Consider the following 144,179-nt stretch of genomic DNA (forward strand, 5'->3'; position numbering starts at 1 on the left):
ATCACTACGGCCTGCTACAACAGCAAGGCATTGGCCTTAATGGCTTTTTATTAGCTTAATCTCCAAATTAAATGGTGTTTGAAGCTGAAGACGCTCTCTTTTCCACACTGTTATTACCCCCATCATCATGAACCCATTTTCCTGCCGAGACCAATTTGAATAAGACGAGAAGGCTGCCTCAAATATGTGATGGCTGTGTGTGCGTGTGTGTTTGTGTGATGGACCTGCAGGCGAGAGAGAGAAAAAGAGAGAGATCCATAATGAGGGATGCTGGGGAATTGCCCTCCTGGAAGACCTGATGTGTTTCCAGTTGGATGCCAGCTGCCAGAAATCAAGACAAACACTGATCATTGACAGGAGGATTAACACAGCTACGCACAGACATACACACCTCAACACGCCGGCGCACAGAGATCTTATAACGGGCAATGCTTAGAGCAAAATCTGCATTAATTAAATCAGTTACAGGCTTTCAAACATCTTCAACTCATATATTCAATTAGTCAGCAACATGGTGTAGCTAGCAGGGAGACATTATGGGTGTAATTAACAACGTATTAATGTGTAAATGAGACAAAGCTCTAGCACTCCCCCTTTTTTCGTAAGAAATTCACATATATAAGAGTAAATAAATACATATTTGGCTACACAAACATGTTTGCACCATATATTTGTATTATATTGGGTGTTTCCTCAACTATGGGCACTTTTTGCTCTGTGAACTTAAACTCTTGTTTAAGACTAGAAAGTCTAAAAGAGTCCAAAAGAGAACAAAGAGTAAAAAACACTTTTTAGACTCTCTCTAGTTTATTAAGTTTGTCTATTAACAGTGGCTGTGCCAGGAGAATTCTGTAATTGTTGCCATTCTGTCAGTGTTATTCCCAACTTATTTCAAATTATTTATTTAGTTTGATAACATTTTGTGATGGAAATTACATTTTAAATATATATGTATAGCTCAACAGAACCTGCTTGACACACGAGAACAAACCTCATTGGTTCTTGCGGAAGCTCAAACTTGCTGCGTAACACACAAGAATGAACCTCATTGTTTCTCTCACGTCAAGCAAGCTTCCATTTACCATAACTGATGTGTGAATTGATGAATGTTTATATGTAAATAAAAGCCTAAATGAAATCTATTCATCCTGTTGTCATGACTTAGATCCAATGAAGACGATGATAATGGAAAGGTAACAAGTTTTTTTAATAGGTAATTCAAGATAGGGGCCAACATGCGAGACAGCGTGCAATGCACAAACCTTAAGTTAAATACACAGATGAACAATAAAGACAAGGTGACAACAGCTGAACACGGTGAGTGATGACGATGATGATTGCTGACAGGTGCGGGTAATGGTGGAGTAAGTGCAGGTGTGAGAATGATGAGACATGTGGAGAATGATGGGACATGTAGTGCAGACGAAGATTAACTCGTGACTGTGACAGTACTGGCATCTCCTTCTGTTTTGGAGGGTCAACAGGGACTGACGACTCCAGGACGGTATCCGGCAGCTCGGAAGACCAGGGGAAAGCTGGCAGGCGGCCATGGGCATGGCGCAGACGACCCTTCGGGGGGCCATGGCGGATCGGCCTTTGCGGCTAGTCCGTGAGAGCTCAGTCTGGCCACAAAGGTCGCGGATGTATGCCCCCCCCCCAAAAAATGTATTGGGTGGATCTATAGGTTTAGGCTCAGAGACAGGTTCTGAGGACTCAGGCGGCATGGCAGCGGCCATCTTTGGCGAGGGTTCAGGCACGGTTGCCCCGGCGAGAACAGTCTCTGGTTCGAAAGGCATGACTTGAACAGTCTCTGGAGCGGCAGGCATGACGTGAACAGGCTCTGGCGCGGCAGGCATGACGTGAACAGTTTCTGGCATGGCAGGCATGACGTGAACAGTCTCTGGCGCGGCAGGACTGACATGAACAGTTTCTGGCGTGGCAGGCATGACGTGAACAGTCTCTGGTGCGGCAGGCATGACGTGAAGCTCAGGCTCGGCAGACATGAAGTGAAGAAACTCAGGCACGGTAGACATGACATGAACAAACTCATGTTTGGTAGACATGACGTGTACGAACTCAGGCTCAGCAGACATGACGTGAAGAAGCTCAGCCTCGGTTGACATGACGTGAAGGAACTCAGGCTAGGCAGACATGACGTGAAGAAGTTCAGGCTTGGTAGACATGATGTGAAGGAACTCAGGCTCGGCAGACATGAGGTGAAGAAGCTCAAGCTCGGTAGACATGACGTGAAGGAACTCAGGTTCGGTAGACATGACGTGAAGATCAGGCTGGTCAGGCATGATGTGAAGATCAGGCTGGTCAGACATGACGTGAAGATCCTCAGACTGGGCAGGTACGATGTTCAATTCAATTCATTTCAAATTTATTTGTATAGTGCTTTTCACAATACACATTGTCTCAAAGCAGCTTTACAGAAAGTGCATTTCGGAAATGTACATAGAAAAATACAGTTAGTTAATCATGTATTAATTTATGGCACAACATATCGCCGGCTTTGAGTCGTCTCTTCACAGGCGTCGAGTCGTCTCTTCACAGGCGTTGGGGCATCTGAAGTCTCCGTGAGAGGCTGGATACAAACTGGAGCTGACGAACGCTATTTACCTCGGGACTAGCGTTCCGAGATAACAGCAGAAAGGCAGATGGGAAATAATTAGCATAGCTGATGTTCATAATGTTAATGCATTCAAACTGATTCAGCAGTAGTATTAAAGGTTAAGCATTAAGTGAATGCTTGGTTAAAGAGATGCGTCTTTAATCTAGTTTTAAACTGGGACAGCGAGTCTGAGTCTCGAACAATATCAGGAAGGCTATTCCAGAGTTTAAGAGCTAAATGCGAGAACGCCCTCCCTCCTTTAGTGGACTTAGATATCCTAGGAATGACCAGAAGCCTCGAATTTAGTGATATTAAAGAGCGCGATGGATTGTATGGCGATAGAAGGTCTGTTAAATACACAGGAGCTAAACCATTTAGGGCTTTATAGGTCAGTAGGAATACTTTGTAATTGATACGTAACTTAATAGGTAACCAGTGTAGAGATGATAAAATAGGTGTTATATGATCATATTTTCTTGATCTAGTAAGAACTCTAGCGGCTGCATTTTGCACTAACTGTAGCTTGTTTATTGAGGATGCAGGACAACCAGCTAATAAAGCATTACAGTAATCTAGTCTCGAGGTCATGAATGCATGAACTAACTTTTCTGCATCAGAAACAGATAGCATGTTACGTAGCTTAGCAATGTTTCTAAGGTGGAAAAAGGCTGTTCTTGTAATATATGAAATATGATTTTCGAAAGTCAAGTTGCGGTCTAGTATAACACCCAGGTCTTTTACTGTAGTGGATAAAGTAACAGGACATCCTTCTAAATTAAAGTTGTATTGTAAGGGATTTTGTGGGTAGTTTTTTGGACCAATAAGTAATACCTCCGTTTTATCTGAATTTAATAGCAGGAAATTACACGTCATCCAGCATTTTATATCCTTTAGACACTCTGTCAATTTAGATAAGTAAGTGTTTTCATCTGGTCGTGATGAGATATATAATTGAGTGTCATCAGCATAACAGTGGAAATTAATTCCATGTTTTCTTATAATATTACCAAGTGGCAGCATGTATATTGAGAATAGCAGAGGTTGCGGCACTCCATAGTCTACTGACGTTATCTTTGATTTTTCCCCATTTAAACAGACAAAATGGTAACGGTCTGATAAGTACGATCTAAACCAGCTTAATGCCTGTCCCTGAACACCAGTGTAGTTTTGTAGTCGATCCAAGAGTATTTTATTATCTATAGTGTCGAAAGCAGCGCTAAGATCGAGTAGAACTAGTATTGAGATACAGCCTTGGTCAGAAGCTAAAAGTAAATCATTTGTAATTTTAACTAGCGCAGTTTCTGTGCTATGATGCGGTCTGAATCCCGACTGGAATTTTTCATAGATATAATTTTCTTGCAAGAAAGAGCACAATTGAGCGGACACAACTTTTTCTAGTATTTTAGACATAAATGGAAGATTTGAAGACATTCGATGTGAAGACATTCAGGCGGTGTGGTGAGGAAGGTGGCTTGTGATGGTGGTTGTGTGGCTGTGTAATTATCAGCCTCACCTACAGTGAAGGCTGAACCGTTCAACAACAGCACATGATCTAGGTATTGTGCAAATGAACAAGGTTTAGCGGCTGAAGTCGATTGGTACAGAGGATCGTCCAGTCCAAGCCCGAAAACGTTTTTTAGGACGTCCTCTGTCCAGGTGAGCTGGTGTGAAATCTCTAGAAATTCCCCCACACATTCCTCAATAGAGCGGCCGTTCTAAAAAAAAGTCAGTAGACGGTCGGTTGAGTTTAGATGGGTGCGAGAAATGCCCATATACATTTTTTTTAGGTCGTTTATTCTGTCACGAATTAGATCGAATTAGAACCAATCCAGGTAATTCAAGATAGTAGCAGACGTGCGAGACAAACCACAACGCACAAACTTAACACAAACAATAACCGACCGTGAACACAGAACAGAGAGGAACTTAAATACACAGATGAAGAATGAAGACAAGGTGATAACAGCTGAACACGGTGAGAGATGACGATGATGATTGCTGGCAGGTGCGGGTAATGATGGAGTGATTGCAGGTGTGAGCCGGAGAGGATGATGGGACATGTAGTGCAGACGATGACTAACGCTTGACTGTGACACCTATAAAGCGATAGTGTCTCTTCAGAAATTTTGGACTGAACCGCTCAATTCATTGATTAGTTTTACAATCTCTTTATGAATTTCCAAAGCGTCAAATTGTCAGTTGCGTAGCTGTCAATGGAAGGGCAGAAAGGTCTCAGATTTCATCAAAAAGATCTACATTTGCATTTCGAAGATGAACGAAAGACTTATTGGTTTGGAACGACATGAGGGCGAGTAATTATTTTCATTTTTGGTGAACTAACCCTTTAAGTTGACAGATAAAGTTTATACCGAGCGTTGCCCGTTGAAATTGATCAAAACAGGTTGGATGGTTTTGTAAACTCTAAACCTACTTGAAAGTTTGTTCAATAGCTTTCTGGAACAGGCCTCAGAACTGAGAACCACAACGAAACATCCAACAAAGGACAACACCAGGGGCCTGTTTCAGAGTAGGTTTAGAGTTGACAAATCCATATAAATATATAAATATTTGTCCTAACGGCTTTCCATACTAATGTGTCATGTGCAGCAAACAGACAATCACACGGAACAAAGATGGAGAGCGTTAGTTTGTTTAACTTCTCGTGAGAGAGACAGCGTGTAGTCAATTTCAGTGTATGTGGGTGAAGGAAGAAGAAGACAGGGTCGGCGAACTTGGGACTCGCACTTTATTTAGAACAATAAAAGAACAAAAGAAGGTGCGCTCGTGCGCCTTCACCGTAGTGTACCACTTCAGCACTTGAATACGAAAACACTCTGCCCGCTGTACCAGCTCTCGCTGTATGTCTCCAGCTCTCAAGGTTCAGTCAAACGACCACTCTTCCCGTTGCATAAATAACTCAGTCCATTCAGTCAAAAACTCTTTCCAATCCGTTTATACATTGCGGGTTTCGGCTGCGGGACGCGTGCGAGTCCCAGGAGCTTCTCTCTCTTGCTCTCTCCTTCCTGGCAGCTTATATGCGGTCTCCACGCCAATCACTGCAATCAGACACAGGTGTTCATCATCTGCACTTGACCTACTTACTCACCGCACAGCTCGCTGACTCGTCTCTCGCTACAGACTTCGCGAGACCATGCCCCCCTCGCCACACAGTGCAATTCACTTCTTGGCTGGACATAAAGAGATCGTTTAAAAAAATTTCATGAATTTAAATGCATTTTCCAAGGCAGGGATTAACACTGCTGCTGCAGCGAGAGTTTGGGAATGCAGCTGAAATAAAATATCTGCCTATATCAATGCATTTGAATCAACTGAATTTAAATGATTTATATAGGTCCACAAAGAGTTCAAAATAACACACATAACCTTGGTCAATTTAAAAGCTTTATATTGATCCAGTTTTGGTTTGCAATCTCTAATTTTGAATAAAACCTGCTCCGTGAAGAACATGGCATGTTAGACAAATGGCGATGACCACCACTAAAACAAATGGCGATGACCACCACTAAAAACATCTCTGGTTATTCCCTGAGAAAACAATCATTGATCAATGGGAATCTCCCTTTCTCCTAGAATACTGAAGCCCTATTGAATGTCACTGTAGGCGTTGAGCCTGCAAATGATGTTCAAGCGTTATAAAATATATATAAACCGCTACTGACGTAACTGCATTAGAATCTTTCTTCTTCATGACACCTGTTGACACCTACTTGAGCCTGTATTCGCCGTTAATCAACACCTCATCAAAGTAGATTATTTCCCTTTTGCGTTCCGGTGAACTTCGAGATGACTTTGAAAGAGATGGCTTTGAAACAGTGCAGATCCTGCGCAAGACCTATTGAGCTCCTGATGGACATGACTCGTGTGTACTTTGCCTGGGTTGTGCCCATGCGGGAACAGTGATGGAAGGGTCTGATTGCACCTACTGTGAAGAGATAAGCTTTAAGACCCTTCACCTCTGTATTGCCATCGTAAAATGCCAGTGAATATGCTTCCCCTCCTCCGCCCATGTCAAGCCGTGGAGAAAGAAGCAACGCCAGCTGGAGGGCGCTTACTCAGGAGATAAGCTCACAGCGGCCCAGCTCCCGCATGCATCGCACTCACTTGAACCCCCTGTCACTTATGCCAAAGACTCCCTCTGCCCCTCTAAAGGAGCACGCGGATTGGTGTCTTTTGGCGCGCCGGAGGACGACGACGATGCCATGTTGACTACAGCTTTAGAGAGAGAGGATTGGTCATAGAGTCCAGTCCCAGAGCCAATGGCTTCCAATAGCAAGGCAATCAAGTTCCGGCTGCCGGGGACAACAAACTCCTGCACATTCTAACTAATGACTTTCCCCTGGAGCAGTCGCAGGATGAGTCATTAAAACATGCGATTGAACAGGTTTGTTCTGTCGACGGTCAACCCCTCCAACCTGCTCATCCGCTCTCCTATCCATATTTTGCTATTTTAAAAGATCGGTTGTATCGAGTGACACAAGACGCTCAGACCAAACAAGATACAACCCAGTTATTAGTACCAAAAAGACGTCGGGAAATGCTTTTCCAGGCGGCTCATTGTAATCCCATGGCGGGACAAGCAACAACATTAAATCGTCTCAAGGCTCGTTTTTTTTGGCCGGGCATTCACGAGAACGTACGCAAATGGTGCGCATCTTGTCGTGAATGTCAGCTGGTAAATCCGCCGGCCTCCCCAAAAGCACCTTTGTGCCCCCTTCCATATATGCAGGTCTCCTTTGAAAGAATTGTCATGGACCTCATCGGGCCATTGGAACGATCTGCAGGGGGGCATCGCTTTGTATTAGTGATAGTGGACTAAGAAACGCGATACCCCGAAGCGGTGGCGCTCCGCAGCATCTCCGCCAAGAGTGTGTGGACGCACTGTTTCGTTTGATCTCCCGACTGGGGATCCTGAAGGAGATCCTCACTGACCAAGGCACTGCGTTTATGTCACGTACGTTACGCAAACTGTATAAATTATTGGGCATTAAATCGATTCGAACCAGCGTTTATCACCCACAAACAGACGGCCTGGTCGAATGATTTAATCGCACGTTAAAGACCATAATTCGTAAGTTTGTTCACGAAAACGCCAAAAATTGGGATAAATGGATGGAACCCCTCTTGTTTGCGATACGCAAGGTCCCACAAGCCTGCACAGGGTTTTCCCCCTTCAAGCTACTTTATGGACATCAGCCCTGCAGGGTACTAGATGTCCTGAAGGAAACTTGGGAGGAGGGACCTTCAGAAAGTCGAAATGAAATTCAGTATGTCCTGGACCTGAGAACAAAACTCCACAGATTGGGGTGGCTCTTGGGTGAGAATTTGTTGCAGGCCCAGGACAGACAGTACCCGTTAAACAACAGGGGAACCAGACTGAGAGAATTTTCACTGGGAGATAAAGTCCTTGTATTGCTCCCTACATCGAGTTCCAAATTACTTGCGAAGTGGCAAGGGCCCTTTGAGGTCACACAGCGAGTTGGGGATCTCAATTATGAGGTAATTCGAACGGATAGGAATGGGGCACGTGAGGCGGAGTCACTGATAGTGGCGACGGTAATTGGTACAGAAGAAGATCTCGGGCCAGAAGTGAATACGAAAAATCAATCTCTCACTCTGGCCCCGGGAGGAGATCATCTGTCGCTGTCCTAGATCACTGATGTAGCCAGGTTGCAAGCAGAATTTGGGGACTTGTTCTCGCCCCTACCCGGTCTAACAAATCTCATTCAGCACCATATTGAGACCGCAGCCGGCCTTATAGGTTACCCGGACACAAGATAAAAGTGGTTCAGACTGAATTAGAGGCGATGCTCGAGATGGGAGTAATAGAAGAATCCAACAGTGATTGGGCCAGCCCCATAGTTTAAGTACCTAAAACCGACGGCTTGGTTAGTTTCTGTGTGGATTTACGCAAAGTTAATGCTGTGTTGAAATTCGACACGTATCCAATGCCGCGGGTTGACGAACTGCTTGATCGGCTAGGCACCCCTCGTTTTTATTCAACACTGGATTTAACTAAAGGTTACTGGCAGATCCCCTTATCGCATCTATCCAAAGAAAAGACAGCCTTTACGAAAACACTGTTTGGATTACACAAATTGGTAACGCTTCCTTTCGTGTTGTTTGGGGCTCCGGCCACATTTCAGCGCCTCATGGACCGAATTCTCTGGCCGCATGCTACCTATGCGTGATATGGAGCATGTGCGCGCTGTCATGAGAGCGTTGAGACTGGCTGGGCTGATGGCCAACCCAAAGAAGTGTGCGGTTGGGCGCGTGGAGGTCAGGTATCTGGGTTTCGACTTGGGTCACGGGCATGTGCGTCCCCAAATTGATAAGACAGCAGCAGTTGCAACATGCCCAAGACCCAAGACCAAAAAGGAGGTGAGACAGTTCCTGGGGCTGGCAAGATATTATAGAAGGTTTGTAACTTCAGACCTCGCCAGCCCGCAGATCTCACTAAAAAGGAAGCACCAGATCCGGTCCAGTGGACGGAGCAGTGTCAGTTGGCTTTCACTCAAGTAAAAGGTGCTCTATATGGTGGCCCGCTCTAACATTCTCCTGACTTTTCTCTCCCCTTCTTTTTACAGACTGACGCATCGGACAGGGGGCTTGGAGCAGTCCTGTCTCAGGAGATAGAGGGCGAGGAACAGCTGGTGCTGTACATTAGCCGCAAACAAGTCGGGCGGGTGGGGGTTTGTGGCAAGGGGGGCGTGGTTCAGTGAGGTCTGTGACGGGAGAGAGAAAGGAGACGAGCGAAGTAAGTGGGTCAAGTGCAAATGACAAACACCTGTGTCTTGTTTCAGTAATTGGCATGAAGAGACCGGATAAAAGCCACCTAGGAAAAGTGAAGCAGGAGAGAAGGACTGCCTGAGACTCGTGAGCTAAAGCCAGTGGGAAGATTTGGACTGTTTTAAAGCTCTGAGGAGTGCTGATGGGAAGAGTTATTTTTGATTGTGTTTTGAGAAGCGCCACAGCGTGGATTTGTGTTATTTTGTGATCTACTGTTACATAGAAATAAAATCACAAGTCTCAAACAAGCCAACCCCGTCTTCTTCCTTCATCTATTGAATGAAACTTTCTACAGTAACAAATGAGGGAAACTGTGGAAACTAAAAAGGCACAAAGCAAACAGGAACTAAATACAGGAAGTGAACACAGAAACAATGGGAACAGAAAAACACTTTCATAAAACATAAAAGTCCTTAAACACAAGACAGGGAAACACACAACCATAATCATGAGACTGGTCTGGGATGGGGTAAAAATATAAAATATACACATAAAAGGCATTTGACAAATAGGAAATAAATAATAAATAAAATGTTTAAGCCAGTTTTAACGTTTTAATAATAATAAAATAAAATAAAAGTTTGAGACAGTTTTAATATAACAGGCTGAGATATTAAATATGAAAATGTGAGGAGAGAGTGAGAGGAAAAGAGAACAAAAGAGAGTGAGAATGAGATAAAAGTTGCAATTAAATCTGATTTATTTCTCCCAATAAACTGTTTTACTTCACGTTAAAACGTTTCTCTAAAATCCAGAGATCCACCTGTTATTAAAAATCTTTTGTTATTGCACAACATAACCAATCAAAATTTTAAAATGGAATTAAAATCAAAATTAGACCGATCAATAACATTAATTAAATTAAATGACACCAAATCTGTTTTACTTCTTTTTGAACACTAGAACCTAAAAACATCTGTGATTCTGACAAGAGGACAACATGACATGACAGCACAACTAGAACAGCACAAGCTCCTCAGTGCTTCATTAGTATCCAGATGCTGCTCCTCTCCTCCCTGCAGCTAAACTGCTTTGACAGAGAGATACACACAAATTTGGAATGAACAAATTGGCTTGAGACTTTGCTGTCAACATTTGGTAAGTTAATAACAGTGAAGAAATTATTTTGTGTTTCTCTCCACATCGACAACTGTTGCTTTGATTGAAATCCATCTGTCTACATTAAGTCTGCACATTACCATGACCTGAACAAAGACACTAAAAACTGAAACCAGCCCTGAGATTAGACCCTACAGTATCCCTGACTGGATCTACCATTAATCGATCAATCCAATGCCAACAATCTTAAAGGGATTCTCCACCCAAAAATGAAACTTCTCTCATCATTTACTCACCCTCATGCCGTCCCAGATATGACTTTCTTTCTTCAGATGAACACAAAGAAAGATTTTTAGAAAAAAAAAATCCATATCTGTGAGTCTTTTTCTTGAGGCATGAGGGTATTATGTATTATGAGAAAACTATGATTTTGGGGTGGAATATCAATTTAAGCTGAAAAACTAAAACAATACTTTTAAAAATATTTAAAAATATATATTAAATCCAGCATTGGAGATTTGTTTCTGTATAAAGCTAGGTAATAATATCCAGTACATAATAATGTCAGCTCAGCTGGTATATATATAAGAACTAAGGTCTGTTCAGTACTTCACATAGCTTAGTGTGCAGGCATTTGTGCAGTATCCTGCACAGTTTATAGATTGATAGCAATTATGCATTCAAATATAATGGCAATGATTGGCCAAAACAATCAAGAAACATTTAAGAGACCTATTATCATATGTAATGAGCAATACAAGTTTTTTAATAGTAGCTATATAAGGTATTGGATAACCTGACGCATTCTTAAATAATAAAAATGCCATGAGAATCTAAAGAGTCAAAGACCACAGGTCACTGCAAGACCTTGATAGTGATATCATTTGGTCTTGAGACAAGACGTAAACAAGATCAAGAATTCAGTGCTACTACAATCAAATAGTACTGCAGTAAATGACCAAGGTAAGTGTACACAGTGCACATGAATGGTCAGACTGAAAGGTTAGATTATTAACCTGCTGCCCTGTCTCACATTTGGTTCTCACAGCCATCAACCAGTACAATAACCACTAGTGGTCTGAGCGCTCAATAGATTGCTGGAGTAGAATGTTATTAGTAATGGGTCGCTGTCTTGATTTCTGTCCCACTCAAATGGCTACTCTTCATTGGGCAGGGATTGAGCAGTCATTAATCAGGAGCTTGGCAGCTGCTGGACTAAAACTAAAACTGTTAGATTTGCAGTCTGTGCAACAGGGAGGGGATTGCTTTCACAAGCATAGTCAATAGGCCTTTTCCACAGTCCATGTGACGTGACGTCACATGGCATACTTGTCAATGGATAAGTTGGTCAAACTTAGTTTAACTTTACAATAAACACATTTTAAACTGTTTTATAGCTTATAACAGTATAACAGAGGCATGCACGTGTTCAGGTTACTGAAGTTCAAGCCCAGTTTTTAAGCTTTATAGTTTTCTTTATAACATTAGTGGTTTTTTTGGCTTTCTTTCTGCAATCTCCAATTTATATTTCAACACATTTTCAGCAGTGACATTTCAGTCTTAAATATTTTATAGTAATTATTTACACTGCATACAAATCAGTTGACCAATACTAGCATGATATAACTACACATTTAAGATATTTAAGTCAGTCGGGTTCTGACTATTAAAACTCTTGATTTTAAACCTGATTGGACTGAATATGCACATGTAAGCAAAGCATAATGTAAGCTTCTGGCTAACTTTTCCTTGGCCTGATGCAATTTTTAATAATGCTGACTATATTGTATTTATACAATAGTAGGCCGTGTGAATGGCTTAGGTAGGCATACTCCAATAAAATGCCATAAAATGTGTCCTTACATTAATTTAGAAAACATAAAATAATCTTTAATTTGTCATCCCTGAAATGGTTGGCCAGGTCTGTTTAAATGAGCTGTTGGTGATGAACATCGAAACAATGGAGATGAAAATCATTAATTATTCCACCCAATATAATAACACTCCAATTGAAACTTCCCTACATGAACATTGAGGTGTGAAAAGGGCCTGTGTTGCGCTGTGAAATGCATTAAATGAGTTGTTTTGAAATTAACAACTTAAAAAACTGTAACCACCAATTCGCAATAAAATGCACCAAAGAGAACCCTGAGTTCCCTTTCGAGGGAACTCAACACTGCGTCGAGAATCGACTCTTTGGGGACGCTCCCTTAGCGTGCGCCTCTGAAGTATGAATGAAACTATTCCAATCCTGATTGGTGTTGGGTCATGACGTAACATGTGACGGCATAACCGGATGCATAAAAGCGATGCCGGCACACACACACACTAGCTTTTCGCTCTTCAGCAAGCGCTCTATGTTACGACTGTCTGTCTTATTTGGTGTTGTTTGTCTATCCCTATATATATTATGGCCAGCCAGCAGTTCAGAATGTGTGTGCACCCCTGTCCTCGTTTTATTACGGATGGGGACACGCATGTTTTGTGTGTAAACTGTTTGGGAGCGCAGCACGCCCAGGCAGCTCTCGAGGGAGCTGCCTGCGTACACTGTGAAGCACTACCCATGAGGGTGCTGCGCTCCCGGCTGGCGTGCTTTGATAAGCTCGGTCAGGCTCACGTTCCCCGCGGTTCTGGTCCCGCGTCTGTTGAGGCGGCGCGACGACTCAGATCATGTGGTTCGCAGCGGGATCTTGCAGATGAGAATGAGACTGCTGCGGCACTTTCTCATTCTTCATCTGAAGATCCCGAAGCCCCTGTGAGTGGTGCAGAAGCCCGCGCTGCGGCTTCTTCTGCCCACGACCAGGTCCCGGTGCTTGAGCTCTCTGCTTCTGAGGAGGCAGAGGTGATCAGCATCGAGGATGACCGTGAGTCGAGCGCGCCAGTTCACGGCCAAGCTTATGAGGAGCTGGTGGAGGTTGTGACTCGTGCCGTGGCCAGACTTAACATCAGCTGGCCACAAGATGAGCAGGGAACGCGAGTCGTAAGCAAGTTAGACGAGCGTTTCCTGCGGCACAGGTCACAGCCTCAGCGCCGGGGTTTGCCGTTTTTCCCCGATCTCCACAAAGAGATCTCGAGATCGTGGGATAAACCGCATTCGTCCCGTGTCTCCCGTCCATCTGTTGTCGATTATAGCAATGTTGTGGGGGCACGGGATATGGGTTATGGGAAGATGCCTAAAGTCGAAGAAGCTCTAGCCGGTTATCTATCTCCTGAGTCGGCATCTTCCCTTAAAACCCCTGCGCTGCCTAGTAAGCCCTGCAGAGATACATCTGCTTTAATAGGCAGGGCTTACATGGCGGCAGGTCGGGCTGGTTCATGTCTGCACTCTATGGCTATCTTGCAGGCATACCAGGCCGATCTCCTGAAAGATTTGGACGAGGGGGAGGGGCCAACTCCTGAAGATATTTCAGAGTTGCGCAAAGCCACAGATTTGTCTCTCCGGGCCACTAAAGAGACGGCCCGCGCTATTGGCCGCTCTATGGCAGCTATGGTGGCCACGGAGAGGCATCTGTGGCTCAATTTATTTGGTCTAAAGGAGAAAGATAAATCTGTTCTGCTGGATGCGCCGCTTTCGCCTTCTGGCCTGTTCGGCGACGCCGTTACATCGGTCGTCGACAGGTTTCAGGAGGCGAAGAAGCAATCTGCGGCGTTCCAGCAGTTCCTCCCCCGAAAATCGAAGTCCAAATCGAGTAGGGTGGGGCAAGAACATCAGCCCCAGCCATCAACCAGCTCCTCACACCGGGCAGATCAAAGGGAGAGCGTTTCCTCTAGAGCCCCTCGTCCGGGAGCTTGGCAACGGAGGAAACGCTCCCAGCAGAAGCCCCCCAGCCAGAAGGGCGATTTAAGGGATGTGCTTCAGGCTAGGAGGGCTTCAGGAAAGAGGTCCTAGCCAAAGGGGATGGGACCTCTGAGGGCTGTCCCCTCCGTTGTAGAACAACCGAGGTTGTTCTCACAGCGGAGCCCTCTAGGAAACGATGTGAGTTGCCCGCCGTCGGTGACGCTTCGGGCCGCATCATATTCCAGCGAACGCACTGTGGGTCGTTTTTCTCGAAAAATAAAAAACGAGCATCAGTTATGGTCACGAAAACCGTATCGACTACACCCTGCCGGTCTTCCGCTTCAGGGGGTCGAGAAGGGTGCTCGAAAAACACCAGAGGCCAGTCTCGAGAGGCTGGTTCCCTTAGTAGATTTTGTAGAGGCATGGTATCATCTTCCCAACATATCAGCATGGGTCCTGCATATAATAAAGTCAGGGTACAGACTGCAGTTCGGGCACCGCCCCCCCAAATTTTCTGGGGTGGTGCAGACTACAGTGGTTCCAGAGCAGGCTCAGGTGATGGAACAAGAAGTGCAATCTCTGCTGCTAAAGGAGGCCATAGAACGTGTTCCTCATTCAGACAGGGAGTCCGGATTTTACAGCGGGTACTTTATGGTTCCAAAGAAGGATGGGGGGTTGAGGCCAATTCTAGATCTCAGGGTTTTGAACCTGTCTCTGATGAAGCTCAGGTTGAAAATGCTCACTATTCCTGTCATCGTGAGTCAAATCAGATCCGAGGACTGGTTTGTCACGATAGATCTAAAAGACGCCTATTTTCACGTGTCCATCCTTCGATGTCACAGGAGGTTCCTGAGGTTCGCTTTCGGGGGCGAAGCTTACCAATATCGGGTTCTTCCGTTCGGCCTAGCACTCTCTCCCCGCACATTCACCAAATGTATGGATGCAGCACTTGCTCCACTGAGACTTCAGGGCATCCGCATACTGAATTATATCGACGACTGGCTCATTCTGGCCCAGTCTCGAGAAATGGCAGTTCGGCATCGAGATGTCGTCCTTGGCCACATTCAAAAATTGGGGTTGAGACTCAACACAAAGAAGAGTGTGTTAGAACCGTCCCAGTTTACAACGTTTCTAGGCGTTGTGTGGAACTCGACTACGATGCAGGCACGCTTGTCTCCGGCGCGTATCGAGTCCATTCTGGCGATGGTGTCCAAGTTAAAGCTAGGCCAGGCCACTACTGTAAAGCAATTCCAAAGACTGCTGGGCCTCATGGCAGCGGCATCCAACATTATACCTTTGGGCCTTCTACACATGAGGCCCCTTCAGTGGTGGCTGAAAGCCAAGGGGTTTTCCCCCAAGGGGAATCCATTTCGTATGATCAGAGTAACGCGCAGATGCCTTCGTTCTCTAATAAAATGGAAGAAACCTTGGTTCCTGTCCCAAGGGCCAGTGTTAGGAGCGTCATGTCGCCGGAAAACCGTTTCGACAGACGCCTCCCTCACTGGCTGGGGCGCGGTCATGGGCGGCCGCTTTGCCAGGGGTCTGTGGCAGGACCATCATCATACTTGGCACATAAATTGTCTAGAGATGTTGGCTGTGTTCAGGGCTCTGAGGAGCTTCCTTCCAGACATCAAGGGTTACCATGTCCTAGTACGATCGGACAATACATCAGTGGTAGCTTATCTAAACCGACAAGGGGGACTCAGATCGCGCCCTCTGTGCAGACTGGCTCATCAGGTTATTATCTGGTCCCAAGGGAAAATACTGTCTATCAGAGCTATGTATATTCCGGGGGTTCAGAATCAGGGAGCAGACATCCTGTCGAGGCAGGGGCTGAGGCCCGGGGAATGGAGACTTCATCCAGTTGTGGTGAAGTTGATATGGGAGAGGTTTGGGCCCATGGAAGTGGATTTATTCGCGTCTCGAGAGACGTCCCACTGCCCACTTTGGTTCTCCCTCTCACATCCAGCCCCACTGGGGTTGGATGCCATGGTACAGGCCTGGCCGAGGCTTCGCCTGTACGCATTTCCCCCGATCGCTCTGCTTCCGGCAGTCCTGGAGAGGGTCCGTCAGGAGGGCATCAGTCTACTTCTGGTTGCCCCAATGTGGCCGACCCGGGTATGGTTTTCAAATATAATTTCGCTCCTGATAGCTCAGCCATGGCAGATTCCTCTGAGGAGGGATCTATTGTCTCAGGTGGAGGGCACAATCTTCCACCCTCAACCAGAGCTGTGGAAACTGTGGGCCTGGCCTCTGAGGGGGTTCAGTACCTAAACGCTGGTCTATCAGCCGGGGTGGTTGAAACCATACTTAGCTCTAGGGCTCTGTCTACTAGGAGATTATATGGCCTCAAGTGGAATGTTTTCGTTACTTGGTGTAGAGAACATAATTTAGACCCAGTTAACTGCCCGGTGGCTTCAGTTCTGGAGTTTCTTCAAGATCGTTTCTCTGCGGGTCTCTCCCCTTCCACGTTTAAGGTGTACGTGGCTGCCTTTGCGGCTTTCCATGCGCCATTAAGTGATGGGCCTCTGGGGAGGCACCAGCTGGTCATTCGTTTTCTCCGTGGTATTTGGAGGATGAGACCGACAACCAGGTCCAGGGTTGCTGCCTGGGACCTGGCAGTGGTTCTGGAAGGGTTATCCCTGGCCCCCTTCGAACCTCTTCAGTCGGCTTCGCCTAAAGATCTTACCTACAAATTGGTCTTTCTCTTAGCCATCACCTCTCTTAAGAGGGTGGGAGATCTCCAAGCCCTGGCAGTGACACCAGCTTGCTTGGAGTTTGCCCCTGGCAAGGTTAAGGCCTTTTTGCACCCGAGACCGGGCTATGTGCCTAAAGTGCCTGCTAATACGGCTAGGTCTACGACCCTTCAGGCTTTCCATCCTCTACCTCATGTGTCGGCAGAAGAAGAGAAGCTTAATTTGCTCTGCCCCGTCAGAGCTTTGAGTATTTATCTCGAGAGGTCCTCTTCTTGGAGGAGGTCTGACCAATTGTTAGTGTGTTTCGGGTCACCTAGGAGAGGGCTCCCGGCATCCAAGCAAACCATTAGTAATTGGATTGTGCAGGCTATTGCCTTGGCTTATGAGGTGCGCAATTTGCCTTCACCTCTGGCCATAAGGGCTCATTCTACTAGAGGCATGGCGTCCTCTAGGGCCCTCCTCTCGGGAGTACCCCTCCAGGAGATCTGTGAGGCAGCCGGTTGGGCTACCCCACACACTTTTATTAGGTTCTATAGTCTGCACCTCCCCAGTACGCCTGGCGCACGTGTGCTCTCGTCCTGCTGAGTGCCTGAATCAGTTTCACTCCTGGGCAGGCCTGTCTTCGGTGCGTGGCCTAGTGGGCATTTGTTCCCCATAGAGTCGATTCTCGACGCAGTGTTGAGTTCCCTCGAAAGGGAACGTCTCGGGTTATGACTATAACCCTTGTTCCCTGAGAAGGGAACGAGACACTGCGTCGTCCTGCCACGCCCCTCGAGGCCTTAGAGCGTCTTGCTTCATCGCTAGGCTAGTGTGTGTGTGTGCCGGCGTCGCTTTTATGCATCCGGTTATGCCGTCACATGTTACGTCATGACGCAACACCAATCAGGATTGGAATAGTTTCATTCATACTTCAGAGGCGCACGCTAAGGGAGCGTCCCCAAAGAGTCGATTCTCGACGCAGTGTCTCGTTCCCTTCTCAGGGAACAAGGGTTATAGTCATAACCCGAGACGTTTTTTTTTTGTTTTGTTTTTTTCAGAAAATGTCGACAAAATCAAAGCACTAATTATGTGGATTTCGTGTGTTTATTGTCTGTGTGATCACAATCAATTTAAAACAAACATTCATTCACTTTCGTATCTACCTGAAAGACCAGATAATTTAGTGTCAGTCCTGTGAATTCCACTCAATTTTGGTGTGCGAAGCTCTTTTCTTTTAACAGTAAATATGTGTGACCACCCTGGATTTAGTTGGCCCACAGCACAGGGATATTGGATTGTTTGTATATTTTTTTTTTCTTTCTTCTTTTTACCTACATACATATGTTTATTTCTGTTTACATGTATATAAGTTTTATTATTTATTAGATTGGTGTATTGTAATGAGTTTACACTGGGCAGCTCTGCAGGGGTGCAGTGGAGAGGGTTGAGTTGCCGTGACGACTGTGGTGCATCCTCAGACAACAAAGAGGATCTTTTAAACAACCACAAACTATTGTCTACCTCTCTCTCATTTACTGCTAAGGTTAGTTAAATCCATTAATTTTCATATCAAACTGTTATTTACATGTTTAGTAATTGGTAACATAATTGGTTTCAATGGATTATTTATTTTATTAATAATTTAAAGATAATTTTGTCATAAAGAAGTCCATTCGTGCATAGAGCCAGTCCTTGAGTCCATTGAGGCAGTTGTGTAAATAATTAGACCATGTTTGTGCATATGGTTAAGGTTTCTGTCTTGATTTATTCATTTACTTATTTATTGTGATCTGATTTAAGTATCTATATTATGTTTTATTTACTTCAATGTATTTATGAATCCTGTGATTCATATTCAGATTTATTTTAAAGAGAAACAGAGAGTAGGCTATATCTTTGTCGCCGACAGAAGGCTTGAAGGGAGAACTGCTGGCCAGTAACACAGATACGCATCGCCCGTTGGGCAGAGTTCCAGTGCGCGGCAGTTGGAGACGAGCGGCCCTGTCTTCTCTTCTGTCCGGAGACAGCTGTGACGCAGCAGTGCGTAGCGCCGCAATCAGGTGTGAGTTACCTAAGAGGAATGCTGATGGAGGGACAATCTGACGGAGAGAGAGATACAGACACACTACAGCAAAGTGTGACCTTTAAGAAGATTAATTTGTTTACCGACAAAGGTATAGTGGCTGTCACTGACGATCATGATGCTGTCAGCCTGATGAGAGAGAGGATGCTGTTCAGTTTATCAACTCTCGTAAGTCTTTTATCAAAATCTGGACACAGTCCAGCAGGCCTAACGCTAAAGCACCATTATACAGTAATAATAAAGACTTCCAGTCTGTATTATACCTACATGTTATGATTATAATAGGGTCCTTCCTCATTTTAGTCTCTTTAATTGGGCTATTCATCTTATGTTGGTGCTATTAGATGTGTAGTTAGATAGCCTATGCAATTAGTTTACCCTGCACTTTTAACTGTTTTTTTTTTGCACTAGTGTTTATATGTTTAATATTAGGCCTACTTAATTTGTTGTTAGTTGTTTTGTCATCTGATTGTAGCTTTATCGTCACCCTTCTTAATTTTCAAACTAAATATTGTTTTTAGGTATTGTTGAAAACAAATGCCTCATTTCCCCTATATTTAGGCTATGTATGCTGGCTTATAGCTTACCTTATAGAAAGTAGGCTAACAGATGACTAATTAATATTCTATAAGACATGTCATAAAGTGAAAAATAATGTATTCGAGAAATAAATGTAACAAATTAACAAACTTCCTTATCTGTTCTTTTTTTCCCCAGAGACGTCCAGAGACGTCTGACCTCTATTTAGCTCCCGTGGCCTTATGGGATAGTAAAGTGTTCAGTTCTCAAAAGCAGTATCCTACGCATATTCAGAAATATCAGTTTACACCCACACGTGCAAAAAAGAAAAGAAAAAAGTAAAGCATTTACTTCAAGAAGAATATTCTAAATGGAATCCAGTGTTCCAAAAGTAGCTATACCTAGTGAATTCTGACGTGGCTAGTGTGTTTACTACAATAAAACTAGGCCTATAGATGAAGCCCAGAAACGAATCTTATCTAGGGTTAATTCCGCAACAGACCAGGTGTGAAGTGTTTTGGTTGAATGAAAAAAATCAGGCATTTAAACGACGAGTGATGGTGATTCTACAGCGCAAACAAACTTTCCCCGTGTGACTGCTTCAGTCAACATACACTTGTGATGTGGTGATGCGTTTCTCTCGTTTACCCACAGAGAGCGCTAGTGCGAAGGAAATAATCCACCGGACTACTGTACGCATCTAACCTGAAATTTGGGAGGGGGAAAAAAACCTAAGGGAACAAACACAGCTGAGCTGCCTCATGAACCTGAAACAAACCTTGACACACTGGCCTACACATTCGAGAAGCTGTGAATCATTCATGAGTGTAATAGGTTGTGACCCTCAAACCTGTTAATTTTTCAGCAGCAGAGCTGGGTTGAGAGTTTAAGCAGCTAAACTCCTTGTCTGGTGTCTGTCTGATCCATCAATAAGGTATAGGTGGGCTTTTGTTGTTGTTTTTACCTTTATTTAACCCGGATAATCTCTATTTAATTAAAAATCTCTTTCAGAGTAGTGTCCTGGCCAAGAATGGGCAGCAGTTGCAATCACAGACTTACAGATCAAAATAACAATTAAAAAAATGAAAACAATTAAAAACAATTGCACATCATTGAGTCTTCTTCAAGTGACCGAATAATAGATTTGAAATGTTCCACAGAGTTTGTAATTTCAATTTAATTTGGAGTAGATGCACATTCAAATGGAGCTGCGTACATAAAAGCCCCTTTTCCCAGTTCAGTTCTTACAAATGGAACAGAAAGAGTATAACAATTTTGAGACCGGAGGGAATATTTCCCAACACAACAACCCCAGAATAGTTTTATAAATATTTAGGTAACAGTGCATTTTCCTTCTTATGGACAGAGAGGGCCAGACTATTCTGTTATACAAAGTGCAATGATGAGTTAAAAGTTTACAATCTGATATACATCTTAAAGCGCTATGATAAACGGCATTCAAAGAAGAGAGATGAGAAGGAGCAAATTGATACACCAAATCAGCGTAATCAAGTACAGGCAAGTAAACTCTTTCTTACAATAAATGAAGAAAAAAAACTTGTTTCTAAAATAAAACCCAAGCTTTTTTTTTATTTAATTGAGTGATGTGAGAGCCAAAAGATAAATGTATCATCAACAATGATGCCAATATATTTATACTCTTTTACTAAGTCAATCACATTACCTCATAAAGTCTGGAGAGGAGTATTATTGTCCAAAACCTTTTTCGAGCTTCAAAACAACATAAGTCGGATATCCACTGATTCCACAATATAATTTAAAACTTTCAGAACGGCTGTTGTGGTAATGTTTTTTTTTTTTTTTTACGAAACAATGATTTATTAGTAGATAGAACTTTGTTTACATTCAAGTAACAGGTCAACTGGTCCCTAATAAAACTTTCTAAAATTTTTGCTAGGACACCAAGCTTTGAGATTAGCCTATAACATGATCTCCACCTTTTAATAAGGTAACAACAAAAGCTGATTTACAAATTTCCGGGATGACACCAGTATCTAGTGAAAGATTAAAAAGATAAGTTAAACGGGTCGAAATAATATCAGCTGCTAATTTCAACTACAAATGTTCCACACAATCAGGCCCTGGTGATTTTTTAGATACTGCATAGCAGCATTTACCTAAAATGATTTATGTATGCCGTATATCATGATAAAAAAAAAATAAGCAGAACTTGACTGGAATGTAGAGGAGAATGTTTGTAAAGACATGTTTGGCCTTACCAATCAGATGAGACGTTTTTTCATTTACACATTTATTAAAAGTACAACAATAACAAAAAATTATTTTTTTCTCCAGACAAACTTTAAAGATTGAGAGAAATAATAAAGATTATATACTTATACAGAGAACATGTCAAGCACAACAATCACCACTAAGTCACAACGTCACTGAATGTGAAAGTTTAACACAAGCACAATAAATGCACATTACTTAAAATATGTTCAACAATTTGTTGAGAAAATGAGATTTGATTTTCTTCATATCAAAGAAAACAGTTAATGTTTGCTTATGGACAAGAAATCATTTCCTGAATAATACAAGTACCTTCTATTTTGTCTTTCTGGATGCCATCAAGAGATTTTAAATACATTTCAAAGAATCCAAGTCATACAACACACTGACTTTATCAAAGTAAAGTCTTAGCGCATTTAAATCACACAACAGTCCTTATGAACATTGAAGCAAACAGATGTTACACATCTTTTCCCCTATCTGTGAAGTACATGATGCACCTAAATGCAACTTTCCTCCATGATTCCTTTATAACACATTGGGAGACCAGAGATTTCAAAAAGCCTGCAAAGAGCTCGTCAATGCAAGCGTCTCACACTGACCTGATGCTAATTGAAAGTACTGAGCATGATCGGGCTTTCTCAAAGCCCATTGCCCATTTCCCTTCTTCAAATCCTATGAGTATCTGACGTATATAAAAATACAACCTCACAAAAACCTGCCTGCCGTACAGCCCCCCCTTTCTACGGTTACAAACACAGAGGTAAGAGCATTTACTTCCCATCCCACTTCTGAAAAAATATTTGGTAGCAAAATAGAGTCTACAGTACAAATGGCATGATTTTCAGAAAATAGGCATGCATAATCAATTTATCAGACATATTTACAAGTTCAGCTGAGAACGGATCACAACCCTGAGTGGTCCAACACTGGACAACCCCCCTTACTCAATATGGATGAATGCCTGCGAAGAAGTCTCCAATATACTATTTACAAACTCTGTTGTGAAAGTTGATGCGAAGGCACACTCACTCAGTTTCATTTCTAGATGTGAGAACACAATGACTCACAGGTAAGTGTGTATATCCACAGATGTATACAGACACAACTAACACTGTGAGATATGAAGAATTAACTACATAGTGCTCGAAATTATGTAATGCCCAGTTTTCAAAAACTACCACAACATGAAGAGGAAATTTATTTTCCGAAGCGGACAACTGAGAGACCTCACCAGACCTTGAACAGCTCCTCACCCACTTACTAAAGAATAACAAATGAAAGCATGGCACAACACATGGAGTTGTGAGTGGTGAATCCTATAAAACTCAAGAATAATAATTCACATTCATTCACACAGAACAGACAGCTGGTTCGCTGCAGATAAAGTTGAACTCAACACCAGACCAGACACTACAAAATACTCACAGAGGATGGCTGGAACAGGTAAAACACCCTCATGTAACCTACACACACACACACATGCGCGCGCGCTTAGCATAGGTCCGTGATAAGAGATTAACAAAACTACAACTGGAAATCTGCTGTAGGAGTAATATCAGGCTTTCAGGACCTGTACAATGACAAAATCCCCTAACATTTCAACAAACTTAGATATTGTGAAGCTGAGATAACACTTTCACACGTGTTGCATAAACTGTTATGTACACATATGAAGTTTGTTATATAGTTATATAGTATCTGTTAAGGGAATTTTAAAAAGGTGAAGAGCTAATGTATGTTTTTTTTTAAAGTGCTCTCTAGCACATTTCACTGGCTAAGACAAAACAGGATATGGAAATGTGATGGTTTGGGGAAACCTGAAAAACAATATTAATTTGAGTTTTCAATGTCTGAAGACACCGCTTAGTCAAAGACATCCTGTTTCTTTCTCGTTAGGCAGGTCAAAACCTCTTGATATGTACTACATAACATTATGACATGGGCCAAGTTTCAGTTTGATCAAACCATAAAAATCTAAAATACAGTTTATCTGATATTTTAAAAACATGACATCTTCACTTTATAAAAAAGCACTTTTTTCATGTCTCTTAAAAAAAAAAAACATCTGTTATGGTAAAAATGTACCTAATATAACAGCATCATTACGGACACAACAGAAGATAGATCTTAAATACACATGCAACAGTATATAACAAAATATGTCATAAATGGCAATATTTTATATCAATAATGGCAATAAAAATGGCTACCAATAACATAAAAATGAGTATATACACATACTGTAATACACTCCTCCAATATGAGACAAACACGTGTGAAAGTGCTACCGAGTCTGTGGAAAACATTTAGTTGGCAGGTATGAAGGTCTTCAGCCTTCAGCTCCTGAAGGAACTTTTTTCCCAGATCTGGTGGTTTGTATATGGAGCGTTTTTCCTATGACACACTCGAGCAGCGGATGGAGGGAGAGCCCATCTGAGTGAGCACTTTGTCCAGCCACTGCAGAGGACCGTTCAGGTGCAGTTCTATCCAGCAGGGGGTGCTCGTCACTGTCTGCCGTCTGACAGCGTTAAAGAGAGAGAAAAAAAGAGACAGGTCAGAAACCACAAACACACAGTGGCCAAAAGTATTCACACACTTAAGCAACACCTAAATATATTAATTTAACTGCATCGGATCAGTGATTGCAACAAGTGATTTCATTGATTAGCATATGAATATCATTGCACATTTTCATATTTGTTACATGCCTTTGTTTTGATTACAACAATTTTTTTAGAAAAATGACGAATATGTAAAACCTACCAAACCTCTTTTTGAAATTGTCACGGTAGACACATTCTCTGTTCCTTCTCGTCTCGTGTTTATGTTGTGGTTTGAATGCACGTGGGTAGTGGGCGTGAATGTATGACATCACCTGATCCACTTCAGCTGATCCTCATTCACTTCACCAGCTGCAGTCAATCTCACCACTCTATTTATACTTACCGCTGTTCTATCATCCTTGTCAGATCGTTGTTTGATGTCGTTCGTGTTGGTGTTCCAGTGTCCAGTTCCTGCCTTGTGTTCCAGTTCCTGTTCTCCGTCTTCGTCTTTGGATTTCGTCTGCTGTTTCACCGTCACCGCACCATCGTCTCTTCACCACCGGATCCTGACCACCGAAGTCCCTGTGTCACCCGTTCTACATCTGCCTGTACTGCATCATCATCATCATCATCCTTATTAAATCTACTGTTTACTTGCATTTGCTTCTCGTCTATTATTACATGATGACAGAACGATCTGACCAGGAAAGAGAAGCAGCGAGTGCATCACAGAGATCGATGGAGGAATTCATTCACCATAGCATCAGGAGGATGGATTCGCAGCAGCGAGAGATCGGCGACACGGGACGCGCAGTACAGGCCTTGGTGACACAGGTGTCCGAGCTCACCCAGCAGATCCAACGCCTACAGGGTCCCACTGCGCCGCCCACACCGACCGTTCCTCCCATACCACCAGAAGGACCCTCCCAGCCAGAGCCCCGTCTTCCAGTGCCAGAGCATTATGCCGGTGAGACTACCTTTTGCAGAGCATTTTTGACCCGCTGTACGATGCATTTCGCTTTACAGCCCCGCACGTTCAACACGGAACAAGCGAAGGTGGCGTTCGTTCTCACTCTGCTGACGGGGAAGGCTGCGCTTTGGGGAACGGCGGTGTGGGAGAACCAACACCCATGCTGCGCCTCGTTCCAGACCCTCGCCGCCGAAATGAGGAAAGTTTTCGACAGGGCTGTCTCTGGGAGAGAGGCAGCCCGAAGACTGGCGGAACTACAGCAGGGAGAAAGGTCGGTTTCGGACTACTCTATTGAATTTCGGACCCTGGCGGCGGAGTGCGGCTGGAACGAGGAGGCGCAGTGGGATATGTTCCTGCATGGGTTGGCTGACCACGTCCAGAGGGAGATCTACGCCCTGGATCTACCCACCACTCTCAACGGGTTGGTCGACTTGGCTCTGCGGGTGGACGCTCGGCTGTCTAGGGTCGAGCGCCGAGCCCCGTCCACCCGTACCTTCGCAGGGACCGACCCTCCACGATCCAGCGGCAGGGACGTGGTCAGCCCCGTCTACGATCCCGAGCCCATGCAGGTGGGTCGAGCTCGGCTTTTCCGGGAGGAGAGGGAGAGGCGGAGATCCCAGGGCCTTTGCCTGTATTGTGGAGGAGCGGGACATTACGCATACAACTGTCCGGTAAAAGGCCAAGCCCGATAGTAAAACTGAGGCTACTATCGGGTGGGATCTCCGCTAGGAAGACCTCATCATCGATTACATCTACCTCCACACTCCTTCCGGTAAGACTAAGGTGGTCAGTCCAACAGCACGACTGCCATGCACTTCTGGACTCTGGGGCTGAAGGTAATTTTATGGACCACACTTTTGCACAGAAAATTCAGATTCCCCTCAGACCCCTCACTCACAGAATTGCCGTTCACGCACTCAATGGACAAGAACTCCCCACCATTTCCCTTTGCACTGAAGACATCACCCTCACCACTTCCGGCAACCATTCTGAGACTATTTCATTCTTCATCATGGACTCACCCCTTGCACCCGTCGTCCTCGGACACCCCTGGCTCATCCGTCACAACCCCCGAGTGGACTGGCACCATAGATCAGTACTGGAGTGGAGCAAGGAATGTCATAAGTCTTGTCTCGTGTCTGCCTGTTCGTCTGTGCCTGTTTCTGTGTTTCAGGAGGAAGCAGGGGATCTGTCTAACGTGCCCGCGGAGTACCTGGACCTGAAGGAGGGGTTCAGTAAGTCTCGTGCTGCTTCTCTCCCTCCGCATCGTCCCTATGACTGTGCTATAGATTTACTGCCAGGTAAGTCTCCGCCTAAAGGCAAGTTATATTCACTTTCTATTCCAGAAAGGGAGGCTATGGAGAAATATATTTCTGATTCTCTAGCAACCAAGTTCATTCGCCCTTCCTCTTCTCCAGCGGGGGCGGGGTTCTTTTTTGTGGGGAAGAAGGACGGTTCTCTGCGACCTTGTATTGATTACCGAGGGCTGAATAACATCACGGTAAAGAATACTTATCCTTTGCCGTTGATGTCTTCAGCCTTCGAGAGGTTGCAGGGAGCGTCCATCTTCACAAAACTGGATTTACGTAACGCTTATCATTTGGTTCGCATCAGGGAGGGGGATGAATGGAAAACTGCGTTTAACACCCCCAGGGGGCACTTTGAATATTTGGTCATGCCTTTCGGGCTGTCCAACTCCCCAGCAGTTTTCCAGGCACTGGTCAACGACGTGTTGCGAGATATGATCGATCAGTTCATATATGTCTACCTGGATGACATATTGATTTTTTCTTCTTCTCTCCAGGAACACGTGCAACACGTCAGACGAGTGCTTCAGAGGTTGCTAGAGAATGGGCTTTTTGTCAAGGCGGAGAAATGCGATTTCCATGCACAGTCGGTCCCGTTTTTAGGGTACATCGTCTCGTCTGAGGGAGTGCGGATGGACCCTGAGAAGATCAAGGCTGTGGTAGATTGGCCAAGCCCAGATTCCCGCAAGGCCCTGCAGAGGTTTCTGGGATTCGCCAATTTCTACCGGCGTTTTATTCGCAATTTTAGCCAACTAGTCGCACCTCTGACTGCCTTGACCTCCCCCAGAACTACGTTCAGGTGGTCAGACACAGCCGAAGCTGTGTTCTCCAAACTAAAGGGCCGCTTTGTTTCAGCCCCCATCCTTGTCGCCCCTGATTCTTCACGTCAGTTCGTGGTGGAGGTCGACGCATCAGAGGTGGGAGTAGGCGCAGTGTTGTCCCAACGCTCTTCCACAGACGACAGGATGCATCCCTGCGCGTTTTTGTCTCATCGTTTATCTCCAGCCGAACGCAATTACGACATTGGTAACAGAGAGTTGTTGGCAGTTAAGTTAGCGTTGGAGGAATGGCGCCACTGGTTAGAAGGGTCGGGGGTACCTTTTATTGTCTGGACTGATCACAAGAACCTAGAGTACATCAGAACCGCCAAAAGATTGAACTCCAGGCAGGCTCGATGGGCATTATTTTTCGGTCGCTTCGATTTTACTCTTTCATACCGCCCGGGTTCCAAGAACGTCAAACCCGATTCACTATCCCGTATATTTGATTTTTCCGAACGCCCGTCTACTCCCGAGTGTATTTTGCCCGAAACTCTATTCGTTTCCACACTCACATGGGAGGTCGAATCGAAGGTCAAGAAGGCCTTAGAAGGGGTAACGCCTCCGCCCGGTTGCCCACCGAACCGATTGTTTGTGCCGGAGGGATTACGGTCCGACGTTATTCAGTGGGGTCATAACTCCAACGTGGCTTGCCATCCAGGAGTTAATCGTACTAGCTTTTTGGTCAAGCAACGGTTCTGGTGGCCACTTATGGCTCGCGATATTCACGATTTTGTTTTGGCTTGCTCGGTTTGTGCCACTGGTAAGACTTCCAATCGACCTCCAGATGGGTTACTCCAACCGCTGTCGGTTCCTTCGAGACCCTGGTCCCACATCGCACTAGATTTTATTACCGCCCTCCCGCCCTCTCAGGGGAACACAGTCGTTTTGACTGTAGTGGACCGATTCTCGAAGGCAGCCCATTTTGTCCCCTTACCCAAATTACCCTCAGCTAAGGAGACAGCGGTTACAGTCGTAGATCACGTTTTTCGTTTACATGGCCTTCCGATTGACGTGGTGTCCGACAGGGGACCCCAGTTCGTGTCCAAATTTTGGCGAGAGTTTTGCAGATTACTGGGGGCGACGGTTAGTTTGTCCTCAGGGTTTCATCCCCAGAGCAATGGTCAAACCGAGAGAGCCAACCAGGATTTGGAGAGAGTGTTGCGATGTTTGGTTTCCAAGAATCCTTCCTCTTGGAGTCAACAACTCTCCATGGTGGAGTACGCCCACAACACGTTGCCAGTGTCGGCTACGGGCCTATCTCCGTTTGAGTGTAGTGTAGGTTACCAGCCACCAATATTTCCCAGTCTGGAATCCGAGGTCGCGGTCCCCTCCGCTCACGCCTTTGTTCAGAGGTGTCACCGTACCTGGACTAGAGCCCGTGAGACTCTACTCCAGGTAGGGGCGCGCACTAAGGCTAAGGCCGATCGCCACAGGTCGAAGCCTCCCGTATACGTCGTTGGTCAAAAGGTGTGGCTTTCAACCAAGAACATTCCTCTTCGCTCCGTATCTAACAAACTTGCTCCCAAATTTATTGGCCCGTTTGCTGTCACCAAGATCATTAGCCCGGTGGCAGTCCGCCTCAAATTGCCTCCCGCGTACAGGAGGATCCATCCCGCCTTCCATGTATCTAAAATTAAACCCGTGTTTCATTCTCATATTAATCCGCCTGTCCCGGTTCCTCCCCCACCGCGACTCGTAGATGGGGAGACCACGTATTCGGTTAATCGTATACTGAACTCCAGGCGGAGAGGACGCGGATTCCAGTACTTGGTGGACTGGGAGGGTTACGGTCCGGAGGAGAGAAGTTGGGTGCCTGCTAGAGACATACTGGATCACTCCCTCATCGATGATTACAATCGACAGGGTAAGGAGTCTGGGAACGCCAGGAGGCGTTCTTAGGAGGAGGGGTACTGTCACGGTAGACACATTCTCTGTTCCTTCTCGTCTCGTGTTTATGTTGTGGTTTGAATGCACGTGGGTAGTGGGCGTGAATGTATGACATCACCTGATCCACTTCAGCTGATCCTCATTCACTTCACCAGCTGCAGTCAATCTCACCACTCTATTTATACTTACCGCTGTTCTATCATCCTTGTCAGATCGTTGTTTGATGTCGTTCGTGTTGGTGTTCCAGTGTCCAGTTCCTGCCTTGTGTTCCAGTTCCTGTTCTCCGTCTTCGTCTTTGGATTTCGTCTGCTGTTTCACCGTCACCGCACCATCGTCTCTTCACCACCGGATCCTGACCACCGAAGTCCCTGTGTCACCCGTTCTACATCTGCCTGTACTGCATCATCATCATCATCATCCTTATTAAATCTACTGTTTACTTGCATTTGCTTCTCGTCTATTATTACATGATGACAGAAATATTTTGCTTATCTTTCTTTGTAATAAATGCCAATTCTAATGCAATGAAATCGGAACATTAAATGTGGCTTAAAGGTACACTTCACCCAAAAATTAAAATTATGTCATCGTTTACTCATGTAGTTCAAAACCTGTATGAATTTTGTTCTTGTGTATAACACAAATGAAAGATATTATGAGAAATGTCTCATACAATGAATGGTCATTGGTCACCAAAACTGTTTGGTTACCAACATTCTTCAAAATATCTTCTTTTGTTCTGCAGAAGAAAGAAAGTTATACAGCTTTTAAATGACATCAGGGTGGGTAAATCATGACAGATTTTTTTATTTAATATACATTAATGTTCTTTTCAAACTAATAATATACAGATTTTTTTCCAAGCATGTACAGATTGTTAATAAATCATCAACTAACATCATTTACTGTGAATGTGACTGTCTTTTTAAGAGATAATTCACAGAGTTTGTTGGTTTGTCTGGATATAAACTGCGTGTAAACTCTGCTGTGCTGTTCTTTGCTTTGGTACTTACTTGACGTACTTACTGCCAAACACATTTCTTTTACATTCCACAATGCTTACACAACACTCGTCTCCGTTTCCAACGCTTTGGCTCTCACACACACACACACACACACACACGCACACGCACACGCACACACACACACGCACACACGCACACACACGCACACGCACACGCACGCACACACACACGCACACACGCACACACGCACACACACGCACACACACGCACACACAAACCACGTTCCATTCCTCACGGGGACTTCCTCTAATCTTTCTACTCTCACACACACGTGTAAGTCTCTCCTGAATCTCTGTCCCTCTGCTACTACATGACTTAAAGTCACTTCAGCACTCAGAATAATTCAGAAAATAATTATAGACAAGTGGATTTAATCTTTAAATGTAATCATTCTATAATAATCAATAATGAAAGTGTGTGACAACCACTGTGGGCCCAACCACAACAGTGACAACCACTGTCATCGGTCTCATCCAAAATGGTGACGAGTCTGCTTACAGACTGGAGGTTGAACAGCTGGCTGTCTGGTGCAGTTATAACAACCTTGAGCTGAACACGCTCAAAACAGTGGAGATGATCGTGGACTTCAGGAGGAACAGCCCAGCACTCCCCCCACTCACCATCATGAACAGCACTGTCAAAGCAGAGGAGTCATTCAGGTTCCTGGGCACTATCATCTCTCAGGACCTGAAGTGGGACAATCACATTGACTCCGTTGTGAAAAAGGCCCAGCAGAGACTGTACTTCCTTCGCCAGCTGAGGAAGTTCAACTTGCCACAGGAGCTGCTGATTCAGTTCTACTCAGCCGTCATTGAGTCTGTTTTATGCACTTCCATCACTGTCTGGTTTGGTTCAGCTACTAAATCAGACATCAGGAGACTACAACGGACAGTTCGGACTGCGGAGAGGATCATTGGTGCCCCCCTGCCAAACCTCCAGGACCTGTACTCTTCCAGAGTGAGGAAAAGAGCAGGTAAAATCATCACAGACTCCACTCACCCTGGACACCACCTGTTTGAACTGTTACCGTCAAGACGGCGACTCAGATCAAAAAAAAATTCTGAAAATTTTCGTGAAAATCTTTACACTGTGCACAAAAAATAAGTATGTGAGTGAAGTAGTGAAAAATATTTTTAGGGAAAAATGTTTTTAAAATTGTAAAAATTGTTATGCTCTATTATATATTTATATTTTGAAAAATAAACCATGTGTCCTATCATCAAGTAAATGTGCTATTACACAGAGCTCAACGGCAAAAACAACAATACAATATTAAAACAAAAGTTTTAAATAAATCCTAGTTGAAGTTTAAAGATCCTGCACTACCGTTCCAAAGTTTTGGGTCGGTAAGATTGTTTAACGTTTTGGAAAGACGTCTCTTATGCTTATAGTTAACAGGCTGCATTTATTTGATTTATTTTCTTCAGTGTCATATTATCAATGTTAAAAACAGTTGTGCTGCTTAACCATAATTTTTGTGAAACATTTTATCAGGATTCTTTGATGAATAGAAAGTTCAAAAGAACATTGTTTGACAGAGTAAAGACATTTATAATGTTACAAAAGATTGCTGTCACTTTTGATCAATATAATGCATCCTTTCTGAATAAAAGTATTAATTTCCTTAATTTTTATTTTATTTTTGAACAGTAGTGTATATATAACGCATTCAATTGTATTTTTAAATAAAAGTAATACAAATAATGAAGAAACAGCACGTTGAAGATGCGTTCCTGGAGAATATTCTGCCTCTTAACACTTAACAGCTTTTAATTACTTTGGTTAGTAAAACTGTTCTGCTGCTTTTACATTGTGTTTCGAATCATTTCATAATGTAACCATTACATTTGTCTACAAGAGGTCGCGCTAACCAAATATTTTCTGTCATTGTCAGATTTGTATTAGTACTGACGGAAAAATCTGAATATTGTCTAGTCTTTGTCACCGCTGCATACAGTTGCACAAATGTCCTGGCAGCTGAATATGAAAAGTTTCTTCCAACGGCCAAATAGTTGTGATAGTGTTAAAAAAAGAGGAGCTGATGCAGTGGAGGATGTTTATCACAACATTTATGTTACGGGGCAACCAAGCGGCAGCAAGGAGGTCAGGAGGGAGTACCGCACTCAGTGGGAGCAGGAGTTCAAGTGGCTGAGGAGGGAAGGCGGCAAAATGTTATGCGACATCTGTAGAAAAGCTCACATGAATAACGGATTTGTCCGAGGCTGCACGACGATGCAGAAATCAGCTTTAAATTATTGCAAAAGTAGCCAGTAGCCATAGCCACATCGAAGCTTCACGGGTGGTGGCAATGCTCAAGCATGTCGAACAATCACAGGCTGCTTGTAACGAGGCATTAAAAACACAGTACAAGGTTGTGTTGCATATGGCAAATACAAACACCCCGAGCCACCTTTATCCTAACCTAATACACCTCTTACAGTCTGCTGGGTGTCCAAACCTGAACAGTCGGGATAATAATTGATGAATCGACTAATATCACAGTTGAAAAAATTCTGATCACATACTTGACAATTCAGCAGAGAGGGGAGCCTGAAACTGTTCATTGGAAATCATGCAATACCCACTGGCACTGCAGAATGCATAAAAAAAAAAGATGTTTTGTCAGGCAGTGGTGTATATATGGATCGGGTAGTTGGAAGTGATGGAGCGAATGTGATGGTGGGTCGGAAGTCCGGGGTTTTGCGCGATATCTTCGTCAGAATGACTGTCCCTACCTCATAAATATCCACTGTGGTGCGCACAGAATGGCACTGGCTGCCTGTGACGCCACCAATGCTGTGCGTGAAATAAGTGCATATGTCACCACTGTTAAAGGGATAGTTCACCCAAAAATGAAAATTCTGTCAGTATTTACTCACCCTCATGTTGTTCCAACCCCGTAAGACCTTCGTTCATCTTCGGAACACAAATTAAGATATTTTTGATGAAATCTGAGAGCTGGATCACTCCTCAATAGGCTTCGAAGGGATTGAATTCATTTTGAATTGATTGATTGCAATCAATGTTGATTGAATATCAAAGGAGTATGGAGGAGTGATCCAGCTCTCAGATTTCATCAAAAATATCTTAATTCGTGTTCCGAAGATGAACGAAGGTCTTACGGGGTTGGAACAACATGAGGGTGAGTAAATACTGACACAATTTTCATTTTTGGGTGAACTATCACTTTAATAATATATACACATACTACAAAAATTCCCCCATTCGAACAAACCAATTAAACGAACTCCTAAAAAAAATGGAGGAATGTGACATGTTGAGCCTAAAACAATCATCGGCTAAAAGCTGGCTGTCATTGGAAAGGGCAGTTAAGGGCATACGTGCCAACTGGGTTTCTCTGGTATTGGAGTTAAAGGAGGAGGAAAATGCCCGGTAGCTAAGGGTATTAGAAAGCGTATCCAAACATACAAATTGCCTGCCCTAACTCACCTGTTGTGAGTCTTGGCCACGGTGAACCACATGAATCTCACATTCAATTAAATGGAATTAAAAGGCAAAGATGCAAAATTCAATGACAGTTGCCTCTGCATCAGTCTCTCTTGATGCGTTTGATTACGCACAGGCGAGCACCCAGTTTAAGTCAATGCTGACCAGGAGGAAGATTTGAGTTCAAGCAGATATGCCTACGGAGCAGATTGAATTTAGCTCAGTTAAAAAAAAAAATTGCACTTATGTTTTTATTGTAGTCCGAATTATATAATATGTTGCGTATTTTATATCTGCCTGTTCAGGCACAAAAGGTTGTGTTTTAATCGTCTCTGCTGTCAGTGTGGAAAACATTCATCTGCATTGTGTGTTGACATGAAATTTCACGCAGTCTTTGTTCATCTGTTCATAAATAAATAAATGAATAATCAAGCCTATATGCTCGTCCTGTAAAGTCATGATTAAAATGTGAATGAAAACAAAAGCTATTAGAAGTCTTATAATATAAAAATTAAAATGACGGGTAATGATAGTTTATGACGGAATCTTTACGACCCTGTCCATCAAAATGACAGACAATGAGAAAGTCTAACGCCGCCTCTCGTGTCTACCCACTGTTTTTGTCTCCTAGCAGCTTCTTTCACTGAATCATTTGACTGTTTCTTGTTCTTTGACAAGTTTCTCAGTAAATCTTTCAGCCATCTATGAACAAACCCCTGACTTTTTTATAAGGGCAGTCCTGAAATACAACATAAGCTGAGGTCGCAGCCTCAATTATTCTACAAAATCCACTAAGAGTTAAAAGAGATGGAGCAGTGGAGAGAAAGTAGGAGAGCAGGAGTGAGGAAATGAAAGAGGAAGGCTCTTCTTAAATTCAAGAGTTTCAAAATTATTTAAAACATTTGCACAATTATTAACACTTTTAATGTCAAGTTTTAGAAAAGATATTGGTAAAAAAAAAGCAAAAATGAGGAGAGGTGAAATCTACTGTAGTCATCGACCAAATAATCTGGGGCAGCTCAGGTGACAAACTGAGAGAATATGAAGGTGAATTCAGACAATGGCACATAGAACATCATGATATTCGCTAGATGATTGTAAATAAAGGGTCCAACCATAAACAGCTCAAATGGCATTTTTAAAAGGCAACAGGGAGAGTTTGTCAGCACTTAGAGAGGTGGATCTGAAGGTGGGGAGAACTGGAGGGGCGTGAGAGAGAGTGGGTGTCTGCTGAAACCTGACACAGCTCAGATTGTGTCTCCACACGCCAAGCTGTCTGGAAACCATACTCTCACTCTCTCTCACACCAGTATTACTCTATCCCACTCTCTTCTCAAGCTTTCTCTACAGATGTCCATGGTCAAAATCCACAACTGCTTCTAATTAGGGTCTTGGTTCCATGGGCTCAAACAATGAAGTTACTCACAAGAGCAAGAGCAAGAGGGGAAGAGAACAAAGAGAGACCAGGAAACTCTGAGACATTTTGAAGCACACCATATGTGAGTTTGTTTGGTGTGGAATGATTTACCAGTGCAGACCTAACAATTTATATGACGGACACGCTAAGCTGGTGGAAACCGGGTTGCCTTGCTACGTCAGAGCTCTTCACCAGAGCGAGCCAGACCGAGAAAAACAGTTACCGCAGCCTGTCAGACCCTGTCATGACCCCGCAGGACTGTCCATACTAAAATAGCTGTAAAGCAACATTCCCTCCAATCGCCTTACAGAGCAGTAAAATGGTTTGGGCTTCCTTTACAAACTTCTGTCATTACTAGTTATATCTGCTGATATAAGAGATTTCTAACTTTATCATTATTTTACATTTACATTTATGCATTTGGCAGATGCTTTTATCCAAAGCGACTAACATTGCATTTCGATTTCAAGGTTCACGTTTTAAATTCTTATCAGTTCTTGCTTTCCTTGGGAATCAAACCCATGACCTTGGTGTTGCAAGTGCCAATGCTCTACTGTTTGAGCAACATTATTAGTTGATGCTGGATATTAGGGATGAAAAATATTAAAATTCTGTCTGATAAACTGATAATTATGATACCTTTTCTGAAATAACTGTTATGGATGATTTAATTCTATGCAATTTTCAGCTGATACAGATACATAAAAAAACTCTAATATAGAGGGTATGCATTCATTGACATCACTTTCCTGCCGAAACACACCCCCTCAGCTGGACTGAGTGACAAAACTGCTGCATGGCTGGATTTAATAGGGGAAACTGCGAAAAGGCGAATAAAACAAACGATTATCAGTTTAAACTAAAGGCAGGACTTCATATAAGTGTTCTCTACAAGTTATTAAAGATCTAGTGATCTATGGATATTGACATGCAGCAAGGAATCGTGTTTCCTGACATTTATAGGTGTCTGATATTGACTCCGGGAAAATACATAAAGCAAATTAGCCTGTGAACGCTTTACATAAATACAATATAGGTATGTCTAAATCCAGTTCACACTTATATCAAAGTTGCACTATACACACACATATATATATACATATATATGTAACATCCAATTATGCAGAATATAAGATGGCAAATATTTAATTGGTGAGTTGTCAATACAATCTATATGGTATGATTTTACCCCAAAATTCAACATATTGATATAAAATGATAACTGCAAATCCACGTTTCGCTGCCTGGAGTTCAGTTGTTTCTGTGAATTGCAACGATTCATTTGCTTTGCTTTTCTTTAGCTTTCGGCTCTTTCCTGTTTTAGATGCGTTTTGTGTTTTTCGAGGCATTCATGCCTAAAACCAATGCTGGCACTCAGTCTTTTTGCCACTCAGCTGTCACTCCGTCCGATGGTGACGTCAAGTACAAACCCTCTATTTACTAATGACCGAAATGTTAACATATTGTGCATGCCTATTAGATCTATATTGACCACTACTGAATATTTAATGGTGCATGCTCACTTCACCTATTTTCACAATTAGACACCATTGCCATCATCTAACATTTACTTATTTTATCACTCATTTCAAATTTATTTAATAACACTTTTGAATGTTCTTTAGCATCTGAATATTTAACTGAATATATTTTTTTAACTATACATTTTACATTTGTGATACCTAAATTCACACAAGCAACTAAACTACAAAATAAAAAAGAATATTAATATCAGGTTTTATCGGTATCGGCCAGTATTCTCTATTCTCACCGTCTATTTAATTTAATTTAAATCAAGAGAATGAATGTAAATGTAAAAGAAAATAAGCAGTAGTACTGTTTAAGTCATTCAATATTCATAATCCGGTTTCTACAAAAAACTGATTACGACAATCAAATTTAAAGAATTTAACAGGAAGCATGGGTGGCTTCTGTGGTTTGGGTGACACCACTTCACAAGTGATGCAAAAGACTTAGAGCAAGACAAATCAAAGCCACATTCCAGGAGTGGCAAGCACTTGGATAGATATAGAGTGAAGTGATTGCAGTAATCTTACCTGTACTCGGCTCCCCAGCCCTTCACGAAGCTCATGCGAATGGTGCACATGCGGGTGAGCTGGTACACGGCCTCAAAGCCCTGATTCACAGACTGGGCCAACAGAGCTGCAAACTCCTGGTTATTAAAGATCTTCAGATTACAGCCTGGATGGAAAACAAAGCGGTAACTATCAAAAAGGGAGCTCTGTTTTATCCTTTTCAGAACAGCAATTCAGGAGTAACTTTACAGTTGAACTCTGTTGATCAGGGCTATTTGTTGAGGGTCTCTCGTTTTATCTTACCAGGTGGGATCTTGCAAACAGTGGCGGGGTGCCAGCCGTAACGCTGGTTACAGTTGGGACTCTGAACAAAGATGGCGCTGTCACTTAGACACTCTGCAAACACTTCACCACCAATGTAGTACAAACGCACACCTCGGCCTGCAAAAACAGAAGGTTTCCATATAAATAAAAAATACAATTATTTTTTTAGAAGATAATAAAATAAAATACAAATATTGTTGTCTTATGAATGAGTGATTGAAACGTGTGTGTGTACCAATGTGCCTGCGTGTGAGCTCCACAGCAGCATTGCGGTTCACATTGGACAGCAGGCCCAGGCAGAAGCGCTCAGAGTTGGACGGGTCTGTGAAGCCGTCTACCGTTAAAGAGGGCTGGGAGGCATGGAAAGTTTCACCGACTCTCTGGTTCAGCTCATAGTAGGAGATAGAGCACCAGAACGCTGGTTCACAGTATGTCACTGGCTGTAGATCTGAGAGAGAAAGAGAGAAAAAAAAACAATAAAAGGAGAGAATCTGACAGGCACAGACATACACAGAAAGAGGCACTGGAAAATAAATAGAAAGAAAAAAGGGGGGAGGGAAGACCGGAAAAAGAAAACAAACAAATGGGTGGGGATACAGAACAACCGAAGAGAAAGAGCTCGGGGGCTGGGAATTGACGACACTGTGATGTCAAGAGCAAATGTTACTTCCCAGAAATAAAGGCTGAACCGGGAAATACCATCATCACTTGGACACAAATCTATAGAAAATTACATGCTCATGGTACTGGCCGTTCTCTGTGACACACACTCATACACCACTGCTGTGGAGAGGAGACATCGCTGTGGGATCTGAGCGGTGTCTGCAAAACCACAATCTGATACAAAAGGAATTATAGGCCCTCCCTAGCTAAGATGGTAACTGACAGGATGTTAAGAGTGGGAGGTTTTCTTCCAAGTTGTTTTAGGGGACATCCAATTAATCCATTTAGCAATGCATTTCCTCTGTAAGACTGAAAACACATTTCTACAAACACTCAGTTTATGGAAATGTTCTAAATGTGTATTTTTAATTACAAACTGTTATTTAAAAAATCAGTCAGTAGTTGCACTGATTTAGATCTCACAAGCCTTTAAGCATACGACACAGTAACAGTTCTTGGTTCATTTAGAGCTGGACATGAGGAAAATAATGACTTGAATGAGTGAGTAAGAACAGCTTCGATTGACTCATTTAGCGAGCGAGTCATTAGACTGATTCAAACCGTGAGTTTGTGAGTTCAAGACTGTTTTGACCGATTCATTAGTTATTAGTTCACAAGTTGGTCTACACTGTATGTTTGTGTTTCTGCATAAAACCAGCGAGATCACTGCATATGAATGTTATGTAGTTTATTTATTGTCTTTGTATCATTTTTTTGGTGGCCAGTCTCTTACTCCTCTCATCACATTCAAATCAGATCACAAGCACAACTCAACTATAGCATCATTCCTTTTGTCGCTGCGTTCAGTCGCATCAGTGTCTGAATCATGGAGAAGAACTGTTAATGCAACTGGATGGCAGGAAGACCCTGAATCAAGACTAAGGGTGTCGCAATACGCAATATTGATGATAACTGTGATATTTAACAAGTGTGATTCATTAGCCAAAAAAGAGAAAACAAAAACAAAGTTAAAGATGAATTTAAAGATGAATGAGGTTTGGAGACGCTATGAAGGGAGGGTGGGGGTCTTATGCTTTCAAAGCTAGCTTGCTATTGCTAGCCTCTACGAAATTTTCCACTCTAACTTTAATATCGAATTCTTTTGGCCACGATAATCTATAGTGAAAATCTGATATCGAGACCACCCTAATCAAAACCATTTGGTTAAAAAATTACTGCAAAAATGGCAAAGAAAAGTGAAGTTAGTTATGTGAAAAGATATAGCATCATATATTTTCAAATAACACTTTGTTTCTGTGGCGAGCAGGACGAGGCCGAGGGCCGTGGGAGAACGGTGCAAGGCCTGTGGCGTGATTGATAATGAGCGACACCTGCGCGGCACACCGGTCTCGTATCTCTCACGGAGGAGCGGAAGCATAAAAGGAGGAGCGACGACGGTGAAGGATGAGAGAGGCCAGGCCTGGATTTATGTTGTGTTTTGTGATATGTGACAGCAGTCGTCCATGAGGGGCCGCTGTTTTTACTTTCATTTTGTATTTGTTTATTTTACGTTTACTAAAGTCTTTGAATGTTCGCCGGTTCCCCCTTCTTCTTCCCACAACATCTAACCTTGCTACAGTTTGTATATTGGTTATTGCAATGCAATTCAATCATTTTGTGTCCAAAATTGTCCAAAATCTATACACGCATACAATCAGAGTTACCTAAGTTGTTGTGGGCAGGAGACACAGGGTTCGATGACAGGTTTGGAGACCCTGAAAAGAAAAGGACAGAATAATAATTAATGGTATAAGAATGTACAGTAAACAGGACAAACACATTTTGATTAACAAACAATTACATTTCCAATAATTCAAGAGTGCAAAGTCAATTATCATGTGTTTGTCTTCAGACATTTTTCAGGTTTTCGTCCCTAAATATTGGTGTGTGTAGACCTACTTTCTTACACCACTGATTAAGTGTCAGAAAGAAACTTGGAAAAGTGATATGCAAACTGAAATGCCATCAAAAAAAAAACCCCTCGAACTACTCTATAGCTGTGCAGTTATAGAAAATTCAATGTGTCAACCAATCAAATAATGCAACAAATGCGGTGGTATAACTGGCGTCACCTGTGTCCATGCTGCGGTTCATCTGATGATCACTGGTCTCTCCATCCTCACTGATGTAGCCTGGAGGGGGCGTCTCTGTAACACACACAAACACACAAGGTTAGCCTGCATGGACACAAATAGTACACACCCGTAAAACAGTGAGCCAGCTGATGGATAAAGGATTAGGCACATCAGGCAAACATTGCAGGTGCAGCAGAGACAATGTCTCACAAGGGTTTTATTTTTCCCCTTCACATTAAGACACCCAATTTAGAAAGCTGGGGTCAGCTCAGTTTCAGCAGCAGGATGTGAAACAACATACACCACCCAATTCTGCTTGAAACCCGGGAAGAGGGAGGAACGCGCTGTCAGAGAGTCCTCGCCGCTGTGGGGAATCCGCGGTGCCATCGAGCATGGTGCGCGAGCCGCCACCGCTCGCCGTGGGCCGGAGCCTGCTGCCATCCTCCGAACGAGGAGAGGAGCAGGGAGCGGGGGACTCGCGGTCATGAACGCTCGAGGCGGTGCGCTGGAGTGAGTTGCCGGTGGGACGGTCCAACGGAGTTGGAGGGGCGGCTGCCGTCCGGGAGGGAGAGGAGGAGTCGCCGCCGCTCGCCGTGGGCCGGAGCCTGCTGCCGTCCACCAGGAAAAGGGGAGGAGCAGGGAGCGGGGGACTCCTGCCGTCTGCCCAAGGCACCCGAGGAGCCGTCGCCGTCCACCGGGCAGCGGAGGAGCATCGAGCCGTCCACCGAGGGCAACCCAGCGTCACCGCCAGGCACCGCTGAGGAGATCGCCCAGCTGGTGGGGGACCAGATGGCAGCGCGTTGTGGGAACCGGACCATGTTTTTTTTTTTTTCCTCTCTCCCCTCTCTCGATCTGTCGCTCCTCATGCTTCCGTCTCCGTTTCCCTCGGCTTGTCGGTCCATACCCCCCAGGGATCGCCGCCGCCGCCGGGGGGGAGTGGGCACAGGCTCGTGGGTACCCCCCGGCCTGTGAGGGGCGATGGGGGTATGTGGCGAACAGGACGGCCGAGGGACTTGAGAGAACGGCGAGAGGCCGGTGGTGCGATTGATAATGAGCAACACCTGTGAGCACACCGGTCTCGCATCTCTCACGGAGGAGCGGAAGCATAAAGGGGGAGCGACGACGTTGATGATCGAGAGAGGAACAGGCCTGTATCTTAGTTGAGTTTTGGTTTTTGTGTTTGTGCTTTATTTTAGCCAGCAGTCGTCCGCGAGGGGCTGCTGGCCGTTATGTTTATTTTGGGTAAGCCAGCAGTCGTCCGCGAGGGGCTGCTGGCGGTATTTTAGTTTGTTTATTTTATTTTAAATAAAGTATGTTTAAATGTTCGCCGGTTCCCGCCTCCTTCTTCCCTGAACATTGCTACAGTCACTTTTGATCAAAATAATACATTATTAGGGCTGCAACAACTAATCGATAAAATCGATTATAATCGATTATGAAAATCGTTGTCAACGAATGTCATTATCGATTAGTTGGTCTGCTTACGTCACGGGGAGCGTTTACTGGTACGCACACACACACGCAAGGTCTCTCTCCCTCAGGCGCTCTGCCGAGCGCGCGCGCTACACGGTTTGGAGCAGTCTCTTCTGTCTCGCATGCGCGCTCTTGCTTGCGCGCTCTAGATTTCGGGAGTTTGAACTAATTCGCGGGCATCAGGGAGCCGCAATCAATATGCGGGAGACTCCCGGGACTTCCAGGATGTCTGTATTTTGTCTCGAGCATCAGGTTGTGCAATCAGTTCGCTCGCAACGTAAGTGATGGATTAAAATAGCGCTACCGCAGAAATAGGTTAAATTAAAACGGTGTTTACAAAGTGAAGCATTAAATACAAAGGCAGTTAATAACAGCAGCAGTAAAATATTGTTTTTTAGTCACTGTACTCAGTGGTTTTCAGCGAATGCTTGTGCACTAATGCATAATTTCTCCTGTCCTTTACTCAAGCCTGTTAGCTTGCTGGGTAACGTTACCTCCATTCCGTTCTCTTTTTATAGCATTTGTCTACTAAGTTTTAATTGTTTTTCAAACGCGATCTACTGCGGCTCTACATTCACACAATTGTTTTCAGTCTTTCTATATTTATTTAATCAATTTATCCTTATATTATATTCTTTTATATATTATATATATAATATATATTATATTCTTTATCCTTATATTCCTTATATATAATTAATTTTAAATAAAAATTAAATGAATTATATATTTTAGATGTTTTTAGTTTGTTTTTAGTTGAGATATTCACATCTGAACAACATGTCTGTGTAAATTTGTTTTAACAAAAATTGTGTTAAAACATAATATGTTGGATATCATTTTTTTAACAATAATCATGTTTGTCAACTTGCCATCAGCAATTATCATTAAAAACAATGCAAATATTGATATTAGTAAAACTCAATGTGTGGCTTTTGCACTTTTTAAAGTACACTTTTACACATAAAAACCCTGATTTACGGTTTTATTTAGTTATAATAAAAAAAAAAAATCTAATTTAATTTATATCCGATTAATCGATTAATCGAAAAAATAATCGTCCGATTAATCGATTATCAAAATAATCGTTAGTTGCAGCCCTATACATTATTGATGATTTTTTTTTTATTAATTTCTTCTTTTATTATTTTAAATCATATTGACCCCAAACTTTTGAATGGTAGTGTATATAGTACAGGAGGTCAAAAACGCATGTGACCACATTATTTGTATAGTGTAAATGCTGATGTGTCCATGTCAACAATGGCCGCCTACTGCTCACCTGTCAATCAACAACTCTGCTAAAACAAGGGATTTAAACTATGAAGTTTCAGAGCAGCTTAAATCAATAATAACCATCCGATCATAAAATTTGAAAGAGCACATAGACAACAATGCAAAACTTCTTTACTATGACTGTGAGTGGCACATCTGAAGTTCAGTTATAAATAAATACAGGCATAAATATCTAAAATAACTAGGAATTCTGCTTGAAATATCCTGTTTGTATTTAGATTAATATTCAGATTTATTCTGGATGAACATGTTTTATTTCATGCATTTACTGTTCATTCTCTGTGCTTCATCAACATTTAACAAAATGTAGTGATTGGGCAGTACTGTTGCTTTATCTGTGTGTTTGGTCTCTTCTGCTCTTCCTTCGGATGAGACATTAAACCGGGGTCCTGACTCTCTGTGGTTATTAAAAATCCCAGGATGTCCTTCGGAAAAAAGAGTAGGGGTTTAACCCCGGCATTCTGGCCAAATTTGCCCATTGGGCTCTGTCCATCATGGCCTCCTAATCATCCCCATTTACTGATTGGCTTCATCATCATCTCCTCTCCACCAATAAGCTGGTGTGTAGTGGTCGTTCTGGCGCAATATGGATGATATCGCATCATCCAGGTAGATGCTGCACATTGGTGGTGGTTGAGGAGATTCCCCCTTCCATGTTAAGTGCTTTGAGTACACAGGAAAGCACTATATAAATGTAACGAATTATTATTATTCTGCTCATCCTACATCTAAAATAAAAGTGATCCACCCACTGCCCACTAGTTCCTGAACGATACCTTTTTCGATACCAATGTTATAAAATCATTCATTGGTAATCACATATTACCAAAAAAAAAAAACGTTTTTGGTGGGGTTTTTTTTCAGTTTGTTGACTGTTTTTACAGACTCAAAGAAAAATAGGCCACTGGGGGGCGGAATATATGCCTCACGCTCAAGCGCATGCATAAAGCTTGCCGCAAAGCACTGAAAAAATAGCACAGAGACATTTGAATTGTTTATTAATAAACTAGTGTTTTCTGAGACAGTGTTGGCTGCAAAGATGAAGCTGATGTTGCTGACTCGTCATCTCCGCAGTATAGTGAACGCACGCACACGCCTATAGAGAGAAATGCATCTTCCATTTGGATTACATAATCAGAGACAATTTATTTTCGTTTCGAATTGGTTCGTTTAAAAGTCAAACTTTCAAACTTTTTATATGCATTTTTCTCATGACTGTGAGGCAAGTAGCCTATAGGTTGAGTTTCAGTTCATTTGTGACGTGATCCAGTTCTTCCTGCAGTCGACGACGGAGTAACTTTCTGCTCTTAAGTTTATTCTATTTATTCATCAGATTTGTCGTGTTGCCGGTCTTGGCAGCAATTATCTTGTCAAAAATATTGCATAGCACGCTGTTGGCATCGAGCCTGGTGAAATGTAGCCACACTTTTGATCTTTTTCACATCTTTTACATCTACGGGGGTTGGGACACTTACACACTACTAGTGGTCGACCGATATATCGCCACGGCCGATATATCGGCCGATATTTGGCTTTTTTAAAATATCGGCATCGGCCGATTAGTTTTTCTGATTGGCCGATGTGTTGGAAGCGGGACTTTTATTTTGACGGCGCTGCAGACTATTATTTTGACGGGCGACGCTGAGAACACCACACCTGAGAAGAGAACGGCAGCGCCTGAATCTGATCACACAGCGCTCACTCACATTCTCCGTCTCTCTATCAGTCATATCTAATACTTTGTTAGACAGAACCGGTGGCTACAGAACTGGTAATCAAAGAAAGTAAATGGTATGTGAAAAAGTAATGCGTTTGCTTTTATATTATTTGTAACCGAAAAGCCAAACAATCAGGCTAAAATACTTTCTCATTTACCGTCAGCATTCAGCAAATGCGCATCTACATTATTTAAACAAATCTCTGAATATCTAATAAACATTTAATTTCACAAACCTTGCAGATTTAATCGAATCCAACTGTGATATCTTGTGAAGTGTGCATTTGTAGCCTGCAAAAACGTGTTCCTGCGAGTGACGGTCCGTGCGCAGTGAGTAAATGCAAACAAAAGATCAGCTTCACAGGAGACGCGATCGAAAAACTTTAAATCCTTCATTTTAAAATATGCTGTGCTATATCCAGTTGCCCACTGTATCATATTCATGTTGTTTTCACTGTGTGCTGTATGTAAAATTAGAGTTACCTTGTCAAAAGTCAAAGTAAAAAAAATATGATTATCAGTGCGCATGAAATTACCAGGTTACTGAGTGCCGTTACAGTGTTTACTTCCTTTTTATTCACATATTTTTTAACAATTACTTCATTTGTAAAAAATACTGTAATAGGATTGCAGATTCAAGAAGTTGCCATCTAAAGTATAGGGCCTAAGCATGTTTATTTTTAAATATTTATTACATTTATCTAATTTATAAAGTATTGATTTATATAAAGTGTATATATATATATATATATATATATATATATATAATTATATGTGTGTGTATATATATATATAATTATATGTTTGTGTATATATATATATAATTATATGTTTGTGTATATATATATATATATATATATGTTTGATATATACATATAAATATCGGCTTTATATCGGCCACCCTGCTCTCTAAGATATCAGCATCGGCCATCAAAAAACCCATATCGGTCGACCACTACACACTACAGCCTCACATGTGAACAACATCTCTGGGCGTAATCGGCGTAAACTAGTGTTTTCCTTGATGCCTCACCACAGCCAATCATGCCGCATGCTTATTGGCTCACTGACGAGATTAACCCCTTAGGTATCGAAAATTGGTACTGAACAACAAGAGATTTTTTGATCCTCGATCGTATCGAGGCAATTCGGTCAGTGCCAAAAAAGTATCAAATTCAATACAGACTAAATTTACTCTAGTAGCCTACACCTTGAAAACACTTGACATATTTTTGCTTGGGCTTTTCTGTTTTTATAACACTGAAACTAATTTCCAAAAGTCTTCTCCATTAATTCGTATACTAGAGTGTTTTTGTCCTTTACCTGGTATGTAGTTGCTCTGGGGTTCGATGCCTGCAGGAAAAATTGTGTTTTCTGGGATGGAGTGACTGTAGTCATCTAAAGGAGGAAACTCACTGGGGATTTCAGTGTGACGAGGCACCAACACTGGAGGAAGAACTTCAGAGAGAGAGAGAAAGTGAACAAGAATGAAAAAGAATAGAAAAAAACATGTTCTGATACACAACTTGCACAATATATACTTGTGCATATACGAAATATATTACTAATTACTAAGTATCATTTACTAATACTAATGTCAGGTAGAGCTGTACGATTAATCGTTAAAAGATCGCAATCTCTATTCAAACACTCATGCAATCTCATTCCTAAATGATGATTCACCTGTCAAAATCACACCGGTACATTCAAATCTGCGTTGGCGCTGCCACTGAGCCAGATAGAGCAGTATTCATGTTTAGATATGAAAAAGCTTCATAAACAGTCTTTTTAACCACACAGTGTTGTTATTTTTGTATTACAAATATTCATATTATCACAAAAGAACTGGGATAAAAAGTTATAATTTGGATATAAACACTGATGTCTACAGAAGCAATCAAAATAGTAAATCACCTTTTGAAAGTAACATCGCGCTTCAAAAAACGGTTGTATCATTACCACACCAAGTTGCGACAAATGTCTGTTAAAAAAATGTATTTGTCATTGAATCATTCATTCAAGAGATTTGTTAAAAAAAGCTGATTCATCCCGTAATGAAACCAGTGTTTCAAGTCTTTATCAGTGAATCATTGAATATTGATTCAAACAGATTAAAAAAAAATAATACGTTCAGATTCATTAAATATTTTAAATAGACTGCAGCATTTAACATTTGTCAAAACCTCTAGTAAATTACGTTATTTTGTTTAGTTGTCTGTTCAGAATCATGGAAGAATGGTGATTTGTTTGAAACAAAAAAATCATGATTCTCAATTAATCCAGAATCGTGCAGCTCTAATTTAGGGCCCTATGATTTCCACAATGCGGAAAATATAGACAGAATCGTGGAATCCACTCATAAAAATATTATTTACTGTATAACGTGGTACATTTTTTATGAATAAATAAAAAGCAGGTCAGTAGACTTAAATCAAATTGCGATACAGACTAGTGTCTGTGAATATTAAACTGCAAAAAGACTATTTAAATAAAGGACAAGAAAGCATGAACTTCAACTCCAGAGCAACTCTGAGTCATATCATCGCTTCGTCATATCATAAACACATAGAAACCCAAAGGTCTCACGGCAACCCGTTAAAATAAAAGTTTGGCTTAACTTTAAATTATGACAGAAATATATTTCTGACTGGATGGCAAGCTGATGCAAGGAAGTTTCACATTTCGCTGCATCGAATTTATGTTTTAAAAAAGGCAACACAGAGTGTGCGACATCATATCCTGTCTGTTACAGTGTCCGAAAATTTTGCACGCCAAAATCTAGTGTGACAACCCCTTAATTCATATTGAATTTTTTTCATGAAACCCAAATCAACCAATAATTAGCAGACCCCCTGCAGTTCTATGACCGACCTCTTGATGAAGACCCCATGTCTAAACAAATTATACTGGCTGATATTGTGCTTGATACTAACTTGCCTAAATAGTGTACATTACCTGGAGTTTCGACCCGCTGGTAGTGGTAGGGATTGACGCAGACCTCGTCCTTTTTCGTGTGAAAGGCAAACTCGCAGAGTTCAACGGCTCTGAGCTCATGATGAGACTGCAGGTCAGGCCAGCGCCATAGACGACAGTAGATCACATGAGGGAGTCCTTTCCTATGAGATACTTGCAAACGACCATCTAGTGATCTGAGAGAAAAAGAAAAAAAGAAAAGGCAATAATGATGCTCACTGTAGCAGAAACAATCCCAGCAGCTCATTCTCTAAAATCCAAAGCAGAAATACAGCTGAAATGTTATTATGGCTTAAATCAGAAACATTGTGTAAAATCCTAAATATAACCTCAATATAAACACTCACTGCTCTAAGGCTTGCAGGGACAACGCCAAGGTATTATGTGAGACCGCAGATGAAGTAAAAGTGGCCCAATTTCCTGTTAATGTGGTGCTTTCGGTTACACATCTCACGTGATGTAAATGAGGTGAAAAAAGAGGAAGAGGAAGTCCAAAAAAAACCTGTGTTTCAGAACCATGTGTGTGTGTTTAAGAGGTTGATTGTGCTCTAGTTTAACAACAGCTTCATCTCATAAAGCAATATGAAATCAACAGTAGACTCCTCACACACATATGTAGTGCGGCCCAAATAATGCAAATCCCAAAAGCTCTTTAAAGCATGTCTGTCAGACCCCCCTCCTCCCACTTTTACACCCACCAGCCTGGACCAGACAATGGCACGGGCCTGCCCGGCCAGCCCCAGGCTTCTGTGGCTCTCCCAGCACCTAAATATGCTTTAAATGTTTCATAGCAGAGCTTTCGCTCCACAGGCAGATTGCTTGAGAAAAAAAAATAATGAGGTAAAATCCAGACACCCCATGGAGAGAATGAAAAGAGAATCTATTATGCAATAAAATCTAAAGAATAAACAAGAATATTTAGGCATAAACAATACACTTTATGGTTGCAACACAGGCTCACATGGGCAGAGTACAGCAACAGAGTTGTAAACACAGAGTCAGTTCCTTTCAGTTCACAGTTCACACATGCATGCCCAACCAGTCAAAGACATATTAAGGCTAATGGAGACGAGAGAGGGAAGGAAGAGGAGATATTAACTCGGTCAGAACAACAACAAAAATATGTATTCCAGTACACATCATATTTTTATCTGCTTCACTTTTTAACTGCAGGCAAATACAACTCAGACTTTTCTTTGGATGGCCCCATGTGGAAAAGGAAAAAGGCATAATCATTTCAGAATAATGCGGGGAAGGCCTTGAGCAATGTTGAAAAACCACACAGTGAACTTTTCATGTCTGAGGCGAGTTATTCACTGGTTCGGTCTCAGACAAAGAGGACTTTTGCAGACACAATCGAGCACACCATCATATCAAAACACATTTTCACACTAACCCCATTCTGTACGCCTACAGTTCTTATCTTTACAGTCAAGGGCTGCGACCCAAACATTTTTATGATGCTTATCGGTGTAGCGGCCTCCTATAACGGCACACTCGCAGTCGAGATCAGATTAAATACGCCAACGTAATGCATGCACTGCTACGGTGTGCTGAAACGGGGCCGTAAAGTGTGGCACAAACCTCTCAGAGAACTCTATTATACATGACTGCTATATTGTGTGCTTGAAATATGCAACAGCAGCCAAAGTGCTGAGAGAGAGAGGAGGGCTGTGCACTAGGTCAGCAACTCTTTGAGGAATCCAGGGCACTCTATTCATCCTTTATACATACTACATAGAAATCAGAGATATGAAAAGAAAGGAGGAAAGAGGTGTGAACTTTCCTTACCAGAGCCCTTTAAAAAGGGTCATATAATACATTTCACATCATTTTCTTTTTGTTCCTATACTGCACTTACGTTTTTGCCCAAATCAGGTCACTACACAGTTTTTTCATGACTATTCCCTCTTTCAACTTTTGAATTAATCTGGCCTTTTTTAACTTGTGTCTTGAAGACTTCTATGGCTGCATTCACTCAGTCAGTGTTAGACACTAATACCAGGTCTGACTCTCCTGTTCATACAACAGCTTGTATAAAATATTTAAGCATCTATTGTATGAATCAATAACCAAGGCCAAGCCCATTTTTTATTCTTGTGATAGTTCACCACTCAGTGGTGTTTAGGAATAACATATGATATCTATCATACTTCCTCCTTATGACCGCAATGTGTGGGCCATGGTGTGGTTACCAAATAAGTGCCATTGTGACAATGGCCATGTGTTATTGCATTCAGTTTTCTGAAGTCAGGAATAACAATTTTAAAAAACATCTTACAGTTCTGAATCTTACGGTCTGTTTTCATAGAACATTGAACCCTTTTATTTCAATTCAGGAAATTTTGCATTTTTACACTACTGTTTAAATGTTTAGGGTTGGTAAGATTCTTCTGGAAAAAAAACAGTAATATTGTCAAATATTATTACAATTTAAAAAAAACTGTTTTCGATTTTAATATATTTGAAATTGTATTTACTCCTGTGATGTCAATAGATAGATAGATTGTTTTATTTGATGCCATGTCAGCATCTAAGGCTATTTTCAAGGCAAAAAATAAATTAGGAATTATTTAATTAGGATAATTTAAGAAATGGCAAAGTTTGCGATGAGACCATTCGGTGGGGTCTGGCATTCATTAACTGCATCAGTCTGAAAACATCAGTCCTTTACATTTCCATTACATTCCAGTGCTCAGCGGAGAGAGAGCCTGTGTTTGCTGCCGTGTGGGCAGACCTCATGTGAAAAGGAAGCACTGAATGACTATTGATTGATTGAGCTGCAGAGGGCAAATTAGGTCAGCAGTAAGGCACATCCAACCAACATAAACGTAGACATGCACACACACACACACACAGCTTGGAGGGCGGGTCTAGCCTGCCCCCACCCACCCACCCCACCCCCAACCCACACACACACACACACACACACACACACACACACACCCACCCGCATGCCGGCTGTCACTTGAGTAGAGAGCGGGGTGAGATTTGAACAGGGAGGGGGTGAGGAAGAGAAAGAGAGTTGAGGGGGTGAGCTGGAGGGATGGACGGGTCTGACACAGGCTGAACCACGCTGGGCAGATTTAATCTAGACTAGAGGGTAAAAACACAGACGCTGTGGGCTTTAGTGGACAATTTCTGTATCAGCCCAGGCATCCTTGACATGACCATGACACTGACACTTCCACAGAGAGCATTATCATACTCAACTCAATGCTTAGAAGGAATCAGGATCAGGTCATTTCTTTGGATGTTTATATGCAACTCGACATGACAACTCGACTCGACTTACACAAAGTTTTGCTTATCACAAATTTTGACAGAGCAACAAAAATATGCAAAGGCAAACTACAGCTGATTTGTAGTTTATTTGCACTAATACACTAGATTTAACATGATGCATTTTGTTTGACAGACAACAAGACAAACATCTTTCCTAAGTAATTTTCAACTTTTCATGAACGTTTCACTTTTTCAAGCTGTGTTTAGCCTTTAATGTGTATGTTTTTTGAGCTGAAATTACACATCTCCGTTTGAAATCAGAGAGTCTGACAAAAAACAAACTCTGTGAACTCTGATAGATGCAAATTTGATGCAGAGGGAGAGAAGGACAAAAGCAACTTCGACGTCAGACCAGACCGTCTGCGGGACCATTTCACCCTGTGGAACATACCCTGACCCAGCCCCCACAGCCCCCCTTAAAAAACACTTTTAAGACCATTGCTATTCCCCCATCCCCCCAGCCTAAACCCAGACAGCATGCAGCAGTACAACAGACCTAATACTACATGACACAGTGCAGTGATGAAGGACACATACCTGATCGTACAGTTACTACTGACGATAAAAGCTAAACCTGCTTAATCTTTTTTTATGTCTGAACATACCTTTACTCAACTTTGGATTGACTGGTCATAATATTTGTATTGGAATAATAGCTGGAAACTGATCAAATATAACATTTGACTGTAAAAAATATGGCATAAATATCTGGAAACACAACTCTAATATTTTTTTGTAATTCAAGGCATATATACCTTTATTATCCTTTATTTCATAATGTGAGTGTGGGGAAAATATTATGTTTAACTTGTATTATTTTTTGAAAGGTTTTGGTTTTCCTCCCTCTGCTAAAGTCATTAAGGCCTTCCTTAAGTAAACAGAGCCTTGCAGGGGTCTCATGTGCAGGTAGTTGGATGTGGTTACAGGGGCCCGTTCTTAGCAGGGGATCAGGATTATAGCAGAAACACTACAACCATCACACAAATGCAGCAGGGGCCAAAATTAACACTCCAGTTAGCCACTTTTTTTAGTGCGAAGTACTGCACGGTTCAAATCGCAATGTAAAAGAAAGTAAAATGGACTAATCAAATTACACAGATACAGATCGCTTACTGAAAAAATGGTCAGTGAATGCCATGTATTGTATATTTAATAAGTTTTATTTCAATAGACTGGCCTGTATATGATGCTGCAACAAGTGACAATGTAGCCTACCTACTAAAAAAAGTATTTGGAAATTTTTTTATCATTTAAAATCTTGTTTTACACCTTGTTTATAAAACTAAAAGATGTTGTGTGATGAACAGCACAATGTCAAACCTACACATCACTGAACCTCAGGTTTCACAGCATAGCATTCTGTAGAATTCGGAGTAGATTTCCATCTCCACAGAAGGTGAAAGATGAAGCCTTTTTTTCTTTAAAAAAAGAGAAGATGCAATATTCTAAAGTTGGCATGAAATGAAAACTCCTTCTATGCATTTTCTAAAAGCATGTTATTGATCTTATTGTGAACAATTGGTCCATGCATATGTAGGGCCAATTGATTTCCGCATCGGACGGAATCGCGGAATTGGCAAATTAACGCGGAATCTACTGTTAATGCGGAATTTCGCAGAATTTTACATAATTTGGAATGAAATTCTGTTTTTGTGTGGCAGAAGAACGTATGTCTGGGGAAAATCCAGACCGGGGGAAGCAAATAATCATTTCAGCTGCCTCTCCCCCTTTCAAAACAATGAAAGCATGGCAAAGCGGCTCTTTCGTTGGCGAAAAAGTTAAGTACCTCAGTACCGAGCCGAGCAGTTCCCACGTGACTTTTATGCAGTGTTTCCCACAAATAGACTAATTTGTGGCGGTGCGCCACAGAATCAACACCGGCCGCCACATTTTGCGTTTTGTAGCAATTTAAAGCTCATTGACATTAATATTTTGTTGTTACCTGAAGTACTTCGAGTGCAGTGTTTGCAGCATGCAGTATATGACCTGAAAAATAGTACGCTAAATGTGATGTTTGTTATCTCAATAAATGTAACGTCATTCCTGTTTTATTTGTGTACATTTTAATCATTAACATTAAAAGCACGCTCTTTTACAACTAAAATCACAGAAAAGGGTAAAAAAATTGGAATTCCCAAAAATTAAAACGGAAAAAAAGGAATTTGCAAAAATTAAAATGGAAAAAACGGAATTTGGAAAAAAATAAAACGGAATTTGGAAAAAAATAATACGGATTTCATAGGGCCCTTCATATGTTTCCTTTTTGTTTAAATGTTTTGTCTTCGTAACCTTGAATCAAAATGTCTTAACTCAATCTTCAGGTGAAATGACAGACTGGTGATGTATGCCAGATTTCTCCAATCATTTAGTTGGCTTAAATCCCGCCCCTTTCTTACAATCAACTGCAAGCTCGCATTCAGATCTGTCTCCCATCCAATCAAAGCAAATGAAAGGAACCAAGTCTCCGACCATCCATTTCATTCAATTGTAGCCTATGTCACAAAATGGAAGAAAATAACTGTCTCTACTTCGGTTTAGTTGTGACATTAATATTCAAGGGGACAGTGGTATTTTATTCTTCCAGGTTTGAAATCAATAGTGAGTAAATGTCAGTTGATAAAAAGTAAGCAATATAGTTTTGTACCTCTCACTTCAGCAGTGTCTGAGTACATTTTATTATTCTTTACCATTATTTTTTGACAAGTATATTTTCTGCAAATATTCTTTTGCATGGTTTTACTTATACGATCCTGTCAGAACTATGATCTGAACAAGACTGATAAGCAGGACAGGACAGTTCCTGTAACCACTCCCTTCTTCACATCCTCCCATCACACCTTTTCAAAATTGTAATGAGAGCAGACCCATGCTGAAAACACATAGCTAAAGCAGGTTAGATACATCACGAGTTGTGTCCTAGAAAACCGGAAAGATGACTTTGAAAAAAGATCCAACAAAACATTGTTCACATTGTCATGAGTGGCAGCGCATTTCAGGCAAATGGGCATAGTAATCCAAGATGCAGAATAAAACTAGCTTTGTAAAGGCCAAAGTACATTTCAGTTTTACACTTATGCTAGGTTAGGCATACAGTGCACAATGTAAATAGTATGCACATACTTTATGCACACAGCCAGAGTACCGCATACTCTGTACCCCGCAACGTGATGCGACAAAAGACAATAAAACCCATAATCATCAGTGATACTGTCTACACTGGATGCAGCGCGGTGCGATGCGACATGACAAATCCCCGACAGTAAACTGATGCCCCGTTCTATTTCTGATGTCTGACACGAAGGATAAATGGATTTGCAACAATCGCTTTGCTGTTTCCAGTGTGGACGGTGTGAGAAATAGTGCAGACAAGGACAAGATTTTATAGTATTTTGGTGCATGTGTCAACCACCTGTGTTCACACATATCAAATGTTTTAATCACTGAGGCGGTGATGCGGTGGTCACCACAATGTAATCTGAATGTAGCGGTGGCATATTCTATGCTAATTTCACCCTCACGCTCCTACACGACAATATAGCGAGACAGCTTCGAGATCTCGTCACACCCCTAATTATTATTATTATTATTAATTAGGGCTGGGAATCTTTGGGTAGGCAGCGAATCGATTCGATTCACGATTCATAGGTTTTCGATTCGATTCAAGAACGATTTTTGCAAATTCAGAAAGATTCGATTCAATGCGATTCACATTAAAATTCGATGCGATTCGATTAATTCGATTCGATTCTTCATTTTTTTATATGCATTCATAGGATCATTTAAATGCTTCCCCCAATGGGTCTTAGTCAGGGTGTGAATTACACAGCGGTCTTAGGGGGTCAGAGAGTGGGGACAAAAAAAACCAAACCCCAACGACATTTTGTCTATTGTTAATGTTAGTTCATGTTAGTTTTTAATGAATATATTATTATAAGAAATATTTCTAAAGCCTATAAATTAGCATTTGTAGAAATGTAAGCCTAGATTTAAAAAGGCTTTAAAAGTACTGTTAGTTCATCATGCTAATTATATTGTAGGATATTGTTAATGGATACACAACCTTAAAGTGTTCCTGGTACATTAAACATCCTTCCATTGTGAGACTTAAAATACCATAAACTTTCCCAACTAAACCTTAACTAACTTTTCCTCATGGAATAGTAATTATTCCTTATGGAATACTCTTTATACTGAAAATTTTCCTTATGATTCTGAAAGAAAACGCGCCGGGTGTCTATAGTAATGATTACAAATGCAACTTTAATGCGCATCTGATTGATGGGTTAACCACGTGCTCTTAATTCAGTGTAATTAATATTGTAGTTATTTCAGCAGTTTCCTTCGTACATTCAGTTTAACGACATTAAGTTAAATTTCATTCATCATTAATGATTCATTGGAAGCGTGTGCATTTTAGACACCTATTATGCGTTATTTGCTCTTTCCATGTAATGAAATTTGCACCCTTGAATAAGTGGAGTTTTACTTCAACTGCTCAGGACGGGTATCACCCGTTTCCGTAAAACTTCACTATCTTATTATATTAAAGAAAATAACGGCGACGTTTCCACGCAGCGAAAGCGTTGTTTCATAGCAGTGCCCACGCAATGACATGGCAGCTTTATCAATGGCTTAAGCGGTTTGACTCAAGACTTGCTTTCTCGATAGAGAGCTGTCATCTCCTCATATGAAGTAAAATAAACGATTCACGATTCAAAATACATGTTTCAAGATCGATGCATAATATGCATCATCAGGATTTGTAATCGATGCATCGAGAAAACGAGTGAATCGTTACACCCCTATAATAAATGCCAAGGTATCAAAAATATAAGTACATACATAGCAAAAAAAATACATACAATAAAATGATAAAGAAAGTAAAGCATCACATACATATACATAGGTTATAGCCTATACACACACACAAACAACAGAATAGAAAACTAATGCATTTATTAAAAAATTATAAAATAAAGTTTATTGTCTTAAGAGCTTTAAGATTTTTAGATGATGAAATGCTTAGATGTACCTCTCTACTAAAAACAATGAACAAGGGATTCTGATGAGTCAATTTAAATTGAATGTGAAATTTTGCAAGGAGCAATAATAGATTAATAATAAAATAATCATTAAATTGAGCTTTTTGTATATTAAAGAAGCCAAATAGTACATCCTTAAAAAACAAAGAGAAATCCGGAAGTACATTGCAGTAAATAAAATTAGAAAATTCAACCCAAAATAACTGTTTATGAGGACAATCCCAGAAGATATGAAGAGCAATGTCATCAGGGGCACCAACCACAATATTCTTTTACCATTAAGAAAGGATAGGCTATGCTTTACACATATTTGTTAGATCTTGAGAAGGAATGTACTCATGTAAACTTGTTTGTTCACAATTAAAATCCACAGAGTAGCTACCTTTTAATATAGGGCCCCCATGAAATTCTTTTTTTCCCTTTGTTTTATGATTTCATAAAATTGATATAAACAAACAATTTAATCAAATGAAAATCTGAAACATTGAAAAAAAAAAATTCAAATGAAAATACAAAAATTAATTTACAACAAAATTGCATTTTTATTTTTTTGTCAAACAAGATGCTGCACAACAGAACTGTATACATTGAAAACATGGATGAAAAAACACCTTGGTTGTACGATATTCCTCATATTACTATTACTTTGAGAAGTACATTTTAGTATACTGTAGCGATATATTTCGGTCATAATTTCTTGATGTTAAACCAAACTTTTATTTTGACGGTTTGTCGTAAAGATCTTTCAGTTTTAGTTTGAAGTGTGTATTTGATGGTAGTTTTTCTCAAATGAAACAATGAAAAACCTTGTGACGTGACTCTCAAAACAGCTCTGGAGCAGTGTGTGAGCTTGTGTATCCAACAAAACCGCACCATTCTTTCACACAGAGACACGCAGAAATCACTTATTAGCGTCACGCATTGACAGGCTGTTGTCGTGTTTATTTCTGCTGTGTGGTAGGCTGTTAGATTAATCCATAACGAGTAAGAATGTCTAGAGTTTATCATTGTTATCGACATAAATTTTAATCACAATCCCGATATGATATTGTTTAATCGCCCAGCCGTGCATGCAGCTGTATGCGTTTGTGTCAAAACCGAAGTATTCTTTTTAGGCTTTAGTAGTCGTATACAGGAGGACACTTTTACTCCTGAACATAACATAACATAACATAACATAACATAGATGAGATTTTTCAGTGTACCTGCAATATTACCGAGCCACCTCAGATAAAACAGTCTTAAAATTAAAGACTACAGCGATTAACTTGGATCAGTGTCAGTGTACATTCATGGCAAACTTTAAAGCAAGTCTCTCAAAACTCTCAGACAAACTTCAAAACATCCTGCGCAAAGTCTACACTGGCACTCTACTAAAGAACACACAAACACACAGAGAGTTCACGACTGAAGGACGGTTATTTTCTCAGGGTGGTCAGAAGTAGTCTGATGGGTCAGTGGTAGGGTTAGTGATGACAGAGTAGCACAAAGCAGTCTTGTTGTCTGCTATACAGAGTGTCTATTATTCCAGCAGATATGGAGGCGCGGCACAGAGCTTTTCTAAACCTTCAACCCCGGCAGGAGCCACAAACCCAGAAGCGGCCCACGCCCTCCCCTGGGCAGACAGAGCATTCCTGAAGCCTGACTAACCTGCCTCGAACAACACACACACAGGAGAAGACGCACACGACACTAACGCTCAAATACCTGCTCTCAATGCACAGACTTCCTTAGACACAACAGCAGTGTGTGTGTGCACACATACAATACACAATGAATACACACACTTCTAGAACACAGAGGCACACAAACACATATTGTACACAAACTCACAGACAACAAACTGTGTCGCTAATCTCCACCACAGTCAGACTTGGCACACTTGGGCTTCTCTGTCATTTGGGTGTTACAACCCTTATAGCACCCTCAGGAAATCCACAAACACCTAGAGACACTATCAGTCAAACAGGACACAAATATGAACTAAATATGAACAACTTTCATGCACACAGACAGGGATATACACAGAAAATGTAACAGCATTCAGTAGTTCTAAACCGCTCAAGTTAGAGGTGATGCATTAAACATTTGGTCTGGAAATTGAAAGGTTCTTGGGAGATTCAGGATCTGAGGTAGCGAGGGGGTCACGATAGTCGATTAGTCTTCCAACAACCAACTAGCTGATTAGCGAGGTTAAATACCAGGAATGTGACAGTAAGGAAATTTTCCCACCAGTTAGCCTAATCGACATGTGACAAGTTGACAACACAATACCATAGGAATGAACTGAAAACACTCGCTCTGTGCCAGTGGACACACACTGTTATAAATGCCTGTGCGGTCGAATTAGCGCCAATTCGGGGCCAGCAATTGCTTGTATGGTTTATTATTATTCATAGTGAAAAACACAACATCTAGATAAGCACAACTAATCCTTTGCTAAACACTAAAGGTACTAATTAAGTTTATTCATAAGTGAAAGATTTATATTTTTGCATTTTTTTAGAGCAATTTCTGTCTTCCGGTTCGCAAAGCAAAGTCGGAGCAACGTCACGGAATCTGACGTCAATGCGTAATACCGGCAAGATCCGGAGTGGTGATTGGCTGCCGGGGCTCCAGTAGGGGCTTGACGAACGAGCTGACGTGAGCCGGTTCTGAATGCTTTTGTGAGAAAGAGCTTGTTCAATCCCATCACTGACCCGTAATATGCATGAGAAGGAGATGCACTGGTCCTTGTCCAGAAAGGCAATAAAGACATCATCAAAGTAGTCCAAGTGACCTCAGAGGGTTAGTTAGAATTTTTTGAAGCATCGAAAATACATTTTGTTCCAAATATAACAAAAACGATGACTTTATTCAGCATTGTATTCTCTTCCGGTTCTGTTGTCAATCCACGTTCACGAGGCCATTGACGCTGCTGACGTAAGACGCTGCTGACATGTTATCTGGTGCATCCGTGAATTCGGGTTGAAATAAATATGTCTGGTAAAAAAAAATGCAAGTCTTCCCCTGTGTCGAAATTCTTAGACTTGTTTGCAAAGATTGTTTTGTTTCCAGCGTGCGTCTCCCTCAGACTGTAAACGAAGCTCGGGCGCACCAGACACATGTCAGCTCGTCTTACGTCAGCGGACTCATGAAAGCGGATTGACAACAGAACCGGAAGAGAATACAATGCTGAATAAAGTCGTCGTTTTTGTTATTTTTGGAACAAAATGTATTTTCGATGCTTCAAAAAATTCTAACTAACCCACTGAGGTCACATGGACTACTTTGATGATGTCTTTATTGCCTTTCTGGACAAGGACAGTATACCGCACATAGATTTTCAATGGAGGGACAAAAAGCTCTCGGACTGAATCTAAAATATCTTAAACTGTGTTCCGAAGATGAACGGAGGTCTTACGGCTTGGAATGACATGAGGGTGAGTCATTAATTACATAATTTTCATTTTTGGGTGAACTATCCCTTTAAACAGAGGGGTCATAGCACTTGTATATTGTTGTCTGACTGTTAATTTAACTGCTTAAATGTTCTCATTTGTAAGTCGATGATAAAGGCGTCTGCTAAAAATGATTAAATTAAAATGTAAATGTAAAAAAGAATTTTTGTTGGCGCAAGCTGTTAGTAAATCTGGCCCTTAAGTCTGCCCTTTACCTCAAGTAGCCTAAAAGAAGCAATGAATGAGAGTATGTGCAAACATTGGCAAACTCTTTATATTCGTGCAGTGTGAGCATGTCAAAAAATCTATTCTTATTAAAAGCTTGTATCATTTAAACATGCACATCAACCCAATCACTTTATTTAGCGTTCATGTAAACACTACCTTCGGATTCATTAGTAGGAATGAATTCATTCCGATTGAAACAAAAGGTGTGCATGTAAACATAGCCAGTCACGTGACATTATCCTTAAGAAATTATTCTAATTTGCTGATTTGATTAAACATTTCTTATTATTATCAATGTTGAAAACAGTTGTGCTGCCTCCATTTTTTTCAGGATTAATTAATTGAATATAAAAGCACATAAACAGCATTTATTTGAAATAGAAATGTATTGTATCATTAATAAGGCCTTTTACTGTTATTTTTGTTTTTTTTAATGCATTCTTTTTATATTTTTAGCGGTGGTGTTATAATTAGAGCGCTGACAGTAGGAATGGGTTACAATGGTTGAATAGTTGGTTGTTAGACAACTAGTTGACCATCAAATTAGTAGACTGGATTATATAGCCTATTCTTCTTTATATATAGTTTTTGCAGTGGTGCATTAACTCATTGCACTTTTGTTATTTACATGGTAAAAAACTTTCATACGTTTGCATTTTACGTCCATTTATATTTATGAAGACGCCTTCAAAGTCCCACTGAAGTGCCTTGAAACTCACAGCTTTATTCAATGTGTTGATGTAATTTCCACTGAAACAGGAAGACAGGGCAGGATATATTGAGCAGCTCCTCCCTTTTTTTAAATAGCCAATAGTGTTTTGTTTATCACAGCTCGGCCAGAGCTGTTGAGCTTGGTAAAGCCACATTTGACAGCTTATGACAGCCACAGTCTAATAGATTCCTCTTCTACAAGTTGTTTGTATTTGATCACATAATGTTGTCGTCTGCCTCGCTAAGTTTGGAATTACTTGAAAATGGTGAAAATGATCTTACTACATGATCTTACAAAATGGAATTACTTTTGATCAAATTCATTAATTAATCTGAGTTATAATATCGTCACCACAATGAGAAATAACATGAAATCCAAACAGCAGTAGAATGAGGAAAGGTAGCTGTTCATCACTGCATTCACGACTGCAGGTAAGCGTAACTGGACCCCGCGTTATCCGAGATGATAACTTATCTAATAGCAAAATTATTTTTAGATATACTTCCTTTAGATTTCATTGAAGGAGACAGGTTTAAGAACAGAAAACGCAAAGTGCTGTTAGAAACTTAGAACACCGTTATCTTTGTGCCTCTGAAACGTCTGTCAGCGGAGCGCGTTTAATCCCTCGAGCATAAAGTGCTGGAGGCGCCCCTGTATGTGGATATTATTGTTTTTCTCAAAATGAACGTGAAACAATATTAAACACGATAATCAAATGCTGACTCGAGTGTGTGTGTACGTTCTGTACGATATCTGGTGCAGTATGCTTTATTAGGCGTTTTTTTCCATACCCATTTCCATTCCATTCCATTTAAATGCTTTTGTTCTTTATATTTTTTTGTTTACACATAGGCCTTCTGTTTAATGTTTTCAACTAAAAGATAACTTTAACATATATTTTAAGCTTTTTGAACATTGACTAATCGAAAGCTTGTTAAGAAATGGTGCTGGCTTTAGTAGCCACTAAGTTACGCTATTTCGTGTGTCTATGAGAAACGCGTACAAACATTTTGGACCTGAATTTGTAATTATGTACTAATTTTGAAAATGTATTTTCCATGTATAATTTATGACGTAATTTTTCGATTTGATCAAGAACGTAAACCAATGCCAACGCTGTTTGTTTATAGTAGCCAGTTAGTTCGATGCTATTTTGTGTGTGTAAAATACAAACGTGTACACCTAAAGCAGGGTTCCAGACTGCGACTAAATTGGTCGCATATGCGACCATTTTTTGAGAATGTGCGAGTTAAAATGTTATGTGGTCGCATTTGTGCGAGTGGACGCTTGAGCAACAGAACGCCGTTGTATCAGCTGCTGCAGTCCGTAACTTATGTTCAAAATGAACGAGTAGGCTACATCATGAATCCATTTTCCAAACCGTGTTTTTGACTTATTCTGAATCACTACGGTACGCCTATAATAAGTGTTTATATTCGGACTATTTTATCCCGGGGTCGTCTCGGCTGCGGAGTAGCCCAGTGCCTGCGTGACTCACCATAGACATTATTGGAGAGAAGTTCCGTCTACAATGTTCTTCCGCAAGACACGTTCAGTTTATTGACGAACGTAGACGTCACGCGCATTGCACACTGATGGTGAAACGCGCCAATTACGAATTCACGAATTAAGGCGAATCAAAATGATAAAAATGGTCTCACGAAACACAGAGCCCCTTCCTCCTACGTCTTTTCAGCGGTTATATTTTCCTCTGTCGAGCGATTACTCTCATGATCGCTCGACATAGGAAAAGGAAATTATTATAAAATGCAGAAGGTAAGGAGTGTGAGATTTCTGCTTTTTGTTACAACTATAAACTTTGATAACGAAAAATCTGTATCAGTTTATTATAATACTCTAATCTTTTAAAATGTAATGCATACATTTGAATGTTTAATGATTTTTAAAAGATAGAAAGATGATAATAGACAGATAGATAGATAGATAGATAGATAGATAGATAGATAGATAGATAGATAGATAGATAGATAGATAGATAGAATATGATTCAAATGTAAATAGATAGATTGTATATAATTCAAATGTAAAATGCTTAAAATTACAGATTAAAATTACTGTCCAAAATCCATGAAAATCCTGAAATTTGGCAATGATAATTAATATATTACAGGTATTTCTGCTGCAACCCAGAAAGCCTTTGCTAGCCTCGGTCCATTAAAACCACTGTTCATCAGCATGCATTGATTAATCCCATGGCATGTAGCAAAAAAAAAAAAAAAAAAAGGTGCGGCCAAATCATATGCTGGTGCGACCAACTGAAAAAATTGGTAGCACCAGTGCAACCAGTGGAAAAGTTAGTCTGGAGCCCTGTAAAGTAAACGATACACTGAGTAAACTAAGCTTTGTGAATAGATAAACGGTTGTTCATTATATCGATAAAACAATAACTTTAAAAAACGGTATTACTCTGTAATTTATTCAGTTATATTAAATGTTTAATCAGGAGAAAACCGTATCTCAAAAGCTATAAGCAGCAGTATTTTCAAGTAACAGCGTATAGAAATTCTTATATAATAATACAGAATAGAATAATAATAATAAAATGTACATTCAGAAACGTTTTGTCACAGCCATGGGGAGGTTTTGCTTGACTCTCTTCATTGCCTCTTTCTGGGTCTGATTCTGGCTCAAACTGATACGGCAGTAGGCTATTGACACTATTTACATTTGACCGGAGCACATGCAGCTTTCGCCTGTAAAGGTAATGGGTGTGAAGTTTCCGGACTACGTGCACTACGCAGTTTAGCCAATTACAACACACCGGCCCAACTAACCAATCTGAACCCATTGCCTGTTTCTGAGGGAGTGGTTTCATAGAATCAGGAAGTCAACCGGTCGTTCAAATGACAGAGGAGAAAGCGGCTTACAATAAAGGTGAAATTTATGCAAAATAAGGCTTTAAGACCCCTTTAAGACAGTGAAGGTAAAAATAGCCCAAATTTTAAAAAGTGTGTCCGGTCTTCTGTTACATTCAGTTGCACTCTGCACCCTATGAAACATTTGACCAGGATCAGGTGAACTCAAAAGCAGCCTAATGGGCCTCAGGTTTTCCTTGAGGCACATTAGACTACTATCTGTTCAGTCAACCCAAAACTAAACAACACAAAAAAATTTAGTTTTACATCCCCCAATGAATCATCACTATTACACCTAACCGCAGGACCGGACAGTCACAGTAATAAGTACACAGTAAGGTGCTTTAGACAAAACTGTTAAAAGACTGACAAGTCTGTGGCCAGCGGTGCTTGTTTACTGTTCGTTTCAGCCGTCATTTTAAAGGCTTGTGATATTTTGTCGTGCTGTCTTTCACTCTTTTTCTATCAGCTGCCACACAATTACTCTGAATCATCAGACAGATTCACTTCCCTCAGACGAGCGGCGCTTTGAAGGCAGTACCCTGGCAGAAACAAAACAACCCTCGGCACATCAATTACAAGCCAATGACATCCAATCTCCACGTTTTATCAAAAGCACCTTTGAATCACTGTATAGAGTTTCAGGATGTCAGACTTAAAGCCAGACATCTCTTCAAGGCACAGACACTTTCAGTTTTAAATGCCAACAATAAACTCTATCGGCGTGGCAGGGCACATACAATTTCTTAGCTGATAGGCTACTTGTTTGAGGATTCGGTTGAATGCGCACAATGGACCACAGATTTAATTCACAGTACAGATGCCTTTGAAGTCATTGTACAAAAAGTGCGAAAGCAAACAAAGACTGCGGGGTTGAGATATAGCAGGAATCTCAGACCACAGACAAGCTGTGGAACAGACATCCTCTCAGGAAGTCTATGTGGAGGCTCCGATAGGGCTTCGACAGGTGTATGCCAGGCGAAGGAAGTGTGACTATGGTATAATTATGTTTTTTGTATCCTGTCTTGGACAATTTCAATCTGTCTTCCATCTCCTCTTTTTGCAGCTTCTTTTGAACTCGATGTCCTTTTCCACTCAATTCTATCTCTTTATCAGTCTTTCTCTGGATCTCCAGCAGGCCGGGACAGGTTTCCAGCGTGAGCTGCGTGTGAGGGCAAGACAGGATTGTGTGGCCTGAGGTGAGTGGAGTGTGTCTTAGGAATCTGGATCCTCCAGCAGGGTGAGGCAGAGTGTTGTATCTCAGATGTGAAGGCTACCATCTACAGATCTAGCCAAGAATAGAGCCTTGGACTGGATACTGTGCTGATTCAGGTTACACTACTCTAACAACAAGGAAAAAAACTGACTGAAGTCTAAGCTAGAACTGTTTTTATGCACTTAACTGACACAAACCCAGTCAATCTGAGTTACACAAGAACCGGTACTCACATTCCAATAGTTGCAGTCCTCACTTGTTAAGGTTTCTGTCACCACCAGGATGAACCAGAGAAACACCAGTGGGTCACACCACAAAGCCACAGACTCAAACTCACTCTCCCTCTGGGGTGACTCAGCCTGATCTCTGGCTGGGAGCCCTGCTTTCACTGAGTGACCTGTTGTTTGGAAACAACAACCAATACAACAGCGCTGCAGGCTTGGACCGCAGTTGCTCTGCCCTGTAACACCACAAAATTATGCAAACTTCAAATTTGGAAAGAAAATATCTAAGGGACTATAAATGTAAATGTTGTGACTAAAAGGATACATGCTCATTCAAAGTGTCTTCTTTAATTCAATTCCGTAGGCCAACCCATTTTAGCAAATATAATACATTTAGTCAACCAACCCAAATGTGTCAAGACAATGACTTTGCATAAAGCTCATGAATAAACTCTCTTATGAGGTTCTACAGCATAGTTATTCTGTGGAAACTCATCCGGTAACAGGCAGCAGCTATAAGGCTGCAGGATTACAGAGAGGTGAGATTTTGTAGTCTTTACCTTTACAGTATTTTAGTGTCTGTAAATTGATTTAACAATAGGTTACTCTCAGTAACCTTGCCAAATTAAAATCCAAACTAATTTACTAAATTTTCACTGGTAATACGATCAGAATACAATACAAATAATCATTATCTGTCAATTTGACGGACTAGGTTGTAAATTTCCATCATGCAGATGAAAAATAATTAGAGCATCGTGTGACATTAATGTGATAATGAGTTAACATTGGCACATCACAAGAAATTTTCTGTCAAGAATTTGTTTAGTCTTACCACTCTCTCAATGTGAAAAAGACAACAGACACTGCAGTCCGGTATTTAATAAGCAATTAATTACTTTCTCACACTCATCTTATGCATCTTTCTCTTGGTTAACTCTTTGGTTCAACCTCTTGATTGTTTGATTTATCTTATTCCCTTTTCATCACTTCTTATTCCTATTAGCAAACCTTTACTCTAGGAATTCTTTAAAGTATAGGGAAGCACAACTTTATTTTTTACTTTATCAGAATGGATACAATATGTACAGAGCATGATAACCACTGGCCAATATAATGTTATTTATATAGACTAATGTTGATATACAATTTTTTATGTTTTTGAAACATGTCTCTTATGCTCAGCAATAATCATTTATTTGATCAAAAACACAAATTCCTGTGATGGCAAAGCTGAATTTTCAGCATCATTAGTCTTCTGTATCACATGATCCTTCAGAAATAATTCTAATAGGCTATGCTGATCTGATGCTCAAGAAACATTTCTTATTATTATCAGTTGAGAACAGTTGTGCCGCATAACATTTCTGCGGAAACCTCAATACATTTTTTTAGGATTCTTTGATGAATAGAAAGTTCAAAAGAACCACATTTATTTGAAAAAGAAATATTTTGCAACATTATAAATGTCACTATTGATCAATTTAATGCATCCTTGCTGAATAAAAGTGTTAATCTTACTAACGGTCGTGTATTTAATTTAATATAAAAGACGGCAAATTAGCCAGATGGGCACAACATTATTTAAATGACATAAAAGATTACTTTATACAAGATTTACTTTCCCAAGGACACGGCTGTCAGCAGATTTGGCAAAAAACAGGGGAAGACAACACTACTGTAAATTGGCCAAGCAAGCTTTATAACACCTCAAATCTACCATCTGATTGATTGGTCTGACCTGTAGCCTATATATTAGTCTATCCAAAAATTCAATTGAACTAGCTGACCTTCTGATCAATCTGTACAATACTTGAAAACAAATATACATGTTTAAAGAACTTACCATATGGATATTACATAAACAAATAACCTTTATGTATTATCCAAACCAAATTCATCAGTAAGAAAATGTATTACAGCAACAACAAAAAAGCATAAACTCTTCGGTGACCACTCTAAATAGGTCCTTAATTCGCACAATGTTTGTATACATCAACAAAACAAGACAACAAAAACCAGTGCAAATGCCATGTTTCTCTGTAACGTTACTGAAGTGCAAGACTGAAGATCTGCCGGAGAGTAGGGGCTTGTTGTAGGCAACCCTCAAGTTCTGTGAGCCCTGAGCAATTGGCCAGCATCGCACTGTGACATAACAGGATTAACCAGTCGTTGCAAAACTAAGAAAAAATAACTTCAGACCACAACGTCCATCCTATATCCACCGATGCACACACTTATGAAGATTAAAAGCGCTGAACGTCCTGCGCCAAATATATCCGCCATCCAAAATAAGCACGGGATTCCATACACGCCGTTTAGCCAGACACACCAGCGCTCCCCAGATTAAGGTCGGGTTATATAACCTCGTCAGAAAGTAAATGACAACCCCAGGCAAGGTAAATGTGGCTTTATGAAAACCAGGAAGAGTAACGTTATGAAGCCATAATAAATCAACAGGAGTGTCGGAATTTGATATTATAACAAGTTAAACAGGTACGAGCTGCTAGGAAACACACAGTTTATTCCTAAACAGAAGGGGTTCTGCTGCTTTCTTTGAACTTTACTGTGCTGTTTGAATGTGTTATAATTTAGCTTCGGTTTGAGACTATCTGGGCTGGCTCGGCAAAAATCACGACAGTAAAACAGCCCCACTTCACCACAACCCGAGGTTCCCCTCAAATGAAGTCGAGGATGTTTTTAACAGCACTCACCGTGGTATGGTGATACACTTGGTGTTGACATTCTGAGTTGTGATGGCTTTCTCCAGCTCGTCCAGCTGTCCCGTCTTCTTCAGCTTCTTCACCAGACTCTTGACGGCCTTTTCGCACCACTTCTCCTCCTGTCCGTTCTGCTCTCCCTTCTTCCAGCCCAGCAACCTCTTCACAATCGGCGGAGTAAACGGTAAAATTGACATGTTGAATTGAGTTCAACGTTCCTCTATTGCGCAGTCTCTCACGCAACTCGGGAGAGAAATTCTGGATACTTTTTAATCTTCAGTGTAATCCGAAGGCGGTAAATCAAAATAAACTGCTTATAGCTTGATAATAATATGGAGAAAAGTGAGAGGGACTTGAGGCGTGACTGAGACACGGTCTCAAGTTCAGCGCTGAGCTCCGTCTGTCCGTCTCTCGAGATCATCAGGCATAGTGCGCGCCACACACACCACTAACTGCGAGGCCATTCATACCACTCCGCGCAGGAAAATAGTCCCCTCCATCCCGTCTGGACGGGGTGGAAGAGAAATAAAACAGATATATTTAATGAAATTATTCATTACCTCGTCTGTTTTTAATATAGCCAACGTTTCTGTCCTCCGTTTAAAAAATGAGGTTTACTCAAGTTTAAAGTCATCCGCTGTGCTGGGTGGTGCGGCTCTCTGTAATGTATTCATTGCGTCTGCATTTAAAGGTGCACTCATTTCTTCCTCGTTAAAAAGTTTTACAGCAAAGCAATGAGTAGTACGTTTGGAAATATGTTCAAAATTATATAGAGAGTAGATGAGTGATAGGAGGAGTTCAGTCAAATCAGTATCTTAATAAAGTGCATCTTAAAAAAGTCTCTTAATAATTTTGTTCTGGTATAGTCCATTTAGTCCATGTTGACATCACATGGCCAAAATACTCCCTTACAAACAAAAAGACAATGCCATAGACTTAGGCGCAATGTCATACATTTGAAACCGTCCTACTGAACAGTTTTATTGCTTCCTTCCTCTTGTGCTATTGTAAACGCTCATAAAACCCGCCCAATAACCACTATTAGACAGTGACACACAGGAAACAATTTATACAAGACCTTACTTATCATTCACAGTAAAAGCACAATTTAATTCTCAAGACAGAAAAGAGTGACATTCCCTTTTCCTTTAACTCTCCCGCCCCCACTCTTTCTCTCACCATAGGACTGTCTGTGAGTGGGTTGTCCCACCAAACTGCATAGGCCTATAAAGGGTTTAATTCCTCTGATACTGGGCATTGGCTGCTTTTTTTAGTGAGGGAGTGAATTGCTGAGCATGATGATGCCTTGCCTCAGCATGACAACAAAATGCATTCATACATACCCCTAATGTAGTAGTAAACTCATACACAATAACATTGTGCAAGACTCAGGACCACATACGCAAGGCTTATCAAACAGTGTGTGTGTGTGGGGGGGGGGGGGGTAGATTGAGGAGATTTTACTGCACTTTATTGTATAATCGGTTAGCTAATATATAGAGGAGATAAAAATGTACATGATCCACTTTGTAGCTCTTCTGTGAACTTGATGATATTGTATCATGATTATTTATGTTGTCTTGATTTTTGTTTTTACACTAACTTTTTAACCTGACTGGTTTTTGTTTGTGTTTGTTTTATGTCATCATCACTGGCCATCGTCTTGGAAAAACTCACACACAAAAACATATGAACATATGCCAGTGGGAGTTTAGGTCATAAGTGTCGAAAAGAAGCGTGTGCAACCAAGGGCCAGCTGTTACATTCAAAATGCAAATACAAGGGACTGCACTAGTCAGATTTGATTTATCCATATCAGATTGAGCCCTAGTGTTTTATCCCTGTACACAAGACATTACACAAGAAGGAAGCAATAAGAAGTGTGCAGTTTTATTCCAATTTCTCGATTTTCTCAGATGTAATGATGAAACATCAAGGCAATTTTCATGAATGTTTTAAACAGCTTCAATCCAAAGAGTTTTACATTGGAGGTCATTAAACCCTGGCCACACATATTTAGTTAAATTTGTGTATGGCAACCCTTGGTAGACTTTTAAAACAGTTCACTAGCTGTGCTAAAAATACCCAGCCTGGACCTCATCTCAGCATGGCACTGCTTCTTCCTTTTATATATTTTAAAGAACATCTGATGTATATTATTTTTTCATAGCATTTGCTTTCTTCTTGTCCTGCCACACGGTTATGGTCAATATATAGGCCTATACTCAAAAATGTATAAACAGATTCTGTGCACAGCATGACACACCTCAAGAATACAGAAGATAAAAAAACTTTTACATGTTTGTGAATGAGTTTACATAGTACTAGGGATGCATTGTCAAAAGCTGCCTAAATATGACAAATGTACCTCTAAACACTGCCCGTCAACAATTGTATTCTGCAAAGGACTCATTAAATTGATTAAAAGTGGCAATAAAGTCAAAACTAAATGTTGTTTTTAACTTTTGTATTCATCAAATAATCCTGAAGAATTCACCATTTCCACAAAAATATTAAGCAGCACTTTTTTTGAGCATCAAATTAGCATATCAATGATTTCAGAAGGATCATGAAAATAATTACCGCAAAAATTGTATTTAAAAAATATTAAACATTTTTAATAATATTTCACAATATTACTGTCTTTACTTTTATCAAATAACTGCAGCTTTGGTGACCAGAGACTACTTTCAAAAATATTAACAATTCTTACTGAAACTAAACTTTTGAATGGTATATGGTAGTTTACAAAGGTCATGGTGCATGGTATATCCTCAGTTAGCCAAATGTGTGTGTGTGTGTGTTTGTCATCTGTGTGACAGCGTGTGGCAGGATGGAGGCTGCGAGTGTTAAAATGTGCAGCTTGACTGCAGTGGCCAGCACAAGCTCAGCACCTGTTTATTCCCTCAGGGGATTCAGCTCTCGGACAGCTGGTTTAGGAGTATAGGAAGGGATGAAATCCAGGGCCTAGGGGGCTTGTAGTTTAGGATGTGTGGGGGCAGGGGGCAGATGGGATCTAGAAGAGCGAAGTGGGGGTATTTGGGGATATATGTGTCTGTGTGTGTGCGTGCGTGCATGTGTTTGTCTGAAGAATTGCCTCACACAAAAGGCAAGGCAGCGTGAATGAGTAATGGCCTTATACAATCTGATGGCTGATGAGGGTATTTTGCATACTTTGACTCAAGAGACCATGGGGAGCTACAAGGTGGTAAAGAGGGTCCGAGGGGGCTGAACTATGTCCCAGTGGAGGCCATGTGTTAGAGTGATAAGATGAAGCTTATCTCTAATCAACAGTGTTTAAGATTATACTGGAACTAATGATAAAGGACAGGTGGGAGAATGATTTCAGTTTCATCTGTACACTCAGCAGAACTGAAAACAGCGGTAGAGCATCTCAGTAGGACGACAGCATCATTCTCAGACTATTTGATGAAGTTTAATATGCAGTATTATATTACTGAATATATGTGAATATTTCTTTAGTTTAACGTGTTTTGCTGTGTTGTATTTACTCAGCGTTCTCACGAGATGATTTTATGAGTCAGTCTACTGCTGAAGGAGACATCCGCAAAGAAATGTTACTGAATAGTTTTTGGTAAACAGTTCTGACGTGATGTGCGCCAGTATGTTGTGCGTGGCAGAGATAAACAAACATTTCTGCCAAGAGCTCTGAGTAGCAGTGTTTGTGTGTGGCAGGATCTGTATGTTTACATGCATCCATCCGTGTTTAGATTTTTGTGCTTTTATTCCAATGCATGTGTCTGTATGTTTGTTTGAAGGGTAAGCATGCACACATACATGTTTCTGATAGCATCCATGCTGAAAAATCCAGCATAAACCAGAATTCCATGTTGGTCCAGGCTGGTTCAATTTAACGTGTCATGACTAAATCAAGTATTACTGTAATTTCCTTAAAAAAAAAAAAAAAAAAAAAACGTACCCCAAACCTTAAATAACAGTGTATTCATTTTTATTTTGTTTTAATTATAAAAAGGCAAAAAGGTTTCTGTTAAGTTTAGCATGTGGGGTTTGGGTTATTTACATAAAAAAAGCTGTATACTGTATAAAGACCATAGAAATCTATTGTATGTCCCCATTTGCATTGCTTTCAGTTAAGTAAATGTGTGCGTGCACATGTTTACGAGTGTACCTGATTAAGGCAAGTTTTATGGCAGACTTAAATATGTTATGTTGAGAGCAGTCACACCACAACAGCATAACGATTCCAGGCAGCAGAGCACAATATAAAAGTTTTTGCCCCTCAAAATCCATCAATCTGTCCACATACTTCAAAACAGAACAACAGGCATGTGCAAACACACACATACGCCTCCTCAGGCAGAAGTCACTTCTCAGTTACTGCCATAAACGCCCCATTCTCCGTTGTCATATAGACACATATTTTGAAGTCCCTGTGCATTGCACAAGAATGAAGGTCACTTGTTTTATTTAAAGTGTATAGAGTGCTAAAGGTGGGGAAGGTCAAAATCAGACTTGTCATGCTGCTTTCAACTCTAAGAATTTAAAGTGATGTATTCATTATTGCTCCAAAGCACAAATACAGCTATTTAAAGTCATAAATACCCAAACTATATATAATTATGTTACCTGATTGTCTGCACAAGAAAACTAAGAGTCCATCAACACCTCTTGCATATTAAAATAAAGCTTTCCCATCCTATTACATGTAAATAGCACCGGAATAAAAAGATAAACAAGAAAACCCAAAACATATGATCAGCTGAATTATTTTGCATGCTGTAGTCACTCATGTTGCTGATAAGCTCCGATGGCTGTGATGAATCTGGTCATCACTCAGTCAACACCAGCCCACACTCCGGCGTTACATAATATGACGCTCTGGATATTTATTATTGAAGGAGTGTGCTGCGTTGCAAAACCAACAGTGACTCACCATGTGTATGTTTCTGTTTTATTGTGAGTAACAGGGACTAAAAGAGTGCAGACCCAGCATGGAGGGCATATATTTTTGGGGCTGATTTAGGCCCAAAGTACTACACACCCATGTGAGGATTACCATGATTCATGTGCTGATGCGTGTACAAGGCTGGAGATCTGACTCTATTGTGCTGAGTGTGATGCATACTGGTCTTAGCACCCATGAGTCAGAGCGAATAGCCAACTGTGTGTTGGAAATACTGAGGGCAGAATGATATGGATCAGCAAGCGATGACTAAAATATCCAGTGTCATCTTGGCCTGTCATTTGGGTTAGTTAAAGATAATTTAATTTGTTTATCTTGGGGGACGCTACCACACAACTAAAAGTCTTTATTTTTAGCTTGTCCCCCAATTGTTTTTTCAACAACTCAGCTGGTCCTACAAAATGTATACTTAATTGGACATATGGTATAGAGGCAGCTGTTCTTTTAGGGTTTACACAAGCATTTCAGCGCCACCTGGTGGCGAAGTTGTTATATTGAAGTTGTTTCTCAGAATGTATTTTATCCAGCTTAAAGTTGTTAACTTGTGAAACATGGTACCTGCTTTATTGATGGTTGACAACAAACTTCAATCATTTTTTTGTATTTTTACATTGACAATGTGATTAATGTTCAATTTAAAGCTCAAGTCCAAACTCCAAATTAAACCCAATTTTTTGGGGGGTTACATAACAAGCCAGTGTTCCAAACTATCTGCTTGCCTTAGCTCGATTCAAAACGGTACGCTTGTAATAATGTTTTTAACTCCAGTGGTAGCCTATTGGTGGATTTCCAAGGGAAATTCGAGCATGTCTTTGTGTCATTACGTCACACATCTGTAGCCTACACATAAAGAAGGTGTCTCGGCTAGGATAAGGATACATATCTGCAGGAGGATTAAATGTAGTCACTCAAAGCTGATGTTGTTAACATTGATCATTTTGAAAACAAAGTATAATTTGCACGAGAGCGATTTACTGCAATGCTTTTTCCCCTTAGTTGGTCAGAACAAAAGTGGATGTTACTTACTTAAGATGACATTTTCCGGTGGTGAAAATTCTTATGTTGGTCATACTTCTAAAAAGTAGAATCTGTGATTCTGAATGACAGCATCCACAGCGCGCGGTGACTGATAGCCGCACATTCTCCTCCAAATATTGGATTCATCTGCGTTGTGCCGTGCCGAGGCACAACCAACGTAAAGTTGATATTTCCGCGAATAACTGCAATTTCAGATTTCGAACAGAGATGGCGACAAAGAGGAAAAACTAAGGACTGCAGCTTTTAAAACCAATTAGCCTATCAATCCCATCAAGTTAGGGACTGTTCGTTTTGAGATCTATAGCCTAGTCCCTGGGTAGGCAAGTTCGGTCCTAGAGAGCCGCTGTCCTGCATAATTTAGTTACAACCCTAATCAAACACACCTGAACAAGCTAATCAATGTCTTCAGAATTATTTAGGCTATAGGCAGGTGTGGTTTTTTTCAGTGTTGGAGCCAAACTCTGCAGGACAGCGGCTCTCCAGGACCGAACTTGCCTACCCCTGGCCTTGTCAAAAGACCTCCCTTCGCCAGCAATAGCCTACATTTTTCTATGACCCTCCAAAATGATTGTGAAAAAAGGCATGACCCCTTCCCCTATAATTTATTGATTACTTCTGTAGGCTACTGGTTTGCGCTTGACAAAGATGTTCAGATATTTCAATGCGAAAATATTTGTTTGTGATGAATAAATGTAGCCTACCACTGTAGCACGCATGATAGCCTACAGTCTTGTAAACTCCGTTACTTGTTTTTGTTTTCAGACATGATAACAGTTGTTTTATACTTGTGCTTATGCAATATCACGATTTTTGATCGCGGATGATTTAGGCTAATGTCTCCACGATCTGCTTTTGAAGAAATATGGTAGCTTAGTAGGCCTATCGTAGGCCTACGTGCTACAGCGCACATTCTATAAGCTGCAGTTCTGGCGCCTCAGTCCCAATAGGCTACTGTAAAACTCGACGTAAGCTACATTCACATCACATGTTAATGCAGCGGTAGGCATTATACGCAAGAGCTTCAGCCTACACCTGTTTCAGACTGCAGTAAATATGCTGTTGTTTGTCAGCTCAGCTGTGTTGAAACTAAGTTGTCTGTCTGAAATAAACCAAACTTCAAAACTTCAAACTTCGGTAGAGTTACACTGACAGGACACTGCTCTTATTCGCAATCGCAAGTCATTATTTGCCCGTGCTTTAAAGCAGCGGATTTCAAACCCCGTGTGTGTCGCCAGGATGATTTAAGGAAAAAAATAATTTTTTTAACATTGTTCCTGTCCATTATAACGTTTGTATGTGCGCTGCACATTTTACGGAGAACAGCTTCCAGAAGAGAGTACAATGCAGGCTATACGCACAAAATCAGACGTTGCCGGTCCCATTTTGTCGGGACAATCTGTTCTTTATGGATCACAACTTTTCTTATTTTTTTGTGTTTTCTATTAACAGTTCCAATTATAAGCTTTATGTATGATAGCTCTGATGTAAACAAAGCTAGCCTGCTAACTAACATTACAGTATTGATTTAGTGTCTACTTTGGCTTTTGTAAGTTCTTGCTTTTGTAAGACTGTTCACCGCCTCTTAGGAAAATTACCCATTATTTTGTATTATAGTTTTCGACAAATATGATTAAATGGTGGATAACATCGTATCTATAAGAAAAAGAAAAAAACCACACCACTCTGAAATGTCCTGTAAAATCCGTGCTTGAAATCCGTTCAGCAAAATCCTCTTGTTCGTTAACGTTGCAAGGATCTGAAACTGTCTGAAATTGACTCCATTGTTGATATTTACATCTGAGTGGAGCTCGCGGTTATGAAGGGGCGTGACATTTTCCAGACGCGTAAACCGCTGCCAATCACAACACACTGGGCCAGCTAACCACTCACTGACAGCACATTTCGTATTTCGTAAGGAGGGACTTCATCGAAAACGACTAGTTCAACCAGACTGGAGAGGAGCTTCAATAATGTTAAATATGTAAAAAAATAATGTGTTTTTTGAACAATCAAGCATGAAAACAAATTCTAGTACACCCCAAAAACAAAATCAAGACTTAAAAGGGCATTATAGGACAATAAAACGGTGATATCTAAGTAGGTAAGCTGTTTACTTACTTTTTAATTAGTCTTTCCATTAACATTTTGTTCATTCAGAGTGGTTCGCGAATGCATGAAAAAGAGGCGCAGGATTTATCACGTGGACCAATCATAGCCAATTATAACCAATCACAGCCAATTATAACCAATCACATCCACTCATAGCACGATGGAGGCATTGCCTCCTCTCACATAACTTTCCCCCATTCCCAATTATCCACCACTAAACCAACCGCATGCTAGGGGTGTCTGTAAAAACTCAATGGGCTCAGGGGAGGCAAGAGAGATGCTTTGTCCCACTGTATCTTCACCTGCGGGTGTCGCCGTTGGATTGTGTTACTGTAGAGCAGACGATTTAAGTGATTTATGCATTTTATAATGTGTAAGAAAAAACAGATGTTGCGTTAGGGGGCGTTCACACAGAACACGTTTTTTTTCAATGTAAACGCGCTAGACGGACGTCTTTAACTGTTGCGTTCACGTCTTGCGTCTTTTATAGTGTCTCACACATGACACAGAACTCTAAAAACGTAGTGCTGAAGTTAATATAAGTTCAGTTTTTAAAAAACACGCCTTTAAAACTTGTGCTTTTTTTCCGTTCTATTGACCTGCATATCAAATTTTTTCAACAGCAAAAACGCATTTTGTGTGAACCGTCCCTTAATTGTGTTAAATATTTTTAACACATTAAACTGAAAAAAATGTACATGTTAATTTTGACAGCTCTAATATATATATATATTTCAGACATTCCCTTTGCTGTCTACTTTTGTTATCTAATAGTTCAGAGTGATGATCCAGCACATTAAACTGTCAGCAGTGTTGTGGGCTGGGCTGTCGGAATGAGTTTAGTGTGAGTGGATGCAGGGCTCGGCTCAGGCCTGCTGTTGGGTGGTTCTGAGAAGCAGGGGCTCCGAAGGGGCTTGAAGCAGCTTTACAAGCACCCTTTAATCCATACTTAAATACGGTTGTGTGCACTGCAAATATTCTTAAGAGGAAATAACAGACTTTAAAAATATAACTTGAGCAAACATGGGGTCTGAACAGTCTAGTCTCTTTAGCTATTGCCTCACACATGGAGAGGGATAAACACAACCCATTATACAACCCAGAGCTTGATCATGGATACTCTTTAATTAAACACCAGCCTTTATTTAGAGTGGCAAAAGCCAGCATGCAATTAGCTCCTAAAACGTTCCACTTATTAGAATAATAATGGAGCCTACATTCACTATAATTTGCTAATGAATATAGAGAGAGTGAAATGCACTCCATAACTCATAACAATCACATTTTGTGAGTTTTATACTGTGGACAAAAGATTGAATTTTCATTCTGTTGTCTGTTGCCTATTCTAAACAAACACAAAACTGACCACCTTAAGCCGGTTTAATCAGCTGGTTGCAGTTTTGTTGGTGGTCCAAGATGGTCTACTAAGTTGGATCATAATGGCCAGTTCAGACCAGCTAGAAACCAGCACTTTGTTTAAAACACAGATACCATTTTTAAGCTGGATTTTCCAGCAAGCAAGGCAGACAAGAAAATTGCGGACAGACCATTTGATTAGATTATTATGAAAAGTTTAACAAATCTCTCACGTTTTAGGCAAAATACTCCATGCATGTGGGTTGAAAAAAATCATCATGGTTAGGTAGCATTTAGAATACCATGGAAACGTTTCCAGTGTCTGCTAGTATAATTTAGGAAATTAAACAATACAGAACAGTTATAAATCACTAACGGATCACACAGCTATTTGGGCTAAGCTCCAACTCCTCATGAATGGAAGCAGAAACGGCAAAGGAAAACATCTGAGGTTGCTTGGCTCCAGTGAGCATTCACATCTAATGTGTCTTCCAGGAAAATATTGACTAGCTGCATGGCCAGTTGCCAAAACATGATGCCAGAGGATTGTCCTGCAAAAGGTTGTTACTGACATGTTCAGACGCCGCTAGGTGGCAGCAAGTGCAGACAATTGATGACAGAATGGGCTATATACCTGAAATAAGAAAATAATAATTTAGGCTGAATCTATATGTTTTGTTATGTAGCCTAATGCAGTAGGAGAAAATATAATTAAAGACCTTATATTATTGTAATATTGAGCTTTAAAAAACTCATCTGTAGACACTTATTTAGGTAGTTAGGATACTTTATCCTTGAGAGACTTTATGACAGGTCTGAAATACTGCTTCAATAACACCACAGGATGAGACAGAGGAAGAGGGGGCCATTTTAAGAAGGAATGTCCCCCACTCTGGTTTCCCTGAGCGAGAGAGTTTGAGAGAAAGAGAGATGATGATGATGATTACGTAGCAATAAAAAAAACAAAAACTTTTTATCAGGATTTGACAAATGCAAATGCAAACATATGCATTGTCTGCTGCAGTGAATCTCATGCATCTCATCCTTAAGTCATAAAACCAGAGGACATTAATTCAGAGGGAATTAATTGTTTGTTGGCTATTTATTATTTAGTAAAAAACGGGGTGGTGGTGGTGTTAGCATGTGGCGGTAGCATGTGCCGGTCTGATACTCAATCATATCATCATTAGCTGGAATTGTATGCATGGATAGATGCTTGTGTGTCTGCTTGAAAACATTTCTGTCATCAAATTCTTGAAAATCATCTTCGTGTATATATGCTGTATTTATAGGCCTAACCAATGTTCTAGATTACTTATAAGCTTGAGGAGAAACCCATATATAGATTAAGATCATGGACGCACACATGTGGTTTCTCATGTATGTGTGTGTATATGTGTGTCTACTCTATATGTGTGAGAATGTTTGCTAGCAACAAGCATGTTTAGCTGAGGCTATGGAAAGTAAAACTGATGAGAAAATGTCTGGCTGTGTGTACGAATGCCCAGTCTAGTGTGGAGCCAGTCCGTCTGCCCTCCTGGAGACTCGAGAACATCCGATCCTCCTGGAGAGAGAGAGAGAGAGAGAGAGTGAGTGAGAGAGAGAGTGAGTGAGAGAGAGAGAGAGAGAGAGAGAGAGAGAGAGAGAGAGAGAGAGAGAGAGAGAGAGAGAGAGAGAGAGAGAGAGAGAGCAAAGGTGAAAAAATAGAGATAGAGAAAAAGAGTAAGGGGAGTGGGAGAAGGCTGGCTATGGTGGAGAATCAAATTTGTCACATTATGTAATAATTACATTAATATTCGGCCCCCTTCAGACATTCTGTTGACTAAACAATAACATTGCAACATGTCAACTATTAGTGGACTGTTAGGGTTAGTAGAATAAGGGGTTAGGGTTAGTAAACAGTGTTGGGTAACTACAAGTAAATGCGAGTTACGAAATCAGATTACTTTTTTCAGTTAACAAGTAAAGTAATGCATTACTTTTAAATTTACAACAAAAATATCTCAGTTACTTTTTCTAATAGGCGTAACACAAGTTACTTTGTTTTTCCATTTATTGACTGACAGCTCTCCTGTCTCCATGTTGAGAGAAATCCAGAGTAAAGGTGCAGAGGCGTTGTGTGTGCTGTGTATATATGATGATTATTGTAGTTCTAGACTAAATGTGAGGGTGCGCATTTATTCATTGCACTTGTACAAAAACAGATTCAATATTCCTTAGAATAAAATTCTGCAATAATTAAATATGTTAAATAACACAAATAAAAGGGCCTGGCTTTTACCTGGAAAATATTGTATTTCCAATAAGACAAAGGAAATAAATTTCAAAATTTTACATAAAATACCTGTCAATTCTAACATTTTTAAATATTTGGACATTGACATCTTTTGTTCTATGGTTGCCCTATTTCCAAACAATTTTTGTCCGTCACATATTTGATTCTGCCATTTCAGTTTAAAAAAAAAAAAAAACATGAATATGCATGACAGAAACTGATATATAGTCAGAGACTTTCTAACCCAACAATCCAGAATAGAATAGAAATAAATCTAACACTGGATTTTCATTCATAAAAAGTTCAGTTAGTTAATCAAATGAGAAAGTGTTAGTGATGAACAAAAAACTACCAAATAGTTCTAAAAGATAATAGTCACACACTGAGACACACACCACTTTGAGCCCATTAGGAATAAAATGAAGAATGGATTGTCTTCTTTATATATCACTGTGTGTCTGATGAACACTGGGGCTGAACAGCAGAGCTGTGTCTGGCTCCATGGGGACCATATTGATTTCTCTGCTGCAGAGCTATTGACAGGAAATGCTGGAAGGTCTACAGTGGCTCAGTCTTTGGTAAAGTACATAGTTTATACTGGAAAAAATACCATGCAAGCCTATGAAAATATAATAATTCAAAATTATATGATAAAGCAAAGGCAAATATTTTTCCTCTGCAAGTAAAACCACTGCCATAATATGTCATCCAACGGTTTGGGGTAACCTAATTCAAAGAAGTTTAGCTTTTGAGATTCAAAAGAGAGGGGGACGTAGATGAGAGGATTTTCCCCAAAAAAGTGAAAGGGAAATGGTTTTGGCTGTGTTTTTGGATCTGGGTCTAGCAGTGTTGTGTCTGAAGGATGTTTAAGGAGCGGGCCGTCCCGAGCCAGGCTTCCAGTCTCACTATAATTACTACAGTGGCTGACAGACATAGTGCTTAAAGAAACAAAACAGAGACAGGATTAGGAATAAACACCAGTACACCTACACGCAAAGAAAATCTACACACATCACAGACACGTTACATACATACATGGACTTTAAATAATCTAAGAGTTATATGGGCTGCTGAATGATTTAAATGAAGGGAAAAGGGTGAAAGAAAATAAAGGCTAAATATTATATTTAGATAATTACCTGATGACAGAATGACTTATGGTGCCGTCTACTCTAATTTATATTCTTATTTATCCATTTTGTGTTTGAGACTGTATGGGAATAAAGAGAAAGAAAGGGGGGCATGTGGGAAATAAATTCAAATCAGCTGATATGTAATTAAATGTCTTATGACGTCATCATGGCGCCTCTCCGCATCTGCTTCTCTTCCTAAGGGCCTCACAGCTCTATTGTGCTATTGAGATTCAAGTAGGTCGATCCTTTCAAGCCTTAAAGGCTTATTCCATGAATTCAACAAGCAATAACCGTACAGTGGGGATTTAACAAAAATGTATTGTTTTAGTAAATTCAAATTAGTCAGTTACTAGCTAGTCATTCAAATTAGCCGCTGTTGGATTGTAAAATCTAGTAACTGAAGTATATGAAAAACTAGTGTTGTAATTAATTTATTTTCTTCAGCGATCTGCCTTGATATTCGAATGTATCTTCAGCTCAGAGCATAATATTGCCAAACCAAGATAAACAATTACATTAGGCATTAAAAAAGGCAACTGTTAGAATTTATAGCTTGTTGTAGTCAAACTGGGTGTATAGAACATTCTCTAGGAAAATGAACTATTGTTTATACGAAGGGCAAATATTTGAGTTAATTCTTTGCAAGTTGCACAATAAATCCCAAACTGGTAAGATCTGGTACAGTTGAAACCGAATTAGAGCAGCACTGGCTGAGCCAAAATCACCACGTTCACTCAGAAATCCAGTTCACTGTGAGGTCAGCCCACCATGGAGTTAAAAACACCACAGCTAGAAACCAGAGACATTCCAAAAGAGATCCTGCTTCCAGAACATGACAAATGAGATCAATTAGATATAAACTAAAAACATTCATGCATGTAAGAGAACAGACCATATTATTTGAGTTGATTATGCTGTTTTATGCAGAAGCACGTTAACCATTGAACCATGAGAAATGTGTGAGAAAGCAACAATGATTTAAAAAAAGTTGAATATATCAAAATCCTGCATGAAAAGCAGCATAAACACTTGAGAAGGCAAACAAGCTCAATGCAAATGCCTTCATTCAAAGGGGCCGTTTCCAGAATGATTTTTTTCCGTTTCCCTTCACAGATAAATGTTCAAAGGTGCTAGTTTTTCTCTTCTGTCTCCGCAGTCATAATATGCTCATGTTCACAGAGCTGAAGAATGCGCCTGGAGCTGGGCGGCTGGGGCTTCATGGCGCAGGGATAATGTCTATGTTGCTTTCTGGGAGTCCTGTTTTAAAAGGGATGAGGTGGGGCAAGGCAGACTGCTGAGTAAGCTAGCCACTACGCGGTCGCCCTCTAGAACAAACAAAGGCACTGAAAGAAAGCTTCCCTGGACCCTGATGTATTGCAACACTGGAAATGGAAAGCTGTGACACTTACTGTATGTGATGTGTGAGCATAGTCAAGTTCACTTTGTACTTTAAAAAAAATGGAATGAAATCGCTTCATTCTTCAGAAACTATCAGTGATTTTTGAGCTTGTATGAAGAACACTATATACCCTGTTCTACTGAAAAATTAAGTACTTGAGCTAATTGGACATCTTCAAATTATCTCTAGATAGCAACTTTGACACATATTTTTGATATGCAATAACATTTATAGAGTTTTATTCATGAAAATTCAACCAAACATAAAATCTTTGTAGGCAAAGACAAAAGACCCAGTGATAAATTCATGAATGTAAGCTCAGCATTGATTATAAGGGTGAAATTAAATTAGAGGTTTAGCTTTTGCTCAAAAAGCAGCCAGCAAAAAAAGACAAAACACCTAGCTGATATTAATCCTAGTAATAAAATATTTTTTTGCCATCTATCGTTTTTTTAAAAAGAAATATTCTTTCAAGTTTTGATTAATAGTCCTATGTGTTTGTTCAAATCTGCAGCTACGTATTGCATCAACTGTGTGTACTGCACTGACTGGATCATGCTGAAAATCTGCATATAATTTATAGTATACAACAAGACTCAATGTAAATTCCACACAGAAATCCAAAGTGCATTTCTTTTGTTTTTATTTTCTCTGTCCATCCATAAAGACATTGCATCATACATAAATAATTGTTGTAAAAATGACTCCGTATTTACAAGTATTCCATATAATACGTTTATATAAAACTTTATATTAAATTTAGATTTGTAGATTACATTTGGGATTGTGGCTGCGGGTGTCTGAGCATTTGCAGTGAGTGTGTGCAGTATGTGGTAAGAGTGTATTTGTCTGCATTTGATTGTGTGTATACATTATCTGTGGTTGTTGAGTAAAATCTCCAACCAACATGGACATGATGTAATGAACTGTCTGGAGTAGCATGGTCCCCAGCCCTTGGCAAAACTGATCCTCACACTGTTTGGGTCGTACGGCCCTTCCAGGTGCACCAAATCGCTGGGGGGTTGAATTTGGCACGACTTCTCATAGTCAAAAACCTTTATGGAGTAGCCTGGCATGACTCTCCTCACAGTCAAACTCAAGTAGGGGTGATGTTCCAGAGTTGGGGAATTCACAAAAATAGGGTGCTGACTGCGGTTGTAGGCCCAAACTCCATCTGGCTCTTTGCTGAGGAGGATGCCGTGTCCGATCTTGCCACGGGTGCGCTGGACGGAAGTGGAACGTGGAGAGAGGGGGAGCAGGCCCAAGCACAAGCCTGTACCCTGAGGTAGGTCATAGAAGATGCTAAGAGAGGCGTCGTGAACTGGGTACAGACGGCCCACGCGTGTACGAAGCTCCCAGTATGCCACGTTACACCAGTGATTCTGTGCCGAGGAGAGTGAAGACATACTGGCATCTGAGGAGAGAGAAAACAAATGTATGAAACCAAAGTACATAAAGCACAATATAAAACAATACCAAATTTTTTTTACAGCCTTTTAATAAAACTGCTGTCTGCAGTATTTTTTACAATTAGTTGGTCAAATTCATTGTAAAATTAAATAAAATATTTCAAAAAAATTGTTTATGCTGATTAGGGGAAAAAATATTGATTATTATTATTATTATTGTTGTTATTATATTATATATCTTCCTACAATACTGGATATACCAACGATTATAGGAATATTATATATAGCTCTATTGTGTATTTTTAAACTTTTATAACATTAACATGCTTTGTCCTTATTAGGCAAACAAACAAATAATGATAATAATAATGAATATTTTTTTCTTGTAGTTCTGAACACACTAGCATTACCACACTTATTTCGTCTGTAATGTGCTGTCATGACGAGCAATGTCAATGTTTTGACCACTCTCATATCAGCTCCCTTATTCTTTTTGATGTTACACAGAGCACATTCATTCACTAAATCTCCAATCCTATCAGGAGAGGATTCGAAACTAAAGAAGCAACGACCCCCACTAACAGGCCCAAATCTGTCATCTCTGACTCTAACACCCCCCGCTTCTGCCTCAGCATTCCTCTCTCCCCGCGCGGGGCCGACTGGGGCCCCCTCTCCCCCTCCGAGGACCAGCATTCAGCTCTCTGACCACTCAGTGAAGGCTCGCGACCCCCTGACCCCCCAGCCGCCAGCCTATCCAGTCTGATTAAGTCAAACACAGACTGATGGCATTATTTTGCTTCACAGGCTCTATTGAGGGAGAAGATCTAAAGCCCTGGGCCTATGCCCCCATTCTGCTCAGTCTCAACCCTCTCTGGCCCAAACAGACATCAGAGGACACACTGTTAATAAAGTACGTTTTGTACGGAAGGGTTGGGAAATTCACTGTCATCATCTTGGATTCTCTGGCCACTGACTTTAGTAGGCTATGTCCTTCCAAATACATAAAAAACAGATATGCATGGAAAAGACAAAAAGGAATATCAGAATTTCCATAGATATTTGCATAAAATTACATTTCTTTCTTTTCTGGGTTTAAAATAGATACAAAGGGAAAACCAGGCAAAAGACCTATCAGAAGTCACTGGAAAAGACTACAAACAATCTGCTTTTTAAAGGGTGCCTCATTAATGTTGAAGTTTAACTTTCTTAAATCTTATGGCGAAGACATGGAAATTATTGAAATAAGGAATAAACACATTTGCTTTTTGCTGCCAAGTTTAATTCTGCAAGCCTTGCTATTGTGTATGACAATGATGGTTTCAGTATCTCCTTTAAGTTTAAGTTACTCATATGCACTGTTTTGCATGCACAGTTGTTAGTGCCTGCAAAAGCATGCTTGGTGCTTGTGTGCCTAGCCTAAACCAACACCACAAAATGAGAGGGGGGAGGAGAGGATGGAGTCTTGTCTGTCCTGCTGTGCCAAATATTAGATCTCCCTCCACATATTAGACCCTTCCACCGAGCCAGTAAGTGGTGGGGGAGCTTAGAGAGAGGGGTGATAATGGAAATGCCACGACAAGAACCACCAGAGAACTCTAGAACACTTCCAGTTTTTTCACAGCTCTAGAACAATAGCACCGGTCCAAACAGTTTGGCTCCAAAAGCAAGCCAACGTCTTTCTTTCTGTGCATCTAAATCTATACTCTGATAAAGAGATCAGTACTACTTAAAGAGTAGTACTATACTATACTACTAGAGATAGTTCACCTGAAAAATAAAAATTTGATCATCATGTACTGATCATCATTCCCTCATTCCATTTCAAACCTGTATGACTTCCTTTCTTCTGTGGACCACAAACAAAGATATTCTGACTTTTTTTATCCATTAAATAAAAGTCAATGGGATACAATGTTATTTTGGAGCCCATATACTTCAGAATTTCTTAAAAAGATCACTCCTTTGTGTTGTAAAGAAGAGAGTATGTCAAATTGGTTTGGAATAAGGGTGAGTAAATAATAACAGAATTTTCATTTTTGGGTGAACTGTCTCTCTATGGTATATTTTTAGTAAACTAATATATGGCAGTCAGGCATACATGCACAAATCCTTAAATTGGGGGAAATATTTGTAGAACTGCCTTTCATTTGCAAGTCATTTTGTTGTTCATTCCTCTGGATGCTGAATTTGTGGTAAGAGAATTGACTGCATATTGATCCCTATATCTAAGATGAAACTAACAGCTTTTGTCAGGATGAGAAAGCAAAATGATTTCTCCCCGTCACAATACTGAGGAGACACTGAGAGAAATAAGTAATTACTATTATTGTATACTATATACTATTATACTATTATTACTATTACTATTTATTGTAATTACGTTTATGCACGATTGTGTTTGTTTGTCTAACAAACACAATCGTGCATAACCGTAATTACAATAAATCAGGCAACAAAAAAACCCAAAAATGACTAGATCTAAAAAAAAAAACATGAGTGTCCCTTAAAAAGCGGGGGCAAATAATTTTCCAACAATTGATAGAGTCATTCCTTGTCAACATCTGCAAAGAATCTCTGCAGAGACAGGCAGGATTTCATTAGTTAAATTGCGTGTTGGCCTGCGCTCTGTCAGGAAGAGGGGAAGCCACAGCGAGGCCTGTAATTTAAACCTTATTTTAAAATGCGACTGGCTGGCTATGCCAGGGCTTGCATTGCAAAACTCAGCAGGAAGCATCAACATGAATATAATGGAGGAAAGAACGTATGCGACACACCAAAAGGATCTTGTTCCTGTCTTCAGAGCTTTATATGCAGGGTAATAATCAGTGCAGGACTGTAAGACTCACAGCAGATAAGAGCTCAGGAGGCCCTGAGTCCCCCAGTCAGCATCCTGACAAGACTGCCCATTGTTGCTCATAATCTAATTTTGACCCAGTGCTGTAAAGCTGCTGGATGACGTCTTTTAGCTGTTTGCATAAAGCTCATCTAGATATCATAATCAAACTGGAGAAAGTCAATATTGATGAATGAATATTCCGAAGAAGGTGTAACACGTTTTCATCATATTAAAAATATATTTAAACACAGAAGCAATGAAATGGAGAGAACTAAAACCACATGGGTACATAATTGGACTAAAGGAAAAAGATAAAGAAAGAAAAAGACAACAAAACAAATGTCTGCTGCACATAGACAACATGCTTCTCCTTACCATACAACAACCATACAACAAGCACAGAAACTTTACGTGGGGAGGTTATTATATGCACGATAGAGAGAGGAATGCTTAGCTGACCAGTGCTAACAAAAATAGCATGGATAAGCAAAACCATTTGACATCTTATCCTAATTAGCAGCTCTGAAAACAGCAAAGGCCAAACCAAAGCATCACATTCGGCATACACTAACGTTCAAAAGTTTGACAACCCCCCCCCCCCCCCCCCCAGTAAAAACAGGAATAGTTTTAAATAATATTACAATATAAAATAACTTTCTATTTTTTGTGATGGCAAAGCTGAATTTTCAGTTTACATACAACCAAATAGTTCTTTAGTAATTGGATTGATCAATCAGACTGAAAAGCCTTCATGTAAACGCCTTAATCGATCGGATTGAGCTCGATCCGAATTGAATTTCGATCGGATTGGAAGGGGTGGTTTATTCCTTTTCTAATCTGATCGAGAGGACATGTAAACACTTAATTTGATTGAAAACCGAAACTGGAAAGGACTGTGCAAGTGAAATGACATATGACATGCGAAACGAGCTGCAGTTGTAGTTAAATAAAGTATTATAAATGACTTTTGTGTTATTCTAAAATTCTCCTACCACTCATCGTCTGTGAAGTGGAGCAGAACTAAGTCCCATCAGTCCTCACTTCAAACTCTCATCCACAGACACTTTATTTTGGGCACGGGAAGGGGTGTTTTTACTGATTGATAAAAATAAGCAGCACGGCACAACAGTTTATGTGCTCGTTGTCTCCTAGTCAGGACCCGTCATAGCTTGTGTCTTATAAACGCGAACATCAACCCGATCAATTTATTTAGCATTCATGTAAACAGTACCGTCGGATTCCTCAGTCAGAATTAATTCATTCTGATTTAAACAAAAGGTGTGCATGTAAACGTACCCAGTGTCACGTGACATTATCCTTCAGAAATCATTTTAATATGGTGCTCAAGAAACATTTATTTTTATTCATGTTGAAAACACCTGCCCAGCTTAATATTTTTTGTAGCAACCATGTTCAATTCTCTTCATGTTTCTTTGATGAATATAAAGTTCAAAAGAACAGCATTGATTCAAAATAAAAAATCTTTTGCAACATTTTAAATGTATTTTGAACTTTTGAATGGCAACCCAAACTTTTGAACAGTAGTGTAAATACACATCAGGATCAACCAGAAAGTCTCAGTAATTATTGAATACTTTTCCTCCATTTAAATGCATTAATTTACTGAAGACTTGAACACCAACCTGAATAGTCCTGCGACATACCACAGTGTGAACGTGTGGCTTCGGTTTCTATGTAAGGCAGCACTGGGAGGGAAGAATCTGCAAAATGACAAGACATAAAATTCAATCTTTTCTCCATTTGACTGCAGTTAAAAACATGACGGAGCAAAAACATCATACTTTATTTCAAGGAATCTTTGCTTACTTGAACTGAGGAAAACTAAATGACTTACTCAGTGGCTTGTGTTCTGGTAAGGGGGGGAGATGGGAGTATGGAGGAGGTGGTGTGTCTGAAAATAGGGAGAACTGAGTTAGGAGTTTTCTTTCGATTGAGTATACCTACAGAACTGAACACATCTCTGATACCTATTTGACCAGACCTAGATCTAAAGATCTAACACTGCGAAAGCATTTGGCACAGATTCTCCAACATGTTTACAGCCAATGAGAATGTTACCAGCTGGTATGGAAATTACAGGTGAAGAAGAGCCATCTATCAAAAAGACAATGAACGTCACCATGAGCCAAGAATGCAAGGAGTCCAATTAAAAGTGACCAGTTCTGAATCTCATTATTAAAGAGGGTGGAAACACTTTTGCTGACACAGTGAATAAAAACTTCAGATGGAAAAATATGTAAAACACTTAATGTATCAGACTTTGCTTTAAAACTATAAACCACTTAAAGGACATCAGTGCTGGACTGTAGTGACCATTTGTATGCATGACTAGTTCTCTTTTAGGACTACAGCGCATGTCATACTACTTTTATTTTTGATATGGTTTAGTTACTAAACCAGCATGTTACATTTTTACTCTATATTCTTTCTTGACCCTCCTCTAAGATTACTGTTCAATCAATTCTGTTCTCAATCTGCAACTGTTCATACACAATGTTAGGGCAGTTTTTTTTTTGTGAATAGGGAGGGAGTGGAGAAATTGAGAATCCCAGAGGGAGTCTAGTTGGGAATTCCACTTCCTGAACAGGAGTATCACTGTCCAACTCCCCTCCCAATCATTCACCCAGGCTTCACGAAAAAAAGGGGGAAAAAGTGTTATATTAATTCAAAGGATTTATTTTGTGTTTTGCCTCATTTGATGCAACAGAAACAATTAAACCAGTCTAAGATGTTTTTTTCTTTTACTTCCAAAAAGTGCTCATAAAGCATCAAACAAACCAGCCTGGATAGGTGGGAAGAAACAGCAAAGTAGTTACGTTTTTTCAGCAGGGTTGAAAGGAAATAGTTATTACAATTCAAAAGCATACCAGATTGAACAATAAAGTCATTATTGCCTTGACTAAACACATTTACAGGGTTTCCTTACCATCTTTGACTGGTCCACAGAGGCGGCTGTAGTGATGGGGGTTGCAGCAGAGGGTCTGGCTGTCCTCTGCCCTGAAGCTTTGACAGTGAAAGAGCGGTTTGAGGAGAGAGGAGAGCCGCAGGTCTGACCAGCGGAAAAGTCGACATAACAGGTACTGTGGAGACACCAGTTGACCTCCAATGCGCACTTCAGTCTGCGAAACCAGGACACATCCACTGGGCATCCCGCCTTGAGATTCCACAGCTTCCAGTAAAACATCCAGAGACTTCTCTTTCAACTTTTTGAGAAACGCATAAGTGCACTTCTTGAGTTCTTGTTCGGTCACGGCACCAGTTTTCAGTTCACTGCCACTCAAACTGCTGTAGTTGTTGTGGTTCCTATGTTCCACGCGACAAGCAAGTCGGTTTTTGCCTCTGGGGAGGTCTTTAAACAAACAGCATGTCACCGTCCTGCCTTCGCTCCCCTCGTCGAGGGACCCATCCTGTTCAATAAGGACCCCCGGTTCCCCGCGTTCCTCTACGCGTTTGCTGCAAGAGCCCGCATTGTTTCCCAGTGCGTATTCCGTTCTGGAGACCTTCTCTGGGTTGCTGTCACTCCAGTCATCCGGACCTCCATCGCCCCCCTCTTTACCTGCGGTGACCAAACGGCTTCTCCAGAGTCGCCGAACCAGACCCGAGCGTCTCGTCCTGAACATACGACAATTTAAACAGTTTGCATCCGTTTTTTCTATGTTTGGTCAGAACCGCGGAGACTCCAAACGCTCGTGCGCTCGCTGTCCGACATCAATGATCTGTGCTCACATGCACAGCCGAGCAGAGCCTGAGCAAAGCCCAACATTAGACTCCACTGCTACAATATATCAACACTGTAGCAACGGGATGGCTGTAATCCTAGTGCACTACGCAGGGAGCGGTGCATCCACTTTCTAAACATTCCCCGTCAACATGATCAACTTTATTCTTGATAAACAACGCGAAATGCACGATATGCAGGAAAATAATTCCCAAAACAAACCTCCTTTTTCAAGAAAACCTCCTGCAGCTGTTTAATGTCGCCGAGCACATGAATGGATCTCACTATAATCCTTATTGGCGTTTAACGCGCTCCTCGCGGAAGAAAATTATCGTGTTGCGACGGCAAAGTGGTCGTTCCGGGTAGGTAGATGGACATGTAATGTCTTGAGGTTTCGTTCCGTGTTTCGTGCGAGATTAATGGGATTCTTCGATGGTTTCTTTCACCGTTTCACTCTCTTTCTTCTTCAGATACACACACACACGGGGCCCCTGAGGAGAGCAGTGGAGCCATTGGTTGATTCCCATCATGTGCTCGTCTAGACACTTTGGCGGCTGCGAGCCGCGCTGATTGTTGCGCAAACACAGTATCAAGTTTCCGAACTCTTAAAGGAGCAACATGTACCTCTGTGTGTGCGCGCTCTGTGCCTGCGACAGGAAACCAAAATGTTATGGCTGCAGTGATTGTGATTGTGCACGAAAAAAAGTTATTGCAAGACACGAACATGTTACTGCTGTAATGACTGTGATTTTGTAAGAAAAAAAACGTTCGCTATTACAAACTGCTAACTTCTCAAAGTGGATATATCGCTAGTAAGACAAATAGTACGACACTCGTATTTTTGGGGAAAAATACAAATCTTTGCATCATTAGCTTAATTTTTATTTAGTAAATTTTTATAATTTAAATGAACTATTGACATAAACTATTGAAATAACTGCAAGACGAATTCACTTCATTTAACTTTAATAGTTTATTCTACATCTTTTTTGTTACACACACACACACACACACACACACACACACACACACACACACACACACACACACACACACACACGGTTCACTGAAACAATAAGGCAAATGTTCTTAATTTTTCTTTTGCAACGCATAGCCTATATATTTTTTTTTTTGTCAATTTAATTTCACATATGGAATTACGTAAACTCTACTTAAGGCTAGTTAGTTATAATTAGAAAATAAGTAATTTTAACTAGGCCATACAGTAAAAGATTGAGTAATTTCTACTTAGTTGAAGCTTCCTAAACAATACTTTTTACTCAAACAATATAACACTGAATTAATCCACACTTTTAAAGTGTACGCTTAAACATATCCAAGTAATTGATACAATACATATTGTGTAGATATCACATAAAATAAATAAAGTGGCACATGAACACAGAGATCTCAATATGTATGACGGTAACATTCAATTGATCGTTTATGATATGAATGTGTCATTTTGAGTAGAAAGTAAATTCCAAATGTTACAAAATGGCAAGTTACTGAACCTAACAACACAAGCAATGATAAAACAGTGAAAATACAGCTGGAAAACCACAAAAAATAAAATAACTGTATTAATTATTTAAGCCCAAGAGCATGATGTGAGCACCAGTATCAGAAAAGGTGAATAGTTTTACCTACTTTTATAATGTTGATATTTACACTTTAAATTCTACAAGCTTAAATTGAGTGCTAATATAGAATTTACGTTTGTCTTTTTGCATCATCCAAAATCCCTGTCCTTGTGGGGCCATTTTTTGGTCCCCATGAGAAAAACAGCTTATAAATCATACTAAGTGATGTGTTTTTGAAAATCTAAAAATGCAGAAAGTTTTATGTGATGGGTAGTTTTAGGGTTAGGGGATAGAATATACCATTCAGTATAAAAATCATTATCTCTATGGAAAGTCCCCATATGAAAACCCAACATGTGTGTGTGTGTGTGTTTGTGTGTGTGTGTGTGTAGTCAGAAGTCTGGCAAAACCATATGATATTTCTTTATTACGTTGTGAATTTGATATTTGTATTAAGCATTATTTTTTCTGCACTAGTGAATGATATGTAGCGGACATAACAGACATTCAGAATGATGAAGATTTTGCCCATTATGTTAATGTTGCAAACTTTTGCAAATTGTTAACATCAAGAGCAAACTGCATTTGCTCTTACACTCCTACTTCAGTGGCAGAATCCTTAGGCTTTCTCCCTTTACTTATCAGAGGGAGTGATAACTGTTGTAGCCTGCATGGCGTCAGGCTAATAATTGCAGCTACTCCCATGAAGTCTCTTAGATAATCTATCAGCAGAGGTCTGGAGCAGAGACGGAGAGACCAGCACCAAACTAGCACCCAAAATAACCCCAGTTCAGACAGACATGGTCCTGTTGATGGGGTCTAGCAAGACCCAACAGGAATAGCATGTCAACAAGCCCCTTACTCCTAATGGACTTTAGGGAGAAAGGCAAGACAGTGGGAGACAGAAAGGACGGCACTCACATCCCCTCAAGGCCTTTCCTTGGGCCCATACTAGATGGAACTTGGATACTGCTTAGATTCTCTAGACTAGAGAGACAAAAACAAAAAAATAAAACATTCAAAAGGGTGAGTATGGCTAATAAGTTGAGTTGAGCTTAGATGGATTGAGTTTAGGAAAAAATAATAATTACATTACACAATGTAAAGATGTTTTAGCATTATTGTAAGTTGCTTATTAGTGACTGCTGGTGTGGTCTATGGTAGCATGAAAGTTGTAGCCACAGACAGACATTAGCAGTGCAATCTGTCTCCTGTGGAAGATTCTGGACGTCAAAACAGAGTTTCGGCAAGGAAAACCTCATTTATGGTGAAGACAAGGAGACAGCCAGAGACTTAAATGAATGTCTGCTGAGTTAATGTGACAGATGTTTCTACGTGGCAGGAGTATGTGCATAAAAAACAACAACTATGGAATATCCTTAAAAAAGGCAGATTGTGACGTTTTCTTCTAAAAATTGTTAATAATGGCAACGTGTACTGTTTGGTAAAATTCACTCTATAAATATTACAATTTCAGTGTTTTCGATTATATGAGTTTTAACCGGATTTAAGAATTTCAATCAGATTAACTTCATATATATATTATATATATATAGCTCTTCTTCCATGTACAATTGAATGTAGAAAATCAACATCTCAAAAACAAAGATTTTGCCAACAACTAATTTTTTTACTTGTCCACTACAATGGACATCATGACTGAAGCAACATAAAAATTCTCGTATATTAACCTTTTCACGACACATATCTAAACATAAGTTCTTGCCCATGTCCTATGGCATGTGAGTGTTCATAGTATACTCACAAGCACTGTCAGTGTCCAGTGTGCTTGGAATTGTCCACGATAGGCTGGATCTCTCCAACCCCAATGCATGTGTACTGTGCACTGCCGGCAGCTCTATCGTTCCGCTCGAGCGGCGTGTAGCACCTGCTAAGCAGGGCAGTGGCCCAACACGGTCCGTTCCTGTTTTCGGGTGCTAATCCAAATGTGGTGACCGCCGTTTTTGGAGGCCACGGAGAGTTGGGACGATCGTGTGGAGGTCGAGAAGCATCGGTGTAGTGTTCACGACAAGTTTCCTCTAGATGCCCTGAGTCTGAGCGGAACATTGACTGTAGGTGGGATGATTTTGTCTCGCTCGATGCAGACAAGGAATGGTCTGAGGATATATATACTGTACATTTGTGTGTTTCGGTAGGGCCGATGTGGATCTTTTTGAATCTGGAGAAAACATGCGCCACCCGCTGTTTTCTTGATTACGGACAGGAGTGCCCTGTTGGGGTGGATGCCCTGTCGCATGTATAGCCCAGGAATTTGCTGTACTCAAAAGGGTCTGTCACTGATTTTGGTGGCATCTTGCTGCAACAAAGACATGGTGCGGGAGCATGGGCATCTTGATGTTGATGTTAAGTACGCTATGATGTTTTTCCCTATGCAGGGAACTGCTGTCCCAGGCAGGAGGCAGGTTCTGCACCCTCGGCCAGAACGGTGGTCTCTAGGGGCCTACCTGTTGAGAAAGGGAGAATCTGATTGTAGCTATAATACAGAGCGCTTGCATTGTGTTAAAGCAGCATTTATTTGAAGCTTGGTGTGGGCAAAGATCTGTATCGCCGCATCGGTGCCTAATTGAGGGGATACTGTTATCTTTTCAGAAGGAATGTCACTCCCATTACACCCTTTAAGTTTATTGAACAGCCATTTTGGCTTGTCATAAGGGCATTAATGGTGCTGCACCAAAGTGCGCACCTGCTTGCCATTCGGTTCCTTAAAGGCTCAGGTAAACTTAATTTTCCTCTCCCTCTCGCGCACAGTCGAGAGCGCAAGCCTTTCAAAGTATACTCCTTGTGCTGCGTGGGTTGAAAGACGCTTTCGGCGCAAATGCACTTTGTGGATGTTGTTTTCAAGTGGTCTCTCTTCCACCTATAGCTGGTGTGTGTTGAGCGCACTGGCACCGTTGTACTGTGGCTGCCGTAGCATCATCCAAGTGGATGCTGCACACTAGTGGTGGTTGAGGAGATACCCCAGACATGATTGTAAAGCGCTTTGGGTGTACAGCAGTAAATAGGAAACGAGCCATATAAATACCTCTTCATTATCACTTGCACATGCACTTTTGTACCGGACATCTGCGGACTCTCCAGATGCTGATGATTATGTCACATGGACAGTGCATGTGCCGTCGTGGAACTACCGCGTTCCGCTCCATCTTGCGCACAGTTGAGTTTGCGAGCATTTAAAAGTATACTACTTTGGCCGTGAGCATGGAAAGACGCATTTCGCGTGCAAAGCACTTGCAAGTGGACTTCCAAAGCAAACAAGTCACTCATATATGCGCTGTTGTACACACACCGTGGACCCTCCTGTTGATGTAAATTGCACGTGGACGGTGTATACAGCTCAAGTATACTTTGGGCTTTAAGGGGGTCGGCGTATTTAAGCTCGTTATAAGATTTAATGGTGCAGTCCTGACCTGATGGAAGGTCTGAAGGCTATGTGTGAACCTACATTTGAGCCTTTATAATCCTTGAATATAAGGATGCTGGCCTGTCGTTGGTACTGGCATCAGTGAAGCAAGATGGTGTTTTTCATTCGGTATATCGCTTTTTCATCCAATTTGCATGCCCTTCCTTCGTCCCTTATGCAAGTTGTATGCAGGTACACTGGGCAGATGCAGGCTATACGCTTGTCTGACTAGCCTTTTTGTCATGTTTTCCAACTCGGCCAGTGGGAGCTGCCATCTTATTTCGCATTGGATTTGTCAGACTGGAAAAACTTGAAGGACTTTAAGAGAGGGCCACTCTCTGAGAAAACAAAGGAAATTAACACTTGAACTCCCCCTCATGCACTATTGAGACGAAGGTCTCACCTCCCTCATCCTAATCTACATTTCTCTCCCCCATTTTTCATCCTGGCAGAGATCTCCCAAACTCACACAAGAATCTAAATGGTTTAATGTGAATGATTATCATCTAGTTTTATACATATTTGGTATTATTTGAAATGTCTCGGTACGACTGGTACAAATGTCTCATTCCCAAAGAAGTAAACCCAAAACGTAATAAACTTCTTAGGAAGTTTAGAAATATCTTCCACACCCTCCAATACTGGAGGGTGTGTCTTTGAGTTAACACCTTCAACCATTTGACTGAATGCTAATTTTCCACTGCTAGCAAATGGTGACTTACAGGTAAATTTCCACTGTGAATGATATTTAGATTTGAAATGAGGTCTGGGTATATAATGAAATGCAGCGAGCGCTCAGGGCCTTTTCTATATCTGAGATCGGCCCGTGAGGCTGAGAGTTGCGAGACTCTCAGCCTCACGCATTTCTTGTCGGGTAAACTTTTTCCTCTTTGTTCTAGAGCATTTGATGTTTTGCATTGATTGTCCTTGAATTGATTATGAAATTATAATGATACATTTACCTGACAAATTAAATTGTGACATTTGATTATTCTAATTGACTTTGACATTATTTGCATTCAAGAGTTTAAAAGAATAGTAAAACATTCGCTCACATTTAATGATGCACAGATATCATTAAAGCCTTTTCATTTATGGAGTCAGATGAAATAACGAGAAAATACATATGAGAAAATGTATTGCATTTAACCAAAAATACTTTGCCGCGAGAAAAGACAGTAACACGCAAAGACCTTCACCGCTAATTCGAATACCGCCATTGGAAAAGCTGTCTATATTTAAGGAGTTGGTTCTGCCTGGAGGAGTGTGTGCACTCTATGAGGGCATAGAAATGTCATGGCCATGGTTTAAGGTTGTCGTACGGATGCCAGCTGGGCATCACTGCACCATAGTCTGCAAAAAGATGGACGACGCCCCTTCGCTCTCTACCATTGGCAAGAAGTGAATCCACCATTGTCCCGATATGGCGCTGACATCTTGGGACTTGAGTCTGCGCAGTTGCAATTTTGGGACCAGACCTACGCAGTAGTAAGCAGGAAGTAAAGCCGCGAAATTAACGCCCCGCCCTCAATCTCGCTGAATCAATCGCAAGCACACGCCCCTGCACTTTTTTTAAGTGGCCTGTCTGCTCCGTTCTGTTCCAATTTTGATGTCTGCTGATTGCAGTATTTCGTTAAAATAAGGTAAATACAACTACTAACCACATAGTCATATTTAAATTGTAACACATGTGTTAATGTGTTAATATAGGACCTATACTGGAAAATACGAGTAGCCTACTCATATAACAACAATTAAACAACTCACAATTTGGCATTATTTGCCAAAAAATTGCTAAATTTGGCAAACTCACAATTATTTTGCATGCGCAAAAAACTCAAAGATTGATCGAATATGCCAGATCGGTTAGCACATTCTACTGCAGAACAATGTCGGTGTGAAATAATTAATTATAGAAATGTAGATATTAAATTTAAAGCTCCAATCTCCTCAGTCCTCCAAAGATCCCGAAAAAAAATTCCGTTGGTGCCTCAGTGACTACTTCGCTCAGAGAACCTGTCAATCACAGCTGTCAATCATGACGCCACAACGCCGTTTTTATAGCATCAAATAACTAACTAAAAACAAACACTTGAAATTACATCAGCATGATAAAAACTACAGTAGGCTACATGACAGAAACTATCTTTGGAAAAAAGATATGTGAAGTGTAATTTAATTGTTTAGTTGGTATCACGTCCCCTTGAATAACATGGGGAGGCGGGGTTTATGACCTATACTAGGACCGGTCACCGGGGGGCGATCGAGACGTTTCACTTTCAGGGCTTGTGCAGCACGCTTGCACCGCACACGTTTGTCCGGTTTACCGGTTAGACGTTACTGCTGCGACGGTAGCTCAGTCCGTGCTCACTGCAGGGTATTTTTAACCAGGGGTCGTCTTTCTCTTGAAAAGGGATAAATGGCGATGCAGGTTCCTTCCGTCTAGTTCAGCGACATGGCGGGGTGTGAATATATTTCCCATAGTCATGTGTTGTACTGAGTGAACCGACTGAATGGGAACGTTGAGTTATGCATATAAGTATAACTACTGTTCCCAGAAGGAGGGAAACGAGGTACAACACCTCTGAGCCCCACGCAGTCGGAGGCTCGGTGAAGAGCTACACTGAACAAAGGTAATGACGCATACTACTGACGAGGTGGCCCCGTCCACATCGTCATGCGTCATTGAACTTTGAGGCGTGAATAAAGGTGTCTTAAAGGAGTAGTTTACATTAAAATGAAAATTACCCCATGATTTACTCACCCTCAAACTATCCTAGGTGTATATGACTTTTATCTTTCAGACGAATAAAATCTGAGTTATATTAAAGGACAAGTTCTGTATTTTACACTTAAAGCCCTGTTTTAAGATCGTTTCTGATGAAATAGAACGGTTAAGATTGAAATTTGGACACGTGCTGCTGGCCCGAGAATTTTCGGTTTCTGTGGTAGCTCCACAATGGTTTCATAGATGCACTGGAACAATCATTCATAAAATGCATTAAACTTCAGTTTACAAAGATGTGAAACTCAACGAGTGGTCTGGGGTGTTCACTGATATGCTCACACAAAAATCGCTGCAAAAGATGCTTTCCAACAGGTTTTATCGTAGTTTTTGTCCAACTCCATTGACTTGTATTGGATGTTCTGTGAGGTACGGTATTACTCCGCCGCCGGAAACGGAAATGGGGTTGTTTGTATTCTTCCTGTAGTCGTATGCAGTTGCGGCATCGTAGGCTACGCAATCCAAACAGTGGTTTGCTTGGAATTGGCAAAGGTGCATTATCGCCACCAACTGGGCTGGAGTGTCTATTATTCAAGCTCTCAATGGAAGAATGTACGGGTGTGAGGCGTTTGGAAAAATAGGTCCACAGTATTACAATGAATGGTAAAACACCTGTTGGAAAGCATCTTTTGCAGCGATTTTTGTGTGAGCATATCAGTGAACACCCCAGACCACTCGGTGAGTTTCACATCTTTGTAAACTAAAGTTTAATGCGTTTTATGAATGATTACCACAGAAACCTAAAATTCTCGGGCCAGCAGCATGTGTCCAAATTTCAATCTTTACCGTTCTATTTCATCAGAAACGATCTTAAAACAGGGCTTTAAGTGTAAAATACCAAACTTGTCCTTTAATAAACACCCTGACGCTGCCGAGCTTGATCTTGGCAGTGGATTGCAACCATCAGTTTGAAGCTCAAAAAAGTGCATTCATCCATCATAAAGAACACAGCTCCGGGGGAATAAGGCCTTCTGAAGCAAAGCGATGAGTTTATGTATGAAAAATATTCATATTTAAAACTTTATAGCTTCCAGTCAAATGGCCATTCTCAGTCTACTTGCGTAACTTACGCAACTTGTGAGGTCGGAATGGCGTAGCGTAAAAATCGGCAGTATGTCGCATTACTCGTATTAGTTGCGCTTTAATCGCAAGTAGACTGCTTATGGCCGTTTGACCAGACATAATGTTATGTTGTTTAGCCTAAACTAAATGTATTTCTATTACATGTGTTTTATTACCCTGTGGCCAGTTCAACTATGTCCAGCACTTTGGTCAGCGCAAGCTGTTTTAAATGTGCTATAGAAATAAACTTTACTTAACTACCAATGTCAAGAGCATTAAGATCGTTTGGCCATTATACAGATGGCACAAGAGGGCGATATCCCATAGTCATGTGTTGTAGGCTACCTCATTTCCCTGTTTCTGGGAACAGTAGTTATATTCTTAACTCAATGTTTTTAAATGAATCAGTTTTGTGAATGATTCAACTTACACTTACTGTGTCAGGTTTGTGCAGGTTGCTGAAGACGAGGACACGGGAACTTCAATGAAGCTAATTTACAAACTAAGCTTCCAGAAAAATACAGGAACAAAGGAAAAAACTCCAGGCATTCAGTACACACAACCATACATGGACGAAGACCAACAAACACTGAGGGAAAACACAGGGCTTAAATGTACTGGGGGTAACGGGATAATTGAAAGACACAGGTGATGGGAATTTCTAATTAAACAGACAGGGAAAAACTAACAGGACTAAACCAAAATCACAAAGACAGGGGGAAACAAGATCACAGAACTAAACTGAACACATCAAAACCATGACAGGGCGGAGCTGTCGGACCCTCGGGCATTCAGGGCAGAGCTGTCGGACCCTCGGGCATCCAGGGCGGAGCTGTCGGACCCTCGGGCATTCAGGGCAGAGCTGTCGGACCCTCGGGCATCCAGGGCGGAGCTGTCGGACCCTCGGGCGTCCAGGGCGATTAAGACCCTTCGGGTGGCCATGGCGGTGAGGACCCTTTCGTCACAACCTCCATGGTCCCCTCAGAGGACGTACTGCCCCCCCCCCAAATTTTTAATGGGGAACTTGACAGTCACAAAGATTGACTCTTGGTGCTCAGGACTGGCGGGCTCTGGCGCAGGATCGGCGGGCTCTGGCGCAGGATCGGCGGGCTCTGTGCTGGATTGGACCAGCATATCAGGAAACTCGGGGCTGGACGGGATCAGCACATCAGGAAACTCGGGGCTGGACGGGACCAGCATATCAGGAAACTTGTGGCTGGACTCATGGGCCATAATTGATATGTGTGTGTTGTCCACACACAGAATAGCCGTAGACACTACAATCAGCACTGTGTCTTCATGAGCAGATTCAAGTGCACCGTGCTCAGTCGCTGGCAGGCAGGTGACGGGCTCAGGCTCTGGTGGGCAGGCGATGGGCTCTGGCTCTGGCGGATAGACGATGGGCTCAGGACATACTGGACTCGGAACTGGCTGGAGTGGAAGATCTTCCACCACGAAGTTGGATCCACACACCCATAGCGTGTGATCCACAAACTCCAGGAAAGACAGATCAAGATCTTTTACCAGAAGTATCTGGGCAAGAGGGTCTTTCAATCCACCCCAAAAACTCTGTTTAAGTTCCTCTTCTTCCCAGGTCACGTCATCATAAAGATCCAGGTAAATCCCCGCATATTAAGTGAGCGATCATATTTGAAAGAGGATAGGTGTTTCCATGGTGTTCACCTTTTTCTTTTTATTATTTCTCACCTTGCTCATTTTCGGTTTTTAAGGGTTGGTCATTCTGTCAGGTTTGTGCAGGTTGCTGAAGACGAGGACACGGGAACTTCATTGTAGTTCATTTATTTACAAACTAAGCTTCCAGAAACTTCCAGAAACATACAGGAACAAAGGAAAAAAACTCCAGGCATTCAGTACACACAACCATACATGGACGACGACCAACAAACACTGAGGGAAAACACAGGGCTTAAATGTACTGGGACTAACGGGATAATTAACAAGACACAGGTGATGGCAATTTCTAATTAAACAGACAGGGAAAAACTAACAGGACTAAACCAAAATCACAAAGACAGGGGGAAACAAGATCACAGAACTAAACTGAACACATCAAAACCGTGACATACTGGTATTACAATGTAACCAGCAAGAAGAGTAACTGAAAAGCTAGACCAACTCACTCTTATTATAAAAGTGTCCATCAAATTTGTCATTTTAAATAAGCCAGAGATTGAATTAAATTTATTTTTGTATGTTTGTATGAAAACTTCTTTGTTTCTAAAAAAACTCAAAATCTATAATTTAACTCTTGTATAACTAAACAGCATATCTGAGGAGTACGCAATTCAAAGATTTCCTCTTTGAATATACAACAGTCTCTGCATTGCAAAGCTGACTCCTTCCATTCATTTAATGTGCTTTTAAAGCCTGTTGTTGCCTCTGTGAGGAAAAGAGAATATCTGAGAACCCGAGGAAGGAAGTAGGCTGAAAACAGAGGAAAGGGAGAGAAACTCAGTGAGATCAGGCCACTCTGTTGCTGTAGCTGATTGTACTTTAGTCTAGTCTCAGAGTGCCTGCGGCGCCGACGGAGAAGGCCATAAACTTCTAGACGATAGAGAGAGATAGAGCTCATACTTGTGCGAGTAAACAACGAGTTTACTTTACTTAGCGTGCAATTCACTTCGCATTTGTGCAGCACAGTCGATGCAAATGAAGTTATCTTATGCCAAGTCATTTCAAAACTATTATCTTCACAGTGGTACACAAGACTAAATGATTACAATAACACCGGTAAAAACATGAACAACGATAGCGCGCTGCTGAGATTGAAGTCGATTCAGGGAAAAAAAAGAAAGAAAAACAGAGACAGAGATGTACAAACACAGACAGGCAGATATGAAGATTACAAGTTCATCAGTTTGCGTTCATCAGTAAACCTGCATAACCAGAGACAGGCGTGTCCCATCAGCAGTAATAGACTTTGCGTGCATCTGTGCCAATCAGTATTTACGTCAGTGGGTACAAAGACTACATCTAATCTACAGGAGAGATGCAGAGAGGGAGTAAGAGGACAGAAAGGGAGAAGACTAGTACAGGGGCCAGCAGGGCTCCTCGGGGTGAGCTGAACTAAGAGAGAGAGAGCGAGAAAGAGAAATAGAGAAAGAGCAAGGGGTGGAGAGGCAGAGTGGAGAGAGTAAATCAATGGAGGAGATTTGAGACAGGAAGAGTATGGCGTCAGTACAGGCTGGAGATAAGGGCTTTAGCTCCATACACAAACACACTTGTTCTCTCGTGCCGAGCAGCTTTGTCTCACTGTCAACTGACCAGACCACTGCTATATGGCCGTCTGACTGAGTTAATGCTCCTGGCGCTCATTGACTTCCCATGTTGAGATACCAGTCATTATGATTATGTTTATTTTATTCTTTTACATTGCTCAAAACAAAATGGATTCTAATTTCTTGTTTTGCTCTTTTCATTTCTCTCTATAAACTATCTTAATGTAAAGTTGAACTTTGGTCAAAATGGTAACAATAGATTGGCTGAACTCACATGTAACTAAACACGGACCTGACTGAGAAACGTGTGAGTCTGGCCAGGGGTCAGACAAACTTTTCCTTAAATATAAGCCAGAAAGACAGAGTAGAAAGGAGACTAAGGGAAAAGCTACTTCTTTCACGAAGAACCCTCTGCTTTGCAAGTAACGTCGAGTATAAGTTTACCAAGACTGCATGTGTTTTCGTGTGTTTTTGGCTCTGATTTAGACTGACATAGGAGCAGGAAAAAAAGAGGAACTGAGCTCCTCAAAAGAAGGAAAAGAAAGAAAGATAACTTTTATTTCACTGCTTTCTTTCAGTTCTTTTTGTATTTTGTTTCTCCTGTGACTTGAATGTTATTCAGTGATCTCGGTCAACTTCGTTATGTTAGCTAAATTACTCAAAAATTACTTTCGAGGCTGCATTTTGCGGCATTGAGGTACTATTTCAGTGCCCTTTAAAATGTTGCATTTATTGATCTGTGAGTAAACGGATCCCGTGTGGCTCTCTTTTTGTGCACTGTATCACAGCACACAACATGCTGAATGCTTCACAGAACAACACTGTCCTTAATTTTAATCATAGTGATACTATGATTATAACTGTGTAGACCGAAAAAATAATTTTATTAATCATATTTTTGTCTTGTTTACCAGTCAAACTATCTAAACATAACATAAACTTAATTAAATATATGTATTGTCTGAAAACAATTAAAGAAATAATAAATAAAGGCTATACTATACAGATAGACACTTTCTATACACAGCTTGATTTTAAAAGAGACAAGAATGTTGGGCACAAAGGTGTGACAGTTTCATATTTCTAACAAAGTCTAAAAGTACAAAGAGAAAGGTATAATGCATAATAGGAAATAACTATTATGGGCAATGAATTCATCAAATTTGTGATTGTGTTTTTTCTGCATGTTTCTGGAGGGAATGGGTGGGATGTTTTTATAGTGCGATTCATTCAACTGTTTCAAAATCTCTCTCCCTGATTACTGTATATTGAATTCCCTGCATTTGGCGAGTCAACAACTCTCCCACTAGTTCATAATTCTTGAGAAGAAAAAAAATATAAGCCCTCAGTGAGAAGAGGAGAGAGAGGGGATCTGTTTTTGCAGAACGTGGTTTATATCGCAAGTAATTGCATGTGATCCTTCTCCCATCTTCAAAGGCGAGCGGTTCTGCAGTTTAGGGTTAGGAGGCCAGACCAGAACCAGGTCGGCTCTCAATTTCCTGTCCCTGCCTGGCTCTGCGCAGAGAGAGAGGATCTGAGGCAGAAACGTGTGAAATACAGAAGAGAGATCTACAGGCAAAGTTGTGTGTGTGTGTGTGTGTGTGTGTGTGTGTGTGTGTGTGTGTGTGTGTGTGTGTGTGTGTGTGTGTGTGTGTGTGTGTGTGTGTGTGTGTGTGTGTGTGTGTGTTTGTGTGTGTGTGTTTGTGTGTGTGTGTGTGTGTGTGTGTGTGTGTGTGTGTGTGTGTGTGTGTGTGTGTGTGTGTGTGTGTGTGTGTGTGTGTGTGTGTGTGTGTGTGTGTGTGTGTGTGTGTGTGTGTGTGTGTGTGTGTGTCAAGTTTCAACATCAAAAAGTTCAACATTTAACAAAGATGCACCTCATGTTCATAAAATCTAAATGAACTATTTTTATTTAGGTCATGGAATGATTTATATTTCTGAATAAGCTTGGCCTGACACCAATGCAATACTTTTTTAGGGGTCAAATCAGGCAGAAGTAGCTGGTTAAGGAAACAACTAGACACGTTCATTATTTACAGTTCTTTCTTTATTTTTGAATTATAAAAATAACAAGCAAAATCCAATTTCTCTTCAAGTTGCTGGATTTAAAACCTCACAAATCAACTAATAACAACAACAACAGAGAGACTGTTTTTTCTGTTTTCTGAATAAAGATAACTTTATTCATTTATGAATGAACAAACAAACAAAAAACAAAACAAAAAAAACGTTATTAATATTGGTGGGATGCCAATTAGTTATATTTCATGGTCCCTTTCTAACAAGAAAGACAAACTCAGGGTTTCCGCTACATCTCACACAACTAATCAAATCTTCTCTATTAACTTTTTTTCCCTTTCAAACATTTTTTTTAAATATAATTTTCCTTTGCCTGCATCCGTGACATAGAGCAGTAGCCTATCATATAATTATTATCCATGTGAGATAAGAAAAAGCATACATTGAGTGGCCCAAGGCGGAGTGTGAAAGATAAAGCTTTTTCAGTAGGTTCTGGACCAATTTCTATATGAAATCCATATATGAGCTATCTAAAATAAATATTTGTCCAGACTCCAGAATGGCCGTTCTATTATGATAGTCTACAGTACATGATTTGGACCTTTACACATCCAGGGCAAAATATACTGACTTCAATTGTGAAAGAAAAATGTTCACATGCATGAACTATGTTTCACTGAATATTTTCCTCTCTCCTTCTCTTCTCTAATATGCACATATGCATTTAAGCATCCTACATATGTTTGAAAAAAAAAATTCTCTATGATTCACTACAATGTTTTTATTTTTTTATAAAGTTATGAAACACAAAATGTTTCATAAGATAGTGGCACTGCCAAGTTAAATCACTCAAGTGCCTGAGATGAACACACACACACACACACACACACACACACACACACACACACACACACACACACACACACACACACACACACACACACACACACACACACACACACACACACACACAGATTACTCTAGATTACAGCTTCATGGTCCCTCTCACAGTCCATAGCTTGTATTGCCAATGACATGTGAATGCAGACCAGCTCTAATTTAAGCATCCACGTTTATACGCCCATAATGGGGTCAGTATAAGCACTTTTGGAGCAGGCCAGAGATTGTCCAGAGCTCTCTTTCCTGAAGGCAACACATGATTCCCAAAACCGCCCAAAGCACTCTTTCCAGAAGGAAGGCTATTATTGCTAAATTTTTATACGAAAACGAAGCATGGCTGCTAGAACTGTTGGTTTTTAAAATGAATTCATAACAAATAATCCCAAAATGCATCTAATTAATTCAATAGATTTCATGCATGAATCAAATGAAATCTAAAACCATAATCTGTTTATTATCTTGGGGTTTTGTAACTGTGCATTGGAAAAAATATTAAGCTCCATCTAAAAATGCAACTAATGCCAAAACAAGAACTTTGCTTTTGCAATTGCACACACAAGCGCGCGCGCACACACACAAAGACAGAAGTATGAAAAAAGTATGGAGGTTTGAAAATGACCTGGTTTTGCATATCCCTGCAGCCAGGCGGCTATGGCGTGCCTGTGTTATTGAATAAACCACTTTGGCCTGTGTTTGTGTTTGATAGGATCAGGGGCTCAGTGGGTGGCGCAGGCCTCTGGTAACTGAGTACTGAGACTTTAAAAACTCCTTGCTGTTTTTTTGGCTGTTTCTTCGGCCCAGCCTCCAAGCAGCCTCCAAGCAGCCTCCACACTGAACACTGAAGGGAAGGACTGAAATGTAAACATCCAAACATGATCAGGCCCTTTTAAAAGGCTGTTTTCCAGCCTTCACTCTTAATTGGAAACAGACATTGGCCTTGTATGCAGAGGTGGGGTTAAAGCTCAGACACTACCCTGACAGGCTGCAAATCCCACTCACAATCTTTGATGTGATGTCTCATTCGTTTTGAAACATTTTCAAGCAAATTCAATGGTATGCAGCTCATTATATTTATCAATGATACAATGAGTAGCCTATTTCATAAGGGTGACATAGGTGTGGATATGAAAACTGAATTTTATGAAGCAACGCAAGTGCTTTGTGTTTGCAAAAAAATCATAATTTACCTCTTTATTTACAAAATAATATTATTAATTAATAATATTCCGAAGTGTTCACGGAACATCTTAGTCTTGAGTCAACACAACACGCATGCGAAGTGGTGCTCCCCCTACTGAATTGCAGGAAAAAAAATAACTTGCAGGTTTTAAAAATCCTCATAACAATTTCCTCGAACACATTTTAAGTGAATTTTACTGTATACAACTTACCTGTAATTATCAAGTAAAGTCTACTTATTGAACTTAACATTCATTTGATCAATTCATTAAATTAGTTAAAAGACAAGTTCGGTATTTTACACTTAAAGCCCTGTTTTAAGATCGTTTCTGATGAAATAGAACGGTTAAGATTGAAATTTGGACAAATGCTGCTGTCCCGAGAATTTTCGGTTTCTGTATTAGCAACCTAGTTTATTTAACTTAAAGAATTAAGTAACATCTACTTAAATAGGTTAAATAAATTTAACAAAACTAAGTTTTAATTCAAACAATATAACACTTAATTAATCCACACTTTAGTTAGAAACATCTAAGTAAATAATACAATAGAGATTGTGTAGATTAAGCAAAAAAGTGAAGAAATAAAAAGTTACCTGAACACCTCAATGAGACCTCAATACTTGTTAGGCTGCAATGATGGTAACAATCGATAGATTGCAAGTTACCAAACCTATCAACAAAAACAATGACAAAACGGTGTAAATACAGCTGGAAAACAGTAAAAAATCAACCTTATTAATTATTCATGCCCTATTGCATGATGGGAGAACCTGTATAAGAAAAGTTGAGTAGGTTTTACTTCATTTTATATTGTTGATATTTTTTATTCTTGCATGAACTAACTAACACTGTGTGTGTGTGTGTGTGTGTGTGTGTGTGTGTGTGTGTGTGTGTGTGTGTGTGTGTGTGTGTGTGTGTGTGTGTGTGTGTGTGTGTGTGTGTGTGTGTGTGTGTGTGTGTGTGTGTGTGTGTGTGTGTGTGTAAAGCACTAGCGTCTAATTGAGGTTAATCCACTCACATGGATTACTTGTCTTTCCTATCGTTCTGGACCTTGAATGTGTAAATTGCGTTGCTCCCAATGGAGGGACTGAAATATGAAGGTAATATGATGCCATAAAGAATCGCATTTGCAGGGTAAGACTTGTGAGAGTTTGTACAGTTGCGTCTTTCATTTAGCTGCACTTAGAGTTTTGGCACGATTCTCTCACTCACTGAGTTTTGCAAGCGTGAAGAGGAGGGCGGGTCCACCTTCATCATGTAGCCAATCAAATGAGCTTCTCGCTGACTCTCGTTTTACTCTTATCTGATTGGTTCAATAAACACGCCAGTCGCCAGAACACATCTTTACCTTCATGTCAATGTTCTCTTTGCCGAAATGGTACTTCAAAAAAAAGTTGCTTTCCAACTATCCTGTGCGTTCCATTCCGTGACAATTGAGATAAAAAAATAGGCCTAAATATGGCGTCTAAAAAAAATGTGGTTGGTGGTCAGTTTGTGTGCATTTTTGACCTATAACTACTTTTCCCAACTTGTATGTCATTTTCTAGCGAGAAATTACTATTGTTGAAATTAAATATTCACTTAGGCCTAGTTCTCACCAAAGCTCTCCCTATTTAGATCATAAAACCGCTATTATGCTGCCTCAGAAGTCTTTCTGAAATCAGTTTCGTGAAGTAGGCCTAACTTCATGCGCAAATGCTTACGCTACCTGTGCAGTCAGCTGCCTAAGCCTTTGGGTTCAGCCGGGGCTTTACCCGGGCCGTGTGGATTGATAAAGCGGTGCCTCTTCACATCTGGTTTAGAACGAGAAGGGTAAACTACTATAGAGATAATTTTTCAGTTGAACAATTGGAATAACTCATTAAAGCTGAAAGTATTTAAGACATTTCTTCTTACAGGCCTATAGACCATTTTTAGCATAAAGGGTTCTTTAAAATTGAGTCAAGAACCCTATGGGTTCAGTATTGAACCCCCAGTGAATGTTTTTTCCCCCCGAAGACTGTACCTTACCAGCTGTGTTTAACTATTTTTTTGCAATTTAATGGCAGGATATACAACACAAAGTAGAGTGTTAGACATGTAAAAATATGAAAACATAAACTTTATGTGAGATTTAACTACTGCTGAAATGTACCACTTTCTAAAATATCTGACCATTGAGTGCCGCGATTGACCACTCAGAATCTAGTATTCCTGAAAGTCGTCTAATGAATCTGTCAATGTTTTTTAAATCTGTATAGCAGGAAATGTGTTGTTTGGGTAATTACTTGGCAACCCTTTAAATGCCTTTCAGCTCATACTCACACACACATTGCTCAAAGAGTCATTATTGATGAGTGAGAGGGAAGTGAGGGAGTCAGTCCTGGCATCACTGCAAAGCTGTTAGTGCTGACTGAATGGAGGTGGGTGCACGGGATGCTTAATTGGTCCAGTGTGCATGTGTGCGAGCATTGGTGATAATTGTGGTTCACAGGTGGCCACAGTGGTGGCCTGTCCAAGCTTTGAGTTCATACCAGGGCCTGGGACAAAAGACAAAAGATTCCAGGGCTCTTTGTTATTGACTGTGGTCAAAGCCTCTGGCCATTCCCGTGTCCATCTAAACATGAGTTCATGAGTCTCCTGAGTATCCTGATAATTCAAACAAGAACACAGTATTGATGTTAAGATTTCATGGCAATATTTACATGCAGAATAGTAACAGTATCTGAAAATGATTTTTCTGAAACTACTATGAGGTTTTCTACTTTTAAACAATTAACCAAAAAAACATGGACATTATAAAGTGCATGAAAATAATGATAACTGTTGAGTAAAACTACTTCTTGCAATTGTTCCAACTGTCCAGCCCCATTCTGATGAAAGTAAGATTAGAATGTATTCACTGATTTCACATCAAAGTGATCTAGGAAATTTTAGTGGCATTATAGCAAAAGTGCCCCAGTAAAACCTCTTTTGGCGCCTCCTATCAGATATCGTTATCAGATAATGCAGAAATTCCTTAGATATGCCATTAGCATGCAGTCTCCCCAGGCATTTCCCTTCTTTGTTGACTAAAAGTCCAAAAACAAGTTGAAACAAGACGCCACGCTGCCAAGTGGCATGTACCATCAAGATTTCCCTGATAATCATACTGAAATAGCTTGTCAGACATGAAAGAGTTTGCGTTTAAGCCTTGCAGGGTATTTTCTTGTGAGATCATTTTTCTGCAACATAGACCAAGCAAAAAGGCTAAGAGCACAAGAAAGAACATGACAAAGAACAAGACATAGTGATATCTGTATGCTATGCTTACCAAAAAAAATATTTACAAAAATAGCTGCTACAGAAGATGGGGGGGGGGGGGGGGTTCATTTTTTTGAACAGACTATCCTCTTGTAGCCTAAATTCTGTCTAATTCTCTTTTGTGTCTATATACTTTCTCTCTTGGGCCAAAATCAAGTAGTGGAGTTTCCAAGATTGGATTGACAAAAACAATGTTACATTCATGTCTGTCACTGCCTCGCTTGAGAGAGTACGAGTGAATGTCAGTTTTTATTGTGACATTCTGATGAAGATTCGGGTCACACTTGGAAAGAAGCTGTTTCATAGGGAAGTTCCCAAGCATTTAAACACTGCGATACTGTGTGAACGAAACTAAACTAGACTGAGATAATAACTGCCATTAAGGTGTGCTGTACTGTGAGGTGTGTGCTTGTTTGGGACTCTGTCACGTAGTACTGTAATTATGTAACATGAGGACTGGTAATCTATGACGTTTGGCTTATGGATCACAATAAAGATCAACACACAGAGAAAAAGAGAAAATAGAGAAGAGGCCAAAAAGCTTTTGCAGAACAACCAATGTGTGGTATGTTTGTAAGAACAAATTTACATACATAACACACACTAAGAGACTCAGATGGATTCAAAGTAGAATAGTTAAAACTTGATTGATGGTATGCTGTGTGGATGTCAATGGCCTAAATGTTTTTGTGTATGTGTTTGTGGGATTGAAGCAAGAGGAATGTTGTGTATGGGTGGTCAATTAGTTTACAATTTCAGCTGTGACCAACTGGCTTACTGGAAAGTAACATAGGATCCTTACCATTCAGCAGGCCTTACCACTTCCAAGGTCAGACTCTGACTGTTTGTTTGTGTTTGTGGTACAGAGGGAAAGAGTTTTGTGATGGACTTCCTGCCCTGAACTCCAAAAAAAGCATTCGTTTTTTTTTCTGTTTAAATCATGGGCCTAAAACATAAGAAAAAACAGCTGTATTTGCCTATAATTCTCTATTGCGTGCACATACACTTCTGCAAAAGTTTGGGGTCAGTAAGATTTTTAAAGAAGTCTCTTATGCTCACCAAGGCTGCGTTTATTTGATCAAAAATACAGTGCAAACTAATATTGTGAAATATTACATTTTAAAATGATACAATTTAAAAAAATAATTTAAATAAAATTTCAGCAGTCATTACTCCAGTCTTCAGTGTCACATGCTGATTTGGTGCTCAAGAAACATTTCTTATTATTATCAATGTTGAAAACAGGTGTGCTGCTTAATATTTTTACGGAAACTGTCAAACATTTGGGGGGGGGGGGGGGGGGATTTGTGGATGAACAAAAAGTTAAAAAGAAAATAATTTATTTAAAATAGAAATCTTTTGTAACACCTAACATTTGAACATTTGTTTGTATGTTTTGGCATTATGTTTAAAATAAGCAGATTCTGTGCAACATCAGATTGTTTTATGAATTGTAAATATTCACTATTCACTTATACAATAAATGATTTAATATTATAAACTTAATAATCTATATTATATTATAATATCCACTACACTCCTGTCTTACTCTAATTATTGGATTTTTGGATATTTAACCCTGTGGAATCATTTAGTCATACCACTAGTATAAGAGCAACCGTATCTGCACCAACAGCAGTGGTAACAGTAACATCTGCTCTAATGGAAAAAATTCTAGCTAGTTTTATATTGTAAATAAAGTGCCAGAACATTATAACATAATGGTTGTGCTAAACATTTGTTTATAATCAAATAGCCTCTTTTCACTCTTGCCTCTCTCTCTCAAGTACATCCTTCTCTTTGAGACATAATCTTAAACCAATTTGCATTCTTTCTACCCCTCCGCTGTTTCTGCATGTAAAGGAGGCACTGGTGGGTACCTCCAGGCTGCTGTGGTGACCGTGAGAGATATGTAGCAGCACAATGTCATCGGCACAACCGGGCCACAGCAACTGCTATTCCCACGACCCACAGAAATACCTCACCGGCCCTCAGAGAGCACGGCAGCATGTGTCTGTCAGTCCAACACAGAGCTAAAGCCCGTGTGAATTCCTTAACGTATGCTCAAATATACACAGATGAGCTTCACAGCTGCTCTTTAAAGGATTCGGATCATAGAAGAGAGGGCTAAGTCGTGAGCTCACTGTTCCTATTAGCATCCCACGTCTAATGATGTGTCCCATCAGGGCAGTAGGATGAAACAGTGTACTTTAGCACCCTGGGAACAATCCTGGATCTGTGCTATCTGAAGATGGTGGTGGCTCTGACATGCCAGGTAACAGTAGGCTATAACAGACAGGCTGATATTGCAGAAACTCAAATGCGCATGATGTTCTTCACCAGCAGAGGGCGACAACACTCATTCTTGCACCCAAAAAGCTCTTGAGCTGTTGAAGAAATTCTCATCTTTATCATACCAGATGAACTATGTAATTACTGTTAGATAATGGAAGCACAAACAACAATTTTGTCTTTTTCATCAGTTTATTATTAAAATAGGTCTTCTGTAGGGTTTGTTTCACTTAGAGCTGGCATATTTTTGTATAAAGAGCTGACGGGTGTGGATGTTTTTCAGGGGATTTTGTTTAGCTGAAGCGGACGCGGCGAATTGAGCCAACGGTGCTGTTTTGAGCACCCCAGTCAGAGAAGTTGTTGTAGTCCTTCTTTTCCAGGATGTAATGGGCTCCTCTGTAGTTCGGCTCCTGGTACGCCACCCAGCTGTGGTCAGGAAAGAGAGATTGGAAATATATATATTTTTTAAATATGGACACAATACTGAATATATACAGAACAGAATAAATATCCAAGTAGGCCTACTTTAACATCGGTGAACTTTTACTCACGTTCCGCCCATTACTCTGATGGAGGACACCCTGTTAAGGCTGTAACGGCTCATCAGGTTGGGGATGTCATCATGGAGCTCTGACTTCTTGCCTGAGAAACCTGCCCTCTCAAACAGCTGTGCACGGGCAGTGTTGGTGTCCTAGCCCACCAAAAGGAAAACTCCAGGTTTATGATTTTCAGGTTTTTTTTTGTTTTTTTTTGTTTTGTTTTTTTTACATTCAGTGGAAATGACAAAGATTGATACTTTGGTATATTGTGAGAATATTGTTTTTTAATTATTTTTGTAGGCTACTATTGAAAAAATGTGTGTCTCACCTGTTTCACAGCACGAACAGAAGAAATGTGGTCACCCTGAGCACACCACTTATCAGTGCAATTGTACTCCCCCCGGTCAGACATGTCCCACAGGTACTGACGCCCTCGGAAGTTCTCATGTTCGTATCCCACCCATCTACATATGAACACATGCCACAGTTAAAATGCAAAAATAGCTGAGTGGGCTTGAATTGGCAAAATGTCATTACATGGGAAAAAATTTAGCTTAGAATCTTTTCAAAATATCGACTGAATCAAAATGTGAAGTAATCATTACTGTTAGATTTATAAAAGGTCAAACAAGGTCTTGTGATATCTGCCATGTACTCACGCTCCACTCTCCACCTGGACAGAGTTGCATCTGTCGGGAAAGTTTTTTTCACTCAATTTCTGACAGTCAGAGGTCAGGTCCAGTCGCCGACCTGCAAAGTTCCTCTGCTCGAAAAGGGTCACCTGAAAAACACAACTAATGTTAAAAAACCCCACACTTGAATATATACAAATTCATTTAAGTATTTAAAAAGCACAAGAGGATTTAAAAGAATTTTTGTAGGATATATGAAACAAGCTACTTTTTCAGCAAATTTCTAAATGACTTTCCCTAAAAACACTACTAAAGCTGTATGAGAAGCGATAAAAATAGTAAGACTGATATATTATTCATGAGCACCAAACTCAGTGCTGAGTCACTATGCAGGAAAGTAAACTCTTACCCTCCCACTGGACCCATAGAAGGCACGTTGGAGCACAGAACCCAGCTTGCTAGGGGGGAAAAAGTCCAATACCCTTAGCATATTTTCCAACAGAGAACACATATACAACAATAATCAATAAAAATATGCCATGAAAGAAGCCAGTAGAAAACATAGCTTTTTGAACTGTTAACATTTAAATGAAAGTTACATTTGATTTGTTCCGTGACAATGTATGCGTGAAACAAATCAGTTTGCCAAATAAAGCATAACATTATGTTGTTTGAGGGCTTTCCTAACCATATGGATGTGATCTGTACTACAAATGTATTTTCTTTCATAAAACTGCAACGAGTCACGGATGTTGGACTGACTTTTATATGCCTTTTTCTGCAATGATTAATACAGCCCTCTTGAGAGGTGCAGATCTGGTTGAAACTCAGTCCACAAAATTTGGTGTTGCTCTTGTTTCCAAATGCACCGCAAACATACCTGGTTTGTTGGGCTAGTCCGGGGACCTTAGTGAAGATGTTCATGTCAGCTCGTAGTGGCCACTAAGATGGTCCTTAAATACAGCAGGTACATAGAAACAGGGAGTGCTAGAATGCTCATACTCTTTCTGCTGCTCTCTCTTTAGTCGGCCTGTGTATTGATATGCTAAACACATACAGTTTGCTATGTTTTGTCAAAGCCTTCAGCTATATGTGCATACAAAACTCAAATACACACACACAGTACAAAAGCTTAGACATGCAAATCAGTAGCCCATGCAAGACAACACGCATGTTCACATGATAAACCTACATACATTTGAACAAATTCTGCTTCATACACACTTAAACACACACATACATACAGTGAAAGAGTGCAGAGCCAACACTTTCTAAAGCAATTCAGCATTCTTTTCACAGTTCATTTAAAATGCATTTAGCATGTTGTAACTATTCGTGTTTAAACAGGAGCGGCTGTATGCTGAAAACAAATCAAAACAATTTTCACTCAGAAATTGCTAATTTACAAAAAATAATGACATTTTGAAGTAGAAAGCCGGAAATCATATTTTCATGTAAAATGTACTCCAATAATCTTTGTCAGATGTTGTAAAAAACATTTTACAGTGTAGAAATTTATTTTAATGCATAAAGCAATGGCACAATGACAGCCACACATATGTATAGATCTGTTCTGTGGTCACCAACCATGATTTTATATAATATTGGTCTATATTGATTATCCTAGTTCAGTCAGAACTGGAATCGTATTTAAGTAAGGGAAAATATTTTATATATTGAAATATTATTTTATATAATTTGTATATTATATTTTGCGTTATAAAAGAACATTATTACTAAAGTATGTACAGTAGTGCTTATTTACTCAATAGAAAATGATTCAGACATTGCTTATTTTTTTATAGTCCATTGGTTCAGAATTTGATTCAGAAATGCTGCTGATTAAAGTCAACCTTTTTTTATAGCAAAAACTTGTATTTCTCCTTTGGGGGCCAAAATGCAAATGTATCACCCACACCAACATCAACTTGCTTACAGAGTCAAATGTTCAATTCTATAAAACATGTTAGGAGCAGCACTTTTCCCCTCTCAGCCCATTGAATTTGAATAGCGGGTATTTGTGCCTGTGTGTGGCTCCTGAATGGAGCTTGGATCTACTAGATGCTTCGCTACTGTTTTGTGCGTGCAGGCACACAGGCACTGGGCAGCTTTGTGAGGGTGAATGAAGTTCAGAAGCTTAGGTAACCTTCTGGCACTTTGGAGTGGATTCCAGTCGGGACAAATGTGAGGCCTGGAGCAGGTATACGTGTATATGTGCTTGAGTGTGAATCTAGATGGAGGGAGAGGGTGAGAGGAGGGAGAGAGAGACACGAGACAGGGCAAAGCTGCTGGTTCCTGTGAAGAACTGGGAGCATTTTAATCATCTTCTCATCCTCTCTCCTTCAGATAGAAACACACATCTCCTCTTTTCAGGATAAATACTTATGAGATGTCTTTCATATTGGCAGCTCTTGACAAACTGACTTATTTTTTGTCTCTGATAGCCTTTTGTATCAGTTTGTCTTATAGCTGGCTGAAATGAGATCTGATCGGATCTGGGTTTGGAATTCTTTTTGACATTTTAGGCGATTGCACGTTGATTGTGACAGCTTTTTAGTTTGGGATGCATCATTGATATGCCTCAGCTCCAGAACTGACCACTCTGAGTATGTTTTCTTATTTTTGAAATGCGGATAGCTGATTGTGAATTTTCTCCATATATACCTAAGAACAACTGCAAGAATAAAACATTTTCGAAGATGTGCCTGTAAGTAAAAGGAGTATGTTTTATCTGTGCAGGTGTTACTGGTAAAAATGAACTCCTATAAGAATAAGAGGATGCCACAACACAGTGTGCTGAGGATATGCCACATTATGCTACTGGTACCCTGCATTTTTTCCAGCGGAGACTTTGACTGGACCAAGAACGAAAAGGGATCATTTCAGTATGGCACATTTCCTTCAGGTAAAGCATTACTCTAAAAGCAGTTAACAATTACAAATAACAGCAAATAGATGTGTGTTAGGATTCTATATAAGTGAATGCATATTGCATATACAAACATGTATAATTAATTAATAATTATATATATATATTTATATTTATATATATATATATATATATATAATTATTAATTATTAATTAATTACCTACATTATGTGCAGATTAATTAATCGCAATTTAATCGCACATCAATTTCGGCTGAGAAATTACCTCCAAAAGAATATTTAAAGTCATTATTGTGTTAAATGAGAAAAGCCTCAAATAGACATTACAAAAAGTAGTTTTAGAAAGAAATATTTTATTTGATACACAAACTTTTAGGCTACAATGGCCATGATTTCTTTTTTCATAAGCTGCATCTGAATTGGTATTTAGATGTATTTACAGACCAAAACAATTTGCTAACCAACATTCTTCAAAATATTATGTTCCACAAAAGAAAGTAAGTCATACAGGTTTGAAACTACATGAGGTTGAGTAAATGGAAATAAACTTAATTTTCATTTTTGTTTAAACTATCCCCAAAATATATATATTTAAAATAAAATGATACTCTAAATAAGAAACTAAAACTCAGTAGGTAGCGGTAAATGTCTAATGAGGAGGTTATTGAGTCGTTCATTCAACTGATTTGTTCAAACGGCTGATTCATATGAGACTGCTGGCCTGTCGCTGCTGCCCTCAGGCTGCTGTGACGTATGGCTCTGCGGTTCTGCAGTTGGTTATTATTGGAGAGATTCGCTTAAAATGCGTATGCTTTAGAAATAAAACACCGCTGTGTGTTCCTCGGAGACAAATAGCACAGTTCTGGTTGTACAGGTAATATTTTCATTGGAAAAATGTAGCAAAAAATGACAATATCGTGTCTGAAATAACACAATATTAACTGCTTACTTACTGTTTAAACAGCACTTGTGTGATATTGCGTGTGTTACTTACTATAACCTATCATATGATATAAATATAAAAACTTATAAACAGGCATCTTAAATTTCAGGGGCATTGTCCAGTCACCAATCAATCAACTATGAAATAAATGTAAAATGACATACGCAGCTCTGGGGTGGGTGCATTAAATACTTTTAATAAATTATTTCCCCATAACTAATTAATTAAATAAACACATTAAATCAACAGCCCTTATATACAGTATATTTTTTTTATATAAATAGCAAAGTGTGTATGCATACATTTTCAGGATTCTCTTGGGGTGCTGGCAGTTCAGCATACCAAACAGAGGGAGCATGGGATAAAGATGGAAAAGGAAAGAGCATCTGGGATGTGTTCTCCCACAAGAGAGGGAAAACCGACCGGAATGACACCGGTGACTCATCCTGTGATGGCTATTATAAAATCAAGGTGCTATGATTAACTTAATCAGAAATGCACAATGACGTACAGTATGTAGACACTTTGGTTCTAAGGGCTTTTTAATGTATGTTTTAGGATGACATCTCGCTGATGAAAGACATGAAGCTGAACCACTATCTCTTTTCCATCTCCTGGCCAAGGATTCTGCCCAATGGCATTAAGAGTAATTAAAATGAATCCTACAATTAAGAAAAAAAAGTTTTCTTGTAATATTTTACAAGAGTCATAACCAAACATTTTTCTGATTGTCTTTTAGCTGACTACATCAATAAGAAAGGGATAGAACACTATGATAGCATGATTAATATGCTTCTGGAGAACAGAATCACACCAATTGTGACGCTCTACCACTGGGACTTACCTCAGGTAAAACAAAATCCTCACTGAGGAAGACAATAGCTGAAATCGCATACTGTCTAGTAGGTACTACATTTAGTTTGAAACTTACTTTACAACCATTAAAAAGTATCTTCTATATAGTATGAATATGGGTAATATGAATTAAACTTTGGATGTCCTATATCTGCCATGTTGCCACTGTCACATGACCTACCAGCGTCAGTTGCGTCACTTCTCTGCCATTCACAAATCCTCTCCCATGGCCTCATGGGATAGTAAAGTGTCCATTGGATGTACACTTTAGAATCTACAGTAGCTGGAAGTAGCAAGTCATCTGGGTACTTTTTGCTGTACTGTTTTATGAATACTGTGAAGTCATAAATACTACACGTCTCCCAAATACTTCTCTACTCGTTATCCACCTACAGTTCATAGTACATCATATTCGGACACAGGGAATGATTCTGAATTCTCTTTCTAAAAAAATATTTACAATTAGTATATCAGAGTACACATCAATTTGATTTAATTTTCAAAATACCTGTACCTTTACAGGTTCTGGAGGAGAAATATGGAGGTTGGCAAAATGAAAGTATGATCAACTTCTTCAATGATTTTGCTAACCTGTGCTTTGAGAGATTTGGCAATCGAGTCAAATACTGGATCACCTTCAACAATCCTTGGGTAAGAACTGTAAAAATAATGTCCACTATTATAATTTAAACTCATTAAAAATGTAATCACCATAATTCATTTTTCATGCAAATTTCAAGTGACTTGGCCTTTCTCTAAAATTCCACAATATTAGTGAGTAAGTAATATCAAGTTGTTGTTGTTGTTGTTGTTTTTAAATAAAATAAAAGCTAGCAACAATTCCTGTCAGGGATACTTTGACTTATATGAGAAAAAAACTGTTTATTATCTGGTTCAAATTCCATTCTTACACTGGCAGTAAAGATTCCTCCCATGTTTCTAGTCTGTTGCAGTAGAGGGTTATGAGACTGGAGAACATGCTCCTGGTCTGAAGATGAAGGGTACTGGTGCCTATAATGCTGCACACAACATCATAAAGGTGATCAAAATCCACCACAGTCCACTGTAGTCTAATAACCCTAACAAATGAGCAACATAATTCAGACGACAAGTTATCAATGCAATCCACTTTGCTGTAGTATCCACCTTATTTTAACATATAAGTTTTGTAGCACAAATAGTTTAACTGTTTACTGCGCTTTATTATTTTTCTAGTTATCTACCTATGGTGGCTATTGAATCTGAAGTCTTACACATTTACAGAAAATAGCTTACTTAACTGCAAAACAAGGTGTATACTCTTAAACCAGAAAATGTGAATAGACAGCAGAGACAAAAATGATAAATATAAATTATAAAACACAAATGATCATATAAGCATGCATTTAGGGATAGCAAGCTATTCCAAAAAAGATTGATCAACTATTAAAACCACTGTTCTTTTGATACAAATTCAAATGTAGTGAACTAAAGCTCACTTTTAGCATTTTCTGCACTGACAGGCTCATGCTAAGGTCTGGCACACATACGACGCCCAATGGCGAAGCAAGCAGAAAGGTAGACAAATTTCAGATACTGAATTCAGCTAATAACCTGTCAAGGCTCCAAGGTCCAAACTAGTATAAGTGTTTCTGCCATTTCAGGTATGGTGGGCATCTCCCTGTCAGCAGACTGGGGAGAACCAGTGGATGTCACCAATCAGCAAGATATAGAAGCCGCTGAAAGATATGTTCAGTTCTACTTGGGATGGTTTGCCACGCCACTCTTTAATGGAGACTATCCTCAAATAATGAAAGACTACATAGGTAAGTAACAAACCGCAAATAAATAGAAAAACAAAAATGTATCTGCTTTTTTAGTAGGGGTTGGTGGTAATTTACATGTACGTATTTCATCAGCATTTTCTGTTTTATTTCTGCAGGTAGGAAGAGTGGCCAGCAGGGCCTGAGTAGCTCTCGTCTGCCTACTTTCAGCCCTCACGAGAAAAGTTACATCAGAGGCACCTGTGACTTCCTGGGCATCAGCCACTTCACCACACGCTACATCACACAAAAGAACTTTCCCTCCAACCGTGGAAACAGCTACTTCACTGACCGTGACCTGGCTGAGCTTGTGGACCCACAGTGGCCTGACCCTGGATCAGAGTGGCTCTATGCTGTGCCATGGGGCTTCCGCCGTCTGCTCAGCTTTGTAAAGGTACATTTACATATCTCTGTAAACATCTTTGCAACAACTACTTCCAGACGGTAGCCAGTAGTCTGACTAGCACATTGCTGGCTCATATATCTTTTTGTATTCTTAGACACAGTATGGAGACCCCATGATTTACGTGACAGGAAATGGAGTATCAGAGAAGATAATGTGCACAGAACTGTGTGATGACTGGAGAATGCAGTACTTCAGGGATTACATAAATGAAATGTTTAAAGGTCAGAATCAATTGAAACAATCTATGCCTTCTATAGTGATATACTCTTAGACCATTGGAGCTCAACAAAGGTGCCAGGGCCACAGTATGACTCTGTATTAACTCAGTATGACTCCCCTCCCATTGTTCCCTACTGTTCTATCAAGATAAAGCCAAAATAATCCTATATATATATATATATATATATATATATATATTATATATATGTGTATATATATATATGAGTGTGTAATTATATTAACAAATTATTCAAAATAAAATACAAAAACAAATGTAAACTGAAATCATATTTCTTTTTTCCTATTTGTAACTATATTTTAAAAATGACCAAATTAGTTGAACCCTATAGAATTACAAAATTAATCATGTTAAATTAATTTAATATATCAATGCTCCCAGTTTTTGTTAATAAAAGAGTTTAAAACAAGCAGCATTGTCATAATTAAAGAAGAAATACCAGAGAAAATCTCTTAACCATTAATGGGGATTATGAATATTGTAAAATGGGGGACCTTCAAGTCAAAAAGGGTGACCATTGCCTTAGACTAGTTTTATTACAATGACCCATTCAGAACATGCAAATCTAAATTTACAGAAACTTGATTACTGATTGACCATGTCACTGCTCCAAAAATCAAAATGCTTTCAAACGTTTCTACAGAGCTTCAAATCATATTTCTCTTCATACACTGATAAACAAAACCCATTCAACCAGTGAAAGGAACCTTTTTCTTTTTTACTTCTATTTCATTCAGCGGTTAAAGATGGAGTTAATGTGAAAGGCTACACAGCTTGGTCACTGCTTGACAAGTTTGAGTGGGATGAGGGCTACTCTGAAAGATTTGGCCTGTACTATGTGGATTTTGGGAGCAAAAATAAACCACGCTACCCAAAAGCATCAGTTCAGTACTACAAGCGCATCATCAGCTCAAATGGTTTCCCCAATCAGAGAGAGGTATGACGTCATCGGAAATCGACTTTAGCAATATAATATAATGCTAATTTAATGTTAGTTCGTCTTTTGAGTCAATGAGAGCATTTTTTATGCAATCTGTGTTATGAACTCAGTTCACTTCTTATGCAGTTTTTAAGTTTGATCATGTTTACCACAGATTGAAAGCTGGAAAAGAAAGGCACTGGAAACATGCACCTCAAGTAACCAGCTCCTTGCGGCAGGTTAGTATAACTGTTGCTGACTTCACTCCCCACTGGGCAGCACAACCGGCAGTGATCTAGCTGGGGCAAATAAAAGAAAATTCTGTCTCAAATTACATTTTCTTTTTTAACCAAGCACATTAGACAGAGAAAGAAAATTATAGCGTAACTTTCTAACAGGAATTTTTCTTTTGTTTGCCCTTCCAGCTAGAAGAAAATCCAAGGAAAATAAGGAACATGCAGATATGCCAAAGGTTTGGCCTGTGCATGACGAAGTTTAGGTACAGGGCCGAAAAATTTCTATTTTTGGAGGTTGGCGTGTTTCACGTGTTCTCTGGGCAGTGCTAGTACTATTTATGACTTACCTGTGTGTTTCTTTCCAGATCCACTGATCAGCCACATGGAGATGGTAACGGAGATTGTCGTCCCCACTGTGTGCACTCTCTGCATTCTCCTCAGTGCAGTTTTTCTCATGTTTCTGCTGAGAACACGGATATTAAACTGAGTGCTTCACATTTACACAACTATTTTTTTCACATTACATGTGTCTTTGCTGCATTTCTTTTTTTATTGATTATTATGAATAAAATTATGATATGCAGAGACTCCTTGAAATAAAATGGTCCACAAATGTACTTCTTTGTTCATGATTTGTTGGACCATCTGAACATCTCTCACCAAATTACCCAGAGGATAAGTTGAGGTTTGAGTGTTGGAGTATGAGGTGAGAGAGTTTCTGAAACTTTTTGAAAGCAATTGTATATCTCTTTTGTATGTGAAAAACAATAAATGTGTCTGTAAAACTTTCAAATACTAAAGTTCAGTGATTCAACCACCTACTGAAGCATACATTGCAGTGTAAGATGAGATCTTGTAGCCTGTGAGATTTGTGCTTTCAATAAAGTTTGAAACCCTGCATTATAGGATATATCTTTTTAATATTTTGATGTGTCTGTGTCTAGTGTCTACATCAATAATCTCTCGCAAAAACAACTACTAAGCAAATTCTTTAAACAAAAACAAGCCCAATAAGAGGATTTAGCTACTCTGCTGCTAAATCGAGTGTTTCAGTTTGACTGACTTGTGAAAATCAGACTTGTCACTTCGCTCCGAGCCGGTAGAGGTCGCAGTTCTCATCAGTTACACGAGAAACGACGTAACAAAATCATTGACGTTCGCCGTATCAGAAATTTGATTGGCTGAGGCGGAGGTTCAGCAGTGCACTGACTGTATCGAAATCCTCGTGCTGCGGTTGGTGTTGAAGTTTCGTCCTTTGACAGCACATATTCCGTAAGTACGGCAGACCGCACTGATGTGATATTCAACTATCCACTGAAATTACAGTGACATCGGTTGAGATTTATATCCAGTCATGGGCGAAACTAAGGGCGTCGTGCGTGTTGTTGAATCTTTATGGTGTCTGGCGCCAAATTGCTGGGACAGTAACTTAACAAAACAACTCTCTTCTACAACTTTTACATTTGTTCAATTCTACAGATAAACTATCATTGTGTCATGAGAATAACTCCCAATAACAGAATCGTGTGACATTGTTTTGTACTGTATGCACCTTTCATACGTTTAAAACTTTTTACAGTCTATGCTATGGTTTAAACTCAGGATGTTTTTTATTTCATAATGTATGAGCCATCGAGGAAAAAAAAAATGTTGCTGTCGATCTGCTCTTACTGCGTTTTAAAGTCTTCTCAAACATACTGCATAAATAAGGGTCTTTTCATCACTCCAATCATTGTTCAACATTTTTAAGTTTCAGTCAGATAACGTTATAGACTAAACTGTGTGAACGTTTCTGCGACGGTAAGTTACAGCGAACTTACAATATTTTTTTACGAGATACTACTGAAGACGTTTATGATTGACTTTTTGTTTGTAAACAACTCGCTGCAACATGCAACAGAGGTTGTTTCAAACAACTGTACATTTAAAATATTAACAAAACTAAATAATAGACTGACAACATTTAGAATTAGTTTGACATTTTAGCAATACATTTACATTGTTTAATTAATAAATTACTAGCATTTTAATTGGAATGTAATATGAAATTTGATATAAAATTAGTATCTGACCATATTACCCCCAGAAAACCCAGACTTTAGACAATGATACTTACTGTTTGTTTATTGTATTTATGTTCTAGAATTGATAATTCTCCTATCTCTCTACAGGATCCTGTGCAACATGAGTGATCCATTAGAAAATGACCCGTTTGATTTGCCAGATTATGAGCACATAAAGGACGAGACTTTCCCTCCTTTTCCTCCTCCGTCATCGCCTGGTCGGCTGGACCTTGGGGAGGATGCTTTTGGCAATGGAGAGGGTCTGTTAGACTGTTTCTCATTCTTAACCATTTTAAAATGAACATATTTCATTTTTTTTCCCACTAGGTGCTTTTGTGATGTGAGCTGTTCAAATTCCCCATTCGGCTTTCCCATGCTACATAATTCCTGACAGTAGTTGTTCAATGCCTAACTACCTGTCAGCACCAGCCACTGGCAGGCCATTTGACCTTTCAGTGGCTAGCAGTCTGCCTCTGCAGGTTTCAGCAACATGATTTTTGGCAGATTTTGTGTTGCGCGCTGCTTCTTCTCTTGCTCCAGCGAATTACATTCATTTATTATTGTACATCTGTTCATATAATTCTGTTCTTTTAGAGGTTTTAAAATGTTTTATCACAATTAAAGCAGTCAAATATCTGTGATCCTGACTGGTTGGTTACTAACGCTTCCACTGGCCTCTCAGTCCAGCCAGACACTATAGCGCTTAAGTTTGATGCGTGCCCTACCACTCTTGTTTTGAGGGATTAAATATATATATATTTTATAATATTGTGAATCTTTCTTATTGATCTGTATTTTAAAATGATCAACATTTTAGGGAGGTTTATCCCAAAAAATGTGGTCAAATGACCTTGATCCTGACTGGCCTCTCAGTCCAGCCAGCCGCAACTGAGCTATACAAGTTTAACGCATTCCCGTTTAACTCTCGCTGCAATGGAAAACATTGTTTTATTGTTATTAATATATCCTTAAAATGAATATATTCCTTAATATATTTTAGAGAGGTTAATCCCTGATTAAAGTAGCCCAGCCACTGTTGAGCTGCGGGTTTAACTGTAACGGTAATAGTAATTTAATCGGGATAACCCTTCCAAAAAAAAAAAACGTTGATCACATTAATTAATAGATTCATAAGAATATATACGTTTTTCCTTACAGCGAGAATGGTTGGAAACTAGTTTATCCCACAGTTTATAGTGGCTGGCTGGACTGTAGCATCACTAACCCACCTGTCGGGGTCGTGGTCAGTTGACCAATTTAATCGAGATAGGCCTGCTTAAAATGTCGATCATAAAATAATAGATTCACAAGAATCTATTCATAACAATAAAATCGTTTATCTGCAGCGAGAGTGGTAGGGAACGTGATAATCTGGCAGCATAGCGAGTGGCTTGACTGAGCATCCAGCGAAGCGTCAGTAACCCACCAGTCGAGATCACGACCATTTGAATACTTTAATGGGATAAATCTCCATAACTTCAATCATACAAAAAATAAATTCTTAAGATTATGTTCACAATGAAAAAATAATGTATTTCCCCTGCAGATTGAGTGGTAGGAAACTACAGTGGCTGGCTGGTATGAGCAGCCAGCTATGCATTAGTAACCTACCAGTCTGAATTGCAGTCAAAGACTAGATTTAAGACTGCTTAATTCGACAAAACCCTCCTGAAACATGGATCATGTATAAGAAAAGATCCATTAGAATAGAATTACACTAATAAATTAATGTATTTTCTTGCAGCGAGTGGTAGGGGACACATTTTACTTGGAGCGCAATTGCGGCTGGCAGGACTGAGCGGCCAAGAGCAGCAATAACCAAACTGAATAAAAATATTCATGTATTCCAAAGTATTTTTTTAAACAATATACAGAAAATAGAAAATTGTTGAAGGTTTTATAATGAATCTGTATTCATTCAGTAGTTGTCTTAACTGAGGAGTCAGGTTAAGCCTGGCTCACACTACAGGAGTTTTAGGCCGATTTATGCCCGATTTCCCCCTCCCGAGAATCTGAGAAAATATCTTGTCGAGGACCTCGATCGTTTCCGATGTTCGGCGCAGATTATCTGGTAATGTGAGGCGTTCACGGATCAAATCTTGCTCCTCCCGATCTGCTCTCACACAAATCGGGCTCACCCAGATCATATCAAACATGTTTGATATTTATCGGGATGAGCAAGATTGTGATTACGTCAGTACTGTCACAATAGCCAATAAGAAACAAGTAACGTTAGGGCTGTGGTGATGGAATTTCCATTGAGGTAATTTTGAGTGACAACAGCGTGATATGCGGTATTATCTTCATTTATTTATGTATTTATTGCTAAATAAATAAGTGCTACGCTGCTGTCGGCAGGCACGAGGATTAGTAAAGTTACATGTTCCGTAACGAAACCGAAACTAAAAAAGTGGAGTAAACAGAAGATGTCAAAATAAGAGTCCACATAATATAATAACAGAACATAAACCTGACACTATGCTTGTTAGATCATTGTTATATAACAGTTAGTTCTGATCCTCGAATCTCACTTTACGAGAGGCATTATGCCGGGTTTTTTTTTTCCTTAAATGTGTTTTTTTTTTTCCTTAAATGTGTTTTTTTTTTTCCTTAAATGTGTTTTTTTTTTCTTAAATGTGTTTTTTTTTTTTTTGCGCTTTCTGCTGATATTTCACCAGTACGTCGCTTGTCTCTGCGTGTTATAGACTGTCACTCAGTGTGCAGTTACACTGTTACGACACTAGGTGGCTGCAAGGCACTGCCTTTGAGGGAGTCATTAAACTGTTCATTCAACAAAAGTAAAAAAATTCGAATTCATTCTAAGATGTAATGAAACAAGCTGTTAATTATTTTAATATTTAATTTTAACTTTGAGCTCCACTTTATAAGGCTCAGCTGAGCATCAATCCGGCGCATGGGTAACGCTGAAGCGTCACTAGATCAATGGCATTGATTCATTGACCAGAGCTGACACCATTCATTAGAAATATCCTTAAATGTTAAAAGGATGATTTTTTTAAAGATTTTGCTTTCCTTGGTCAAAGGCAACCTTTTCACGAATATGACTTGATATGAAGGACAGATATTTTGTCTACATCCACTTTTCTGCTTCCGATCTGTTGCGTGAGATTACGTGATCATGGTGGAATCATATCAAGGCGCTTCCTCTGGCATGATAATCTTAATAACATTGTGTAGTGTGTGATGCGCCACGATGTTCAAATCTTGTAGTGTGCGCGTGTTTAAGATTTGAGGGAAGAAAATCTCCAAAGATTCTCCTTAAGTGTGTGCTGCAACCAGATTTCACAATCGGTTAGGATTTTAAAACTCCTGTAGTGTGAGCCAGGCATTACGTGATCCGTCGGACCTCTTGCCAGCCAGATGAGGAAGATTGAACCCCCACTCGATATTCATACTCTACATAGTAAAAATATTTCAAGTTTAATCTGTAAATAAAACCCATTTTGTTGTGTGATCAGGTGAGGAGGAAGGAGAAGTGTCAAAACTAGCAGAAGTGCCCATGGCAAAAAGACGAACGGTGAAGAGGCCTCGGCCGAAACTGGATGCTAACAGGTACTGCACCAGATGGCAGTTAATTGGTAATTAATGATAATTATTTGTTTACTTTAGCAGACAGAGTATGACTGACTTTTTCCAGTGTTTACACTTCTTCTCTTTCCCTCTCTTTTTTCTTTTAGGTTGATTTCTGAAAAGGGTCTTCCAGCTCTGCGTACTTTATATGATGATGTAAAGTTCAAAGGCAAAGGACACGAGGTAATGGCTAATCTTTCACTTCAACTTATAAATTCTGCTGGATTCTTTGTTATATGATTACATCTGCTGTTATTCTAGGAATGTTTTTGTGTTTATAAATTAATCAGAGTGATGTGTGAATTCAGTTATCACTGCTCACCCTCTTCATTCATTTCTGATTCAGGCAGAGAATCTGAAACTCCTCATGCAGAAAATGGAGAATTGGGCCCATCGCCTATATCCTAAAATGCAGTTTGAAGAGTTCATTGATAAAGTAGAGAGCCTGGGAGGCAAAAAAGAAGTTCAGGTAGGACTTCTGGCTTTATCTGAAGGAAAATTCATGATCTCCTAAGAACTGTTAAAAGTTTAAAAGCACAGATAAAAGTTTATTATCCATTTAAAAGTTGTTTTGTTGGCATTATGCCTTTATGACAGGACAGTAGAAGCTGTAACAGGAAGTGATAGGATAGGAGAGAGGGGAAGTGGAATTGGGGAAAAGGCCATGAGCCGGGACTTAAACTCGGCTGCCCGAATTAGGGATGGGCATGATTAATCGACGATCGATTATTGATCATTAAGAATTTCGTCGATCACGTAAATTTGTTATCGATTATCATTAAACTAATGCTGCTGCGTATAGTGTGAGTGGAAAGTGAACGTGTTCCCCGGGCTGGTCAAGTTAGCGCGGAGGTACCTGTGCATCCCGGCAACGTCAGTCTCCTCAGAGCAGGTGTTTTCAGCGGCTGGACTGAAGCCTTGTTTACACTCGAGGCGTCCGCACGAGCGCGAAGGTGAGCGCGGTAAAAATGACGTCATTGCGGTATTCTGTGTTTCACAGGCGAGCGCCTCGAGTATAAACGCCTCGTCTGTTTGGGGAGGTGCGCGCGCAGTCTGCGGAGACTCGCGCTGCAGAGCCAGGCGAAAGTGTAAACGAGGCTTGACGGTCAGGTTGCGGTCGCGTCTGACCCCAAATCATGTAATCAACATGCTTATCTTTCTCAACAAAAAAAAAATCAGTAGACTAGTGTAGAAGTTGTATGTGAGTTACTAGTTATTTTTTATGAGGCTTTGTTAAGTAGCCTAGCCTAATTGATTGTTACAGTAATCTCTCTCACCCTCTTTCTCGACTTTGTTCTTGGATAGTTTTGAGTTACATTTTGACAAAACCTGTCAGATCTAAGTATTATTATGTTTTTGGTTAAGTTATTGTTTAACATGATTTTTTATTATTATTTATTATTTTGGAACAAACAAGGGTCTGTGTTTAAGAACGCCAACTCGCAGCTGCAGGTTCCGTTGCTTTCGAGCACCGCAGCGCATATATATCTTCAAGTTTAGCCTAACCGAACGTCCAGTTTTACTGCCACAAGTTGATCATCTTGTAATAAAGATCTAATCGAGGAAAAACACGCTGTATTTTTGTATTTTCATTGCCTTTTTAATTTATAAAAAGTTAAATAAATAATGAATTTGAATAAAAAATATTAATGATTAATCGATAGTCGATCGCTAATTCTCCCGACGATCGACTAAGAAAATTTAATCGAATGCCCATCCCTAGCCCGAATGCACTGTTGTGCAAATCTATACTATCCGACCAATCTATGCACTTTTAACTGTTACTTTTTAACTGTAACTGTCTAGTGTCTTAGGCTGTTGAACCACGTCTTGTTTTTTTTTGTTTTTTTTACACCATGACTGGCACATTTTTAAAATCGAATGTGTGATGTAGCGCACCTTCAAGTTACAAGCAATTTCTGTTCAGTTAGCGCAAGAACATCCTGTTGTTAACACCTCCTCAGACAATTAATCCAGGAAGAGTTGACCATTTAAAAATCATTAATATGTGATATTTTATATCCTTAAAGGGTAACTAAACCCCTGGTCAGAGCCTGACTCCACCCACTGGCAATATTTGAAAAATGCTGGAAAAGTGGGCAGAGCCCAGCGGAGATAGAGGGGACGAACCGAGGGCGGGGCTGAGCGGGGGGCATGCACCTGAGACCCGCAGTGACGGATTAATTGACAGCAGCTGTCAGACTCTGAGGGGGCTTTCACACTGGCAGTTTAGTTCGGAACGTGGCACGGTTCGCATGACAAATGGCTAATGTGAACGCTGTCATGTGGACCCAGGTGCGTACTGGGGTACCGAACCCGAGACTACCAGGAGGAGTTTGGTTGCTCCCGAACCGAGCTGCGGTTCTCGTGTATGTGAAAGCAACACGGACCCGGATGCGCACTTGTTCAGGAATAAAAAGTATCCTGCGCATGCGTTTTAGCAGATTATGATGTATTTAGTTAAATGAAACGCATGTAAGGGATGACAGTGTTGATGATTTACCTTGGATACGAGCAAGAGTGATCCTGCAGTGTATTCGCGCGTAGTCCGTGCAATCAGGGCAACAAATTAATGTAAATCCACCTTTTGCAAGCAGCGGAAAGACACCTTATGTGACACACACAGTAAACCTGTGTTGTTTGCTCAGCTATGCATAATAGCACCAAATTAATAAAAAACACAATATATTGATCCGCGTAGTGTTTTCTGTCATGCGCCGTGCACGTTTGCGATGACGTAAGATGAACACAAACATTGTTGTAGGGAGATACCCAAAGTATAGCTATGAAATATGACAAGACCAGAGTGTTAAGTCCAGTTAATTCATTAATTCATCCTGATCGTTTTCAATACTCGCAATTCCAACTCCTGACTCGCTCGCTACGGTGGTTTTGACAAAACAAGTTTTTATACTGCCAAGGGTGTGGTGAGCTGGAACCTGCTTACGTCACCACCCACCCCTTATGTCACGAACCACCCCAAACATCCCATAGGAAAATTCAACTGCAGTAGCCACCGTTCAACCTGAAGAGGGCAGCACACCATATATTGTAGAATTAAAACACTTTATGCCCAAATGTCAAAAAAGTTACTTGAATCAATGAACAGCACTAATAAAGCCCAATTCTTACAGATCATTAACTAAAAAGGTTGGTTTAGGGTTTAGTTACCCTTTATTAGACGTTGATTGCATCCTTTGTTAATGCTGTACTTTGTCTCTACATTAGACATGTCTAAAACGAATTCGATTGGACATGCCAATAACACATGAGGACTACATTGGTAATGATACTTTTCAAATCTTGGCTCTTACGCTACAATTGAAAGCAGTAGGTAAAACTGAAGTTTCACTGACTTCCTACTCCCCTCCAGAGGAGACAGAGGTTCGAGTCCCAGAAGAGTCTGATCCAGCTGGAGATGGAGACAGAGTTTTCCCTGAAGATCCGTTCGTCCATTCTACTCCTGCTCCAGCCTCTCTCACCGAGGAACAGCAGCAGCGCATCGAGCTCAACAAACGGCTCGCTCTGGAGAGGAGACTTGCGAAGCAGAAAGAGTTAGGTGTGTGGAGCCATTTGATATGATATGATGTCGAGTCAGAATGCGAGCTACCCCATTTGCCTCTAGTCATGGGAAAAACAATTATTACATTTATTAATTTCGAGATTCAGCTGCTTCAGTCTCATTTTTGTTTCGCAAATTATTTTTATTTTTTAATTATTTCCACAGAATCCTCTCAGAATTCCATCCAGGGAGATGCAGATGAACAGTCCACCAGTTCTTCAGGACCGTACCCCATTCAAGAGAATCAGGACATTTTCAATCAGAGCATCTCAAACCAAACTCCACTCAAAGAAAAGCCATCTGTACTTCAGAATTCCCCTTTTAATGATAATGAGGGTGCCAGTCCTGTTCCAAATGGCATAGTTGATGACGACGATAGCAATTGAACTAATCCTCCCTGTTTGTACAAAGAGGACTACAAATAAATTGAGGGTGTTTTGGGGAGTAGCAGCTAAATCAGTTGAGCTTTTTTACATTTTAACCTTCCCAGTCATATGCCAGACATTTTCTGCAACTCATTGGCATGTTTTGTAATGTCAACCCAGGGATTGATCACCTCTAATGGTCTTTCACACACATTTAGTAAAGCTTGCATTTTGTCGTATTATCTTTTATCCTCTGTGAGGATTTTGAAATATTTTGCCTGTATTCAAAACTTTTTCCATAATCTCTTCCTCAGGTTCTTTGGGAATCGCATTCCTTTTTTGCAGATAATCTTAATTACCGGTATAACCATTTTGTGTATTGTTAGCTAAAGTTAATTAAAACGTCCTAATATTTAAGCATGCAATAATGCATGACTTAAGGGGGGAGGCGGGGGATCTAGTCAGTTTGTCATCACAACTGTTATTTTCAGTGTTTCAGTGTCAATTGTTTTGATTTTCTGAATAAATATGTTGATGTAGCACACCCTTTGTGTATGATGTAATTAATGCAGTTCTTTATTTTGAAGCGAGATTAAAGGCTGGAAAACATTACACAACTTTTAAAACAAAATCACTATAAGTGGTTAAGGAAAAAAACTGCATCATTCACTACCAGACTTTGAAGTTCTTATGACCACAGCAAACTCATGCAGATTCGTGCATCTTGTTGTCAGGAGAGGCATGACAAATGAAAGCAATGTTTTCAAAAAGTGTGCGCACATCATACACTACATGATTTTCTGTGAGCTCTGTCAACTCTTGACTGACCAAAATCTGCAGACAGGCTCTGACTTCTGACTACTGGTGTCAACTCAAAATCTGGGCTAAAGTCATGTAGCGTATTCAAGCCTTTACTGGAGATAAGCATCTCACAATTTGATTCTGTAGCATAAAAGGAGAAAATAAAAACGGACCGTGAATCATTACTGACATACAAAAATACATTTTATTTCTAAAAATATTTAACATAATATTTGAATATATTTCTATTATCAAAATAGAAGGCATTAATGAAAACATCCTGGAAGTCTATAAGCCTACTTCAAAAATATTAGTTATTATTCTCATTTGCCTCAAACTGGTTTACAGATGTGCCTGACAGGGACTTCAGGTAAACAAAAAGAGCCCATGTAAATCGGATGCTATTTGTGATCTTATTCTAGATTAATCATTTTGAGAAATAATCTCCAATCAAATTGTACTGGGGAAACCCAATGTGTCCCCTTATGAAATCAAGTATTGGACAATGCAAACGAGCCATGGTAGGTATAACTCTTGTTTGTTAGTTCACATCTGGAGACTTCAATTGAACTGAAGTGTCCAGTAAATCTATCAAATATTACAAAACCATCCATAAAACTTTCTGCGTAGAGTATTGTGTCTAGTCAATTTCAGTAACAAGCTAAGCTAAGCTAAGAAGATGCAGTACAAGTCTGTTCCTCTGTATTTCTGATTTGGCATAAAGACAGATCCAGTAGGGCAAGTTCACTGATCTCCTGTAACAGGACATAGAGGTTTGGTGTTCTGCTCTGTCTGAACTTCCTCTCCTCCCTGCCCAGTTTGGACTTCCTCCCCTTCTCTTCCTCTGCCTGGAGCGAGGCCTCTTCTGCCCAGCGCACCACTTCCTGAACCAGCTCAGACCGACCTCGACCAGCAGGCTGGGACTCGGGTTGCGCGGCGCAATGAGGCTTGTTCCTGATAAGCTGCAGACACAAGCTGTCGGCATGGCAACGAGATGGTTCTACAGAGATACGAACCTGTAGTGAAAGACGGACACAAGTGAATGAAGAAAAAATTGCAACAAGCAAATATCTCTGACAGTCCAAATAAAGGTACCACAAACAATGTGATTTTTTGTTGTTTGCTGGGAATTTACTTACTGTAATGTGGTCGAAGAGGTAAAAGGTATGAGTTCCAGTGCTGGTGCAGGTGCTGATCCTGTCAGGGTATCTCTGCAATGTCCCAGCCTTCCACTCGCATCTTCCATTATCATCAACACTGACCACCTGACCCTCTCGATCCTTCAGGTACACAGCTCCCTTCAAACCATACCTGTGTGAACAGGTTACATGATAAGTGTTACAGAAGCTTGACATCAAACATCATGTCCAAAATACATTTAAGAGCTATTTCTGGTGTACACTACCATTCAAAAGTTGGGGTAAGTCAGATTTTTGAATACATTTATTCAGGATGCATTAAATTAATAAAAAATTAAAGGGATAGTTCACCCAAAAATGGTTCAACTATTCATTTCAACTATTCATTTCCTTCTCCGTAGGCCTCGATTCAGTTCACTAGTGATCTAGCGCAGTTCTTCTGTTGTCACACGCATCACACACATGACCAGCGTTGGCCAATAGTGAGCCTACGTGACGTAGCTCTACGCAATCACACTACTTTAACTGACTCGAGGCCCACAGAGAAGGAAATGAATAGTTGAAATAAAGTCGTTATTTTTGTTTGTTTTTGCGCACAAAAAGTATTCTCGTCGTTTGATAAACTTAAGAATGAGCCACTGTAGTCACTTGGACTATTTTAACGATGTCTTTAATAACTTTTCGGGGCTGGCAAGTTTCAATGCCTTAAGAAGCCTATGGAGGAGTGATCCAGCACTCAAAAATATCTTAATTTGTGTTCTGAAGATGAACGAAGGTCTTACGAGGTTGAAACAACATGAGGGTGAGTAAATACTGACAGAATTTAATTTTTTGGGTGAACTATCCCTTTAACACTATTACATTGTTACAAACGATTTCTAATTCAAATAAATGCTGTTCTTTTAAACCTTCTATCAAAGAATCCTGAGAAAAATGTATCAGTTTCCACAAAAATATTAAGCAGCACAACTGTTTTAAACATTGATAATAAAAGGAAATGTGTCTCGAGCATCAAATCATCATATTGATCTTTTTGTTCATTGAATAATTCTTAAAGATATTGATACCGGTTTCCATAAAAAAATCCACATAACCAGAATGATTTCTGAAGGATCATGTGACACTGAAGACTGGAGCAATGATGCTAAAATTCAGCTTTGCTTCACAGTAATAAATGACATTTTAAAATATATTAAAATAGAGAACATTTACTTTGTACAAATTAAATTGTAATAATACCATTGTGCTATTTTTGATCAAATGAATGCAACCTTGGTGAGCATAACTGCGTTCACCACGCTGCCGCCGGGAACGTCAAAATTCACTCTGGCCGTCCTACCAACAACGCCGTAGAAAGATTCGTGGATGGTCTGACGTAGATCGAATGAAGAACTTAACATTTATAGTTACATGTTTTCTAACGAAATAAACCAATTAAAAGCCATTTGTGTGGTGTGGCTTTTGGGTTCATGGTTAAGTGCTAACTTGCATTCCCGCTGAGACAATCGTTCTAGCGCGAAAATGTTGTCTATTAATAGTGTTGCGCACCTTCTTATCAAATTCACATAATCAACCTCTCCTCCATTTTGCTTGGGAACTAATGTGGTCGGAACCAAAGTTTACAGGACTATGTTCTCTGGAATTCTCAAGCGGAGGACTTCTATATTCCAATTGGTTGCCGACGAACCACGCCATATCACATTACCATAAGGTTGACCTGATTTCAACTCTCCTCGCCGCCCTCGCCCTCGCTCGCCGCCGGCTCACATTGAAAATGAATGACTTCCGGCCACTTTGACGCTCTCGCCGGCAGCGGTGTGAACGCAGAGTTAGAGACTTATTTTAAAAATTGAAATAAAATAAAAGTCTATCCATTCCAAACTTTAAATGGTAGTGTATCATTTTTTGTTTAACATTTTGTCTACACCATGTTCAAAACAAAGAAATATTCCATAAGAGGGTCATCATTACTGTGGTACGAAGGCAAGAAAACCATTAGCTCGGACACCATAGATCACAGCATCAGCCACACAGCGCTCATCTGTGTTGGAGTCTTTATCTTTAAAGTAGAGGCACTGGAAGAGCTCTGTGGACTGCTTCTGTGCGTGCTGCGCTGCCTGCCACACAAACAGAGTTTGAGAAGTGTTGCAGTAATTTCCCAAAAAATCATTACTATTTTTACCGTTAAAATATTGACACAAAAGCTAATGGCCCCACATACTCTGTTTTTACTGTTGATTTGTTGAGCCAGCTCCTCAAGTTCTTTGTTACTGGCCAAAGCTTTGCTTAGTGATCCTCTCTTCTCCATCTGAACAGCAGCCATGAGCAGCCGGTGAACTAATACATCAGCATACCGTCTGATTGGAGAGGTGAAGTGAGTGTATCGATCTAGTGCAAGACCTGAAAACAACATGAACAACAAAACAAGATTTATAACGGATTCAACCTTTTAGTTCTAGCAAGCAAATATACCAAAATGTCACTATGTCTATGGACATTTTAAATCATGGTAGAATTTATTGCTATACAAATGAAAAAACTGTTTAACATCTGTAATTTGTAATATTTATATCATAAATAATGAGAGAATGAAAAGCATTTACCATAGTGATAGTACTGTTCCTCTGGACAGGCTCCTGTAGAGAAGTAAAGGGCATTAGACATCGCCTGTGTGGCCATCATTTTCAATAACCTGTTCACCAGGGGGTCCTGAGGATCCACAGCTCGCTCCAGAGAATCAGCCAGAGCCCTGTTTGACCTAGTTTAAACAATGCAGACAGACACATGAATATACATGCATGTATTGATTTAATTATACTTACTTCTATTTGTTCTATTTTTATTTATATATACACACTATTCTTTAAAAGTTTGGGGTCAGTATTATTGAAAGAAATTAACACTTTTATTCATCAAGGATTCATTAAATTGATCAAAAGTGACAGGAAAGATCCATAATGTTACAAAAGATTTCTATTTCAAATAAAATGCTGTTCTTTTGAACTTTCTATTCATTAAAGAATCCTTTTAGAAACACTTTTAGCAGCACAACTGTTTTCAACATTGATAATAATGTTCATTGAGCAGCAAATCAGCATAAGAATGATTTCTGAAGGATCATGTCAAGTCAAATCACCTTTATTTATATAGCGCTTTTTACAATACAGATTGTTTCAAAGCAGCTTTACAGAGATAACAGGAAATAATGTTGTAATAACATTGTTAAATATCAAATTTAATGTCCCCAACTAAGCAAGCCAATGGCGACAAAGGCAAAGAAAGGCGAATAGAGCGACAGTGGCAAGCAACCAAAACTCCATCAGGTGACAGAATGGAGAAAAAAAACCTTGGGAGTAACCAGGTTCAGTTCTCCTCTGGCCAATGAACGAACAGTGTATGATTATGATTCAGGCAGCATTACACTGACACTGGAGACTGAAAATGTAGCTTTACCATCACAGGAATAAATTGCATTTTAAAATATACTAAAATAGGAAACGGGTGTTTAAACGTTGATAATATTTTACAATATTACTGCTTTACTGTATTTTTCATCAAATAAATGTAGCCTTCATCAGCATGAGAGACTTCTTTCAAAAACGTTAAAAAAAATTAATAATTTTCATTAACTTTACCTTGTATCAATACTGAAGCCACGGGCTTTGGCACTGTCGATTAGCTGATTGAAGAACTCCTGTTTGGGTGGTGGGTGATGACGCAGAAGAGCTTGATGTGGAAAGCTCTCCTGTATCTTGCGTGCCACCCAGTGGTTGGCATAGATCATGCACTCTGCCACAGTCTCATGAACCTCCAGAGGCTGCTTGGGCACAAGGGCTGTAATGTTCTTCTCCTCATCCAGCTGAGCCCTAACCTCCACCCCCTCCAACTCCAGGGCACCTCCCTTATCTCTCTGTGCCCGGAGGTGCCTGGCTACCCTCGTCAAAGTCTCCAGGGCCAGCAAGAGCTCAGCCAGTTTCTGGTCCCGCTGCGAACTCTTAAGCTTGACTAGCTCAGGCACCTCGACCTCCTCGCCGTTCAGCAGGCTCTGGGCCAGCTCATAGTAAAGCTGATAGGAGGAGCGAATAAGAGTGCGACCGTACCAAACCGTACACAGATTCAGAGTCTCAGCATCCAGCTCCCACAGCACACTCATGGCATATCTGGAACAAATTACAAAGCAATTCCTTTGTTATTTCTCATTGAAGTCAGAAAAACCAGACATAAAATCCACACAGATTCAGCGGCATGTTAGGGCTTTCAGAGTGTCAAATAGCAGGGAAAGGTTTGTATGTTTCTCACCGGTCCACTCCTCCAAGGAGGGAGCACAGGTCAGCACTCAACACCGCTGGCAGCATGTCATACCTCCGGTCAGCAAGGTAGTAAGTGGTTGCCCTGTGTTTAGAAAAGAGAGCTGATGAGGATCTGGTGAGATTTTAAATCTGGGGACATGAACCAAAAATAAACTTGCACTGCAGTTCAAAAGTTTAAGGTCATTAAGATTTTTTGTTTTGTTTTCAAGCCTCATATTGCTTATCAAGGCTGCATATATTTGATTTTTAAAAAAAAACAGTAAAAACAGTAAGTTTGTGGAATTATATTTCAATTTAAAATAGCGGTTTTCTATTTTAGTGTATTTTGAAATGTAATTATTTCTGTGATGCAAAGCTGAATATTCAGCATCATTACTCCAGTCTTATAACATTTCTAATAATAATTTCTTATTATGCTGCTTAATTTTTTATGGAAACAGTGATCAATATTTGTAAGAATTATTCAATGAACAAAAAAGATCAAAATGTGTTTGCATTAGAATAAAAAAACAACTTTACATGATTGTCTTTACAGTCACTTTTGATCAATTTAATGCATCCCTGCTGATTACAAATATATATTTATTTAAATAAATAAAAAATTCATACTGACCCCAGAGTACAGTGTGGTAGTGTATGCAACTTATTTAATTGTTTGGACTAGTTACCATTATATTATATCCTATTAAAATATTTTAATATTTATAAATGTACATTCACCATTTGATAAACATATGAATCATTATTATTCTTCATTAGTAAGTGTGACAAAAAACATTTATATCAATGCGTCATATTAATTATATTAAACAATAATATACTCGATCAATCCACCGCTATATATTGAACAACTGGCAAATCTCCATACCTGGCTCGTGCCTCTAGGTCTGTAAGAGAGCCCTCCTTGACAAAGTGAGAGACATCAGCAATGTGGACACCCAGCTCTAACCGTTTCCCCCCAGGCAAAGTCCGTACAGACAAGGTGTCATCCACGTCCTCACAGCCCTTAGGATCGATACTGAACACTAGATGTGTCTCTCTCAGGTCCCGTCGAGAGGACACCTCACTGCTGTCCATCTGCCACGGGTTCTCCTCTGTGTTAACTGGCATCTCTCGCAACTAGAGACATTCACAAACAAAGATTTTATGGGAATACACCTTGTACCTTTCTGGAAGGTCTACTATTGGGGAATTACTCTTTTAATAGGTCAAAATCACAGTTTATACATTTGAAATGACTTAACTCAGATGCTGACACTATGACCTCACCTGTGCCTCTGAGAATGGTGGCACATGGATGCAGTTCTCCACCAGAATGGTCTGAATCTCAGTCTCCAGCTCACCTGCTTTCCCCAAAACCCTCACACAATGACCATTTGGGTAGACAGAAGTACTCTCCCACGAATCCAGACGCACAATTACTCTTTGGTCCTACACAGAGAAACATGCCAGATGAACAAGATTTATACAACCATTCAAAATTTTCGGGTTAGTACGATTTTTAAATGTTTTTGAAAAAAGTATTTTATGCTCACCAAGGCTGTATTTAAATGATAAAAAAAACGTCCTGGTTGCGTATGCAACCCACCGTTCCCTGAAGGAGGGAACGGAGGACGTAGTCGACGCGACTGAAATGGGATCACGCTAGGGAGCCTATCGTCTTCGAGTATTATTGAACGAGCCAATACACATTGGCGTGCGAGATTTGCATCTCACACTCCGCCCCGCAGCGCGGGTATAAATACGGAAGTGGATGCACGCACCATTTGCTTTTCGCTGAGGAGCCGAGCGTAACTCGGAGTCAGCGGTGGTCCAGCGGTAGTGGCAAGGGGACTACGTCCTCCGTTCCCTCCTTCAGGGAACGGTGGGTTGCATACGCAACCAGGACGTTCCCTTTCAGTCGATAACGTCGGACGTAGTCGACGCGACTGAAATGGGATCAACCATTGAACACGCCACTAACGCTGCCACCTTCCAGTGCCTAGACAAAAGCCTTCTGATCCTCCCGACGTTCTAGCGGAAAAGGACAGGGCTTAGGCCAGGAAGTCGCTGCTGTTCCACAAGACCCACTCAGTTAGACTTGGTAACACTGGGAAAGCGTGCCCAACATTGGAAGGAAGGGACGCTGCGGAGCCCAACCAACCCGAAAGGGGGGGGGGAAATACACATATGAACTGGGCGGAGAGCCGGGCAGTATAACATATGGAATGTCACTGGGGTGGCTCCAGCCTAGAGAGGGGGGAGACACACCAATTTACAGTGACGGCAGGACTCTGCCAAGGGAAAGACACAGGCTCACCTTGGGGAGCCGTATCGTGGAAGAATACACATATGGGGTCGCCGTAGGGACCGCAACATATGGACCCAGCCTAACACAGGTTCCACACTGCATACGAGTGGTAGGCCTAACACCAGACGTTCCGCCACGTCCGACGTTGGGGGGGGGTACGGAGGAGCTCAACAGGTTCCGGACAAGGGAATTCCACCGGAGCGAAATGGCGCACGTATCCGGTCCGTAAGAGGGGAATGGCGCAGCAAGCCGACACTGAACCGGGGCTCACGGTGTTACTGGCTTCTATGAGAAGAGAGCACACGGGAAGCAACCGGCTCGACACGTAGGCTATAGAATCTAGCAAACGTATTAGGTGTCGCCCAGCCCGCAGCTCTACAGACATCTGTCAGCGAGGCACCCTGCGCCAACGCCCAAGAAGCGGCAACACTCCTTGTGGAGTGAGCTCGCAGTCCGGGGGGACAGGGTTCACCTTGGGACTCATACGCCAAGATGATGGCATCCACTATCCAGTGGGCCAACCTCTGCTTGGAGACAGCCTTTCCCTTCCGCTGACCTCCATAACAGACGAAGAGCTGCTCTGAGGTCCTAAAGCTTTGCGTTCTGTCCACGTACAAGCGCAGGGCGCGAACGGGGCAGAGAAAAGCCAGGGCTGGGTCTGCCTCCTCCGGGGGCAGCGCTTGCAGGTTCACCACCTGGTCCCGAAAGGGGGTGGTAGGAACCTTGGGCACATATCCAGGCCGGGGTCTCAGGATAACGTGAGAGTTAGCCGGCCCGAATTCCAGGCACGATTCGCTGACCGAAAATGCGTGCAGGTCCCCTACCCTCTTGATGGAGGCCAAAGCAAGTAGGAGAACTGTCTTTTGGGACAGAATTTTTAACTCTGCTACCTGCAAAGGCTCGAAGGGCGGTCTCTGCAGTGCGGTTAGCACCAGAGATAAGTCCCAAGAGGGTATAGAGGGGGGGCGAGGCGGATTCAACCTCCTCGCTCCCCTCAGGAACCTGACGATCAAGTCATGCTTCCCCAGGGATTTCCCGTCTACTGCATCGTGATGTGCGGCAATAGCGGCGACATACACTTTGAGGGTGGAGGGGGACAGCCGACGCTCCAAAGCCTCTTGCAGGAAAGAAAGCACGGAAATGACCGAACACCTTCGGGGGTCTTCTCCTTGAGAAGCACACCACTCAACGAACAGTTTCCACTTCAGGGAGTAAGCAAGCCTCGTAGAGGGGGCTCTCGCTGACGTGATGGTATCTACGACTGCCTGTGGTAGACTACCTAGAACCTCCGCGTCCCGTCCAGGGACCACACATGGAGTCTCCAATAGTCTGGACGCGGGTGCCATATGGTGCCCCGTCCCTGAGAGAGTAGGTCCTCTCTCAGAGGAATAGGCCAGGGAGGAGCTGTCGAGAGGAGAAAAAGTTCGGGGAACCAGGTTCGGTTGGGCCAATAAGGGGCAACTAGCAAAACCTGCTCCTCTTCCTCCCTGACTTTGCACAGTAGTTGTGCAATAAGGCTCACTGGGGGAAACGCATACTTGCGGAGGCCCCGGGGCCAGCTGTGAGCCAGTGCATCCGTTTCGAGGGAATAAAACAACTGGCAATGGGACGAGTCCGGAGAGGCAAACAGATCTATCTGTGCGGCCCCGAAGTGGTCCCATATCAGCTGGACCGCCTGGGGATGGAGCCGCCATTCTCCCGAGGCCACAATCTGTCGTGAGAGCTCGTCGGCGGCACGATTGAGCAGGCCAGGGATGTGAACGGCACGAAGCGACCTCAGATGCTTCTGACCCCATAGGAGGAGGTGGCGGGCGAGTTGTGACATGCGGCGGGAACGTAGACCACCTTGGCGGTTGATGTACGCAACGGCCGCAGTGCTGTCCGTCCGGACCAGTACGTGCTTGCCGAGCAGCGTCGTCCTGAGGCGTCTCAAAGCAAGGAGCACTGCTAACAACTCGAGGCAGTTGATGTGCCAATGCAGGTGGGACCCTGTCCAGGTGCCAGCTACTGCATGCCCGTTGTACGTGGCCCCCCAGCCAGTGTTGGAGGCGTCTGTGAAGACCACAGCATGCCTGGACACTTGTTCTAGGGACACACCGGCCCGGAGAAACGAAAGGTCCGACCACGGGCTGAAGGTTTGGAGGCAGGCCGCGGTGATTCTCACAGGGAGCGTGCCTCTCTGCCACGCCCACCTCGGGACTCGGTCGCGAAGCCAGTGCTGGAGTGGTCTCATATGAAGCAGGCCGAGCGGCGTAACTGCGGCTGCGGCTGCCATATGCCCCAGGAGCCTCTGAAACTGTTTCAGAAAAACCACTGTTCTGCTCTTGATAAAATTCAGGCAGTTCAGCACCGACCGGGCGCGATCCTCTGTGAGGCGCGCCGTGTGTTGGACCGAGTCCAGCTCCAAACCGAGAAAAGAGATCCTCTGCACAGGGGCGAGTTTGCTCTTCTCCCAGTTGACCTGAAGACCCAGCTGGCTGATGTGCTGGAGCAGCAAATCCCTGTGTTCGCATAACAGCTCCCGAGACTGAGCTAGTATCAGCCAGTCGTCGAGATAGTTGAGAACGCGAATGCCCTGCTCTCTCATGGGAGCGAGGGCTGCCTCCGTAACTTTCGTAAAGACACGGGGTGACAGGGCCAGCCCGAAGGGTAAGACTTTGTACTGATACGCCTGACCCTCGAACGCGAAACGCAGGAATGGCCTGTGTCGCGGCAGGATGGAGACATGAAAGTACGCGTCCTTCAGGTCGATCGCTGCAAACCAATCCTGGGGACGGACACATTGGAAGATGCGTTTCTGCGTCAGCATTCTGAACGGGAGCTTGTGAAGGGCCCGATTCAGGACTCGCAGGTCCAGGATTGGTCGTAACCCACCCCCTTTCTTGGGTATAATGAAGTACGGGCTGTAAAAGCCGGCCTTCATATCGGCTACCGACACCGGCTCTATCGCGTCCTTCGCCAGCAGGACCGCGATCTCCGCGCGCATGACAGGAGCAGATTCGCTCGACACTGAAGTGTGGCGAATGCCACTGTACCTGGGCGGACTCCGGCGGAACTGAATCGTGTAGCCGAGCCTGATGGTACGGAGGAGCCAGCCGGACGGGTTGGAGAGCACTTTCCAGGCCTCGACGAACCGAACCAGGGGGACCAAGGGTAACACAGGCATACCCGGGGTGGGGCAGCGCGGTGGAGGGCAGGGACCCGGCTCGGAAGGCCCGTGGGCGGCCCGAAGCGGGGTCTGAGTGAGCCGTGCTGCACTTACCTGTCTCCACGGGGCAACAGAGGACGGGAGAGAAGGCGGATGACCGGGTCCTCGACCGCCTCGTGTTGCGGGCTGGCGAACAAGAGGGGGCTGGGGGGAGCAAGGCTGTTCCACAGGGTCGCAAGCCGCCAGCCTCGCCCTCTTGGGACCCAGGGACAGAGAAATTCGCTCTTCTGACAATTGGGGTACCACTGGACTCCGGAGAACCAATGGTGGAACGGTAACCATCTGAAGAGTTAGTCCCCCCATCCCTGGGTGGCCTGTATAAAGGAACGTTTCTGACACTCGCCCCCTGGCTGGGCGGTGACTGAGACAGACTGGGCGGCCTGCCTGCTGCTGGTTCTACGCTGGGGCCTGGGTGAAGGCTGTTGCGGAGACCCCGCGGAACCGGAGGCAGCGGCAGGGGGGCGCCCTCGGCGACGAACGGGCGGAGGGACTATCCCCGGCGGCAGGGTGGAGGCAACAGCGGGCCGCCGGGATAGGGTGTGTCGGGGAGCCTCCGTCCGAACCTGGGTGGCAGAGAACTGTTGGGCGCAGCTCTCCGCCACGTCGCCGAACAACCCAACCTGGGAAATTGGGGAGTCCAGGAACCGAACCTTGTCCGCATCCGCCATCTCAACCAGGCTGAGCCAACGATGGCGTTCCTGGACCACCAAAGGTGACATCGCTAGACCGACCGCACACGCCGCGACACTCGTACCCCGGAGGGCGAGGTCAGTGGCGGTGCGGAGCTCACTCACGAGCGCCCGGTCCAAACTATGCAAAGAGGAAGCGGCTTGCCCGCAAGCTCTGTAAGCTCTGACCGCCAATCCTGACGCGAACTCACAGGCCCGCGAGGGGAAACAAGGATCCCCCACCCAGGATGCAGCGGCCGTTGGACATAAATGAGTCGCAACAGACCGCTCCACTGGAGGGATAGCCTCATAACCCTTCACCGCTCCTCCGACAAGGGTAGTGAGGGAGGAAGAACTACTCAAGTCGTTTTCAGCAGTAAAAGGTGCCGTCCACGACCAAGTAAGCTCTTCATGCACTTCGGGAAAGAAGGGCACTGGGGCGGCGGGCTGAGAACCAGCACGGCCCGCCCCGAGATACCAATCATCCAACCGAGACTGAACAGGACACGGTGGAGGGTTCCACTCGAGCCCGACAGCCTCGGCGGCCCGTTTCAGCATAGCTGATAACTCTGGATCCGGCTCGGGCAACATTGAACTCCCGGAGGGAGACAACGCAGCCGAGTCGTCATCTCCAGACATCAGCTCACCCTCCGATGCTGCAATCGACATCCTGTCCCCCAGGGGAGCCCCGAGTGAAACCGCTGGCCCACCCATTACAGATGGACCAGCAGATAACACCGGAGGCTCCAATGGTAGCAGTGGAAGGGAGGGGTGAGGAGCCCACAGGGAATGGTTACCGGGCGGGACATCCAACACTACCCTCCGGTCACCCATCCCATGCAGCACCCGGGGGTGGGGCATGGCAATGGGGACTCGCTCTCCGCGGACGAAGGCGAGTCTCGCCCTCAACACTGCGACAGTCATGTTCCCACAGTGAAAACATGAGCTGTCCACAAAAGCTGCCTCAGCGTGCTGTAAGCCCAAACACGTGATACAACAATTGTGACCATCAGAGAGAGACAGGGAACGACCGCACCCAGAAACGCACGGGCGGAATGACATCTTGAAAAAGACGCAAACGCACCCGTGTTGCTCTTTTAGGAAGTGAAAACCTCTCACCAGTGCCGGAGCACACAGGGGAATGACCGCGGCAACACTGACACAGGAATGGTGCACCCTGTGCCAGTGAAGCACTCACTTTCTCGCCCTCAACCG

At 40.9% G+C, this 144,179-nt stretch overlaps 6 protein-coding genes across 11 annotated transcripts in view; 2 read left to right on the plus strand and 4 right to left on the minus strand.

Moving 5' to 3' along the window:
• Positions 1–22,004: 22,004 nt before the first annotated feature.
• smad3a (SMAD family member 3a) lies at positions 22,005–73,677 on the minus strand. Of its 2 annotated transcripts, none has more exons than XM_077228754.1 (9): positions 73,480–73,677; positions 47,748–47,941; positions 46,116–46,250; positions 40,304–40,378; positions 39,896–39,946; positions 37,804–38,016; positions 37,548–37,685; positions 37,266–37,410; positions 22,005–24,309 (listed from the first exon to the last, which is right to left on the minus strand). In XM_077228754.1, the coding sequence occupies exons 1-9, from the start codon at positions 73,521–73,523 to the stop codon at positions 24,186–24,188; spliced, it is 1,119 nt and encodes a 372-aa protein (XP_077084869.1). In that variant the 5' UTR covers positions 73,524–73,677; the 3' UTR covers positions 22,005–24,185. The 2 variants fall into 2 exon arrangements, with proteins under 2 accessions (XP_077084869.1, XP_077084868.1); XM_077228753.1 differs by lacking the exon at positions 73,480–73,677 and adding an exon at positions 67,503–68,152.
• An 8,712-nt stretch (positions 73,678–82,389) lies between these two features.
• smad6a (SMAD family member 6a) lies at positions 82,390–90,385 on the minus strand. The gene is made up of 4 exons (XM_077228749.1): positions 88,956–90,385; positions 87,864–87,920; positions 87,652–87,729; positions 82,390–83,177 (listed from the first exon to the last, which is right to left on the minus strand). Exons 1-4 carry the CDS (start codon positions 89,647–89,649, stop codon positions 82,636–82,638), a joined length of 1,371 nt encoding a protein of 456 aa, XP_077084864.1. The 5' UTR covers positions 89,650–90,385; the 3' UTR covers positions 82,390–82,635.
• A 21,336-nt stretch (positions 90,386–111,721) lies between these two features.
• crybgx (crystallin beta gamma X) lies at positions 111,722–121,403 on the minus strand. 2 transcript variants are annotated; one of them, XM_077228759.1, is made up of 7 exons: positions 121,315–121,403; positions 113,560–113,724; positions 113,089–113,137; positions 112,707–112,828; positions 112,376–112,511; positions 112,060–112,199; positions 111,722–111,934 (listed from the first exon to the last, which is right to left on the minus strand). In XM_077228759.1, the coding sequence occupies exons 2-7, from the start codon at positions 113,601–113,603 to the stop codon at positions 111,802–111,804; spliced, it is 624 nt and encodes a 207-aa protein (XP_077084874.1). In that variant the 5' UTR covers positions 113,604–113,724; positions 121,315–121,403; the 3' UTR covers positions 111,722–111,801. The 2 variants fall into 2 exon arrangements, with proteins under 2 accessions (XP_077084874.1, XP_077084875.1); XM_077228760.1 differs by having other exon boundaries at positions 113,560–113,632; positions 121,315–121,381.
• lctla (lactase-like a) lies at positions 115,427–121,865 on the plus strand. 3 transcript variants are annotated; one of them, XM_077228741.1, is made up of 14 exons: positions 115,427–115,584; positions 116,822–116,982; positions 117,070–117,157; positions 117,251–117,360; positions 117,889–118,017; positions 118,310–118,405; positions 118,869–118,923; positions 119,010–119,171; positions 119,288–119,562; positions 119,669–119,795; positions 120,550–120,749; positions 120,907–120,970; positions 121,157–121,230; positions 121,333–121,471. In XM_077228741.1, exons 1-13 carry the CDS (start codon positions 115,434–115,436, stop codon positions 121,228–121,230), a joined length of 1,692 nt encoding a protein of 563 aa, XP_077084856.1. In that variant the 5' UTR covers positions 115,427–115,433; the 3' UTR covers positions 121,333–121,471. The 3 variants fall into 3 exon arrangements, with proteins under 3 accessions (XP_077084856.1, XP_077084855.1, XP_077084857.1); XM_077228740.1 differs by lacking the exon at positions 121,157–121,230 and having other exon boundaries at positions 121,333–121,865; XM_077228742.1 differs by lacking the exon at positions 121,157–121,230 and having other exon boundaries at positions 120,907–120,974; positions 121,292–121,800.
• Positions 121,866–122,148: 283 nt separating this feature from the next.
• tipin (timeless interacting protein) lies at positions 122,149–131,092 on the plus strand. The gene is made up of 8 exons (XM_077228764.1): positions 122,149–122,239; positions 123,139–123,290; positions 126,510–126,603; positions 126,729–126,804; positions 126,968–127,090; positions 129,850–129,904; positions 129,995–130,180; positions 130,349–131,092. Exons 2-8 carry the CDS (start codon positions 123,152–123,154, stop codon positions 130,567–130,569), a joined length of 894 nt encoding a protein of 297 aa, XP_077084879.1. The 5' UTR covers positions 122,149–122,239; positions 123,139–123,151; the 3' UTR covers positions 130,570–131,092.
• A 443-nt stretch (positions 131,093–131,535) lies between these two features.
• Positions 131,536–144,179, minus strand: part of dis3l (DIS3 like exosome 3'-5' exoribonuclease) — a 17,001-nt gene continuing 4,357 nt past the window's right edge. Inside the window, exons 9-17 of one of the 2 annotated variants that reach the window (XM_077228761.1) lie at positions 138,068–138,229; positions 137,667–137,917; positions 136,788–136,880; positions 136,124–136,648; positions 135,092–135,246; positions 134,710–134,888; positions 134,460–134,605; positions 132,489–132,660; positions 131,536–132,365 (exon numbers count right to left, since the gene is read on the minus strand). In XM_077228761.1, the coding sequence (XP_077084876.1) occupies positions 132,021–132,365; positions 132,489–132,660; positions 134,460–134,605; positions 134,710–134,888; positions 135,092–135,246; positions 136,124–136,648; positions 136,788–136,880; positions 137,667–137,917; positions 138,068–138,229 (2,028 nt within the window). In that variant the 3' untranslated portion in view covers positions 131,536–132,020. Of the gene's footprint in view, positions 132,366–132,488; positions 132,661–134,459; positions 134,606–134,709; positions 134,889–135,091; positions 135,247–136,123; positions 136,649–136,787; positions 136,881–137,666; positions 137,918–138,067; positions 138,230–144,179 lie in introns of those variants that run through there. The other variant, XM_077228762.1, reaches the window with a different exon arrangement.

Source organism: Siphateles boraxobius, unplaced genomic scaffold (assembly GCF_051911475.1).
Source record: "Siphateles boraxobius isolate OS27281-9 unplaced genomic scaffold, OSU_SipBor_1 130, whole genome shotgun sequence".
NCBI lineage: Eukaryota > Metazoa > Chordata > Actinopteri > Cypriniformes > Leuciscidae > Siphateles > Siphateles boraxobius.

What these genes read in the sequence shown, in the direction of transcription:
- crybgx (XM_077228759.1), bottom strand. Translation starts at nt 113,603, where the DNA reads ATGAACATCTTCACTAAGGTCCCCGGACTAGCCCAACAAACCAG. An exon ending in GGACTAGCCCAACAAACCAG is followed by an intron (nt 113,138 to 113,559) that starts GTATGTTTGCGG and finishes TTTCCCCCCTAG; the next exon opens with CAAGCTGGGTTCTGTGCTCC. An exon ending in TCTATGGGTCCAGTGGGAGG is followed by an intron (nt 112,829 to 113,088) that starts GTAAGAGTTTAC and finishes TGTGTTTTTCAG; the next exon opens with GTGACCCTTTTCGAGCAGAG.
- lctla (XM_077228742.1), top strand. Translation starts at nt 115,434, where the DNA reads ATGAACTCCTATAAGAATAAGAGGATGCCACAACACAGTGTGCTGAGG. An exon ending in ACCACTGGGACTTACCTCAG is followed by an intron (nt 117,361 to 117,888) that starts GTAAAACAAAAT and finishes GTACCTTTACAG; the next exon opens with GTTCTGGAGGAGAAATATGG. An exon ending in ATGGCGAAGCAAGCAGAAAG is followed by an intron (nt 118,924 to 119,009) that starts GTAGACAAATTT and finishes CTGCCATTTCAG; the next exon opens with GTATGGTGGGCATCTCCCTG.
- tipin (XM_077228764.1), top strand. Translation starts at nt 123,152, where the DNA reads ATGAGTGATCCATTAGAAAATGACCCGTTTGATTTGCCAGATTATGAG. An exon ending in TCAAAGGCAAAGGACACGAG is followed by an intron (nt 126,805 to 126,967) that starts GTAATGGCTAAT and finishes TTTCTGATTCAG; the next exon opens with GCAGAGAATCTGAAACTCCT. An exon ending in GAGGCAAAAAAGAAGTTCAG is followed by an intron (nt 127,091 to 129,849) that starts GTAGGACTTCTG and finishes TCTCTACATTAG; the next exon opens with ACATGTCTAAAACGAATTCG.
- smad6a (XM_077228749.1), bottom strand. Translation starts at nt 89,649, where the DNA reads ATGTTCAGGACGAGACGCTCGGGTCTGGTTCGGCGACTCTGGAGAAGC. An exon ending in ACCAGAACACAAGCCACTGA is followed by an intron (nt 87,730 to 87,863) that starts GTAAGTCATTTA and finishes GTCATTTTGCAG; the next exon opens with ATTCTTCCCTCCCAGTGCTG. An exon ending in TATGTCGCAGGACTATTCAG is followed by an intron (nt 83,178 to 87,651) that starts GTTGGTGTTCAA and finishes CTCTCTCCTCAG; the next exon opens with ATGCCAGTATGTCTTCACTC.
- smad3a (XM_077228753.1), bottom strand. Translation starts at nt 67,705, where the DNA reads ATGTCAATTTTACCGTTTACTCCGCCGATTGTGAAGAGGTTGCTGGGC. An exon ending in TGTTTGCAAGATCCCACCTG is followed by an intron (nt 37,411 to 37,547) that starts GTAAGATAAAAC and finishes TTTTCCATCCAG; the next exon opens with GCTGTAATCTGAAGATCTTT. An exon ending in GGCTGGGGAGCCGAGTACAG is followed by an intron (nt 24,310 to 37,265) that starts GTAAGATTACTG and finishes TAACGCTGTCAG; the next exon opens with ACGGCAGACAGTGACGAGCA.